Source organism: Syzygium oleosum, unplaced genomic scaffold (assembly GCF_021117445.2).
Source record: "Syzygium oleosum isolate NSW1041296 unplaced genomic scaffold, Sole_v2.1 Sole_v2.12, whole genome shotgun sequence".
Taxonomy (NCBI): Eukaryota; Viridiplantae; Streptophyta; class Magnoliopsida; order Myrtales; family Myrtaceae; genus Syzygium; species Syzygium oleosum.
In genome coordinates this window covers 10,969,266-11,113,444 of record NW_026607496.1, presented here as the reverse complement: position 1 = coordinate 11,113,444, position 144,179 = coordinate 10,969,266, and the positions used below count along the sequence as shown (strand labels likewise).

The window sequence follows — 144,179 nt, the reverse complement described above, 5'->3', positions numbered from 1 at the left end:
CATCAGCAGAACTTGAAAAAGGCTTCAAACAATAAATACCTAAGGCTCCTCGCCCGAAGATTTGATGATTTGCCTAGTGACTCATTGCCAGCAGGAATTGAAAAAGGCTTCAAACAATAAGTACCTGGGGCTCCTCGCCCGAGGATTTGATGATCTACCTGGTGACTCCTCGCCAGCAGGACTTCGTATGGTTTTTAATTGACTAAAAGCTATTGAAAAGTGGTTTTAAGTTTACCACCAAGTGTTTGAAAACTTGATTTTAAGTTGACCAAAAACTATTTGAAATGTGGTTTTAAGTTTACCACAAACTACTTGGAAATTTGGTTTTAAGTTGACCAAAAACTATTGTCGACACCTATTTTTTAGCTCATTTTTTCATATTTTCAAAAATCTCTAAATTAGGACTAGGAATCTTGGCCAAGCCTAGAAACCTATTTCTAAACCAAAAAATAATTTTTTAGCATTTTTCTACATTTTTCCTTAATTTCTTTTAGTCAAAATAAGTTAGAAAATCAAGAAAAATAGCAAATGGAATCAGAAAATTCCATAAAAATAGTCATTAGTCTTATTTTAAATCCAATTTCATGAATACATCATCAATTTTGAAAAATCTCAATCGGGTATATGTTTTTCTCAAAATTGGGCAAAATTAAACCCGAATTGAACAAAAAATGCAATTAAATTTTTTCTAGTCATTTTCAAGTCATAGTGTCTTCACAACAAATGATTCTGGGACCTTGAATTACATAATGGTCCGTCCAATTGCACAATTTGACATAAAAATAAAAAAAAATCCCCAAAATTCAATAGAAAATTAAGAATTTTGAACCCAAATTGGGAATCGTGCCCAATATGAAATTGTCGAAATATGAGACCATCATTTCTAGGGTTAATTAGATGTGGGTAATTCAATTTTGGCATCAATTTTGCCTAATTAGGTCATTAGGACATCAAATTGAACAAAACCCTATTAACCCGAATACAAAAATGTGAAAATCTTGGACACAATTATAACAAAAATTGGGGAAAATCACATATTTGAGTTCGGAATATGATGGGGAATTCAATTTTGGGATTTAATTTGAAAAAATCGATCCAAATTGAGCTCAATTTGAGTTTTTAATTAAAATCGGGCCTGCTGGGTCGACCGGGTCAACCCGACCCGACCCGTCTTCTTCACCCGACTTGCCCAGAATGTTGTTGACACATGATTTTTAGCTCATTTTTTTTCATATTTTCAAAAATTTCAAAATTAGGACTAGGAATCTTCGCCAAGCCTAGAAACCTATTTCTAAACAAAAAAATATTTTTTTTAGCATTTTTCTTTAATTTCTTTTAGTCAAAATCGGTGAGAAAATCAAGAAAAATAGTAAATGGAATCAGAAAATTCCATAAAAATATTCATCAGTCTTATTTTAAATCCAATTTCATGAATACATTGTCAATTTTGAAAAATCTCAATCGGGTATATATTTTTCCCAAAATTAGGCAAAATAAAACCCAAATTGAACAAAAAATGCAATTAAATCTTTTTTAGTCATTTTTAAGTCATAGTGTCTTCATAAAAAATGATTCTGGGACCTTGAATTGCATAATGGCTAGTCCAATTGCACAATTTGACATAAAAATAAAAAAATTCCCAAAATTCGATTGAAAATTAAGAATTTTGAACCCAAATTGGGAATCGTGCCCAATATGAAATTGTCGAACCATGAGGTTATCATTTCTAAGGTTAAACGGGTGTGGGTAATTCAATTTTGGCATCAATTTCACCTAATCAGGTCATTAGGACATCAAATTGAACGAAACCCTATTAACCCAGATACAAAAATGTGAAAATCTCGAACACAATTATAACAAAAATTGGGGAAAATCATATATTTGGTTCGGAATATGATGGGAAATTCAATTTTGGGGTTTAATTTGACAAAATCGGTTGAAATTGAGTCCAATTTGAGTTTTTAATCAAAACCGGGCCTGTCGGGTTGACCGGGTCAACCCGACCCGACCCGACCCAGTGACCTGTCTTCTTCACCCGGATCACCTCAGAACGTTCAAACCCAGAAAATAACTCCCGTGCCCAGAACTTTACCGACTTCCCCTGATTAAATTAGCACGTTTTAATTGATTTGGCCAGCTGGAAAATATCCGGCTGACACCAAGGAATCAATCTAACCAATTATAAGTCGGTTCTAACCGAATTTGGGTGGGATTTTTGATGAATGAAAAACGGAAAAACTAGAACATTGCAGGGGGAACCTGCTCGACGAAATGCCAGAGTGAGAGAAGAGAGAGAAACAGAGGAAACCAACGAAAAGGATCTAGAGAGAGGGTCGAGAGTCCCCTCACGAGTGTTTGGTGCCGCCGTGGACGGCGGAGAACCGGTGAATCGTGATTTGGCCGTGACTCTTCCCTAGTGGTTCCAGTGGACTCGGCTGGTCCCGAAGGCTTGAAACTGAGCCTTTTCTGGCCAATCCAGAGCTCTTCCGGCGAGACCAAGACCACCAGGTGGAAGTACAAGTATCACGGAGCAACCCTATAGGCGCGGATCAATTCGACAATTTCTTTTGATAATCGAACGAAGCAGGTAAATATCGTTCATAGTCACAGTTTCCCAGAAATTCCAACGGACTCAAAATGACATTTGCATTACTTTTGAGGTATGCAAGTGTCTTTAACCTCCGTCTTACCTTAAAAGGACATATAAGGGAAATTGAGGCATTAAAATCAATTGGTAATCCATGGTGAATAATAATCACTTTCTTTTACATGCTTTAGATCGAAATGGGGAAACTAGACATACAAGTCATTCCTATTCCAAGGAAGGAGCTTTTGGCATGGTGGGTAAACATGACAAAGGACAACAAAGCATATGTAAGGGAAAGGCTCGGGTATTTGTTTAAGCTCATCAACCTGGAGTACCAAGTGAGTCTAATCCAAGCATTATCCCATTTCTGGGAAGTTACCACTGCCACATTTCAATTGGGCGAGCACGAGATGGTACGTACACTAGAAGAATATAAGGCAACTGTTAGGATTGATTTCGAGTCAAGAACCGTTGAGCCCCCAGTTGGATTGAAACCCACAAGTGTTATAACTGAATTTTTAAACTTGAAGACCCCTCAAGTGGAAAAGTTGATCAAATCAAACACCGGGAGATTTCCTCTATCTTACTTGGTGGACAATTACTCCAAATTGCCGAAAGAAACGGGAAATATTTCCGCGAGGGTTTTTATCCCGGCCTTCTTTGGATTCGTTTTATTCCCCACATCAAGGACGGGATTAAATCCTCTCGTTGCGGTAATTGCTAGGCAAGCTTGCCTAAAATGGGACTTCTCCAATATGCTCTTGGCAGAAACCGTCATTTCATTGAACAAATACCAAAATCGGCAAAAGGGTGTACTGCAAGCTTCGGCTGGGTTACTTTCTGTATGGTTTATCTCCCATATTCGGCCTTGGGAACATTATATGCACATTCGAGATATCGACTCATCTACCAACCCTATTGAGAAGTATTTGAAACTCCAAGACAAAATGCCAAAGTACTCTTTTCATGAATGGGCAAACTTCATTAGAGCATTAACTCCTGATCAGCTTCATTGGAGAATTCAATGGCCGAAGATAACCGAAGCTCAAATTACTACCCAAGACGGTAATTTTGTGCCTTTACTAGGATTGAGTGGCGGAACTGTTTATTGCCCACTAAGAGTCATGCGACAATTCTGAATGGTTCAACAAATTCCACCTATTTGACATCCTGAGGAGTTCACATTTGAAATACCGTAAGGACCTATACCGGAAAAGAAAAGTAAAGAGCTGCGAACAAGGGTCGATAGGATTGTGAATTCTTTGAAGAGATCAACCAAGCAAATAATACAATGGCCGAAAGATTTAGGCTGCGCATGGCAACCATTCTGTGCCTAGAATCAAATTTTGGTCAGAAATGATTCTTTTTTATTCTGTGCCCGGGAACTGATTCTGAGCATTTAAAGGCGTTTGGTAACGGCCCAAAATTTCTATTCCTGAAATAGTAAAAGAACAGAAATGTGTTTGGTAACGGCATAAAGTTTCTTTTTATTAATAATATTTTAATAATATATTTAAATATTTAAATATTTCTTTCTTTTCTTTTTTTCTTCTCCTCCTTCTTGGCCATGGCCGGTAAAATATATTTTAATTAATAATAATTTTATTAAAAATAATTTTATTATTTTTTTTTGCCATGGCCGGTAAAAAATTTCTTTATTAATAATACTTTTATTAAAAAATAATTTTTTAATTATTTTTGGCCACGGCCGGTAATTTTTTTTTATTAATAATATGTTTTCCTTTTTTTTGGCCATGGCCGGTAAAATGTTTTTTTTATAAATATTTTTTTATTAAAATATTTTAATAAAAAATATTTTTATTGAATATATTTTTTTTATTTTTTTTGCCATGGCCTGGTCGCCGGCCATAGCCGGTAAAATATTTTTTTTATTAACATTTTTTTATTAATAATTTTTTTATTAAAATATTTTTTGCTTTTTTTTTGCCATGGCCGATAAAATCTTTTTTATTAATAATATATATTTTTTTCATGGCCTAGTCGCTGGCCATGGCTGGTAAAATAATTTTTTTTTGTTCATGGTCGGTAAAAAATATTTTTTATTAATAATATTTTTTATTAATAACATTTTTTTATTAAAATATTTTAATCTCGCCAGATACGGCGACGGTGGCCCTCACGCCGGACATTAGAAGCTACATTAAAAATTAAGAAAAAGAAGAAAAAAAAATTGATTCTCATTTTTGTTCCCATAATCAAGAAGCTACTTTTTTTTTATTGTTGATTCTGTTCCAAAACTGATTCTGGGATTAATTTTTGGCAAAATTGTGCCCGAGCGCAAAAAATTTTAACAAACGGATTTCTGTTCCCAAACTGATTCTGGGAACAAAAGAATAGAATCAAACACTATTTGGCAAGTTGCCAAACAGACCCTTAGAAGGAGAAATGAAACTCTTTTTGGCATCTAATGAGTATATAAGGTGGTTGAAGGCTAAGCAACCAATTGACGTCGAACCTTATGTACCTTTGAGTGTTACAACTTATTCTGATGAGCCGTATATCCCAGAGTACATTGTGCCAAACACGCCAAGTGTAGAGCCGTATGTTCCTGGGGAGGTGGTAATCGATGTTGAAGAATGGGAGACACGAGTCAAGGAGTATGAAGAAGCTGAAGCTACCTTAGCTAGCAAGAAGCCTAGACTTGTTTAAGCTAGTGTTTCCCTATTTTGATGAATAACATTGTAATAAAAATTTTCCAAATTGAAACAATTGCTTAATGAACAATTGCTTAATGAAGTTTCAAAATATTTTTGTGAAGAATCACCATGGATTACAATTCTTTGAATTGTATGATTCCTTGAGAAAGACATTGATGACGAATTTTATACAAAGCTAAGGCTTGTATGCAATTTCTTATCCTTGACAATCTCATGAAACCATACAATTAAAAGAATGTAGGGTTTCATGATCATTTTACTATGCTGATATCGGGTTTTTTTTACGAACCAGGTTATTTAGCAACGGAAGGTAAAAGATCTCGGACTCGCCTACAAGTTAGAATGGCGGAAGAAGAAACTCATGCTCGACTAGTTGATGTCGAGAATCAAATGACCCAAATGGTTGCAATGATGGCGGAAATGAAGGCTTTTATTCTCGCATCTCGAGGATCTTATCCTACTACTCCAAATGTGGGAGCTTCAAATGCAACCGAAACACCGATTGAAGACCCAGTCAGAAATAAAGAACCGGTTCAAGAGAATCCTCCGAAGACTACGCCTGAGGTGGTAAATTTGGAAGAGGATGATCAAATCAAGAAGACGTCCAAAACAAAAGATGAAGAAGAGGCCAAGAGATTGGCCAAAATTGAAGAATGCTTAGCAAGTCAAGGATATGAGCTTCAAAGGTTTGACAAGTTCTCACCGTATGCAAAGGTGGTTGTTCCAGAAAACTATAAGGAGCCAGAGTTCGTGAGCAAGTATGATTGCACTGGTTGTCCCAAAAGCCATTTGAAATATTATCTTCGTAAGATGGCAAGATATTCAGATAACACGCCACTTCTTATCAGCACATTTCAAGATATTTTGAGAGGGGCGGCCCTTGCATGGTATACAGCCCTCGATATAGAAGACTTCACTGAATGGGATCATTTAGCGGGAGAATTTCTTCGCCAGTACAAGTTTAATGTTGAAGTACTCCCAACTAAAGAGGATCTCGTCAGAACCGAGAAACGAAAGAATGAAGGGTTCAGAGCCTATGCTCAGAAATGGAAAGCCGTTACTTTACAAATAAAGCCCGCCATAAGTGAAGATGAGCTCATTGAGCTCTTTCTAAAGTCATTGCCAATTGAGTATTATGACAAACTTCATGTATCAGGCTGTCAGACATTCACTATGTTGGTAAAGGTGGGGGAGAGAATTGAATGGGGTTTGAAAGAAAGGAAGGCTCAAGAAACAGCTGCACGAAGGCCTTACCCCGGGAAAAAAGACAAAGAACCCATCCGAAAAGTGGCTATGGTGTTAAGCCTAAGTACTCATCAAGCATCATTTCCGAAACAATCAAATGTCGCTTGGAAAAATTCAAGGCAATTCGAGCCATATAAAAGGCCCGTGAGGCAATATACACCGTTGCCTCGACCCCTGTGAAAGCTATTATCAATGCTTTTGGAAAGGTATTTGGTGGCCAAGGAAGTACCGAGAGACAATCTTGCGAGATTTTCTTGGTACGATGAGTCAAAGACTTGCGCCTATCATCACATGGGAGAAAGGGGACATGATGTAGATAATTGTCTCACTCTAAAGTACAAGGTTCAACAGCTCATTGACAAGAAGATATTGAATTTCCAAGAGCCCGAGCTAAATGTACATCAGAATCCTCTTCCTGAGCGCAATACAGTAAACATGATCAAGGAAGAAGAAATAGTGATCGAGTCTGACGATGAAGATGAATATGAAGTCAAGATTAAAGCTTCTCGATTAGGAGATGCCCGCTTTCGTCAAGAAGCACTCCTAAAAGGTGAGATTGTAGACAACTAGGGAGAAGACTCCGGAAAATATAACTTTCAAGTGAAATATACCCCACCGCCATGGGCATTTAAAAATGAAGTAATTGTGCCTGATGGCTGGGGTGGTATGGACGATGAAACCAGTCCTGAGGAGAAAGCTCTACCTAAGAAAGAAATGCTTCAAGATGAAACAGATCAGGATGAAAAGGAGAAAGAAAAAGTCCGTTAGGGTGAAAGGTGTTTCACCTAGAAATCGGTCAGGGAAGGCAAAACTGTAGACCTACTCGGTCAAGACAGCGGTAAATACAATTACCGTGTCAAATATACACCGCCACCATGGGCGTTCAAAAATGAAGACATTGTACCGGACGGATGGGGTGGCATGGATGAGGTCCCGATCAGTCAATTAAATCTCGAGGAGAATGAAGATCGAGAAGAGAAAAAGAAGAAAAAGACTCGCCGAGGTGATAGGCGATTTGTTCGAAAAGCACGAAGACAAGGTGAGGTTGTTGATTTTGTGGGTCAAGATAGTGGCTGGTATAATTACAGTGTCAAATATACACCTCCTTCATGGGCATTCAAGAACGAGACAATTACACCTGATGGTTGGGGTAGAATGGATGCTGACGAAGCCAATAGAAGCATGGTATCCATGATTACACCATTTCTAATCAAGCTTGACGAGGTAGATAAATATAAGGAGGAGGAAGGTCCCATCACACCAATCACTATTCAACTTCCCATTGATCAGCTAAGGATCGAAGAAGAAGAAACGCAGCCTGTGATCATCACTCTCCCTCCAAAAGAAAAGTTTGACACTAAGTGTGTACCTTGGGATTACTCTTCCAAGGAAGTCGATGCCATAACTCGGTCGGGAAGATGCAATGTCCCAAAGGAAAGTGAACACGAAAAGAAAGGAGTAACCGAAGAAGATGTTAAACAGGTACTCTCAGTCATGAAGACGAGTGAATTTGAGGTAATTGAACAGCTAAGAAAAATGCCGGCACAGATTTCTCTGTTGGATCTCTTCAAGACTTCAGAAAGCCATAAAATGTTACTTATGAAACTTCTCAATGAGGTTCACGTCCCAGAGACAATTAATGAAGTACAATTGGAAGACTTTGTTGGCACTATTCTTTTAAAGGATCAAATTGCCTTCTCCAATGAAGATTTCCCAATTGACGGGCGTTCCCATAATAAGGCTCTGTATATTGCCGTTAGATGCCGGGGCAAGGAAGTGTCACGGGTGCTGATCGATAATGGTTCCACACTTAATTTGTGTCCACTAAGCACAATGCATAGCTTGGGGATTAGTAAAGAGCTCATCAAACCTTTAAAGGTAACAATGCGCTCGTTTGATGGAATGAAGAAAGATGTTATTGGCGATATCGAGCTCGAGGTGAACATAGGTCCTGTGCCTTTCCTGATTGATTTCCAAGTAGTGGATATTCCGAGAGCTTTCAACTTGTTATTCGGAAGACCTTTGTCGCGACCTAAAATTTCTCTCAGGCTAATGGATTATTAAGACTAAGCCTAACTCGGGCCCTCCCAAGCCCTACCAATTCGCAACTTAGGGTTTAAGTTTTTAACATACAAAAGTTTTCATACTTGGAGTCGCCACTAATCTATTTATGGTAGGTCGATTAGAAACCTAAATAAAACATAGGGAGATATGTTTTATTCCTACGAACCAGAGATTCTAAGCTCGGGGACTTGGTTACGCTAGATCTAGTCTAACGCCCTTTCGGTACCTTTTCTTTTCAAAAAATGTTTTGGCAGACAGTTTGGATTCATTTTAACTCAGTCACTAGCATGTGAGGTGATCATGCGGGTGCGCAAACCACCAAAGTAACACCCAAGAAAGCAGTAAATAAATAGCAGGATAACATACCTTAAAGCCACGCAAGCATCTGCATTGTTAGTAAAAAATCACACAGACAATCCTAATATGATTTCTAATTAACAAAGCAAGGCACTCAAGATGTTGATTAGGGTTTGCGCTTTATTAAAATGCAAACTAACCTATATGCAATGACGTGCAAAAATGACATGCGATTAATGCAACCTAGCATGCAAACTATATGTCATGCGACGACGTGACCTAATTCTAATGACGGACAAATAATTTATTTTTTGGTATTTTTTCAATGAAATTCGGAATAAAAAAATGCCTAAATTAACATGCAACCTATTCTAAAAAAAATAATAATTTAATCTATCCTAAAGTGTCTTCTTTTGGTATTAAAATTCGAAATTAAAAATTACTCAAATTAAGAATGCAATCTATCCTATTCTATCCTAAAGCAACTCATTCTTTTTGGGATTTTTTTTTTGAGAAAAACAAGATCAATTCAAATCAAACAAAGATAGAAATCGAATCAACACGACACCATCTCGCACAAGAAATATTACCGATATCCGTTTAAATTTAGAAACAATAGATTGACGAATCGTATGCCGGGCATGAGGATCGGATTGACCAATTTTTCACACAAACGCGAATAATATCTCGGGCGGGAGATCGGATTGACGATTTTTCGTGCGATCGCGAGTCATATTTCGGGCATGAAATCGGACTGTCAATCATATGCACTTTGTGAAATTAGGAAATAATTCCTAATTTAAAGTTTACTCAGGGGACGTAATGGATACGGTGATATCATTCAAAGATTGCAACGTTTCAAATAAGGAAACAATATACTCGAAAGTCAAATTATATGAGCTTTTTACCTAATTCGAATATTTGCTTTCCAAGTTTGAACGTCTCGGGATCGGCGGACGGTGGCTCACGGTGTGACTCGGAATTTGGTTCGCTGACTTTACTGGTCAACAAAGCAAGAAGGTGGTGGAACGTGGATAACCTGCAAAAAATAATATTCTTATATGGCTCTTATATTCCCCTCCCTCTCTTCGTATCTTGCATGGGCTAGTTGCTGGACGACACACCAAAGGAACTTCAAGGCCTCCAATTGTCGCTGACGAACTTCACTGGTGCTCTGGAGACCAGACTTCAAGACTCGCGGCACAGAATTTGTTTGAGTTGAGGCGGCAAGGTTTGGTGCTTCGTCAATGCGGCTGAATGGCGTCAAGATTTTTGGCCACGAACTCGTCAGGAAGCAGCAGAGTTGATGAAGGTCGCGGAAGTGTTGGTCAGCAGAACAGCGGAGGCGGCGACTACACGAGCGGGAATAGCGGTAGTGACCAGCACGTCGTCGTCGGTCGGGGTAGCAGGCACCAGTGCAGGGGTAGTAACAACAGCAACCGACGTTGGAGAAGAGCGGCAGTGGGGTGGCAGCGTCGCGGAACAGCAGCAGTAGCGGTCCGCAATGACTCACGACCACAGGTATGGCTGTGAGCGGTTGGTGAAACGTCGGGCAGCAGCAACGAGCGGCCTTCGAGCTTCACGGGGCAGCAGCGGCAGCTTGGCGATCAATGGGTTTCTGCGCTCAGCGTTCTTGAGCGATGAGCGGGCTCGGGTGGCGATGCAGTGGCGCCGGTTAGTGCGGCAAGGAGTGGCACGACCGACCTTCTCTCACTCTCACTCACGTGTATCACTCGCATCTTTCTGAAGATTATTCTGAGAATTCTCGAGCTCTCCTCCTATTCTTGCCCGTAGGAGGTCCTTTTTATAGGTGAGAGGGCCTAGGGTTTTCAGAGAAAGAGAACCTCTTGGGATATTTGAGATATATTATGCTTTGGCTTCTTCCCCGTATTTTCTTTTTCTGATCCTAGCATACACTGTACTTGCCTTCTTTGAGACTAGAGAATATAGCCAAATATATATTCTTCCCTGCACGTGATCAAATTTCTTTCTGTCCGCACTACCGAAAGACGTGAAGGCCTCCATGATACTGTCCAATATATGCCCCCATGCTGACCAAATTCCCTATGCTTCTTTCCCTCTTTTGTTATTTTCTTTATATTGTTTCCCCTTTGCACGAAGGAAACCAAATCTACTGATCCTCCTCCCTCTTCCTTGCAAATCCATGTGCCCTCATTGAAGATATATTAAGATCAAGTATATATCACCACGTGCAACCTTGTCCCTTACCGAATATTTCCACCCCATCCTGTCCAAATTCCAGCTTTGTCCACTTTTTTACGTGAATATTGTTATCTTGCGCCCAAAGATTTTCATGATATTTTCTCAATATTTCCTAATCCACTGTGCCATACGCGCAACGCACATGTCAATCTTGACCACTTGAGGGCATAACGAGTTGGGCCAAATCTTTAATTCACACGGGCTTGATCCAATTAATTCCATTGGGTTCAGAACCTCTGTACTTGAGTCCATTAACTCCAGTTCAATTAAATTTTGTTAAGCCCATCCGCCACCAGTCCGATGCAAATGCAACTACTTAATAAATGTTCTTCAAACAAAATGCTATGTAATTTAACTTTAATATTTTTGTTAGGGACTAAAATTTAATCCCTAATTTTCTATGCAACTAATCACTAAATGGTTAGTCAAAATTTAAGTGTCAACAGCTGCCCCTCTTTAAATGTGAGCTCGAAGAGGTTGCATTCAAAGACTAGATGATACCTAAATTTTGTCTATGCAAATGCAATGAATGTTATTTTTTGTGGGAGTATGAGTCCCATTTTGAAATGCAGTATATCATGATGCGTGTTAACATGAATAAAACATACCTGAAGTTACTTACCTGACAAGAGTGGTAGCGTAATTTGAGGCATGACTCTGATCCTATAGGTTGTTTGGCAAATGTTTGGGCTCAGTCCCAAAAGTATTGCCTGATGAACGCTAATGGACTTCGGTGACCTGTAATTCAATTAGGACACACAAAGGGTAGTTCGAATTACCTGGATATCGTCTGGGGTAATCGAAGATGGTGATCAATAGACACCTGGATATTGTCTGAGGTGTCTAGAGATCAAAGAATGGAAGACTACTTCGAATATCTGGATATCGTCTGAGATACTCGAAACGGACCTTCTGCTGAATGCCTGGATATCGTCAGAGGCATCCAGTGATAACCTAGCAAAATGGAATTTATCCCACCTTTTGTCGAAATACCCGGATATCATCAGAGGTACTCGAGAAAATTATTCATTAGGAACCTGTATATCATCAGAGGTGCCTAATGCGGGGCTTTCTCCAATTTGCTAGAAAGGGGGCTTAACAAGGTGCCTAGTTATCATCTGAGGTACCTGAAAAGCGATTCAACAAATTGGAATACATTCCTACTTTTAACGAAATACCTGGATATCGTCGAGAGGTAATCGGAAAAAGTCAAGCGCTAAACACCTGGATATCGTCCGAGGTGTTCAAGAAGGAACTTACCAAATTGTTTGAAAGGTGTGCCTCACGAAATATCTAGTTATCATCTGAGATATTTAAAAGGACTTGATCGATAAATACCTGGATATCGTCAAAGGTATTTAACGATTTGGCGAACAGAGGGGCTAGCCCGAATGCTCGAAGATTCCTTGACAAAGTACCTGGATATCATCAGAGGTACCTGAAAAGGCTTGATCAATAGATGCTTGGATATTGTCAGAGGCATCTAGAGATCGCAACAAAATGATCAAATATGGGGCCTGACGATTGCTCGAACAGGTTAGGGATACCTCGATAGTCACAGGCATCCAAGGTATAGAGATATACTTACCTGGTGATATCTCTAACTCTTGAGGGCGTGTCTCCTGCTAGACACGGTTTTAGGCGACATGTAACATGTATTCATGGGCAATCAAGAACACATATACTCATGCACTATGAATTCAACTGGTTCTCATGCATGACGATTTTGTCAAATCAGCATTACAAAATTTCACTGGGGAGAATCATGACAAGACAATTCGGATTCACAAGTGGATGTCTTGAAAATGTCAAATGAGGGACCTCCAGTCTGAAAAGGCTTTCACTTGCTCTTATTGAAAAAGGCTGATTTATGATAATTGCTCCATCTCACCATCATCATGTCAACAAGGGTCCGAGTATTCTCGCAAGAGGTACGACCTTACCAATCCGAGAGGTCTTTGTTAGGACCGTAACGTGGGCTTGGTCAATGGCTTAGCAAAAGGGGACTCTTCGAGTCGAGGCTATTGAAAGAAAATATTATGCACAACTGTCTCCGGGTTTACAAGTCAAGAACCCTGCAAAATGAGATAGAACTAGTCTTGCTCGCACTTCTTCGAGCTAAGCTTATAATCATTTGAAACCCTACGTGAGTTCAAGTGCCATAATCCGAAGAGACTTTGCAAGGGACGTAACATAGTCTAGGCCCATGGGTTGAGAAATGAATAGATCATTAGGCTCAAAATGTGTATAATTGGGGTGAATAAGTTGGTGATCATCTTGGCATTGTCACCGGTCTTCTTGTTCATTCTTGGGAGTTGTCTTTTCAGCGAATGCTTCATTGGGCTTGAATTCACCACTTCTTTAAATTTGCAGGACTATGACTATCCCACTGGGGATGATTTTGATACACTTATCTTTCATCTTTGGGCATTGGCCTTGCTTTTACCAGGCACACTGCTCTTTCTTGCCTACTGAACTCTTTTTTTGTTTTTACTTGACATACGCTGTTTACAATGCATATGTTGGCCAACTATACTCTGACTGAATGATTCAACATTAGACTTCCAGTTCTCAACACCATCCATTATGTCTGGATGGATGTTATGCCAGTATGGATTTACTTCCGGTAATGGTCTTGGATCAAAGTCTCAAGGAATCAAAGAACCTATCACTCCTCTCGCTACAAGAATGAAGCACGGAGTAGGTTATATTCCAGATAATTCTAATAATCACCATGGAGGCCAAGGCCAAAGTCGAAAGAATCATGGAGGTAGAGGCCGAGGTGATCACCTCATTAATCCATCCATATGGAAGGGCAAAGCTAAAGAGCTTCCTTATCATCAGATCCACATCAAGGAAACCTTTCCTGGACCTTCCAAGTTACTTCAAGAAGAAGACTTACATGCAGAAGAAGAATCTGTTCTGCCAAGTTTATTCGAAAAGAATACCATCAACGTTATCATAACTGAGGTGGAAGTTACCTACGCACTGGAGTAGGAAGATTCTCTTGAATTTTTGCTACTAGCTTTTTCCATTGCATTTTATTAATTGCAATTTCAAGTTTCCTGTGATTTCATTTGCAATTTCAGTTCAGTTACAATTTACATTCCTTTTGATGTAGATGTAATCGCGTTTTTCAATTCAATAAAACTAATCAAATGTTTTGTTAAGGACATGTAGAAACAAAATCAAACCTATGATGAATATTATCCTCACTCACGAGAATTGAGGCTTTGGGTTTCTATATTGCTCCTCGTTGCGAAAATGATTTTAAGAGCAAGGAAGTCTGATGATATGAGGACTAGCTCTGTCTTTATGTTCTTTCAAAACAAATTTCAAAATGAATTTTCGAAAGGTTTTCATATGATCATGTACGTTATTTACTTCGTACGCAATTACTAATCATGTTTGTTACATGTCAGGCATGAGTATTCGCATATCCATAATAGGTTCATATGTGACCCAAATCTTTCCGAGGAGATCACTTGCGATATTGAAGTGGATAATGAAGATAAGGAATGGATCAGAAGAGAATGGATCCATCATGAAGAATCAAAGCCACTCACGTTAGAGAGAACGATCACTATTAATCTGGATGATAAAGAGAATCCCAAAGAAGTTAAAATTGGAGAAAGTCTTCCCTCAGCAGAGGCAGAAAGGATCATAGATTTGCTCAAGGAATATCAAGATATATTTGCATGATCTTATGCTGACATGTCAGGCCTCGATCCGAGCATAGTCGAGCATACTTTGCCAATTGATCCAAGTATTCCACCAAAGAAGCAAAAACTGAGGCGAACAAAGCCGAAACTGGCGAAGAAAATAGAAGAAGAAGTGATGAAATCACTCAAAGTCGGTTTCATTGAAGTAGTACCATATCCAGAATGGGTTGCCAACATAGTACCCGTAATGAAGAAAGATGGTCGAGTATGGGTGTGCGTTGATTATCGCGATCTAAATAAAACAAGCCCTAAGGATGATTTCTCGCTTCCACATATTGATGTATTAGTAGATAGCACTGCCGGGTTCGAAACATTTTCATTTATGGATGGTTTCTCAGGATATAATCAAATCCTCATGAAGGAAGAGGATAAGGCGAAGACATCCTTCATAACACCATGGGGCACATTGTGTTATAAGGTGATGCCTTTCGGTTTGAAAAATGCTGGTGCCACGTATCAAAGGGCAATGGTAACTTTGTTCCACGACATGATGCATAAAGAAATCGAGGTATATGTGGATGACATGATTGCAAAATCCAAACAAGGAGAAGATCATGTTGAGGTGCTTCGCAAATTGTTCGAAAGACTTAGAAAGTACAAGTTGCGATTGAACCCCAACAAGTGTGTATTTGGGGCAAAATCTGGCAAACTGCTAGGATTTGTAGTCAGTAATAGGGGCATCGAAATAGATCCTTCCAAGATCAAGGCAATATACAACTTAAAGACTCCTTCTACGGGAAAAGAAATGAGAAGCCTATTGGGGTGATTAAACTACATTGCCTGTTTCATATATCAGCTTTCTGAGACTGTTAAACCATTCTTTAAACTGTTGAAGAAAAATGCCAAAATAAAGTGGGATGCGGAGTGTCAACAAGCCTTTGATAGGATCAAAGAATATCTAGTATGCCCACCAGCGTTAGTACCACCAATCCCTGGAATTCCATTGATCTTATATTTGACGATTCATTATGAGTCGTTAGGAGCGATGCTTGTACAAAGAAGACCAAATGATGGTAAAGAACAAGCCATTTATTACTTGAGCAAGAAGTTCACAACATCAGAAATGAGCTACCCAGCAGTCGAGAAGACATGCGTTGCATTGATCTGGGTATTACACAGATTAAGACAGTACACCCTTTATCACCAAATTTTCCTAGTGACCGAGAATGATCCGATCAAGTACCTTCTTGAGAAATCCTCATTGGTCGGGAAATTGGCAAAGTGACAAGTTTTGTTATTAGAATTTGATATCAGAAGTTCATCCCAAAAGTCAGTTAAAGGACGAGCGATAACAGACATGTTGGCAGAAAATTCGCAGAATATTGCCAGTCCTTAAGAACAACATGATGATCATATATTGACACTAGTCGACGATAAATGGACCATGTATTTTGATGGTGCAACCAACTTATCTGGATCAGGAACTGGGGCAGTACTGATCTCCCCATAAGGCCAACACTATCCGGTATCTGCGAAATTGGTATTTCCATGCACCAATAACGTCGCTGAATATGAAGCATGCATTCTCTGTTTACAATTAGCCCTTTCAATGAAGGTAAAAAGTTGCAAGTATATGGAGATTCTATGCTCATCATATTGCAAACAACTGTGAATGGCAAACTCGAGATGCCAAGCTAATTCCTTATCACAGATATTTAGAAGAGACGATAGAAAGTTTCGAAGAAATAACATTCGATTATCTCCCAAGAACTCAAAACCATTTTGCAGATGCTCTAGCAACTTTGTCATCCTTACTGCAAGCTGAAGATGGTATGGATATAAAACCATTGATAATCAATATTCTTGAACAACTAGCTCATTGCATGATGGTTCAGGCAGAATTTGACAACGAACCATGGTATCATGACATCAAAAAATATATTCAATTGGGAGAATTTCCTGAAAAAAGTCAACCAGGTGACAGGAAGTTTATAAGGAAGATAGCCAACAAATTCTTCCTCAGTGGTCAAATCCTCTACAAGAAATCATTTGATTCAACCCTACTAAGATGTGTGGATGCTACAGAAGCTGAACAGATCATGAAAGAAATTCATGAGGGTGAATGTGGACCGCACATGAATGGACATCTTCTAGCCTGAAAGATTATGAGATTGGGATACTATTGGATGACAATAGAAATAGATTGCATCCAACACATGAGATGTTGCCATCAATGTCAAGTTTATGGAGACAAAATCAATGCACCGTCAAATGAGCTACATCAAATGTCCGAGCCATGGCCATTTTCAATGTGGGGCATTGATATGATTGGTCCAATCAACCCCAAGGCCTCAAATGGGCACCGGTTTATCCTGGTTGCTATTGACTATTTCACGAAATAGATTGAAGCAAACTCCTACACAAATGTTACTGCCAAGAATGTTGCAAGATTCATCAGGCGGGACATCATTGCTAGGTATGGAGTTCCAGAAGCAATAATTATGGATAGCTCAAATCTAAACAACAGAACTGTAGATGATTTACTTGAGCACTTCCATGTCCGACATCTGAACTCATCTCCATATCGTCCACAAATGAATGGAGCAGTTGAAGCAGCAAATAAAAATATCAAGAAGATACTGGCCAAGACAGCTGAAAATTATCGTGATTGGCATGAAAGGTTACCGTATGCTCTGATGGCATACCGAACTTCAATTCGAACATCAACTGGAGCAACCCCATTTTCCTTGGTTTAAGGAATGGAAGCAGTGCTACCTGTTGAAGTAGAAATTCCTTCATTAAGGATATTATCCCAATTGAAGCTTTCAGAAGCTGAGTAGATTCAACAAAGATATGAACAACTCAACATGATCGATGAAAAGAGATTAAGAGCTATATGCCATGGGCAGGCTTATCAGAGAAGAGTGGCTAAATCCTTTAATCGAAAAGTGAAACCGAGGAATTTCAAAACAAAGGATTTAGTAGTGAAGAAAGTCATCTTCAACAATTCAGATCCTCGTGGTAAATTCACTCCGAATTATGAGGATCCATATATTGTCAAGAAGGTTCTTCCTGCAGGAGCATTGATTCTTGTAGATATGGCAGGAACAGAATTGACCTATCATGTAAATGCCGATGTTGTCAAGATTTTCTACCCATGAAATGAAGACGAACATTCAAGAAAAGATTCGGGTCGCTTTAGAACATGTGCATATTATGCATATCATGCATACCATGCATTTCATGAACATGTTTATTTGTTTTGCAGAAGAAAGCAAAAAGAATTCGAACTAGATGATGATTTCGAAATTCCCAATGGAGTTATCAAATAATAGAGGGAAGTATTATTTCCAATTCAACTTTCCATTGATATTCCCTAATGTACTTTTCTTTTCATCATCCCTAGGGAAACAAAGAAAAGGAAGCAACAAAAGAAGAATTCACAGTGGAACCAAAGAAAAAACATGCAAACAAGAGGGATCTTGGTAAATTGATCAGACAGGTATCCCTAAATCGTAAGGGCATGTGCTAAAGAGGTTGCCTTTCTAAGAGAAAAATTAAACTTTTTCTTCCCCAAGCGGAATGACACTAAGGCTAAGCAAAAACAAAGCAGATTGTTTTGAAAAGGAAAATACATCAGAAATGTTTCAATCAAAAATTTTGAAACACGCTTTCTTTGAAAATGCACTAAGCATCAAAATTCCCTATAAGAGATAATTTGACAAAAGGCTTTGAAAAATTTCAAAGAGAAAGTTTGGATCAAATCCAATGGAAAGACCTTCAAATGATGAAAGGTAAGCCATATCCAAACACGTCCCTTATGCACTCAAAGTCAAAATAGAGAAGTGAGTGAGAAAAACTCATCCGAAGGAAATAGGGGATGTTCGCGATGATTACATGAATTGAAATGATGAAAGGCGATCATTTCACTATCCCAAACACATACATATCCCTTGCAAACCAAATTTGGGCCAAAATAGTAAAGAAGTTTTCCCAAAACAACCCTGTTAAGAACCACCCTACATTGGGGCAAATTAGCAAGTTTGTGATTGATAGCTGTGGAGAATAGGATCAAGAAAGATTTTATTGCATGCTTTTGCATCGATCTTTCTGTGATAACTTCATATGAAGTCATATGGAAGCTCAAGACATCCCAAAAGGAAGAAGAGCGCTTCATTCCTTATACCCAAACACATTACCTTTGGCAAAGCCCACTTGAGCCTGAATATTCATTTCAAAACCCTAAATTGGTGATCATCTCTTCACACTGGAGCATGAGCATATGATCTACTTTAATAGATAAGAAACAAAAAGGCAGAACACAGAATCCTTAGAATTCAAAAAGGTCAAAGGCGAAAGAGTCTGGGGAATGAAAAAGCAGTGTGCCTGGTAAAAGTAAGGCCAAATGCCCAAAGGAAAATGAGAAAGAAAAAAGAGTTCAAAAGAAAGCTCAAAATGACAAAAAAGGTCATGACAAAGCAAAGTCAAGATCATGAGAGATCATAGATCACAACAAGTGAGAATGAACAAAAGAAAAGGGATTGTGATGAATGTTTAGGGGATTCTGATGTTCATAAAAAAAAAAAAAGATCCCTAGTAGACAACAGAAAAAGGGTGGTGATGCCAAGAAGATTATCAATTCCATGAAAACCCTGAATTCAAACAAATAAGCCTTTTGAGCCTACCCAATACCAACAATATAACCTCTCCCCAAAGACTCTTAAGATTGGGATGTTAAGAGAAGAAACATGACTTTATAACATGAAGCCATCACTCAAAGAAGTGTACGCAATAATATCTTGTCTTGTCCTCGAGGTTCTTAACTTGTAGACCCGAAGCCAGATATGATGAAATCCTTTTCTTGGCCTCAGATTGCCTATCCTTGAATAGCCATTGACCAAGCCAACATTACAGTCCTCCGAAAGACCTTATCGGATCAATTGGATTGTATACATTGCGAACATCTCCGAACACCTAAGGATTGGTTAAAAGAGAAAAATTGAGGGATATTAGACAAGTCTCCTTTCAATCAAATGAAGAAAAGACCAAATTCATAGATTGAAACAAATCCTTTCAAATGAAGGTTTTCCAAACGATCATTTCAAGCATTTCTTGAAAGATTGCAAGCATTTTGTTCAAATAATTCCTTGAAAAGGAAATTTGATTGTCTGAAATGCGTTAATGCAAAGAATGCATGTTTCAAAACCAGGTTTCAAAAGTTTTTGGTCAACTTAAAACCAAATTTTCAAACAGTTTGTGGTAAACTAAGAAAAAACCACGTTTCAAACAGTTTTGATTAATTTCAAAACTACTTTTCAAAATAGTTTTTGGTCAACTAAAAACCATGCAAAGGTTAGTGAAACCTCAAAAAATCACGTAACTCATGGTCAAGGCATTCATTATTGGAAGTCTTCCCAAAGTCCTACAGGCGAGGAGCCCCTAGGCAAATTTGAAGTCCTACAGGCGAGGAGCCCCTAGGCAATTTCCAAAATCCTACTGGTGAGGAACCACTTGGCAAGTCTCCAAAATTCGAAGTCCTACAGGCGAGGAGCCCCTAGGCAATTTCCAAAATCCTACTGGTGAGGAACCACTTGGCAAGTCTCCAAAATTCGAAGTCCTACAGGCGAGGAGCCCCTAGGCAATTTCCAAAATTCTACTGGTGAGGAACCACTTGGCAAGTCTCCAAAATTCAAAGTCCTACAGGCGAGGAGCCCCTAGGCAAATTTGAAGTCCTACAAGCGAAGAGCCCCTAGGCAAATTCAAGTCCTACTGGTGAGGAACCACTAGGCAAATCCAAAGTCCTACAGGCGAGGAGCCCCTAGGCAATTTCCAAAATCCTACGGGTGAGGAACCACTTGGCAAGTCTCCAAAATCCTCAGGCGAAGAGCCTCAGGCGTTCATGGTTCGTGAGTTCGTCCTTAAACCACGAAATCAGAATAACCATCATAATCATCACCACCATCAATTCATGCCCTTGGATAAGCAACAAAGAAACTCTCACAAACAGGTAAGTTTTTCTCCCTCAATCATTAAGAATCTTTTGAATTATGCTCTGAAAAGATAACCTTTGGATTAGATCACGAATTTCAAAAGCAAGATCCCTAATCAATTGTTGTGAAATGTCAATCTTATCTTGTTCAGTGAGTCAACTAAAAATTCAAGTGTCACCTTGTCTTTGAGATCAACCTCTAACGAGCTCAATCTCAAAGAGGGGCAGCTGTTGATACCTGATTTTTAGCTCATTTTTTTCATATTTTAAAAAATTTCAAAATTAGGACTAGGAATCTTGGCCAAGCCTAGAAACCTATTTCTAAACAAAAAAATATTTTTTTAACATTTTTCTGCATTTTCCCTTAATTTCTTTTAGTCAAAATAGGTGAGAAAATCAAGAAAAATAGCAAATGGAATCAGAAAATTCCATAAAAATAGTCATTAGTCTTATTTTAAATCCAATTTCATGAATAAATTGTCAATTTTGAAAAATCTCAATCGGGTATATATTTTTTTTTCCAAAATTGGGCAAAATTAAACCCAAATTGAACAAAAAATGCAATTAAATCTCTTTTAGTCATTTTTAAGTCATAGTGTCTTCACAAAAATTGATTCTGAGACCTTGAATTGCATAATGGTCAATCCAATTGCACAATTTGACATAAAAATAAAAAATCCCCAAAATTCGATTGAAAATTAAGAATTTTGAACCCAAATTGGGAATCGTGCCCAATATGAAATTGTCGAACCATGAGGTTATCATTTCTAAGGTTAATCGGGTGTGGGTAATTCAATTTTGGCATCAATTTCACCTAATCAGGTCATTAGGACATCAAATTGAATGAAACCCTATTAACCTAGATACAAAAATGTGAAAATCTCGGACACAATTATAACAAAAATTGGGAAAAATCATATATTTGGGTTCGGAATATGATGGGGAATTCAATTTTGGGGTTTAATTTGAAAAAATCGGTTGAAATTGAGTCCAATTTGAGTTTTTAATCAAAACCGGGCCTGCCGGGTTGACCGGGTCAACTCGACCCGACCCAGTGACCCGTCTTCTTCACCCGGATCACCTCAGAATGTTCAAAACCCATAAAATAACTCCCGTGCCCAGAACTTTACCGACTTCCCCCGATCAAATTAGCACGTTTTAATCGATTTGGCCAGCTGAAAAATATCCAGCTGGCACTAGAGAATCAATCTAACCGATTATAATTCGGTTCTAACCGAATTTGGGCGGGATTTTTGATGAATGAAAAACGGAAAAACTTGAACATTGCAAGGGGAACCTGCTCGACCAAATGCCAGAGTGAGAGAAGAGAGAGAAACAGAGGAAACCAACGAAAAGGATCTAGAGAGAGAGGGTCGAGAGTTCCCTCACAAGTGTTCGGTGCCGCCGTGGACGGCGGAGCACCGGCGAATCATGATTTGGCCGTGACTCTCCCCTAGTGGTTCTAGTCGACTCGGCTAGTCCCGAAGGCCCGAAACCGAGCCTTTTCCAGCCAATCCAGAGCTCTTCCGGTGAGACCAAGACTACCGGGTGGAAGTACAAGTATTAGCGAGCAACCCTATAGGCGCAGATCAATTCGATAATTTCTTTTGATCATCGAACGAAGCAGGTAAATATCGTTCATAGTCACGATTTCCCAGATATTCCAGAATTCGGTTTCAACTTCGATATGCATGTTTGTGTGATTTCGTCGATAAATCTTGGCATTTTGATGTTCAGTACCAGTTTCTAATCATTTTTGGTGTTGTTTGATTGCATTTTGGGCATTAAAAATGCATAAACCGAGTCGGTCACCCCCATGAACCATCTCGCCGGAGCTCGAACATCACCGCCGGAGCTCGAACATCACCACCGGAGCCTCGCCGTGGCCATAGGCCTATCAAGTCAGTCTGTTCTTACCTTGTTTGATGTTCTGGAAGTCATTTTGATCGATGTAGACGGCTAGGGCGAATAAAATAAGGACTTGAAGCTTCTGGTAATGTTAGGGTAGGATAATAGTAAATTGACATTTTCTAACCGATTTTTCGCCGGCCGACGGTAGTCCGACGGCGAATTGGCAAGTTGAATATGATAATAGATGATATAGCCTTAATGTAGAACCCAAAATCATGGCCGGAATCACACCGGAAGGTCGACAGATCCCAATCCAAAGACACGGCCTCGAAAACATTGAACTGGAAATTGTGCATACCAAGTGTTTGTGAAAATGCCCCAATGAAAAAATCCCTAAACGGCGCCGTTTTTGGGCGTTATGCTCACCGGGGAAAGCAACCAGCGCCGGCGCCGGCGAAGCCCGGTTCGATCAGGTCGAACCGGGTGGAACCAGGCCGGTCCTGTTCGTCTCTAGGCGAGAAAACAATAAAACATAAATAAATAAATAAAATCTAAAAATTTCAAAAAAAATATAATAAAAAATATAGAAAACAAAATAAATAAAAAATTTCACAGAAAAAATCAAATAAAAAAAACATCAGAAAAATATAAAAATTTGGAAAAAACAAAAAATTCACAAAAAATTAGAAAATTCATAAAAATTCAAAAAAATTTAGAAAATTCATAAAAATTCCAAAATTCTTAGAAAATTCATAAAAATTCAGAAAATTCAGAAAATACAAATAAAAAATTTGAAAAATTTTAAAAATAAAAATTTGAAAAATTGGAAAATTCATAAAAATTTTCAGAAAATCAAAAAAATCAATCAATTCTTAGTCAATAAAATTTTTGAAAAAAAAAATTCAAAAATTTTGAAAATTCACAGAATGGTCCAAAAACATCATGGCCAACCATAAAAAGTGAGATTTGAATTTTCGGAAGTGCCTAAGTGGCATTTTTAGAAAATCCCAAATTCAGGGGTTATAACCCCTAAAAAACCGTAAAACCCTAAAAAATGTGAATTATGAAATGAATAAGCTTCTAGAGCTTCATTAGGGTTTGGGTATTTTGATTGATTTTCATTTTTAGAGACCATTTAGGATTGATTGATCTGATTAACTTCGATTGTACATTTAATACTTGTTTGGTTCTTTCTGCGATTAGAATGGATAGAATTAGTGAGTAAGTCTCGGAAATTCGCATGACACGTTAGACATCGTATCGTTCTTAGGTACCGAAAGGACGTTAAGGTTCTCAATTTCGGGATTAATAACGTAACCAAGTCCTCGTACTCAGAATCTCTGGTTCGTAGAATCGTGGTATTTCTCTCGTACCTCGATTAGATTTCTAGTCTACCTACCAATAATGACTAGTGTCGACTCCAAAATCACAAACCTAGTCTGAATAGGAAATTACCTTCTACTGTCACGTGAGGTATGGTCTAGGAGAGACCCTTACACAGAAATACCTCCTTAGCGCGTAAATCCGGAAAGCCCAAAAAAAAAAAAAAAGCACGGCGTGACAAACGTGCCAAACCCAAAAAATTCTAACTCAAACCCGCAACTTCGTGAATCTTCTCCAGTTAATCTAGCACGTGTAAATTGATTTGGCCAGCTGGAGAACCTCCAGCTGGCACCAGAGAATCAATCATAACCGATTCTAAGTCGGTTCTAACTAAATTTGGGGGGGAAATGGATCAACAAAAACAAAGAAAAAATTGAACATTGAAGGGGAAGTGTTCGGTGAAATGCCAGAGAGAGAGAGGAGAGAGAAAGGAGCGAAATCAAAGAGAAGGATCTAGAGAGAGAGGGTCGAGAGTGCCCTTACGAGTGTCCGGCGCCGTCGTGGACGGCGGAGCACCAGCAAATCATGGATTGGCCGTGATTCTCCCCTGGTTGTTTCAGTCCGACAAACTGATCGCGAAACCCTGAAAACGAGCTCCGTCCGGCGCGCCAAGACCTACTCCGGCGAATCATAGGCTACTAGGGTGAAGTTCAAGTGTCAAGGGACAACTATAGAGGTGCAGATCAGTTCGGAAATCCCTCTTAATCATCGAACGAAGAAGGTAAAGTCGGTTCATAGTCATTTGTTTTCAAAATTTTCCAGAATTTGGTTTTAATCCCAATATGAATGTTTGTGTGATTTCATCAATGAATCTCGGTATTTTGATATTCATAACTAGTTTCGAACCATTTTTGGTGTTGTTTGATTGCATTTCGGGCATTAAAAATGCATAAACCGAGTCGGTCACCCTATGAACCCTCCCGCCGGAGCTCAGGTGACGTCGCCGGAGCATCATCATGGCCACAGGCCTATCAAGTCAGTCTGTTCTTACCTTGTTTGATGCCTTATTAGTGATTAGAATCGAGTTAGACGGCTAAGGCGTGCAATATTGTGATTTGAAGGTTAGGTTAGTTTAGCACAGTTGCGAATTAGGTTTTTTTTACCGGTTTTTCGCCGGCTGGCAAACTTCCGCCGGTGTTCTGAGTAGGCTAGATTCAAAGTAAAACATGTGAACATCATAATGGTGCAATCGGAAGGGCGAGATAGTCGTCGTAAGGTCGCCGGATTCCGATCCAAAGTCACGGCCTTGATAACGTTCGAGTCAAAATTGTGCACACCAAGTGTTTGATCAAATGCCACAATGAAAAAGGGGTTAAACGGCGCCGTTTTTGGGCTTTGGGTTTGCCGGAGAAGGTGACCGGTGCCGGTGACGCCCGGATCGGCCAAGCCAAACCGGGTTGAACCGGGCTGGTCCGGTTCATTTTCTAGGCGGGAAATTTTAAAAAATTAAAAAAAATAAGATCAGAAAAAAATCTAAAAATTTTGGAAATTCGAAAAATTCCAGAAAAAATAGGAAATTCACAGAAAAAATAAAAAAATTAGAAAATTCATAAAAATTCTAAAATTTTTATAAAATTAAAAAAAAATCATAAAAAATTAGAAATTTTTAGAAAAAAATTAAAAAATTCAGAAAATTTAGAAAACCCATAGAAATTCAGAAAATTCAGAAAATACAAACAAAAAAATATGAAAAATTGGAAAATTCATAAAAATTTTCAGAAAATCATAAAAAATAATTCTCGGTTAATAAAATTTTCGAAAAAAAAATAAAAAATTTCAAAAATTTCAAAAATTCACAGAATAGTCCAAAAACACCATGGCCAACCATAAAAAGTGAGATTTGAATTTTTGGAAGTGTTCAAGTGGCATTTTTAGAAAATTCCAAATTCAGGGGTTATAACCCCTAAAAAACCCTAAAACCCTAAAAAATGTAAATCATGAAATGAATAAGCTTCTAGAGCTTCATTAGGGTTTGGATGTTTTGATTGATTTTCATTTTTAGGGACCATTTAGGATTGATTGATCTAATTGAGATTGATTGTACATTTAATACTTGTTTGGTTTTTCCTGCGATTAGAATGGATAGAATTAGTGGGTAAGCCTCGAAAATTCGCATGACACGTTAGACATCGTATCGTTCTTTGGTACCGAAAGGACATTAGGGATCTCAATAATGACTAGTGGCGACTCCAAAATCACAAACCTAGACTAAATAAGAAATCACCTTCCACTGTCACGTGAGGTATGGTCTGGGAGAGACCCTTACGCAGAAATACCTCTTTAGCGCGCAAATCCCGAAAGTCCCAAAAAAAAAAGAAGCGCGGCGCAACAGGCTTGGCGACTCCACTGGGGAGTTACCTTTTCTAAGTGGACTTAGGCCTAGATAGAACGATATACTTGTGTTTTGTGCTTGCAAGGATCCCAGGTACGTCCCGCTAATGATAGTGTTAAATGGTTTTGCAAGCGGGTGATATAAGGGGTGTAGTCTTTGCTAACCCTTGTTTTGCAGGATGGTGTTGGGATTGAATGTGTTTTGAATGAATTTTAGAAGTGCTGTTTGGTCATTAATTGCTATGCATGTCTTTAAATTGCTTTAGCACTACACCATTAGCACACACCACCCGTGGCCCAACCTCGGCTACATTTAGGATTACCGTTAGGAGGTATGTGTTTAGGCGAAACTATGGGCCGATTGCTCCTGGGATCGTTTAAATACAATATCGATCACCGAGGTGGAATAATATTTCATAACTTTAGGCCGATTGCCTATTGGAATGGAATCCCTTGTCCATTAAGGTGATGACCTTGAGCCTTTAGCATATCCTACCCTTTTAGGCGTCAAAACTTCACTGGTTGCATTCGCTTGTCTTTGTGGTTGGTATACCTAAAACCAAACAAAATATCATGGTAAGCAAGTATCGTTCCATTCCATTCTTTTATAATTATGCATGTTAGTTGGCACATTCTTAAAAAATGCCTAAATGACATTCAATGCTTGGTCTAAATGCCCTTTCATTTTAGAATGCATGATTAGGGCATCATACTCCATTTGACCATTCTTTCATTTTTAGATGAAATGTATAGGTCCATGGCGGATTTTTCATGTAATTCAAATGCTTATTCGTTCACTTCAATGTATTCGAAGTTGTAAAACATAGTTTAGGACTTTATGGTCTAAATGGAGTATGACAGAATGGGCATTTACATCACACATTGAATTTGTTCATGATCTCAACTATATGCTCTTTTAAGGTTCAAACAGACTCAAAATGACATTTGCATTACTTTTGAGGTATGCAAGTGTATTTAACCTCCGTCCTACCTTAAAAGGACATATAAGTGAAATGGGGGCATTAAAATCAATTGGTAATCCATGGTGAATAATAATCACTTTCTTTTACATGCTTTAGATCGAAATGGGGAAACTAGACATACAAGTCATTCCTATTCCAAAGAAGGAGCTTCTGGCATGGTGGGTAAACATGACAAAGGACGACAAAGGACAACAAAGCATACGTAAGGGAAAGGCTCGGATATTTGTTCAAGCTCATCAACCTGGAGTACCAAGTGAGTCTAATACAAGCATTATCCCATTTTTAGGAAGTTACCACTGCCACATTTCAATTGGGCGAGCACGAGATGGTACCTATACTAGAAGAATATAAGGCAACCATTGGGATTGATTTCGAGTCAAGAACCGTCGAACCCCCAGTTGGATTGAAACCCATAAGTGTTATAGCCGAGTTTTTAAACTTGAAGACCCCTCAAGTGGAAAAGTTGATCAAATCAAATACCGAGAGATTTCCTCTATCTTACTTGGTGGACAATTATTCCAAATTGCCGAAAGAAACAGGAAACTCTTCCGTGAGGGTTTTTATTCTGGCCTTCTTCGGATTCATTTTATTTCCCACATCAAGGACGGGATTAAATCCTCTCGTTGCGGTAATTGCTAGGCAAGCTTGCCTAAAATGGGACTTCTCCAATATGCTCTTGGCGGAGACCATCATTTCATTAAATAAATACCAAAATAAGCAAAAAGGTGTACTGCAAGCTTCAGTTGGGTTACTTTCTGTGTGGTTTATTTCCCATACTCGACCTTGGGAACGTCATATCCGCATTCGAGAGATCGACTCATCTATCAACCCTATCGAGAAATATTTGAAACTCCAAGACAAAATGCCAAAGTACTCTTTTCATGAGTGGGCAAACTTCATTAGAGCATTAACTCCCGACCAGCTTTAATGGAGGATTCAATGGCCGAAGATAACAAAAACTCAAATTACTACCCAAGACTGTAATTTTGTGCCTTTGCTTGGATTGAGCGGCGAAACTGCTTATTGCCCACTAAGAGTCATACGACAATTCAGAATGCTTCAACAAATTCCACCTATTTGGCATCCTAAGGAGTTCACATTTGAGATACCGCAAAGACCTCTACCGGAAAAGAAAAATAAAGAGCTGCGAACAAGGGTCGATGGGTTCGTGAATTTCTTGAAGAGATCAACCAAGCAAATAGTACAATGGCCTGAAGATTTGGAAGGAGAAATGAAGCTCTTTTTGGCATTCAATGAGTATATAAAGTGGTTGAAGGTTAAGCGACCAATTGATGTCGAACCCTATGTACCTTTGAGTGTTACTACTCATTCTGATGAGCCGTACATCCTAAAGTACATTGTGTCAAGCACGCCAGGTGTAGAGCCGTATGTTCCCGAGGAGGTTCTAATCGATGTGAAAGAATGGGAGACACGAGTCAAGGAGTATGAAGAAGCTGAAGCTACCTTAGCTAGCAAGAAGTCTATACTTGTTTAAGCTAATGTTACCCTATTTTGATGAATAGCATTGTAATAAAAATTTTCCAAATTGAAACAATTGCTTAATGAAGTTTCAAAATATTTTTGTGAAGAATCACTATGGATTACAATTCTTTGAATTGTATGATTCTTCGAGAAAGACATTGATGAAGAATTTTATACAAAACTAAGGCTTGTATGAAATTTCTTATCCTTGATAATCTCATGAAACCATACAATTAAAAGAATGTAGGGTTTCATGATCATTTTACTATGCTGATATCGGATCCTTTTTGACAAAGCAAGTTGTTTAGCAACGGAAGGTAAAAGACCTCGAACTCGCCTACAAGTTAGAATGGCGGAAGAAGAAACCTGTGCTCGACTAGTTGAAATCGAGAATCAAATGACCCAAATGGTTGCAATGATGGCGGAAATGAAGGCTTTTATTCTCGCATCTCGAGGATCTTATCCTATTACTCCAAATGTGGGAACTTCAAACGCTACCGAAACATCGATTGAAGACTCAGTCAGAAACAAAGAACCGGTTCAAGAAAATCCTCCAAAGACTACACTTGAGGCGGTAAATTTAGAAAAGGATGATCAAATCAAGAAGATGTCCAAAACAAAGGATGAAGAAGAGGCCAAGAGATTGGCCAAAATTGAAGAATGCTTAGCAATTCAAGGCTATGAACTTCAAAGGTTCGACAAGTTCTCGCCATATGCAAAGGCGGTTGTTCCATAAAACTATAAGGAGCCAGAGTTCATGAGCAAGTATGATGGCACTGGTTGTCCCAAAAGCCATTTGAAGTATTATCTCCGCAAGATAGCAAGATATTCAGACAACACGCCACTTCTTATTAGCACATTTCAAGATAGTTTGAGAGAGGCGGCCCTTGCATGGTACACAGCCCTCGACATAGAAGACTTCACTGAATGGGATCATTTGGCGGGAGAATGTCTTCGCCAGTACAAGTTTAATGTTGAAGTACTCCCAACTAGAGAGGATCTCGTCAGAACTGAGAAACGGAAGAATAAAGGGTTCAGAGCTTATGCTCAGAGATGGAAAGCTGTTGCTTCACAAGTAAAGCCCGCCATAAGTGAAGACGAGCTCATTGAGCTCTTTCTAAAATCATTGCAAACTGAGTATTATGACAAGCTTCATGTATCAGGCTGTCAAACATTCACCATGTTGGTTAAAGTAGGTGAGAGAATTGAATAGGGGTTGAAAGAGAAGAAGGCTCAAGAAACAGCAGCACGAAAGCCTTACCCCGGAAAAAAAGACAAAGAACTCATCCGAGAAGTAGCTATGGTGTCAAGCCTAAGTACTCATCAAGCATCATTTCCAAATCAATCAAATGTCGCTTGGAAAAACCCAAGGCAATTCGAGCCAAATAAAAGGCCCGTGAGGCAATATACACCGTTGCCCCGACCCTTGTCAAAGCTATTACCAATGCTTCTAGAAAGGCATTTGGTGGCCAAGAAAGTACCGAGAGACAACCCTGCGTGATTTTCTTGGTACGATGAGTCAAAAACTTGCACCTATCACATGGGAGAAAGGGGACATCATGTAGATAATTGTCCTACTCTAAAGTACAAGGTTCAACAGCTCATTGACAAGAAGATATTGAACTTCCAAAAGCCCGAGCCAAATGTACATCAGAATCTTCTCCCTAAGCACAATACAGTAAACATGATCAAGGATGAAGAAACAGTGATCGAGTCTGACGATGAAGATGAATACGAAGTCAAGATTAAAGTTTCTCGATTAGGGGATGCTCGCTTTCGTCAAGAACCACTCCTAAAAGGCGAGATTGTAGACAACTTGGGAGAAGATTCCAGAAAATATAACTTCTAAGTGAAATATACCCCACCGCCATGGGCATTCAAAGATGAAGTAATTGTGCCTGATGGCTGGAGTGGTATGGACGATGAAACCAGTCCTGAGGAGAAAGCTCTACCTAAGAAAGAAATGCTTCAAGATGAAATAGATCAGAATGAAAAGGAGAAAGAAAAAGTCCGTCAGGGTGAAAGGCGTTTTACCCAGAAGTCATCCGTTGAAGGCAAAACTGTAGACTTACTTGGTCAAAACAGCGGTAAATATAATTACCGTGTCAAATATACACCACCACCATGGGCGTTCAAAAATGAAGACATTGTACCGGACGGATGGAGTGGCATGGACGAGGTCCCGATCAGCCATTTAAATCTCGAGGAGAATGAAGATCAGGAAGAGAAAAAGAAGAAAAAGATTCGCCGAGGTGATAGGCGATTTGTTCGAAAAGCACGAAGACAAGGTGAAGTTGTCGATTTTCTGGGTCAAGATAGTGGCCGGTATAATTACCGTGTCAAATATACACTTCCTTCATGGGCATTCAAGAACAAAACAATCACACATGATGGCTGGGTGAAATGGATGCTGACGAAGCCAATAGAAGCATGGTATCCATGATTACACCATTTCTAATCAAGCTTGATGAAGTAGATAAATATAAGGAGGAGGAAGGCCCTGTCAAACCAATCACTATCCAACTTCCCATTGATCAGTTAAGGATCGAAGAAGAAGAAACACAGCCTGTGATTATCACTCTCCCTCCAAGAGAAAAGTTTGACACTAAGTGTGTACCTTGGGATTATTCTCCCAAAGAAGTCGATACCATAACCCGATCAGGGAGATGCAATGTCCAGAAGGAAAGTGAGCACGAAAAGAAAGGAGTAACCGAACAAGATGTTAAACAGTTGCTCTCGGTCATGAAGACGAGCGAATTTGAGGTAATTCAACAGCTAAGAAAGATGCCGGCACATATTTCTCTTTTGGATCTCTTCAAGACTTCAGAAAGCCACAAAATGGTACTTATGAAGCTTCTCAATAAAGTGTACGTCCCGGAGACAATTAATGAAATACAATTGGAAGACTTTGTTGGTACTATTCTTCTGAAAGACCAAATTGCCTTCTCCGATGAAGATTTCCCAATTGACGGGCGTTCCCATAATAAAGCCCTGCATATTGCCGTCAAATGCCGAGGCAAGGAGGTGTCACGGGTGCTGATCGATAATGGTTCCGCACTTAATTTGTGTCCACTAAGCACATTGCATTGCTTGGGAATTAACAAAGAGCTCATCAAATCTTTTAAGGTAACTGTGCGCTCGTTTGATCGAATGAAGAAGGACGTTATTGGCGATATCGAGCTCGAGGTAAACATAGGTCCTGTGCCTTTTCTAATTGACTTCCAAGTAGTAGATATTCCAAGGACTTTCAATTTACTACTCGGAAGGCCTTGGATTCATATGGCTGGCGCCATTCCTTCAAGTTTTCATCAGAAGGTCAGGTTTGTCATTAATGGTAAGATGATCACCGTACACGGGGAGACGGATTTCGCCACCTTCAAAGAGAGTGTAATGCTGTATGTTGAGCCTGAAGTAAAAGAAGAACTAAGTTATCATTCCTTCGAAATGATCTCAATGGTGCAAATTCCTACAGGTTGCATCATAAAATCCCCGGAGTTCTCAACACTATCCATTATGTCTGGAAGGGTGTTATGCCAGTATGGATTTACTCCCAGTTGTCACGCCGCGCTTTTTTTTTTTTTGGGTTTTCGGGATCTGCGCGCTAAGGAGGTATTTCCGTGTAAAGGTCTGTCCTAGACCATACCTCACGTGACAGCGGAAGATGATTTCTTATTTAGTCTAGGTTTGTGATTTTGGAGCGCCACTAGTCATTATTGGTAGGTAGACTAGAAACCTAATCGAGGTACGGGAGAAATACCACGATTCTACGAACCAGAGATTCTGAGTACGGGGACTTGATTACGTTATTGATCTCAAATCGAGATCCCTAACGCCCTTTCGGTACCTAAGAACGATACGGTGTCTAACGTGTCATGCAAATTTCCGAGGCTTACCCACTAATTCTATCCATTCTAATCGCAGAAAGAACCAAACAAGCATTAAATGCACGATCGAAGTCAATCAGATCAATCAATCCTAAATAGTCTCTAAAAAATGAAAATCAATCAAAACATTCAAACCCTAATGAAGCTCTAGAAGCTTATTCATTTCATGATTTACATTTTTTAGGGTTTTAGGGTTTTTTAGGGATTAAAACCCCAGAATTTAGGATTTTCCAAAAATGCTGCTTGGGTACTTCCAAAAATTTAAATTTCACTTTTTATGGTTGGCCACGATGTTTTTGGACCATTCTATGAATTTTTAAATTTTTTATTTTTTTTATTTTTTGATTTTTTTTTCGGAAATTTTATTAACCGAGAATTAATTTTTCATGATTTTCTGAAAATATTTATGAATTTTCCAATTTTTCAATTTTTTATTGATTTTCTAATTTTTTCATATTTCTTATTTGTAATTTTCTGAATTTTCTGAATTTTATGAATTTTATGAATTTTTATGAATTTTCTGAAAAATTTTGAGTTTTTATGAATTTTCTAATTTTTTTTTGTGAATTTTCTGTTTTTCTGAATTTTTTTTTTCGATTTTCCAAAATTTTTTATATTTTTCTGCTTTTTGATTTTTTTTTATTTAATTTTTTCTGAATTTTTATGAGTTTTTTTTATAGATTTTTTAGTATTTTTAATTTTTTATAATTTTTTTTAAATGAACCGGACCGGCCCGGTTAAACCCGGTTCGGCCTGACCGAACCGGGCTTCGTCGGTGCCGATCGCCGATCACTTCCTTAGGTGAGCCCAACGCCGAAACGGCGCCGTTTTGGGTGTTTTTCATTGAGGCATTTTCACAAACACCTGATGGGTATGGCTCGGTGTTAAACGTTCTCGAGACCGCCGGTTTGTGATCGTCTCCGGCGACCTTCCGGTGAATATTTTGCCATTCCGATTGCACCATTGTTATGTCTATGTATTCTATTCTCAATCTAGCCTACTCGGAACACCAGCGGACGTTCGCCGGCCGGCGAAATTGAAGTCCGAAAAAACCCAATCCATTTCTAACTAAATTTTGCATTTTCAGAACTTAAACTATCACCATGCTCGCCCTAGCCATCTAACTCGATTTCAATCTAGTACAAAAACATCAAACAAGGTCAAGAAAGCTGACTTGAGTAGCTTAATGCCACGGGGAGTGCTCCGGTCAAGTTTCCCGAGCTCCAGCGAAGGTTTTTAATGGCGGATTGACAAGGTTTTGTTGGTTTACCACCGCAAAATGCAATCAAACAATAGAAAACATGATTAGAAACTAGTTCTGAACATCAAAATACTGAGATTCATCGAAGAAATCACACAAACATTCATATTGGGATTAAAACCAAATTCTGGAAAATTTTCAAAAAAATGACTATGAGCCGACTTTACCTTCTTCGTTCGATGATTAAGAGAGATTTCCGAACTGATCCGAGCCTCTGTAGTTGTTCCTTGACACTTGAACTTCACCCTAGTAGCTTCTGATTCGCCGGAGTAGGTCTCGGTGCGCCAGACGGAGCTCGTTTTCAGGCCTTTAGGATCAGCCAAGTCGATTGGAACAACTAGGGAAGAGTCACGGCCAATCCACGATTCGTCAGTGCTCTGCCGTCCACGGCGGCACCGAACACTCGTGAGGGGACTCTTGACCCTCTCTCTCTAGATCTTTCTCGTTGATTTCACCTCTTTCTCTCTCCTTTCCCTCTCTGGCCTTTCCTCGAGCATCTCCTCTGCAATGTTTAGTTTTTTTTTCCTTTTTGTTCATCAAAAATTCCCGCCCAAAGTTTGTTGGAACCGACCTTGAATCGGTTAGGGCGATTCTCTGGTGCCAGCTAGATATTTTCCAGCTGGCCAAATCGATTTGCATGTGTTAAATTAGCCGAAAATGATCGGTGAAGTCACGGGTTTGAATTAGAATTTTCTAGGTTTGGTGTGTTCTGGGGCGAATCGGGTAGGGAAGATGAACAACCCGGGTTGGGTCGGGTTGACCCGATCGACTCGGCAGACCCGGGTTGATCTAAATTCGCAAATTAAACTCAATTTTGACCCAATTTTCAAAATTAAACCCCGAAATTGAATTCCCCATCATATTCCGAACCCAAATATGTGATTTTCCTCAATTTTTGTTATAATTGTGTTCAAGATTTTCACATTTTTGTATTCGGGTTAATAGGATTTTATTCAATTTGATGTCCTAATGACCTGATTAGGCAAAATTGATGCCAAAATTGAATTACCCACATCTGATTAACCCTAGAAATGATGGTCTCATATTTCGACAATTTCATATTGGGCACGAATCCCAATTTGGGTTCAAAATTCTTAATTTTCAATTGAATTGTGGGGATTTTTTATTTTTATGTCAAATTGTGCAATTGGACCAACCATTATGTAATTCGAGATCTCATAATCATTTGTTGTGAAGACACTATGACTTAAAAATGACTAGAAAAAAATTAATTGCATTTTTGGTTCAATTCGGGTTTAATTTTGCCCAATTTTGGGAAAAACATATACCCGATTGAAATTTTTCAAAATTGGTGATGTGTTCATGAAATTAGATTTAAAATAAGACTGATGACTATTTTTATGGAATTTTCTGATTCCATTTGTTATTTTTCTTGATTTTCTTACTTATTTTGACTAAAAGAAATTAAGGAAAAATGTAGAAAAATGCTAAAAAAATATTTTTTGGTTTAGAAATAGGTTTCTAGGCTTGGACAAGATTCCTAGTCCTAATTTTGAGATTTTTGAAAATATGAAAAAAATGAGCTAAAAATTAGGTGTCAACAGCTGCCCCTCTTTGGGATTGAGCTCGTTAGAGATTGATCTCAAAGACAACGTGACACCTGAATTTTTAGTCGACTCATTGAACAAGATAAGATGGAAATTTCACAATAACTGATTAGGGATCTTGCTTTTGAAATTCGTGATCTAATCCAAAGGTTCTCTTTTCAGAACATATTTTGAAAGGTTCTTAATGATTAAGGGAGAGAGACTTACCTGTTTGTGAGCGTCTCTTTATTGCTTATCCAAAGGCATGAATTGATGGTGGTGATGATTATAATGGTTATTCAGATTTCGTGGTTTAAGGACGAATCCACGAACCATGAACGCTTGAGGCTTCTCGCCTGAGGATTTGGAGACTTGCCAAGTGGTTCCTCACCCGTAGGATTTTGGAAATTGCCTAGGGGCTCCTCTCCTGTAGGATTTTGGATTTGTCTAGGGGCTCCTTGCCTGTAGGACTTTGGATTTGCTTAGTAGTTCCTCACCAGTAGGACTTTGAATTTGCCTAGTGGTTTCTCACCATTAGGACTTTGGATTTGCCTAGGGGCTCCTCGCCTGTAGGACTTTGAATTTGCCTAGGGGCTCTTCGCCTATAGGACTTGAATTTGCCTAGGGGCTCCTCGCCTGTAGGACTTTGAATTTGCCTAGTGGTTCCTCACCAGTAGGACTTTGAATTTACCTAGGGGCTTCTCGCCTATAGGACTTTGAATTTGCCTAGGGGCTCCTCGCCTATAGGACTTTAAATTTGCCTAGGGGCTCCTCGCCTGTATGACTTTGAATTTGCCTAGGGGCTCATCTCCTGTAGGACTTTGAATTTGTCTAGTGGTTCCTCGCCAGTAGGACTTTGAATTTGCCTAGGGGCTCCTCGCCTGTAGGACTTTGAATTTGCCTAGGGGCTCCTCGCCTATAGGACTTTCGGAAAACTTCAAACAATGAATGCCTTGACCGTGAGTTATGTGATTTTGAGGTTTCACTAACCTTTGTATGGTTTTTAGTTGACCAAAAACTATTTTGAAAAACTGTTTGAAGCGTGGTTTTTTTCTTAGCTTACCACAAACTGTTTAAAAACCTGGTTTTAAGTTGGCCAAAAACTTGTGAAACCTGGCTTGGAAACATGCATTCTTTGCATTTCAGATAATCAAATTTCCTTTTCAATGAATTATTTGAACAAAATGCTTGCAATCTTTCAAGAAATGCTTGAAATGATCATTTAGAAGACCTTCATTAGAAAGGATTTATTTCAATCTATGAACTTGGTCTTTTCTTCATCTAATTGAAAGGGGAACTTGTCTGATATCCCTCAATTTTATCTCTCTTAACCAATCCTTAGGTATTTGGAGATGTTCGCAATATATACAATCCAATTGATCTGATAAGGTCTTTCGGAGGACTGTAATATTGGCTTGGTCAATGGCTATTCAAAGGATAGGCATTTTGAGGCTAAGAAAAAGGATTTCATCATATCTGACTTCGGGTCTACAAGTTAAGAACCTCAAGGATAAGACAAGAAATTATTGCATGCACTTCCTTGAGCGATGACTTCTTGTCATAAAGTCATGTTTCTACTCTCAACATACCAATCTGAAGAGTCTTTGGGGAGAAGTTGTATTGTTGGTATTGGGTAGGCTCAAAAGGCTCATTTGTTTGAATTCGGGGTTTTTATGAAATTGATGATCCTCCTGGCATCACCACTTTTTTTGTCTACTAGGGATCTTTCTTTTATGAACATCAGAGTCCCCTAAACATTCATCACAATCTCTTTTCTTTTACTCATTCTCACTTGTTGTGATCTATGATCTCTCATGGTCTTGACTTTGCTTTGTCATGACTTTTTTATTTTGAGCTTTCTTTTGAACTCTTTTTTTTCTTTCTCATTTTCCTTTGGGCATTTGACCTTACTTTTACCAGGCACACTGCTTTTTCATGCCCCAAACTCTTTCGCCTTTGACCTTTTTGAATTCTAAGGACTCTGTGTTCTACTCTTTTGTTTCTTATCTATTAAAGTGGATCATATGCTCATGCTCCAGTGTGAAGAGATGATCACCAATTTGGGGTTCTAAAATGAATATTCAGGCTCAATTGGGCTTTGTCAAAGGTAGTGTGTTTGGGTATAAAAAATGAAGTGCTCTTCTTCCTCTTGGGATGTCTTGAGTTTCCATATGACTTCATATGAAGTTATCACAGAAAAATTGATGCAAGAGTATGTAATAAAATCTTTCTTGATCCTATTCTCTATAACTGTCAATCCACAAACCTCCTGATTTGCCCCAATGTGGGGTGGTTCTTAACAGGGTTGTTTTGGGAAAACGTTTCTACTATTTTGGCCTATATTTGGTTTGCAAGAGATAAGCATGTGTTTGGGATAGTGAAATGACTGCCTTTCATCATTTCAATCCATGTAATCATTGCGAACATCACCTATTTCCTTCGGATGAGTTTTTCTTACTCACTTCTCTATTTTGACTTTGAGTGTATAGGGGACGTGTTTGGATATGGCTTACCTTTAATCATTTGAAGGTCTTTCCATTTGATTTGATCCAAACTCTCTTTGAAATTTTTCAAAGTCTTTTGTCAAATTATCCCTTTTATGGAATTTTGATGCTTAGTGCATTTTCAAAGAAAGCGTGTTTCAAAACATTTCTGAGGTATTTTCGTTTTCAAAACAATCTGTTTTGTTTTGTTCAGTCTTAGTGTCATTCTGCTTGGAGAAAAAGAAGTTCGTGTTTTTTCTTAAGAATGAAATTTCTTTAACACATGTTCTTACGATTTAGGGATACCTGTCTGATCAACTTACCAAGATCCCTCTTGTTTGCATGTTTTTTCTTTAGTTCCACTGGGGATTCTTCTTTTGTTACTTCCTTTTCTTTGTTTCCCTGAGGATGATAAGAAGGAAAGCACATTAGAGGATATCAATGGAAAATATAATTGGAAGTGATACTTCCCTCTATTATTTGATAACTCCATTGGGGATTCTGAAATCACCAACTGGTTCGGATTCTTTTTGTTTTCTTCTGCAAAACAGATAAACATGTTCATGAAATGCATGGTATGTATGATATGCATGATATGCACATGTTCTAAAGTGACCCAAATCTTTTCTTGAATGTTCGTCTTCATTTTATGGGTAGAAAATCTTGATAGCATCTGCATTTACAGGATAGGCTAGTTCTGTTCCTGCCATATCTACAAGAATCAATGCTCCTTCAGGAAGAACCTTCTTGACAATGTATGGACCTTCATAATTCGGAGTGAATTTGCCACGAGGATCTAAATTGTTGAAGATGACTTTCTTCACTACTAAATCCTCTGTTTTGAAATTCCTCGGTTTCACTTTTCGATTAAAGGATTTAGCTACTCTTCTCTGATAAGCTTGCCCATGGCATATAGCTCTTAATCTCTTTTCATCAATCATGTTGAGTTATTCATATCTTTGTTGGATCCATTCAGCTTCCGAAAGCTTCAACTGGGATAGTATCCTTAATGAAGGAATTTCTACTTCAACAGGTAGCACTGCTTCCATTCCGTAAACCAGTTAAAATGGGGTTACTCCAGTTGATGTTCGAATTGAAGTTCAGAGCATACGGCAACCTTTCATGCCAATCACAATAATTTTCGGCTGTCTTGGCCAGTATCTTCTTGATATTCTTATTTGCTGCTTCAATTGCTCCATTCATTTGTGGACGATATAGAGATGAGTTCAGATGTCGGACATGAAAGTGTTCAAGTAAATCACCTACAATCTTGTTGTTTAGATTTGAGCCATTATCCGTAATTATTGCTTCTGGAACTCCATAACTAGTAATAATGTCCCGCCTGATGAATCTTGCAACATTCTTGGCAGTAACATTTGTGTAGGAGTTTGCTTCAATCCATTTAGTGAAATAGTCAATAGCGACCAGGATAAACCGGTGCCCATTTGAAGCCTTGGGGTTGATTGGACCAATCATATCAATGCCCCACATTGAAAATGGCCATGGCTCAGACATTTGATGTAGCTCATTTGGCGGTGCATTGATTCTGTCTCCATAAACCTGACATTGATGGCAACATCTCACGTGTTGGATGCAATTTGATTCCATTGTCATCCAATAGTATCCCGACCTCATAATTTTTCGGGCTAGAAGATGTCCATTCATGTGTGGTCTACATTCACCTTCATGAATTTCTTTCATGATTTGTTCAGCTTCTATAGCATCCACACATCTTAACAAGGTTGAATCAAATGATTTCTTGTAGAGAGTTTGACCACTGAGGAAGAATTTGTTGGCTACCTTCGTTATAAATTTCCTGTCACCTGATTGACTTTCTTCAGGAAATTCTCCTGATTGAAGATATCTTTTGATGTCATGATACCATGGTTCGTTGTCGAACTCTGCTTGGACCATCATGCAATGAATTGTTCAAGAATATTGATTCTCAATGGTTTTATATCCATACCATCTTCAGCTTGTAGTAAGGATGACAATGTTGCCAGAGCATGTGCAAAATGATTCTGAGTTCTTAGGAGATAATCGAATGTTACTTCTTCGAAACTTTCTATCATCTCTTCTAAGTATCTGAGATAAGGAATTAGCTTGGCATCTCGAGTTTGCCATTCGCCAGTTGCTTGCAATATGATGAGCATAGAATCTCCAAATGCATGCTTCATATTCAGCAACGTTATTGGTGCATGAAAATACCAATTTCGCAGATACCAGATAGTGTTGGCCTTCTGGGGAGATCAGTACTGCCCTAGTTCCTGATCCAGATAAGTTGGTTGCACCATCAAAATACATGGTCTATTTATCGTCGACCAGTGTCAATATATGATCATCAAGTTGTTCTTCAGGGCTGGCAATATTCTGCGAATTTTCTGCCAACATGTCTGCTATTGCTCGTCCTTTAACTGACTTTTGGGATGAACTTCTGATGTCGAATTCTGATAACAAAACTTGCCACTTTGCTAATTTCCCGACCAAGGAGGATTTCTCAAGAATGTACTTGATCGGATCATTCTCGGTTACTAGCAAAATTTGATGATGGAGGGTGTACTGTCTTAATCTGTGTAATACCCAAATCAATGCAACGCATGTCTTCTCGACTGCTGGGTAGTTCATTTATGATGTTGTAAACTTCTTGCTCAAGTAATAAATGGCTTGTTCTTTACCATCATTTGGTCTTCTTTGTACAAGCACCACTCCTAACGACTCATAGTGAATCGTAAATATAAGATCAGCGGAACTCCTGAGATTGGTGGTACCAGCACTGGTGGGCACACCAAATATTCTTTGATCTTGTCAAAGGCTTGTTGACATTCCGCATCCTACTTTACTTTGGCATTTTTCTTCAACAGTTTGAAGAATGGTTTAGCAGTCTCAGAAAGCTGATAGATGAAACGGGCAATGTAGTTTAATCGCCCCAACAATCTTCTCACTTCTTTTACCATAGAAGGAGTCTTTAAGTCATATATTGCCTTCATCTTGGAAGGATCTATTTCGGTTCCTCTGTTACTGCCCACAAATCCTAGCAGTTTGCCAGATTTTGCCTCAAATACACACTTGTTGGGGTTCAATCACAACTCGTACTTTCTAAGTCTTTTGAACAATTTGCGAAGCACCTCAACATGATCTTCTCTTTGTTTGGATTTTGCAATCATGTCATCCGCATATACCTCGATTTCTTTGTGCATCATGTCGTGGAACAAAGTTACCATTGCCCTTTGATATGTGGCACCAGCATTTTTCAAACCGAAAGGCATCACCTTATAACAAAATGTGCCCCATGGTGTTATGAAGGACATTTTCGCCTTATCCTCTTTCTTCATGAGGATTTGATTATATCCTGAGAAACCATCCATGAATGAAAATGTTTCGAACCCAGCAGTGCTATCCACTAATACATCAATATGTGGAAGCGAGAAATCATCCATAGGGCTTGCTTTATTTAGGTCGCGATAATCAACGCACACCCGTACTTGACCATCTTTCTTCATTGCAGGTACTATGTTGGCAACCCATTCTGGATATGGTACTACTTCGATGAAACCGACTTTGAGCAATTTCATCACTTCTTCTTCTATTTTCTTTGCTAATTCCGACTTTGTTCACCTCAGTTTTTGCTTTTTTGGTGGGATACTTGAATCAATTGGCAAAGCATGTTCAACTATGCTCGGATCGAGGCCTGGCATGTCAGCATAAGACCATGTGAATATATCTTGATATTCCTTGAGCAAATCTATGATCCTTTCTGCCTCTGCTGAGGGAAGACTTTCTCTAATCTTAACTTCTTTGGGATTCTCTTTATCGCCCAGATTAATAGTGATCGTTTTCTTTAACGTGAGTGGCTTTGATTCTTCATGACGGATCCATTCTCTTCTGATTCATTCCTCATCTTCATTATCCACTTCAATATCGCAAGTGATCTCCTCGGAAAGATTTGGGTCACATATGAACCTATTATGGATATGTGAATGCTCATGCCTGACATGTAACAAACATGATTAGTAATTTCATACAAAGTAAGTAACGCATGTGACCTTATGAAAACCCTTTTGGAAATTCATTTTGAAATTTATTTTGAAAGAACATAAAGACAGAGCTAGTCCTCATATCATCAGACTTCCTTGCTCTTAAAATCATTTTCGCAACGAGGAGCAATATAGAAACCTAAAGCCTCAAGCCTCACGAATGAGGATAATGTTCATCATAGGTTTGGTTTCGTTTCTATATGTCCTTAACAAAACATTTGATCACTTTTATTAAATTGAAAAATGCGATTACATCTACATCAAAAGGAACATAAATTGCAACTGTACTGAAATTGCAAATGAAATCACAAGAAATTTGAAATGGCAATCAACAAAATGCAATGAAGAAACTAGTAACAAAGGTTCAATAGAATCTTCCTATTCCAGTGCGTAGGTATTTTCTGCCTCAGTTATGATAACGTTGATGGTATTCTCCTTGAATAAACTTAGCAGAACAGATTCTTTCTCTGCATGTAAGTCCTCTTCTTGAAGTAGCTTGGAAGGTCCAGGAAAAGTTTCTTTGATGTGGATCTGATGATAGGGAAACTTTTTAGCCTTGCCCTTCCATATGGATGGATTAATGAGGCGATCACCTCGTCCTCTACAGCCTCCGTGATTCTTTCGACCTTGGCCTTGGCCTCCATGGTGATTATTAGAATTATCTGGAATATAACCTACTCCATGCTTCATTCTTGTAGCGAGAGGAGTGATAGATTTGTTGATTCCTTGGGATTTCGATCCAAGACCATTACCGGGAGTAAATCCATACTGGCATAACCTCCTTCCAGACATAATGGATGATGTTAAGAACTCCGAGGATTTTATGATGCAACCGGCAGGAATTTGCACCATTGAGATCATTTCGAAGGAACGATAACTTGGTTCTTCTTTCACTTCGAGCTCAACATACGGTATTGCACTCTCTTTGTAAGTGGCAAAATCCGTCTTTCCATGTACGGTGATCATCTTACCATTAACGACAAAACCTTCTGATGAAGACTTGAAGGAATAACGCCAGCTATATGAATCCAAGGTCTTCCGAGTTACAAGTTGAAAGTCCTCGGGATATCCACTACTTGGAAGTCAATCAAGAAAGGTACAGGGCCTATGTTTACCTCGAGCTCGATATCGCCAATAACATCCTTCTTCATTCCATTAAATGAGCGTATAGTTACCTTAGAAGGTTTGATGAACTCTTTGCTAATCCCCAAGCGATGCAGTGTGCTTAGTGGACACAAATTAAGTGCGGAACCATTATCGATCAGCACCCGTGACACCTCCTTGCCTCGACATTTGACAGCAATATACAGGGCTTTATTATGGGAACGCCCGTCAATTGGGAAATCTTCATCGGAGAAGGCAATTTGATCCTTCAGAAGAATAGTGCCAACAAAGTCTTCCAATTGTACTTCATTAATCGTCTCCGGGACGTGTACCTCATTGAGAAGCTTCATAAGCACCATTTTGTGGCTTTCTGAAGTCTTGAAGAGATCCAACAGAGAAATCTGTGCCGGCATCTTTCTTAGTTGTTCAATTACCTCAAATTCACTCGTCTTCATGACCGAAAGCAACTATTTAACATCTTCTTCGGTTACTCCTTTCTTTTCGTGTTCACTGTCCTTCGGGGCATTGCATCTCCCCGATCGGGTTATGGCATCGACTTCTTTGGGAGAGTAATCCCAATGTACACACTTAGTGTCAAACTTTTCTTTTGGAGGGAGAGTGATGATCACAGGCTGTGTTTCTTCTTCTTCTATCCTTAGCTGATCAATGGAAAGTTGGATAGTGATTGGTATGACGGGACCTTCCTCCTGATCTGTTTCATCTTGGAGCATTTCTTTCTTAGGTAGAGCTTTCTCCTCAGGACTGGTTTCATCATCCATACCACCCCAGCCATCAGGCATGATTACTTCATTTTTGAATGCCCATGGCGGTGGGGTATATTTCATTGGAAGTTATATTTTCCGGAGTCTTCTCCCAAGTTGTCTACAATCTCGCCTTTTAGGAGTGCTTCTTGACGAAAGCGGGCATATCCTAATTGAGAAGCTTTAATCTTGACTTCATATTTATCTTCATCGTCAGACTCAATCACTGTTTCTTCATCCTTGATCATGTTTACTGTATTGTGCTCAGGGAGAGGATTCTGATGTACATTTGGCTCGGGCTCTTGGAAGTTCAATATCTTCTTGTCAATGAGCTATTGAACCTTGTACTTTAGAGTGGGACAATTATCTACATCATGTCCCATTTCTCCCATGTGATAGGTACAGGTTTTTGATTCATCGTACCAAGAAAATCTCGCAGGATTGTCTCTCGGTACTTCCTTGGCCACCAAATGCCTTTCCAGAAGCATTGGTAATAGCTTTGACAGGGGTCGAGGCAACGGTGTATATTGCCTCACGGGCCTTTTATTTGGCTAGAATTGCCTTGGATTTTTCCAAGCAACATTTGATTGCTTCGGAAATGATGCTTGATGAGTACTTGGGCTTGACACCATAGCCACTTTTCGGATGGGTTTTGTCTTTTTTCCCGGGGTAAGGCCTTCGTGCTGCTGTTTCTTGAGCCTTCTTTTCTTTTAAACCCCATTCAATTCTCTCACCCACCTTTACCAACATGGTGAATGTTTGACAGCCTGATACATGAAGTTTGTCATAATACTCAATTGGCAATGACTTTAGAAAGAGCTCAATGAGCTCGTCTTCACTTATGGCGGGCTTTACTTGTGAGGCAACAGCTTTTCATCTCTAAGCATAGGCTTTGAACCCTTCATTCTTCCGTTTCTCGATTCTGACGAGATCCTCTCTAGTTGGAAGTACTTCAACATTAAATTTGTACTGGCGAAGAAATTCTCCCGTCAAATGATCCCATTCAGTGAAGTCTTCTATGTCGAGGGCTGTATACCATGTAAGGGCCGCCCCTCTCAAACTATCTTGAAATGCACTGATAAGAAGTGGCGTGTTATCTAAATATCTTGCCATCTTACGGAGATAATACTTCAAATGGCTTTTGGGACAATCAGTGCCATCATACTTGCTCACGAACTCTGGCTCCTTATAGTTTTCTGGGACAACCACCTTTGCGTACGGTGAGAACTTGTCGAGCCTTTGAAGCTCATAACCTTGACTTGCTAAGCATTCTTCAATTTTGGCTAATCTCTTGGCCTCTTCTTCATCTTTTGTTTTGGACGTCTTCTTGATTTGATCATCCTCTTCCAAATTTACCACCTCAGGCGTAGTCTTTGGAGGATTTTCTTGAACTGGTTCTTTGTTTCTGATTGGATCTTCAATCGGTGTTTCAGTTGCATTTGAAGCTCCCACATTTGGAGTAGTAGGATAAGATCCTCGAGATGCGAGAATAAAAGCCTTCATTTCCGCCATCATTGTAACCATTTGGGTCATTTGATTCTCGACTTCAGCTAGTCGAGCACGGGTTTCTTCTTCTGCCATTTTAACTTGTAGGCGAGTCCGAGGTCTTTTACCTTCCGTTGCTAAATAACCTGTTTTGCCAAAAAAGACCTGATATCAGCATAGTAAAATGATCATGAAACCCTACATTCTTTTAATTATATGGTCTCATGAGATTGTCAATGATAAGAAATTTCATACAAGCCTTAGCTTTGTATAAAATTCTTCATCAATGTCTTTCTCAAGGAATCATACAATTCAAAGAATTGTAATCATGGTGATTCTACAAAAATATTTTGAAACTTCATTAAGAAATTGTTCATTAAGCAAATGTTTCAATTTGGAAAATTTTTATTACAATGCTATTCATCAAAATAGGGAAACACTAGCTTAAACAAGTCTAGGCTTCTTGCTAGCTAAGGTAGCTTCAGCTTCTTCATACTCCTTGACTCGTGTCTCCCATTCTTCAACATCGATCACCACCTCCTCGGGAACATACGGCTTTACACCTGGCGTGTTTGGCACAATGTATTCCAGGATATACGGCTCATCAGAATGAGTTGTAAAACTCAAAGGTACATAAGGTTCGACGTCAATTGGTCGCTTAGCCTTCAATCACCTTATATACTCATTAGATGCCAAAAAGAGTTTCATTTCTCCTTCTAAATCTTCCGGCCATTGTACTATTTGCTTGGTTGATCTCTTCAAAGAATTCATGATCCCATCGACCCTTGTTCGCAGCTCTTTACTTTTCTTTTCTGGTATAGGTCCTTGCGGTATTTCAAATGTGAACTCCTCAGGATGCCAAATAGGTGGAATTTGTTGAACCATTCCGAATTATCGCATGACTCTTAGTGGGCAACAAGCAGTTCCGCCACTCAATCCTAGTAAAGGCACAAAATTACCGTCTTGGGTAGTAATTTGAGCTTCGGTTATCTTCGGCCATTGAATTCTCCATTGAAGCTGATCAGGAGTTAATGCTCTAATGAAGTTTGCGCACTCATGAAAAGAGTACTTTGGCATTTTGTCTTGGAGTTTCAAATACTTCTCAATAGGGTTGGTAGATGAGTTAATCTCTCGAATGCTCATATAATGTTCCCAAGGTCGAATATGGGAGATAAACCATATAGAAAGTAATCCAGCTAAAGCTTGCAGTACACCCTTTTGTTGATTTTGGTATTTGTTTAATGAAATAACGGTCTCTGTCAAGAGCATATTAGAAAAGTCCCATTTTAGGCAAGCTTGCCTAGCAATTACCGCAACGAGAGGATTTAATCCCGTCCTTGATACGGGAAATAAAACGAATCTGAAGAAGGCCAGAATAAAAACCCTCGCAGAAGTGTTTCCCGTTTATTTCGGCAATTTGGAGTAATTATCCACCAAGTAAGATAAAGGAAATCTTCCGGTGTTTGATTTGATCAACTTTTCCACTTGAGGGGTCTTCAAGTTTAAAAATTCAGCTATAACACTTGTGGGTTTCAATCCAACTGGGGGCTCAACGGTTCTTGACCCGAAATCAATTCCAATGGTTGCCTTATATTCTTCTAGTGTAGGTACCATCTTGTGCTCGTCCAATTGAAATGTGGCAGTGGTAACTTTCCAGAAATGGGATAATGCTTGGATTAGACTCACTTGGTACTCCAGGTTGATGAGCTTGAACAAACACCCGAGCCTTTCCCTTACGTATGCTTTATTGTCCTTTGTCATGTTTACCCGCCATGCCAAAAGCTCATTCCTTGGAATAGGAATGACTTGTATGTCTAGTTTCCCATTTAGATCTAAAGCATGTAAAAGAAAGTGATTATTATTCACCATGGATTACCAATTGATTTTAAAGCACCCATTTCACTTATATGTCCTTTTAAGGTAAGACGAAGGTTAAAGACACTTGCATACCTCAAAAGTAATGCAATTGTCATTTTGAATCCGTTTAAACCTTAAAAGAGCATATAGTTGAGATCATGGAAAAATTCAATGTGTGATGTAAATGCCCATTTTGTCATACTCCATTTGGACCATAAAGTCCTAAACTATGGTTTACAACTTCGAATACATTGAAGTGAACGAACAAGCATTTGAATTACATGAGAAATCCGCCATGGACCTATACATTTCATCTAAAAATGAAAGAATGGTCAAATGAAGTATGACGCCCTAATCATGCATTCTAAAATGAGAGGGTATTTAGACCAAGCATTGAATGTCATTTAGGCATTTTTTTTAGAATGTGCCAATTAACATGCATAATTGTAAAAGAATGGAATGGAACGATACTTGCTTACCATGATATTTTTGTTTGGTTTAGGTATACCAACCACAAAGATAAGCGAATGCAACCAGTGAAGTTTTGACGCCTAAAAGGGTAGGATATGCTAAAGGCTCAAAGTCATCACCTTCATAGACAAGGGATTCCATTCCAATAGGCAATCGGCCTAAAGTAATGGAATATTATTCCACCTTGGTGATCGGTATTGTATTTAAACGATCCCATGAGCAATCGATCCATAGTTCCGCCTAAACACATACCTCCTAAAGGTAATCCTAAATATAGCTGGGGTTGGGCCACGGGTGGTGTGTGCTAATGGTGTAGTGCTAAAGCAATTTAAAGACATGCATAGCAATTAATGACCAAACAACACTTCTAAAATTCATTCAAACCACATTCAATCCCAACACCATCCTGCAAAATAAGGGTTAGTAAAGACAACACGCCTTATACCACCTGCCTGCAAAACCATTTAACACTATCGTTAGCGGGACGTACCTGGGATCCTTGCAAGCACAAAACACAAGCATATCGTTCTATCTAAGCCTAAGTCCACTTAGAAAAGGTTCATTTTCCCTAGCGGAGTCGCCAAGCCTGTCGCGCCGCACTTTTTTTTTTGGGTTTTTGGGATTTCCGCTCTAAGGAGGTATTTCCGTGTAAAGGTCTCTCCCAGACCATACCTCACGTGAGAGCGGAAGGTGATTTCTTATTTAGTCTAGGTTTGTATTTTTGGAGTCACCGCTAGTCATTATTGGTAGGTAGACTAGAAACCTAATCGAGGTACGGGAGAAATACCACGATTCTACGAACCAGAGATTCTGAGTACGGGGACTTGATTACGTTATTGATCTCGAATCGAGATCCCTAATGCCCTTTCGGTACTTAAGAACGATACGGTGTCTAACGTGTCATGCAAATTTCCGAGGCTTACCCACTAATTCTATCCATTCTAATCGCAGAAAGAACCAAACAAGCATTAAATGCACAATCGAAGTCAATCAGATCAATCAATCCTAAATGGTCTCTAAAAAATGAAAATCAATCAAAACATCCAAACCCTAATGAAGCTCTAGAAGCTTATTCATTTCATGATTTACATTTTTTAGGGTTTTAGGTTTTTTTAGGGATTATAACCCCTGAATTTAGGATTTTCCAAAAATGCTGCCTGGGCACTTCCAAAAATTCAAAGTTCACTTTTTATGGTTGGCCACGATGTTTTTGGACCATTCTATGAATTTTTAAATTTTTTGAATTTTTTGATTTTTTGATTTTTTTTTTTGGAAATTTTATTAACCGAGAATTAATTTTTCATGATTTTCTGAAAATATTTATGAATTTTCCAATTTTTCAATTTTTTATTGATTTTCTAATTTTTTCACAGTTCTTATTTGTAATTTTCTGAATTTTCTGAATTTTTATGAATTTTCTGAAAATTTTTTAGTTTTTACGAATTTTCTAATTTTTTTTTGTGAATTTTCTGTTTTTCTGAATTTTTTTTTTCGATTTTCCAAATTTTTTTATATTTTTCTGATTTTTGATTTTTCTGATTTTTATTTAATTTTTTCTGAATTTTTATGAGTTTTTTTATAGATTTTTTAGTATTTTTTAATATTTTTTAAAATTTCCCGCCGGGAAAGTGAACTGGACCGGCCCGGTTCGGCCTGACCGAACCGGGCTTCGCCGGCGCCAGTAGCCGATCACTTCCTCCGGCGAGCCCAACACGAAAACGGCGCCGTTTTGGGTGTTTTTCATTGAGGCATTTTCACAAACACCTGATGGGCATGGTTCGGTGTTAAACGTTCTCGAGATCGCCGGTTTGTGATAGCCTTCGACGACCTTCCGGTGAATATTTTACCATTCCGATTGCACCATTGTTATGTCTATGTATTCTATTCTCAATCTAGCCTACTCGGAACACCAGCCGGCGAAATTTAAGTCCGAAAAAACCTAATCCATTTCTAATTAAACTTTGCATTTTCAGAACTTAAACTATCACCATGCTCGCCCTAGCCGTCTAACTCGATTTCAATCTAGTACAAAAACATCAAACAAGGTCAAGAAAGCTGACTTGAGTAGCTTAATGCCACAGGGAGTGCTCCGGTCAAGTTTCCCGAGCTCCAGCGAAGGTTTTTAATGGCGGATTGACACGGTTTTGTTGGTTTACCAGCGCAAAATGCAATCAAACAATAGAAAACATGATTAGAAACTAGTTCTGAACATCAAAATACTGAGATTCATCGACGAAATCACACAAACATTCATATTGGGATTAAAACCAAATTCTGGAAAATTTTGAAAAAAATGACTATGAGCCAACTTTCCCTTCTTCGTTCGATGATTAAGAGAGATTTCTGAACTGATCCGAGCCTATGTAGTTGTTCCTTAACACTTGAACTTCACCCTAGTAGCTTCTGATTCGCTAGAGTAGGTCTCTGTGCGCCGGACGGAGCTCGTTTTCAGGCGTTCAGGATCAGCCGAGTCAACTGGAACAACCAGGGGAGAGTCACGGCCAATCCACGATTTGCTAGTGCTCCGCCGTCCATGGCGGCACCGAACACTCGTGAGGGGACTCTCGACCCTCTCTCTCTAGATCCTTCTCATTGATTTCACCTCTTTCTCTCTCCTTTCCCTCTCTGGCCTTTCGTCGAGCATCTCCTTTGCAATGTTTAGTTTTTTTTTTCCTTTTTGTTCATAAAAAATTCCTGCCCAAAGTTTGTTGGAACCGACCTTGAATCAGTTATGGTGATTCCCTGGTGCCAGCTGGATATTTTCCAACCGGCCAAATCGATTTGCACGTGTTAAATTAGCCGGAAATGATCGGTGAATTCGCGGGATTGAATTAGAATTTTTTGGGTTTGGTGTGTTCTGGGGCGAACCGGGTAGGGAAGATGAACAACCCGGGTCAGGTCGGGTTGACTCGATCGACCCGGCAGACCCGAGTTGATCTAAATTCGCAAATTAAACTCAATTTTGACCCAATTTTCAAAATTAAACCCCGAAATTGAATTCCTCATCATATTCCGAACCCAAATATGTGATTTTCCTCAATTTTTGTTTAATTGTGTCCAAGATTTTCACATTTTTGTATTTGGGTTAATAGGATTTTATTCAATTTGATGTCCTAATGACATGATTAGGCAAAATTGATGCAAAATTGAATAACCCACATCTGATTAACCCTAGAAATGATGGCCTCATATTTCGACAATTTCATATTGGGCACGATTCTCAATTTGGATTCAAAATTCTTAATTTTCAATTGAATTTTGTGGATTTTTTATTTTTATGTCAAATTGTGCAATTGGACTGACCATTATGTAATTCAAGGTCCCAGAATCATTTGTTATGAAGACACTATGACTTAAAAATGACTAGAAAAAAATTAATTGCATTTTTGGTTCAATTCGGGTTTAATTTTGCCCAATTTTGGGAAAACAATATACCCGATTGAAATTTTTCAAAATTGATGATGTATTCATGAAATTAGATTTAAAGTAAGATTGATGACTATTTTTATGGAATTTTCTGATTCCATTTGCTATTTTTCTTGATTTTCTTACTTATTTTGACTAAAAGGAATTAAGGAAAAAATGTATAAAAATGCTAAAAAATTATTTTTTGATTTAGAAATAGGTTTCTAGGCCTGGCCAAGATTCCTAGTCCTAATTTTGAGATTTTTGAAAATATGAAAAAAATGAGCTAAAAATTAGGTGTCAACACCCGTAATGGTCTTGGATCGAAATCCCAAGGAATCAAGGAACCTATTACTCCTCTCGCTACAAGAATGAAGCACGGGGTAGGTTATATTCCAGATAATTCTAAGGATCACCATGGAGGCCAAGGTCGAGGTCGAAAGAACCATGGAGGCTGTAAAGGCCGAGGTGATCGCCTCATTAATCCATCCATATGGAAGGGCAAAGCTAAAGAGCTTCCCTATCATCAGATTCACATCAAGGAAAATTTTTCTGGACCTTCCAAGCTACTTCAAGAAGAAGACCCACATGCAGAGGGAAAATATGTTTTGCCAAGTTTATTCGAGGAAAATACCATCAACGTTATCGTAACTGAGGCAGAAAATACCTACGCACTTGAGTAGGAAGATTCTCTTGAACCCTTATTACTAGTTTCTTCATTGTATTTTGTTGATTGCCATTTCAAATTTCTTGTGATTTCATTCGCAATTTCATTTCAGTTGCAATTTACATTCCTTTTAATATAGATGTAACTGCATTTTTCAATTCAATAAAAATGATCAAATGTTTTGTTAAGGACATGTAGAAACAAAACCAAACCTATGATGAACATTATCCTCATTCATGAGGCTTGAGGCTTTGGGTTAGTCATGGCCACGGTTCGGAACAGACCGGTTCCGGTTCGAAACCGGTGGTTCCAGTTAGTGGCCAAGTATGGACTGGCCGGTTCCGGGCCGGTTCTGGTTCCGGTTCAGGTTCGGAACCGGTTTTGGGCCGGTTCATAATTTTTCTTTTCTGTTTTTTTTATTTTTCTTTTCCTTTTCTTTTTTTTTTCTTTTCTTCCTCCGTCGGCCATAGCCGGGGCCGGCGGAGGTCACCGACCTCGGGCGAGGCCGTCCCGGCGTCGTGCGAGGGCCGCCTCGCTGGGCTAGGCGAGGCCGGCCTCGCCGGATCGGGCGAGGCTCGACCTCGCCGGCGTTGGGCGAGGCCGACCTCGCCTACAAGCGGGCGAGCCGGCCTCGCCCGCCGCCGGCGAGGTCGAGACCCTCGCCCGGATACGGCGAGGCTCGACCTCGCCGGCAAGCTGGTGAGGCCGACCTCGCCTACAGGCCGGCGAGGCCGGCCTCGCCCGCCGGCGAGGTCGAACCCTCGCCCGGATCAGGCGAGGCCGGCCTCTGCGAGGCCGACGAGGTCGAACCCTCGCCGGATCCGGCGAGGCTCGACCTCGCCGGCGTCGCTTGCAGGCGAAGCCGGCCTCGCCCGACGCCGGCGAGGTCGAACCCGTGCCAGATCTGGCGAGGCTCGACCTCGCCGGCGTCGGGCGAGGTCGGCCTCGCCAGTTGCCGGCGAGGTCGAGCCCTCGCTCGATCTGGCGAGGCCGGCCTCGCCCAGCCTAGGCGAGGGCGGCCTCGCCTGAGGCCGGCGGAGGAAGAAAAGAAAAAAAAAAGAAAAGGAAAATGAAAAGAAAAAAAACAGAAAAGGAAAAACAGAAAAGAAAATAATAAAAAAATTAAAAAATTACTGTTCCGGTGACGGAACATTATTCAATATAAATTGTAATTAAAATGTAAATTGTAATCAAATTTGGGGACAAAAAGACAAGAGAGAAAGAGAGAGTTTGAACTTAATAAATTATCATTAAGCACATTACAATTCGTTACAACGATCTATAAAAAAAAGGAGCACAATATATATGCCCTAAAATGATCCCAAAACCTAAGCATTCCGTGCGCAAGGGACCAGAGGTCACATGTCGTCGGATTATACTTCGGTTTCCCTAAGCTCACGTGGGCATACCCGGTATGAGAAACAAGAGTTCCCGAAATATTTGCCAACTCCAATAGATCTTTTACCCTCAATCGTCACTACCCGTTCCAGTACCGGTACCGGTACCGGTACCGGTAGTATCTCCGTCGTTAAAGAATTCGGATTCATTATTCCGATCTATCTCTTGTTGCCGGTATTGAGCCTTCGTCCAATCAGCAACACAAGCTTGAATCTCCACTGATTCTGGAGCTAATCTTGAACGATGTTCGTCCAAAATATTACCTCCGGCACTGAATGCTTGTTAGACCGCAACTGTGGAACAAGGGGTTGAAAAAATCTGTTTTGCAATCAGAGAAAGGATTGGGTATTGGCTTGCGTGCCTCTTCCACCAATCCAAAATTAAAAAATCTGTACCACCTTCGGATTCAGTAAACTCAAATGAAACGGTTAGATAAATCTCTAATTCAGAAATATTTCCTATTACTCTCTTTTGTTTTTTTTTGTCTATGTAATAAAAGTTGGTACCTTCTACTAATTTTACCTGTACTGTCATTTTATATCTCCGTAGATTGAGAAGATCCAATATCACCTAAATTATATTTAGTATAAAATTCATTATATATTTCTATTACTACGTTTTTAACCTCATGTACTATGGTTGTAACATTTATCGCATCATAATGTAAACATTGATAATATGTACGCAAAAAATCATTTAAGCCATCCAATTTGCAACGCGGATCAAAAACACAAGCAACTAAATAAATAATGGGAATTTCGCTATAATAATGTAGCCACTTCATTTTCATTGCAACTATAGTATGTTGTAATTCAACATCATTTTCATATTCATCAAAAATTTCGACAATATTAGTACACTCTACTAAAAATAAATGTGTAGTAGGATAATAAACACCGGACAAAGTATAAGTTGCATCATTAAAAACCTTTAAAACATCTAAAATTTTTTGTCAAATATCCCACTCTTCTGGGTATAAATTAATCTGAGGTATATTATTAGAAATGAATGCACATAATAAATCTTTATATGCTAAAGATTCACTAAGCAAGTGGAAAGTAGAATTCCAACGAGTTGGAACATCTCTTGGAAATCTTTTTGGCTTTTTGCCATTTTCTCTACAAAATCTACCCCATTCTTTCATTTTTTTGGGGATGTTTTCATAAAAATTGAATCGCCGTTTTTATTGGTTGAAGAAAAATATCAAGAGTTTTCAAACCATCTTGTACACATAAATTTAAAACATGACAAGCACATCTAACGTGAAAAATTTTCCGCCAAAAGCGGGTTTACAAATATTTTCTAAATCGGCAATTGAAGCGGTATTTGCTGCGGCATTATCAAAACCAATTGAAAAAATTTTGTTAAGCAAATAATATTCTTCTAAAACTTGCCTAATTATTTTATAAATATTATTTGCCGTATGCTTATCATCGAAAACTCTAAATGCAATAACTCTTTTTTGAATACTCCACTCGTCATCTATCCAATGACATGTTATGCCCATGTAAGAATGATTTTGCCAATGATCACTCCAAATATCACTACCTATATGCACGCATCCATTAAATTGCATAAAAAAGTTTTGTAAACCTTTTTTTCCATTTTTGTAAAGATCTTTAATTACTCGTTTAGTTGAATTTCTAGGAACACGTTTTGCTTGTGGAGCACATGCTTTTTGTACAAATTCATTAAAACCAAATCTTTCTCCAAAATTAAATGCTAAATGCTCAACGGAAATAAATTTGCCTAATTCTTCCTTATAAGTTTTTTCATTAAAACGAAATAAAGGGGAAGTGTTGGGATTGACGTACCTGGAAATTTGTTGTTGCCCGATATCGATTCCCGTTTCGATTGGATGTTTGCTCCTAAGATGTCATTTAAATGTTCCATATCCTTGTCCACCTGTATATTTATATATTTTCCCACAATATTTACAAATTATATCATACCTTTTTCGACCAATATCAAACCTTTCCATTTTCGTGAAGTGATTCCAAATGTCAGATGTAAATTCCCGTTCCGCTTTCTTTGTTGTAGATATTTCGGCAAGAGGATGAAAACTTTCTTGCGTCGGGACGCGCTCCACATCGGGAAAAATGTTGATTTCATCCTCTTGAAAATCTGCATATTCACAAGGATCAAAAGAATGATGGGATTCCGTCGCGATATTCTTACCTTTGCCAGTTGGCACTCGACTTACACTTACCATTTTTTGAGTGGATTGAGAGAATTGAGCGGATTAATTGGGAGAATTAAGAAAGAATTGCGTGGATTGAGAAAATTGAGAGAATTTAAGAGAATTTGAGAGAATTTCGAGTATTGAGAAAATTTGAGACTTGAGAGAAGAGAATTTGAGAGAATTGTGAGTATTGAGAGAATTTATAAGAAAATTTATAAGAAGAAAATTTAGGATTAAAAAAAAAAAAAAGATAACCGTTGCAATTTTGCAACGGTTATCTTTTCTTTTTTTTTATAAATTTTTGCCCGTTTGGGTGTTGGCCTTGGCCGTTGCCAGGGCAGCCTAAAGGCTGCCCTGGCAACGGCCGCATGGCGCAAGCCCGCTGCCGCAGCAGGGCTGCGAGACGTGCGAGCCCCGCGTAGGGTTTTTTTTTTTTTTTTTAAAATGTGCCCGCACAGGGCCTACGGACGTGCGAGCCTGCTGCGGGGGTTTTTGTTTTTTTTTTTTAAATTTGTGCAGGCCCTGCTGTGGGGGGGTTTTTTTTTTAAAAAAAAATTTTCCCGTTGCCAGGGGCTGCCTTGGTAACGGGCCGCAGCGGCAGCAGTATGGCTGCACTGCGGTGTCTCGATTTTTTTTTTTTTGAACCGGGCCGGGCCGGCGGTTCCGGTCCGGTTCCGGTTCCAAACCGCGGGCCCGGTCAACGGGCCGGGCCCGATCAACGAGCCGGGCCCGGGTTTGACCGGGCTAGTTCCGGTTCCGGTTCCGGGTCGAAACCGGCCCGTGGCCATGACTACTTTGGGTTTCTATATTGCTCCTCATTGCGAAAATGATTTTAAGAGCAAGGAAGTATGATGATATGAGGACTAGCTCTGTCTTTATGTTCTTTCCGAGGAGATCACTTGCGATATTAAAGTGGATAATGAAGATGAGGAATGGATCAGAAGGGAATGGATCCATCATGAAGAATCAAAGCCACTCACGTTAGAGAAAACGATCACTATTAATCTGGGCGATAAAGAGAATCCCAAAGAGGTTAAGATTGGAGAAAGTCTTCCCTCAGCAGAGGCAGAAAGGATCATAGATTTGCTCAAAGAATAACAAGATATATTCGCATGTTCTTATGCTGACATGCCAAGCCTTGATCCAAGCATAGTTGAGCATGCTTTGCCAATTGATCCAAGTATTCCACCAAAGAAGCAAAAACTGAGGCGAATAAAGCCGGAATTGGTGAAGAAAATAGAAGAAGAAGTGATGAAATTGCTCAAAGTCGGTTTCATCGAAGTAGTACCATATCCAGAATGGGTTGCCAACATAGTACCTGTAATGAAGAAAGATGGTCGAGTACGGGTGTGCGTTGATTATCGCGACCTAAATAAAGCAAGCTCTAAGGATGATTTCCCGCTTCCACATATCGATGTATTAGTGGATAGCACTGCTGGGTTCGAAACATTTTCATTCATGGATGGTTTCTCAGGATATAATCAAATCCTCATGAAGAAAGAGGATAAGGCGAAGACGTCTTTCATAACATCGTGGGGCACATTTTGTTACAAGGTGATGCCTTTCGATTTGAAAAATGCTGGTGCCACATATCAAAGGGCGATGGTAACTTTGTTTTCATGACATGATGCACAAAGAAATCGAGGTATATGTGGATGACATGATCGCAAAATCCAAACAGGGAGAAGATCATGTTGAGGTGCTTCGCAAATTGTTCGAAAGATTTAGAAAGTACAAGTTGCGATTAAACCCCAACAAGTGTGTATTTGGGGCAAAATCTGGCAAACTGCTAGGATTTGTAGTCAGTAACAGGGGCATCGAAATAGATCCTTCCAAGATTAAGGCAATATACGACTTAAAGACTCCTTCTACGGTAAAAGAAGTGAGAAGCCTGTTGGGGCGATTAAATTACATTGCTCAGCTTTCTGAGACTGCTAAACCATTCTTCAAACTGTTGAAGAAAAATGCCAAAGTAAAGTGGGATGCGGAATGTCAACAAGCCTTTGACAAGATTAAAGAATATCTTGTATGCCCACCAGTGTTGGTACCACCAATTCCTTGAGCTCCGCTGATCTTATATTAGACGATTCACTATGAGTCGTTAGGAGCGGTGCTTGTACAAAGAAGACCAAATGATGGTAAAGAACAAGCCATTTATTACTTGAGCAAGAAGTTCACAACATCAGAGGTGAATTACCCGGCAATCGAGAAGACATGCATAGCATTGATTTGGGTATTACACAGACTAAGACAATACACCCTTCATCACCAAATTTTGCTAGTGACTGAGAATGATCCGATCAAGTATCTTCTCGAGAAATCATCCTTGCTCGGGAAATTAGCAAAGTGGCAAGTATTGTTATCAGAATTCAATATCATAAGTTCATCCCAAAAGTCAGTCAAAGGACGAGCAATAGCAGACATGTTGGCAGAAAATTCGCAGAATATTGTCAGTTCTGAAGAACAATTTGATGATCATATATTGACACTGGTCGACGATAAATGGACAATGTATTTTGATGGTGTAACTAACTTATCTGGATCAGGAACTGGGGCAGTATTAATCTCCCCAGAATGCCAACACTATCTGATAGCTGTGAAATTGGTATTTCTATGCACCAATAACGTTGCTGAATACGAAGCATGCATTCTCGGCTTACAATTAGCCCTTTCAATGAAGGTAAAAAGGTTGTAAGTATATGGAGATTCTATGCTCATCATATTGCAAACAACCGGTGAATGGTAAACTCGAGATGCTAAGCTAATTCCTTATCACAGATACTTAGAAGAGATGATAGAAAGTTTCGAAGAAGTAACATTCGATTATCTCCCAAGAAATCAGAATCATTTTGCAGATGCTCTGGCAACTTTGTCATCCTTACTAAAAGCTGAAGATGGTATGGATATAAAACCATTGAGAATCAATATTCTTGAACAACCAGCTCATTGCATGATGATCCAAGCAGAGTTCGACAATGAACCATGGTGTCATGACATCAAAAGATATCTTCAATCAGGATAATTTTCTAAAGAAAGCCAACCAGGTGACAGGAAATTTATAAAGAAGATAGCCAACAAATTCTTCCTCAGTGGTCAAACCCTCTACAAGAAATCATTTGATTCAACCCTGTTAAGATGTGTGGATGCTACAGAAGCTGAACAGATCATGAAAGAAATTCATGAAGGTGAATGTGGACCGCACATGAATGGACATCTTCTAGCCCGAAAAATTATGAGGTTGGGATACTATTGGATGATAATGGAATCAGATTTCATCCAACACGTGAGATGTTGCCGTCAATGTCAAGTTTATGGAGACAAAATCAATGCACCGCCAAATGAGCAACATTAAATGTCTGAGCCATGGCCATTTTCAATGTGGGGCATTGATATGATTGGTTTGATCAACCTCAAGGCCTCAAATGGGCACCGGTTTATCCTGGTCGCTATTGATTATTTCACTAAATGGATTGAAGCAAACTCTTACACGAATGTTACTGCCAAGAATGTTGCAAGATTCATTAGGCGGGACATCATTGCTAGGTATGGAGTTCCAGAAGCAATAATTACGGACAATGGCTCAAATCTAAACAACAAGATCGTGAATGATTTACTCGAATACTTCCACATTTGACATCTGAACTCATCTCCATATCGCCCACAAATGAATGGAGCAGTTGAAGCAGCAAATAAGAATATCAAGAAGATACTGGCCAAGACAGCCGAAAATTATCGTGATTGGCATGAGAGGTTGCCGTATGCTCTGATGGCATACCGAACTTCAATTCGAACATCAACTGGAGCAACCCCATTTTCCTTGGTTTCTGGAATGGAAGCAGTGCTACCTGTTGAAGAAGAAATTCCTTCATCAAGGATACTATCCCAGTTGAAGCTTTCAGAAGCTGAGTGAATTCAACAAAGATATGAACAACTCAACATGATCGATGAAAAGAGACTAAGAGCTATATGCCATTGGCAAGCTTATTAGAGAAGAGTGGCTAAATCCTTTAATCGAAAAGTGAAACCGAGGAATTTCAAAACAGAGGATTTAGTAGTGAAGAGAGTCATCTTCAACAATTCAGATCCTCGTGGCAAATTCACTCCGAATTATGAAGGTCCATACATTGTCAAGAAAGTTCTTCTTGGAGGAGCATTGATTCTTATAGATATGGCAGGAACAGAATTGGCCCATCCTGTAAATGCCAATGCTGTCAAGATTTTCTACCCATGAAATGAAGACGAACATTCAAGAAAAGATTCGGGTCACTTTAAAAACATGTGCATATCATGCATACCATGCATTTCATGAACATGTTTATCTGTTTTGCAGAAGAAAACAAAAAGAATTCGAACCAGTTGATGATTTCAGAATCCCCAATGGAGTTATCAAATAGTAGAAGGAAGTATCACTTCCAATTCTATTTTCCATTGATATCCTCTAATGTGCTTTCCTTTTTATCATCTCCAGGAATACAAAGAAAAGGGAGCAACAAAAGAAGAATCCCCAGTAGAACCAAAGCAAAAACATGCAAATAAGAGGGATCTTGGTAAGTTGATCAGACAGGTATCCTCAAATCATGAGGGCATATATTAAAGAAGTTGCATGTTTAAGAGAAAAATCAAACTTTTCCTTCCCCAAGCGGAACGACACTAAATTGAACAAAACAAAACAGATTGTTTTGAAAAGAAAATATTTCAGAAACGTTTCAAATCAAAAGTTTTGAAATACGCTTTCTTTGAAAATGCACTAAGCATCAAAATTCCCTAAAAGGGATAATTTGACAAAAGGCTATGAAAAATTTCATAGAAAAAGTTTGGATCAAATCAAATGGAAAGACCTTCAAATGATGAAAGATAAGCCATATCCACACACGTCCCTTATACACTCAAAGTTAAAATGGGGAAGTGAGTGAGAAAATCTCATCCGAAGGAAATAGGGGATATTCGCAATGATTACATGGATTGAAATGATGAAAGGCAATCATTTCACTATCCCAAACATATGCTTATCTCTTGCAAACCAAATTTGAGCCAAAACAGTAGAGAAGTTTTTCCAAAACAACCATGTTAAGAACTACCCCACATTGGGGCAAATCAGGAGGTTTGTGGATTGACAGCTATGGAGAATAGGATCAACAAAGATTTTATTGTATACTCTTGCATCAATCTTTCTGTGATAACTTTATATGAAGTCATATGAAAGCTCAAGACATCCCAAGAGGAAGAAGTGCGCTTCATTTCTTATACCCAAACACATTACCTTTGGCAATGCCCAATTGAGCCTGAATATTCATTTTAGAACCCCAAATTGGTGATCATCTCTTCACACTGAAGCATAAGCATATGATCTATTTTAATAGATAAGAAACAAAAGGGCAGAACACAGAGTCCTTAGAATTCAAAAAGATCAAAGGCAAAAGAGTCTAGGGCATGAAAAAGCAATATGCCTGGTAAAAGCAAGGCCAAATGCCCGAGAAAAAAGAGAAAAAAGGAGAGTTCAAAAGAAAGCTCAAAATGACAAAAAAGTCATCACAGAGCAAAGTCAAGATCATGAGAGATCATAGATCACAACAAGTGAGAATGAGCAAAAGAAAAGAGATTGTGATGATTATTTAGAGGACTCTGATGTTCATAAAAGATCTCTAGTGAAAAAGAAGAAGAAAAGAAAAAGTGGTGATGCCAAGAAGATCATCAATTTCATAAAAACCCTGAATTCAAACAAATGAGCCTTTTTGAGCCTACCCAATACCAACAATACAACCTCTCCCCAAAGACTCTTCATATTGGGATGTTGAAAGTAGAAACATAATTTTATGACAAGAAGTCATCACTCAAAGAAGTGTATGCAATAATATCTTGTCTTATCCTCGAGGTTCTTAACTTGTAAACCCGAAGTCAGTTGTGACGAAATCCTTTTTCTTGGCCTCAGAATGCCTATCCTTTGAATAGCCATTGACTAAGCCAACATTACAGTCCTCCGAAAGACCTTATCGGATCAATTGGATTGTATACATTGCGAACATCTTCGAACACCTAAGGATTGGCTAAGAGAGACAAAATTGAGGGATATCAGATAAGTTCCAACAAGTTCCCCTTTCAATCAGATGAAGAAAAGACCAAGTTCATAGATGGAAACAAATCATTTCTAATGAAGGTCTTCCAAACGATCATTTCAAGCATTTCTTGAAAGATTGCAAGCATTTTGTTCAAATAATTCCTCGAAAAGGAAATTTGATTGTCTGAAATGCATTAATGCAAAGAATGCATGTTTCCAAACCAGGTTTCAAAAGTTTTTGGCCAACTTAAAACCAGGTTTTCAAACAGTTTGTGGTAAGCTAAGAAAAAACCACGCTTCAAACAGTTTTGATTAATTTTAAAACTATTTTTCAAAATAGTTTTCGGTCAACTAAAAAACCATACAAAGGTTAGTGAAACCTCAAAATCACATAACTCACGGTCAAGGCATTCATTGTTTGAAGTCTTCCCAAAGTCCTACAAGCGAGGAGCCCCTAGGCAAATTTAAAGTCCTACAGGCCAGGAGCCCCTAGGCAAATTCAAAGTCCTACTGGCGAGGAGCCCCTAGGCAAAGTCAAGTCTTACAGGCGAGGAGCCCCTAGGCAAATTCAAAGTCCTACAAGCGAGGAGCCCCTAGGCAAATTCAAGTCCTACAAGCGAGAAGCCCTAGGTAAATTCAAAATCCTATAGGCGATGAGCCCTTACGCAAATTCAAAGCCTACTGGTGAGCAACCACTAGGCAAATTAAAGTCCTATAGGCGAGGAGCCCCTAGGCAAATTCAAAGTCCTACTGGTGAGGAACCACTAGGCAAATTCAAAGTCCTACTAGTGAGGAACCACTAGGCAAATTCAAGTCCTACAGGCGAGGAGCCCCTAGGAAAATTCAAAGTCCTACTAGTAAGGAACCACTAGGCAAATTCAAGTCCTACAGGCGAGGAGTCCCCAGACAAATTCAAAGTCCTACAGACGAGGAGCCCCTAGGCAAAATTCAAGTCCTACAGGCGAGGAGCCCCTAGGCAAATTCAAGTTCTACAGGCGAGGAGCCCCTAGGCAATTTCCAAAATCCTATGGGTGAGGAACCACTTGGCAAGTCTCCAAATCCTCAGGCGAAGAGCCTCAGGCGTTCATGGTTCGTGAGTTCATCCTTAAACCACGAAATCTGAATAATCATCATAAGCATCACCACCATCAATTCATGCCCTTGGATAAGTAACATAGAGGTGCTCACAAATAGGTAAGTTTCTCTCCATCAATCATTAAGAACCTTTCAAAATATGTTCTAAAAAGAGAACCTTTGGATTAGATCACGAATTTCAAAAGCAAGATCCCTAATCAGTTGTTGTAAAATTTCCATCTTATCATGTTCAATGAGTCAACTAAAAATTTAAGTGTCACCATGTCTTTGAGATCAACCTCTAACGAGCTCAATCCCAAAGAAGGGCAGCTATTGACACCTAATTTTTAGCTCATTTTTTTCATATTTTCAAAAATCTCAAAATTAGGACTATGAATCTTGGCCAAGCCTAGAAACATATTTCTAAACCAAAAATAATTTTTTAGAATTTTTCTACATTTTTCTTTAATTTCTTTTAGTCAAAATAAGTGAGAAAATCAAGAAAAATAGCAAATGGAATCAGAAAATTCCTTAAAAATAGTCATTAGTCTTATTTTAAATCCAATTTCATGAATACATCATCAATTTTGAAAAATCTCAATCGGGTATGTGTTTTTTCCAAAATTGGGCAAAATTAAACCCGAATTGAACAAAAAATGCAATTAAATTTTTCTAGTCATTTTCAAGTCATAGTGTCTTCACAACAAATGATTTTGGGACCTTGAATTACATAATGGTCAGTCCAATTGTACAATTTGACATAAAAATAAAAAATCCCAAAATTCAATTGAAAATCAAGAATTTTGAACCCAAATTGGGAATCGTGCCCAATATGAAATTGTCGAAATATGAGACCATCATTTCTAGGGTTAATCAAATGTGGGTAATTCAATTTTGGCATCAATTTTTCCTAATCAGGTCATTAGGACATCAAACTGGACAAAACCCTATTAACCCGAATACAAAAATGTGAAAATCTTGGACACAATTATAACAAAAATTGGGGAAAATCACATATTTGAGTTCGGAATATGATGGGGAATTCAATTTTGAGATTTAATTTGAAAAAATCGATCGAAATTGAGCTCAATTTGAGTTTTTAATCAAAACCGGGCCTGCCGGGTCGACCGGGTCAACCCAACCCGACCCGACGACCCGTCTTCTTCACCCGACCTGCCCAGAACGTGCCAAACCCAGAAAATTCTAACTCAAACCCGCAACTTCGTGAATCTTCTCCGGTTAATCTAGCACGTGTAAATTGATTTGGCCAGCTGGAGAACCTCCAGTTGGCACTAGAGAATCAGTCATAACCGATTCTAAGTCGGTTCTAACTAAATTTGGGCGGGAAATGGATCAACAAAAACAAAGAAAAAACTGAACATTGAAGGGGAAGTGTTCGGTGAAATGCCAGAGAGAGAGAGCAGAGAGAAAGGAGCGAAATCAAAGAGAAGGATCTAGAGAGAGATGGTCGAGAGTCCCCTCACGAGTGTCCGGCGCCGCCGTGGATGGCGGAGCACCGGCGAATCGTGGATTGGCCGTGATTCTCCCCTGGTTGTTTCAGTCCGACAAACTGATCGCAAAGCCCTGAAAACGAGCTCCGTCCGGCACGCCGAGACCTACTCCGGCGAATCAAAGGCTACTAGGGTGAAGTTTAAGTGTCAAGGGACAACTATAGAGGTGCAGATCAGTTCGGAAATCCCTCTTAATCATCGAACGAAGAAGGTAAAGTCGGTTCATAGTCATTTCTTTTCAAAATTTTCCAGAATTTGGTTTTAATCCCAATATGAATGTTTGTGTGATTTCGTCAATGAATCTCGATATTTTGATGTTCAGAACTAGTTTCTAACCATGTTTGGTGTTGTTTGATTGCATTTCGGGCATTAAAAATGCATAAACTGAGTCGACCACCCCATGAACCCTCCCGCCGGAGCTCTGGTGACGTCGCCGGAGCATCACCATGGCCACAGGCCTGTCAAGTCAGTCTGTTCTTACCTTGTTTGATGCCTTATTAGTGATTAGAATCGAGTTAGACGGCTAAGGCGTGCAATATTGTGATTTGAAGGTTAGGTTAGGTAGTTTAGCACAGTTGCAAATTAGGTTTTTTTTACCGGTTTTTCGCCGGCCGGCGGACTTCCGCCGGTGTTCTGAGTAGGCTAGATTCAAAGTAAAACATGTTAACATCATAATGGTGCAATCGCAAGGGCGAGATAGTCGCCGGAAGGTTGCCGGATTCCGATCCAAAGTCACGGCCTTGATAACGTTCGAGTCAAAATTGTGCACACTAAGTGTTCGACCAAATGCCACAATAAAAAAGGGGTTAAACGGCGCCGTTTTTGGGCTTTGAGTTCGCCGGAGAAGGTGACCGGCGACCGGCGCCAGCGACGCCGAGTTCGGCCAAGCCCAACCGGGTTGAACCGGGCCGGTCCGGTTCATTTTCCCAACAAGAAATTTTAAAAAATTAAATAAAAATCAGATCAGAAAAAAAATCTAAAAATTTTGGAAATTCGAAAAATTCTAGAAAAAATAGGAAATTCACAGAAAAAATAAAAAAAATAGAAAATTCATAAAAATTAAAAAAAAAATCATAAAAAATTAGAAATTTTTAGAAAAAAATTAAAAAATTCAGAAAATTTCGAAAACCCATAAAAATTCAGAAAATTCAGAAAATACAAACAAAAAAATATGAAAAATTTAGAAAATCAATAAAAAATTGAAAAATTGGAAAATTCATAAAAATTTTCAGAAAATCATAAAAAATCAATTCTCGGTTAATAAAATTTCCGAAAAAAAAAATCAAAAATAAAAATTTCAAAATTCACAGAATAGTCCAAAAACACCGTGGCCAATCATAAAAAGTGAGATTTGAATTTTTGGAAGTGTTCAAGTGGCATTTTTAGAAAATTCCAAATTTAGGTGTTATAACCCCTAAAAAACCCTAAAACCCTAAAAAATGTAAATCATGAAATGAATAAGCTTCTAGAGCTTCATTAGGGTTTGGATGTTTTGATTGATTTTCATTTTTAGAGACCATTTAGGATTGATTGATCTGATTGAGATTGATTGTACATTTAATACTTGTTTGGTTTTTCCCGCGATTAGAATGGATAGAATTAGTTGGTAAGCCTCGGAAATTCGCATGACACGTTAGACATCGTATCGTTCTTAGGTATCGAAAGGGCGTTAGGGATCTCAATTCGAGATCAATAACGTAATCAAGTCCCCGTGCTCAAAATCTCTGGTTCGTAGAATCGTGGTATTTCTCCCGTACCTTGATTAGGTTTCTAGTCTACCTACCAATAATGACTAGTGGCGACTCCAAAATCACAAACCTAGACTAAATAAGAAACCACCTTCCACTGTCACGTGAGGTATGGTCTGGGAGAGACCCTTACACGGAAATACCTCCTTATTGCGCAAATCCCGAAAGTCCCAAAAAAAAAGAAGCGCGGCGCGACAACTATTTGAAACGTTGATTTGGGAAAATGCATTCTTTGTGCCAATGCAGTCAAACGATCAAATTTCCTTTCTAAGGAAGTATTTGAACAAATTGTTTGCAATCTTTCAAGAGATACTTGAAACAATCATTTGGAAAACCTTCATTAGAAAGAATTTGTCTCAATCTATGAACCTGGTCTTTTCTTCATTAACTGAAATGGGAATCATCTTGAAACCCTCAATTCATCTCTCTTAACTGATTCTCAGATACTCAGAGATGTTCGCAATGTATACAATCCGATTGATTTGATAAGGTCTTTTAAATGATTGTAATGTAGGCCTGGTCAATGGCTATTCAAAGGATAGGCATTTTGAGGCCAAGAAAAGAATTTTCTCATTTTTTTTTCGACTTACTTCGGGTCTACAAGCTAAGAACTTTGAGGACAAGATAAGACATTATTGCACACACTCCTTTGAGCGATGACTTCTTGTCATAAAGTCATGTTTTCACTCTCAACATCCCAATCTGAAGAGTCTTTGGGGAGAGGTTGTAATGTTGGTATTAGGTAGGCTCAAAAGGCTAATTTGTTTTTAAATTCAGGGGTTTTGTGAAATTGGTGATCTTCTTTGGCATCATCACCCCCTTTCCTTTTGTCCGCTAGGGATCTTTTCTCTTTCACGACCACAGGAGTCCTCTAAATACTCATCATGATCTTTTTTCTTTTTTTATTGTACTTGCTTGTTGTGATCTTTTGTCACTCTAAGCTTTCCTTCCGAACTCTCCTTTTCTTTTCTTCATTTTCTTGGGCATTTAGCCTTGCTTTCACTAGGCAAACTCTTTTTCATGTCCCTGATTCTTTCGCATTTTCTAAATCTTTTGGCTCATGAGCTTTTTGAGTTCTAAGGACTCTGTGTCATGCCTTTTGTTTCTTATTAACCCAAAGTGGATCATATGCTCATGCTCTAATGTGAAGAGATGATCACTAATTTAGGGTTCTGAAATAAATATTCAGGCTTAATTGGGCTTTGCAAAAGATAATGTGTTTAGGGATAAGAAATGAAATACTCTTCTTCTTCTTGGGATGTTGCGAGCTTCCATACGACTTTATCTGAAGTTCTCACATAAATATTGATGGAAGTGTATGAAATAAAATCTTTCTTGGTCATTTTCTCTATAAACCAAAAAATCTTTCTTCATCACATAAATAGTGATGAAGTTTGTGGATGACGTTTTTTTTAACCAAAAAAAAAAACGTCATCCACAAACCTCTTAGTTTGCCCCAAATGTGTAATAGGGTTATTTTGAAAAACTTCTCCACTGTTTAGGCTCAAATTTGGTTTGCAAGGGATAATCATGTGTTTAGGATAGTGAAACGATTGCCTTTCATCATTTCAATCTATGTAATCATTGCGAACATCCCCTATCTCCTTAGGATGAGGTTTTTTCTTCACTTTTAACACTCACTCTTTCATTGCACTCGAGTGTATAGGGACGACCTTTCGTCATTTGAAGGTCTTTCCATTTGATTTCATCCAAACGCTTTCTTTGAAATCTTCCAAGGCTTTTTGTCAAATTATTCTTTTCAAGGAATTCTGATACACAATGCATGCTCAAAGAATGCATGTTTCAAAACTTTTTCTGTTGAAACTCTTTGAGATAATCTTTGAAACAGTCTGTTTTGTCTTGTTTAGCTTTCACGTAAACCCGCTTGAGGAAAAAGAAGTTCAATCTTTCTAGAAAAGTAAACTCTTTAAAATCCAAACTATTTTGTTTTTTGTTCAAATACACGATCGTTTTGATGAAATTCCTTTTCGACTTAATGAAGGTCTTGCAAAATTAGGAATCAAGTGTCAAACTTTATTTGAGCAATTTTTAACAACAATTAGAGCGATTACCGCCAATTCTCTTGTATATTTCCACTTTGATTCCACTGGGGATTTTCTTTTCGTTGCTTCCTATCTTTGAGCTCCCTGGGGATGACAAAAAGGAAGAACATATTAAAAGATGATTTTTTAGGAAAGTAAATTGGGAACGGTACTTTCCTTTATCTTTTATCAACTCCGTTGGGGTTTTGGAGATCTTTGATCATCTTAAACTCCTTTTGCTTTATTCTGCAAAAAATAACAAACTTGTTTATGAAATGCATGATATGCATGATATGCACATGTTCTAGAGTGACCCAAATCATTTCATTTCATGGGAAGAATATCTTGACATCATCTGTATTTACAGGATAGGCCAATTCTGTTCCAACCATATCTACAAGAATCAATGCTCCTCCAGGTAGAACTTTCTTGACAACATATGGACCTTCATAATTTGGAGTGAATTTTCCTTGGGGATCTGAATTATTGAGAATGACTTTCTTCACTACCAAATCTTCTACCTTAAAATGCCTTGGTTTCACTTTTCGATTAAAAGATTTAGCGACTCTCTTCTAATAGGCTTGTCCATAACATATAGCCTTTAACCTCTTTTCATCAATCATGTTGAACTATTCACATCTCTGCCGAATCCATTTAGCCTCTGAAAGCTTCAATTGAGATAATATCCTTAATGAAAGATTTTTCACTTTAATGGGTAATACCATTTCCATCCCATAAATCAGGGAAAATGGAGTTGCCCCTGTTGATGTTCGAATTGAAGTTCGATATTCCATTAGAGCATATGGCAACCTTTCATGCCAGTCATGATAATTCTCGGCTGTCTTGGATAATATCTTCTTAATGTTCTTGTTTGCTGCTTCCATTGCTCCATTCATTTGTGGACGATATGGGGACGAGTTCAAATGTCTAATGCGAAAATGTTCAAGCAAATCATTCACAATCTTGTTATTTAGATTTGAGCCGTTGTCAATAATGATTGCTTCTGGAACTTTATATTTGGCAATGATGTCTCGCCTAATGAATCTTACAACATTCTTGGCGGTGACATTTGTATAAGAATTTGCTTCAATCCACTTGGTGAACAAATCAATTGCCATTAAGATGAAGCGATGCCCATTTGAAGCCTTGGGGTTGATTGGGCCAATCATATCGATGCCCCACATCGAGAATGGCCATGGCTCTTACATTTGGTGTAGCTCATTCGACGGTGCATTGATTTTGTCTTCATAAACTTGACATTGATGACAACATCTCACATGTTAGATGTAATATGTTTCTATTGGCATCCAATAGTATCCCAATCTCATGATCTTTCGGGCTAGAAGATGACCATTCATGTGTGGCCCGTATTCACCTTCATGGATTTCTTTCATGATATGCTCAGCTTCTTTAGCATCGACACATCTTAGTAGGACTGAATCAAATGATTTCTTGTAAAGAGTTTGATCGTTGAGAAAGAATTTGGTGGCTATCTTCATTATAAACTTTTTGTCGCCTAATTGGCTTCCTTCAGGAAATTCTCCAGTTTGAAGATACTTCTTGATGTCGTGAAACAACGGTTCGTTATCAAATTCAGCTTGAATCACCATGCAATATGCTGGTTGTTCAAGAATGTTGATTCTCAATGGCTTTACATCCACACCATCTTCAGCTTGTAGTAGAGATGATAAAGTTGCAAGAGGATCTGCGAAATGATTATGAGCTCTTGGAAGATAATCAAATGTTATTTCTTCAAATTCCTCTACCATGCTTTCTAAGTATTTATGATAAGATATCAACTTGGTATCTCGAGTTTGCCACTCACCAGTTATTTGCAATAAGATGAACATAGAATCTCCATATACTTGCAATCTTTTTACCTTCATTGAGAGAGCCAATTGTAAGCCAAGAATACACGCTTCATACTCAGCAATGTTATTAGTGCATGGAAATGTCAATTTTGCAGATACTGGATAATGTTGGCCTTTTGGGGAAATCAGCACTGTCCCAGTTCCTGATCCAGACAAATTGGTTGCACCGTCAAAATACATGGTCCATTTATCGTCAACCAATGCTAATATACGATCGTTGAATCGTTCATCTTCAGGATTAGTAGTATTCTGGGAATTCTCTGTTAGCATGTCCGCTATTGCTCATCCCTTGACTGATTTTTGTGGTGAACTTCTGATATCAAATTCTGATAACAAGACTTGCCACTTTGCTAACTTTCCAACCAAAGGGGATTTCTCAAGTAAATACTTGATTGGGTCGTTTTCGGTTACCAGCAAGATTTGATGATGAAAAGGTGTATTGCCTTAGTCTGTGCAACACCCATATCAATGTAACATATGTCTTTTCAACTGTTGGGTAATTTATCTATGATATTGTAAACTTCTTACTTAGATAATAAATGGCTTGCTCCTTACCATTGTCCAGTTTTCTTTGGACAAGTACTGCTCCTAACGACCCGTGATGAATTGTCAGGTATAAGATCAATGGAATCCTAGGGATTGGTAGTACTAGGACTGGCGGACATACTAGATATTCTTTAATCCTGCCAAAGGCCTGCTGACATTCTTCGTCCCATTTCACTTTAGCATTTTTCTTCAGCAATTTGAAGAATGGCTTTGCAGTTTCAGAAAGCTGATAGATAAATCGAGCAATGTAATTTAATTGCTCCAATAAACTTCTCACCTCTTTTACTGTGGAAGAAATCCCGAGATCATATATTGCCTTAATTTTTTATGGATCTATTTCGATGCCTCTATTGCTGACCACAAATCCTAGCAACTTACTAGATTTTGCCCCAAATACACATTTATTAGGGTTTAACCTCAACTTGTATTTTCTGAGTCTTTCGAACAATTTTCGAAGCACTTCAACATGATCTTCTCCTTGTCTGGATTTTACAATTATGTCATCCACATATACTTCAATTTCTTTATGCACCATATCATGGAACAAAGTTACCATTGCCCTCTGATACGTAACTCCAGCATTTTTCAAACCGAAAGGCATCACTTTATAACAGAATGTGCCCCATGGCGTAATGAAGGATGTTTTCGCCTTGTCCTCTTTCTTCATGAAGATTTGATTATATCCAGAAAAGCTATCCATGATTGAAAATTTTTCAAATCCTACAGTACTGTCCACTAGTACATCGATGTGTGGAAGCGAAAAATCATCCTTAGGGCTTGCTTTATTCAGGTCATGATAATCGACGCAAACCCGTACCCGCCCATCTTTCTTTAATACGAAAACTATGTTAGCAACCCATTTTGGATATAGTACTACTTCGATGAATCCAACCTTAAGCAATTTTATCACTTCCTCTTCTATTTTCTTTGTCATTTCCAGCTTGGTTCGCCGAAGTTTCTGTTTCTTCGGAGGGATACTTAGATTGATTGGTAAAGCATGTTTAACTATGTTCAGATCAAGGCCTGGCATGTCGGCGTAGGACCATGCAAATATATCTTGATATTCTCGAAGTAAATCAATAATTCTCTTTACTTCTACAGAAGAAAGATTTTCTCCAATCTTAACTTCTTTGGTATTCTCTTTATCACCTAGATTGACGGTAACTGTTTTCTCTAATGTAGGTGGCTTGGATTCTTCATGACAAATCCATTCCTTCTTGACCCATTCTTCATCCTCGTTACCTTCTTCGATATCGCAAGTGATTTCTTCTGAATGATTTGGGTCACATAAGAACCTATTATGAATATGCGAAAGCTCATGCCTGACACACAACAAACATGGTTAGTAATCGCATATGAGGTATAACAATGCATGAGTTTTCATGAAAAGCCTTTTTGAAAATTCATTTTGAAATCCATTTAAAAAGAATGGAATGAAAGAGCTAGTCCTCATATCCTTGGACTCCTTTGCTCTTAAAACCATTTTCGCAACCAGGAGCAATATAGAAATCCAAACCCTGAAGCCTCATGAGTGAGGACAATTTTCATCATAGGTTTGGTTTTGTTTCTATATATCCTTAACAAAACATTGAACACTTTTATTGAATTATAAAAGTGTGATCACAGCTACATCATCAGGAATGGAAATTGCAACTAAATTTGAAATTACAAACAGAACTATTATGTAATAGAAAAAACAACAAACAAGTAAAAGCTTGAGAGAATCTTCCTACTCCAGTGCGTATGTATTTTCTGCTTCAATTATGATGACGTTGATAACATTCTCCTCAAATAAGTCAAGTTAGACAAATTCTTCTTCTGTGCATAAATCCTCCTCTTGAAGTAGCTTGGAGGATCCAAAAAAAGTTTCCTTGATATGGATATGGTAATAAGGAAGCTCCTTAGCTTTACCTTTCCATATTGATAGATTAATAATGCGATCACCCCGGTTTCCATAACCTCTATGGTTCTTTTTACCTCGGTTTTGAACTCCCTGGTGATTATTAGAGCTCTCTGTGATATAACCTATTCTATGTCTCCTCTTTATGGCAAGTGGGATAATAGGTTTCTTAATCCCTTGAGCTTTTGACCCAAGTCCGTCAGAGGAGTGAAGCCATATTGGCATATCACCTTACCCGACATAATAGATGATGTTGAGAGTTCTAGGGACTTTATGATACTTCGGGCAGGGATTTGCACCATCGAAATCATTTCAAAGGAATGATAGCTCGGTTCCCTTTTCACCTAAGGTTCAATATATGGTATCACACTTTCCTTGTAAGTGGTGAAATCTATTTCTCCATGTACAGTGATCATTTTGCCGTTAATAAAGAATCTAACCTTCTGATGAAGACTTGAAGGGATAGCACCGGCAATATGAATCCAAGGTCTTCCCCGCAGCAGGTTGAAAGTTCTCGGTATATCTACCACTTGAAAATCAATTAAGAAGGGTACAAGGCCTATATTTATCTCAAGCTCGATATCGCCAATGACATCTTTCTTCAATCCATCAAATGAACGCACAGTTACCTTAGAAGGTTTAATGAACTCTTCACTGATCCCCAAGTGATGCAGTATGCTTAGAGGACACAAATTAAGTACAAAGCCATTATCAATCAACACAGGTGACACCTCTTTGCCCCAGCATCTGATGGCAATGTATAGGGCCTTGTTGTGTGAACATTCGTCCATCGAGAAATCCTCATCAGAGAAAGTGATCTGATCTTTCAAAAGAATAGTGCCAACAAAATCCTCCAACTGCACTTCGTTGATTGTTTCCGGGACATGTACTTCATTAAGAAGTTTTATAAGTACCATTTTATGACTTTCTAAGGTTTTAAGGAGATCCAGTAAGGAAATCTGTGCTAGCATCTTCCTTAGCTACTCAATTACTTCATACTCGCTTGTTTTCATAACTGATAGCAATTGCTTCACATCTTCCTCGGTTGTACCCTTTTTCTCATGTTCACCCTCCTTTGGGATGTAGCACCTTCCTGATCGAGTTATGGCATCAACTTCTTTATGTGCGTAATCTCAAGGCACGCACTTAGTGTCAAATTTTTCTTTTGGAGGTAAAGTAATGATCACAGGCTACGTCTCCTTTTCCTCGATCATTAGTTGATCAATCGGAAGTTGAATAGTAATTGGTTCAACATGACCTTTTTCTTCCTCATACTTATCCACCTCATCAAGTTTAATTAGAAATGGTGTGATCATGGACACTATGCTTCCGTCGGCTTCATCTGTGACATTCTGAAATTCGACCCACTTGGGATTTATGAAATGAATGGTTTATGGACGTGCTTGTAGTTAGATCTCGCCCGGAATTGATCACTCCGGGAGTGCTAACCGTTAGGGAAAGGCTAATTAGGGATTTAAATTCGCGCGACCAAAGAACTTGATCGTGAACCGACTTTCGACCATGAAATTTGTCGAGGTGACATTTTGAGCCACTGTAGGCCGATCCAAGGATAGTTAGGGATCAGTTCACCATTGTCATACAAGTGAATCGCGGGTGACTCCGCTTGACCACGAAATGAATTGACGAATGACCCCAAACCTATACCAAACGATCGTGCCTGTCGGAACTAGCGATCGATCCTCGCGATTAAGTGATAACCGAAGTCGTCACGACCTGAGTGAACTTGAACGTGGCTTGATTCAGTTTCGGCCACAGGTCAAATGTGCGAATTTACCAAAAAGCCACCTGTTAGTTTGAGATATGCTCAAGTCACGTTAATTAAATTTGGTCATTAATTAACGACCAAGATTGGGCCTCGAAAATTATGAAGGTCATGACAGGATAATTGGACGATGTTGTCATTAGCTCGGTTAGCCTCAGATTTGTCCGGATTCTTCAGAAAAATCGAATTTCGGCAAGAAATGGAAAATGACCGTTTTACCCCTGGAAGTTTGTTAAGGCCAAGTGTAAATGGGGAAGGGCATTTTGGTCATTTCACCCTCACTTTAGAAATAGAAATTTTTGGACAATTTTGCCCTTGGGAATTTTGTGAAATTCCAACTTTGCCCCTTGATATTTTTGGTAAGGATTAATCTTGGCCGTCGATCTTAGGATAAGATCAAATCGTGATCATTGATTTGGAAAGTAGAGAGGAGGGTAGGATGGTCATTTGGCAAGGGGGTTAGACACAAATTATTGGATGTTAGTATTTATTCTCTCTCTCTCTCTCTCTCTCCCCCTCACTCTCTCGTTTTCTCTCTCTCTCCCCTCTCTCTCGGCCAAGCTCTCTCTCCCTCACGTGAAGTGGCCAGCCGGCCACGCCTTTGGCCGCCGCCCCGCGTCCGTCCACCGTCGTTCTGTCAAGCCGCCGTTCGCCCCTCCGTCTTGCCACACCACCGCCACCACCGTCCCTCTCTCTCTCCTATTTTTCCCATCACCGAAACACCATCACCAGCCTTCATTTTTGTTCAGTCCAGCCGAGGAAGACCAGCAGCTCGTCGTCGTTCGCCGTCGTTCGCCCGTGGCCGCTGTGAGCCGCCGGTGGTCCTCGCCGCTTGACGCCGTTGCTGCTGCTATTTCCCCACTGTTCAGCTGTCTTTAGGTGCTTGAACTCACGTAGGACCTCGAGCAAGTGATACCCTAACCCTCGCCTAGGATAACGGGTATTTTCGGGTTAGTTCGGGGTCGTTTTAGCGAGTTTTAGGGGTTAATTGTGGGACAATGGTTGAACTGATTTGGCTGAGTGTTTTGGGTGAAATTGTGATGATTTTTGAGGTGGAATTGAGGTTAGAATTGATTGGTTAGGTAATCGGAATGATTCCGAGTGATTATTGTGGCTTATGGCGCGAAAAACGGGCCTAAATGTGCCGTTATGGTGATTTTATGTGGTGGCCGAATTACTGTTCATGCTGTGGCCGAATTAGTGCATATTGGTGATCAAAATATAGCGCGTATTGGTTCGGGGGTTGTCGGTAGGAGTACGACACCCGTGAATGGCAAAATTTAGCCTAAAATGCAGAAATTGGGGTTAATTGTGCACGTGCGAATTTAATTGGGTTGGCTGATTTGTGGGTGAAATGGTGATGATTTGGGATTGAATTGAGGTTGAATTGGGTGCTGGAAATTGTGGCTCGCATTGACGAGCGTATGGCTTGATTTAGGGACAAATTGTGCCGGTATGGTGTGCCGTGTGGTGGCTGAATTGTGGGGTTTGTTAGGGCTGGAAATAGACTCGAAAATGCTCAATTTATTCTATGATTGTGGCTGTGATTGTGGGCCCGATAGTGGCATTGTATGTTCGTTGAATTGTGAATTGTTGATTGAAATGTGGATCGTTATGTGCACGCATGGGCTGAATTGATTTGATTGGTAATTGGCTACAATTGAGAGTTGATTGAGCATGTGAAATGCGCGTGGTTTGGTGCGTGCACAGGCCGAACTTGAACGGCTAGTATATTAGCATGTTAGCGTGTAAATCGAGCGAGTGATCGAGTGGGAATTGTGGGTGATGCTATATGTGTGGCTATGAAAATCCCTGAGGCGGTACCATTACGCGGGGAATTGATCCGTCCTGAGGCGGTACTACTATGCGGGACGATGCCCGGTATTACCGGAGGACGGCCAACCTAAGGCGGTACCACTACGCGGGCCAAGAAGTGTTGTGAATATGAGTTGGTCGCAGTGAACCTGAGGCGGTACTATTACGCGGGTCACTGGCGAGTTGAGTGGAAAACATGAGATGGTCGCAGTGAACCTGAAGCGGTACTATTACGCGGGTCACTGGTGAGTTGAGTGGAAAACATGAGATGGTCACAGTGAACCTGAGGTGGTACCATTACGCGGGTCACTGGTGAGTTGAGTGAAAAGAGTGTGATGAGTCAAGAACGAGTGCGTGAAATGTGTTTGGAATGTGCTTGTGGTTGGAAATTGTATTATTGTGGCTAACGTGCAGGTTGCATGCGTGAAAAGCCCAGGTAAGTGCAATTGTGTGCATGATGTGTTTATTGAGTGATGTCATGTTTGGTTTTGTCTGGAGATACGTGTTAGCCTAGGTGGGGTTTAGGGTGTTACTTGCTGAGAAGTGTTGTTGTTTCAACCAAACAATTTCAGAACCCCGGCCTAAACAATGAACCTTCCACCATCGCCACCGCAGCGTTTTGGGATTTCGATGCACACCGACCATAACGTGGTAGAGTACCCGACGGACGAGCAGGAGGCTCAGAGGGATTCAGACTCAAGTTCTGAGGAGTCGGTCTCGGAGTGGACGCCATCTAGAGGGCGTAGGGGCTAGTTTAGGGGTTGAGCGAAGGCCTTTTGAAGTGTCCCATTTTTTACAGTTATGGTACCCAGGCTACTGATCTTTTGATATCGGTGGTGCATAGTTTAGCAGTTCGGTGTGCATGTATATTATGTGGATTGTATATGATGAATATTGTATAAGTTTGAATCAGTAATGGATGTTTATTCTCCCGTGTACCCCTGGTCAATTATTGTTTGGGTGTTTGTGGCTTTCGCTGGTGCTTTAAATCTCTGATGAGTTGATTTGGGTCGGCGATATCCTGGGACGTCGCGACATTCGACCAAAGAGGAGTATCGCGTGCTCGATAGGGTTCGGGGCGTGACATCATCGGTATCCATTCCACCCCAACTATCTGGTGTGATTATTTCATTCTTAAAAGCCCGGGAAAGAGGTGTGTATTTGACACGGTAATTGTACCAGCCACTATCTTGACCCAAGAAGTCCACAACTTCACCTTGTTTCTGTGTCTTGCGAACGAATCGCCCATCGCCTCGGCGAGTCTTTTTCTTCTTTTTCTCTTCTCAATCTTCTTTTTCCTCGAGACTTAATTTGTTAATTGAAATCTTGTCTATGCCGCTCCATCCGTTAGGCACGATTACCTCATTTTTAAATGCCTATGGAGGTGGGGTGTTTTTGATGCGATAGTTATATTTGCCACTCTTCTGACCAAGTAGGTCCATAGTTTCACCTTGCTTGAGTGATTCTTGGGTAAAATGTTTTTCACCCTGACGGATCCTTTCTTTCTCTTTTTCATATTGATCCGTTTCGTCTTCGAACGGAATTTCATTTCAGGATTCAGCTCGTCATCCATACCACCCCAACCATCGGGCACAATTACTTCATTCTTGAATGCCCATGGTAGTGGTGTATATTTCACTTGAAAGTTATACTTACCAGAGTTTTCTCCTAAGTTGTCTACAACTTCACCTTTTAGAAGTGCTTCATGACGAAAACCGGCATCCCCTAATCAAGAAGCTTTCAGCTTGGCTTCATATTCATCTTCATCATCAGACCTAATTATTTCTTCTTCATCCCGAATCATGTTTACCACATTATGGTCAGGAAGACGATTCTGATGTACGTTTGGTTCGGGCTCTTGGAAGTTAAGTAACTTCTTGTCAATGAGCTGCTGAACCTTGTATTTTAGAGTGGAACAACTATCTATATCATGTCCCCTTTCTCCCATGTGGTACACACAGGTTTTTGATTCATCATACCAAGGAAACATTGCAGGATTATCTCTTGGCACCTCTTTTGCCACCAAATGCCTTTCTAGAAGCATTGGCAATAGCTTTGACAGGGGACGCGACAAAGTTGTGAATTGCCTTACAGGCCTTTTCTTTGGCTCAAACTGCCTTGGGTTCTTTCGGATGATGTTGGATTGCTTTGGAAATGGCGTCTAATGAATGTTCAGGCTAGACACCATAGCTACCTCACAAACGGGCTCTTTGTCTTTCCTCCCAGGATAAGGCCTCCGTGTTGTCGTTTCTTGGGCTTTCTTCTCTTTCAATCCCCGCTCAATCCTTTCATCCACCTTTACTAGCATGGTGAATGTTTAACAGCCTGAGACATGTAGCTTGTCATAATATTCAATTGGCAACGATTTCACGAAGAGCTCAATAAGCTCATCTTCGCTTATGGTAGGTTTTACTTGCAAAGTGACAGCTTTCCATCTCTGGGCATAAGCTCGAAACCCTTCATTCTTTCTTTTCTCCGTTCTAATGAGATCCTCCCTAGTTTGGAGTACTTTAACATTGAATTTGTATTGGCGGAGGAATTCTCCTGCCAAATGATCCCATTTTGTGATATCTTCTATGTCAAGTGCAGTGTACCATGCCAGGGCCACTCCTCTCAAGCTGTCTTGAAACGTGTTAATAAGAAGTGGCGTGTTGTCTGGATACCTTGCCATCTTGTAGAGATAATACTTCAAATGGCTTTTGGGACAACCGGTTCCATCATACTTACTCACGAATTTTGGTTTCTTGTAATTTTCCGAAACAACTACTTTTGGATATGGTGAGAATTTGTCAAACCTTTGCAGTTCATATCCCTGACTTGCCAAACATTCTTCAATTTTGGCCAATCTTTTGGACTCTTCCTCATCCTTTACTTTGGCTGTCTTCTTAGCATGATCCTCTTCTTCTAAATCTACTACTTCAGGGGTAGCTTTTGGAGAATTCTCTTGGACTGGTTCTTTACTTCTAATTGGTTCTTCAATAGGAGTTTCCGTAGCCTTTGAAGTTCCAACATTAGGAATGGTAGGATAAGATCCTCTAGAAGCAATGATGAAAGCTTTCATTTCCGCCATCATGGCGGCCATTTGGGTCATTTGGTTCTCGACTTCAGCCAGTCGAGTACGAGTTTCTTCTTCCGCCATTTTAGTTTATGAACGAGTTCGGATTTGGGTTCTTCTTTCTTCCGTTGCTATGTTACCTGTTCTATAGAAAGACAAGGTGTTAGCATGATGAAACAAACATGAATTCCTATATTCTATCAATTGTATTGTTTTTCTTGTGATTAACAAGGATAAGAACTTTCATACAAGTCTTAGCCTTGTATAAAATTTTTATCAATGTCTTTCTCAAGTAATCATACAATTCAAAGAATTATAATCCATGGTGATTTTTTGCGTTTTGAAATCATGTTTTGAACTTAATCATACACATTTAGAAAGTGATCAATTCATCATTGCATATAAAACTTGAAATTGTTTAACATCATGATCTTAAACTCAAATGGGAATCTAAATCATCCAATTCTAGGCTTCTTGCTAGCTAAGGTAGCTTTCGCCTTTTGGTATTCCTCCCATTCCTTGATGTGAGATTCCTATTCATCAACATCGATCACGACCTCTTTGGGGACATAGGGCTCCACTCCAGGCGTGTTTGGAACAATATATTCTGGAACATACTCTTCCTCAAGATCTGATACAATACTCAACGGGACATACGGTTCTACATCAATTGGATGTTTGCTTTCTATCCATTTGATGTATTCCTTGGATGCCATGTAAATCTTCATATCACCTTCCAAGCTTTTAGGCCACTCAATCACTTGTTTTGGCGAGTTATCCAAAGATAGGATGATCTTGTGAATCCTGATTTGAAGGTTATTCTTCTCCTTTTTGGGTATAATTCCACTTGGGACGTCGAAGGCAAACTCTTCGGGATTCCATGTCGGTGGAACTTGCTAAAGTATCCCAAATTATCTGACAACCATTAGGGGGCAATATACAATTCCTCCATTCAAACCAAGTAGTGGTACCATATTTCCGTCTTGGCTTGTAATCCTCGCCTTGTTAATCTTTGGCCAATTAATCCGCCATTGGATTTGATCGAGAGTTAGGGCACAAATGAAATTGGCCCAATCTAAGAAAGATTGCTTGGGTAATTTGTTTTGAAGACAAATGTATCGCTCTTTTGGATTTGTGACTGAATAAATTTCACGAATGCTCATGAAACAACATCATGGTCGAATGTGTGAGATAAACCATAGTGAAAGAAGACCAGTAGAAGCTTGAAAGACACCCTTCCCACGATTTTGGTACGTGTTTAGGGAAATAATAATTTGGACAAGAAGCATGTTTGAAAAGTCCCATTTGAGACATGCTTGTCTTGCAATCACGGCAACTAAAGAATTTAATCCCGTTCTAGACACGGGGCACAAAATGAAGCGAAAAAAAGGCTAGAATGAATATCCGAGATAAAGTGTTTCCCATTTCCCTAGGAAGTTTTGAAAAGTTGGCTATTAGGAAAGATAGTGGAAATCTATATGTGTTTGATTTGATTAGCTTTTCGATTTTGGAAGTTTTGAGGTTTAGGAATTCAGCTAGAATGCTTATAGGACTAAGTCCAACGGGTGACTCTACAATCCTAGGCTTAGAATTGATTCCAATGGCAGCTTGATATTTCTCTAATGTTGGTACCAATTCATGTTCTCCAAATTGGAAGGTGACGGTAGAAAATTCCAAAAATGAGCCAAGGCTTGGACTAAGCTAACTTGGTGTTTTACATGCATTAGCTCGAGAAGATATCCAAGTCTTTCTTGGATATAGACTTGGTTGTCCTTAGACATGTCCTTCCACCAAGTAATGAGCTCCTTCCGAGGAATGGGAATTACTTGGATGTCTAGCTTTCCCATTTGAGTCTAATCATGCAAAGAAAAAATTTATCATTATTCACCATGGATTACGAATCAATTTTAATGCCTCCATTTCAATTATATGTCCCTTTTAAGGTAAAATGGAGGTAAAGTACATTTGCATATTTTAAAAATAGTACAAATGTCAAATTAAGTCCATTCATGCCTTAAAAGAGCATATAAGTGAGAATGGGGGATGAAACCAGTGTTTGATATAAATGCCCTTTTGTCATGCTCCATTTGGACCATAAAAGCCTAGCCTATGATTTACAACTTCAAATACATCAAAATGTACACTTGATTCATTGAATTGTACATGTTACATTTTGAGCACATCGTCACTTGAATTACATTGGAAATTCGCCATGGACCTATACATTTCATCTAAAAATGGTCAAATGGAACATGTCTCCCTAATCATTCATTCTAGTATAAAAATGGCATCTAAATCAACCATTGGTTGTCATTTAGACATTTTTAAAATTGTGCCAACTAACTTGCATATTTGAAAGTGAAAGTAACGGAACGATACTTACTTACCGGAACATTTTTGTTTGCTTTTTGGTATATCAATCACAAAGACAAACAGATGCAACAAGTGAAGTTTTGACGCCGAAAAGGGTAGGATATACTAAAGGCTCGAGGTCACCACCTTAATGGACAAGAGATTCCATTCCAATAGGCAATCAACCTAAAGTAACATAATATTATTTCATTACGGTGAGCATTTAGACGATCCCATGAGCAATCGGCTCATAGTTCTGCCTAAACACATACCTCCTAAGGGTAATCCTAAATGTAACCGGGGTTGGGCCACGGGTGGTGTGTGCGAATGGTGTAGTGCTAAAACAATTTAAAGGCATGCATAGTAATTGAATAACCAAACAGCACTTCAAAAATTCAACTAAATCACATTCAATCCTAACACCATCCTACAAAATAAGGGTTAGCAAGGACAACACCCCTTATACCTCCAACCTACAAAACCATTTAACACGATCATTAGTGGGAAGTACTTGTGATCCTTACGAGAGCACAAAACACATGCATATCGTTCTATCTAGGCCTAAGTCCACTTAGAAATAATTTGATTTCCCTAGCGGAGTCGCCAAACCTGTCGCGCCGCACCTTTTGGGGGCACGCTAAGGAGGTACTTCCATTTGTCACGAATGGGGAAACTATCTCCGAACGGGCTACTAAGGTCCGATACAGATATTTCGCCCAGACGTCCCACAAACATCTCATCACCAGACAAATAGAGGCCTCTCCCAGACTATACCTCACGTGATAGCAGGTTGTGGTTGTTATCTTTCTATCGAATCTATATTTTTTATTCGAAGTCACCATTAGTCATTATTGGTAGGTTGACTAGAAACCTAATCGGGGTAAGGGAGAAATACCACGATTATGAGAATCAGAGATACTGAATACAGGGACTTGGTTACGCTAATGATCCCGAATCGAGATCCCTAACGCTCTTTCGATACCTAAAATGATATGATGTGTCTAATGTGCCACACGAGTTTCCGAGATCTATCCACTAATACTATCCATTCTAATCATGGAAAATCAATCAATCAATTAATGTCAATCAAATAAGGCAATCCTAATTTGTCTCTAACGAAAGCCAATTCAAAACACCTAAACCCTAATAAAGCTCTAAAGGCTTGTTTTTTTCATGATTTATGTCATTTTAGGGTTTTAGGTTTTTTAGGTAAAAAACCCCCAAACTGAGGATTTTCTAAAAATGTTACTTGGGCACTTTCAAAAATTCTAATTTCACTTGCAAAGGTTGGCCACAATGTTTTTAAGTCATTATGTGAATTTTTGAAATTTTTTATTTTTTTTCGGAAAATAATTTTCTGTGAATTGTCCTTTCCAAGAGTTGATTTTTATGTTTATGACAATTTTTTTAAAAAAATTTTAAATTTTTTGAATTTCCAAATTTTTTTTGTATTTTTCTGGATTTTTCACATTTTTTATTTGTTTTTCTAGATTTTCTGAATTTTTATAGAATTTTTTCTAATTTTTCTAATTTTTTGAATTTATGAAAATTTTTGAATTTTCTGAAACTTTTATTAAATTTTCGAATTTTTTATGAATTTCTAGAATTTTTTTATATTTTATATTTGATTTTTTCTTTTTTCTAATTTTTTTAGATCTTCCTTATTTTCTATTTTTTTATTATTTTTTAAAATTTTCCCATCGAGGGTTGAACCAGACTGGACCGGTACAGGCAGTTTCCCCTGTTTTTCTCTTCGGCATTTTGCGAAGTAACTGGCGAGCATGATCTGGGTTTGATCATTATCGAGACCGCCGGTTTGAGCTCACCGTCTGTGAGCCTCCAACAACCTTTTTACTATTTCAATTAGTTCTATGTATAGTTCATGCCACCTCCCATCAGCCTCAACTTATTGATTCACCGCCGTACCATCACCGGCCGGCGAAAAACCGATCAAAACACCCTAAACCATTACTGACTTAATCAACCCAATCTCTTACACAGATCAAACTACATAATGCCCTACCTGTCTAAATCGATCCAAAACAATATTCAAAACATCAAACAAAGGTTGGGAATCACTGACGTGGATAGATCCACGAAACCCTTGTGATTTAAGGATAGACCCACGAAACCCTGTGGTTTAATGATACACCCACGAACCCTTGTGGGTGTATCCTTAAACCACAGGGTTAGTGGATCCTTAAAACCACATGGTTAGTGGGTCTATCCTTAAACCACACTTTCAAATAGGTATTCCAAAGCAAATTGCAAGTTCGTAGCTATTGTGATCGCGGCTTGTAGCTTTGAATATGGTGATTTTAATAGTCTTTTCAAGTGAACGCAGGTTAGCAGCCTCGGAGCTATCACCCTCCGCAAGTGATCAAAGCCTGTAGCCTTGAATGACTTTTTCAAGTTGGCCCATCAAGTGTAGTGGCCTCTTCATAGTCCTTCTGCAATTGTACGCGGATTAGCAGCCCCGGGATCCCCGCAAGTGATCGTAGTCCGTAGCCTCAGAAGACTATTCCATAGGGTTCGTGGGTATATCCTTAAACCACAGGGTTAGTGGATCTATAAAATCATATGGTTCGTTGGTGTATCCTAAAACCACAAGATCAAAATTTAATTCATCACAATCATCACCATCATCAATCTACACTTTGAGATAATCAGCGAAGAGGCTCTCACAAACAAGTAAGTTTCTCTCTCTCCCTTGTTGCGCCGCGCTTTTTTTTTTTGGGGTTTTCGGGATTTGCGCGCTAAGGAGATATTTCCGTGTAAGGGTCTCTCCCAGACCATACCACACGTGACAGTGGAAGGTAATTTCCTATTTAGTCTAGGTTTGTGATTTTGGAGTCGCCACTAGTCATTATTGGTAGGTAAACTAGAAACCTAATCGAGGTACGGGAGAAATACCACGATTCTACGAACCAGAGATTCTGAGTACGGGGACTTAGTTACGTTATTGATCTCAAAATTGAGATCCCTAACGCCCTTTCAGTACCTAAGAACGATACGATGTCTAACGTGTCATGCGAATTTCTGAGGCTTACCCACTAATTCTATCCATTCTAATCATAGAAAGAACCAAACAAGTATTAAATGCACAATCGAAGTCAATCAGATCAATCAATCCTAAATGGTCTCTAAAAATGAAAATCAATCAAGATACCCAAGCCCTAATGAAGCTCTAGAAGCTTATTCATTTCATGATTCACATTTTTTAGGGTTTTAGGGTTTTTTAGGGGTTATAACCCCTGAATTTGGAATTTTCTAAAAATGCCACTTGGGTACTTCCGAAAATTCAAATCTCACTTTTTATGGTTGGCCATGGTGTTTTTGGACCATTCTGTGAATTGATTTTTATGATTTTCTGAAAATTTTTATGAATTTTCCAATTTTTCAAATTTTTATTTATTTTCCAAATTTTTTACATTTTTTATTTGTATTTTCTGAATTTTCTGAGAATTTTGGAATTTTTATGAATTTTCTAAATTTTTTTTTGAATTTTTATGAATTTTCTAATTTTTTTTATGAATTTTCTGTTTTTCTGAATTTTTTTCAATTTTTTTCAATTTTTTATATTTTTTCTAATTTTTCGATTTTTTTTTATTTAATTTTTTTTTTGAATTTTTTAGATTTTTTTTAGTATTTTTTTATTTTTTAAAATTTTCCCGCCGAGGTGGTGAACCGGACCGGCCCGGTTCGGCCTGACCGAACCGGGCTTCGCTGGCGCCGGTCGCCGATCACCTCCTTCGGCGAGCCCAATGCCGAAACGGTGCCGTTTTGAGTGATTTTCATTGAGGCATTTCCACAAACACCTAATGGGCATGGTTCGGTGTTAAACGTTCTCGAGGCCGCCGGTTTGTGATCGTCTCCGGCGACCTTCCGGTGAATATTTTGCCATTCCGATTGCACCATTGTGATGTCTATGTGTTCTATTTTTTATCTAGACTAATTGGAACACCGGCGGACGTTCGTCAGCCAGCGAAATTTAAGTCCAAAAAAGCCTAATCCATTTCTAACTAAACTTTGCATTTTCAGAACTTAAACTATCACCATACTCGCCCTAGCCGTCTAACTCGATTTCAATCTAGTACAAAAACATCAAACAAGGTCAAGGAAGCTGACTTGAGTAGCTTAATGCCACGGGGAGTGCTCCGGCGAAGTTTCTCGAGCTCCGGCGAAGGTTTTTTAATGGCGGATTGACACGGTTTTGATGGTTTACCAGTACAAAATGCAATCAAACAATAGAAAACATGATTAGAAACTAGTTCTGAACATCAAAATAACGAGATTCATCGACGAGATCACACAAACATTCATATTGGGATTAAAACCAAATTTTGGAAAATTTTGAAAAAAAATTATTATGAACCGATTTTACCTTCTTCGTTTGATGATTAAAAGAAATTGTCGAAGTGATCCGTAAATATAGTGTTGTTCCTTGACACTTGTACTTCCACCTGATGGTTTTGGCTTTGCCGGAAAAGGTCTGGATTGGCCGGAAAAAGCTCGGTTTCAGGCCTTCAGGACCAGCCGAGTCGACTGGAACAACTAGGGGAGAGTCACGGCCAAATCACGATTCGCCGGTGCTTCGCCGTCCACGGCGGCACTGAACACTCGTGAAGGGACTCTCGACCCTCTCTCTCTAGATCCTTTTCGTTGGTTTCCTCTGTTTCTCTCTCTTCTCTTACTCTGGCATTTCGTCGAGCAGGTTCCCTTCTACAATGTTCCAGTTTTTTCTGTTTTTCATTCATAAAAAATCTCGCCCAAATTCGGTTAGAATCGACTTATAATCGGTTAGATTGATTCCCTGGTGCCAGCTGGATATTTTCCAGCTGGCCAAATCGATTAAAACGTGCTAATTTGATAGGGGGAAGTCGGTAAAGTTCTAGGCACGGGAGTTATTTTCTGGGTTTGAACGTTCTGAGGTGATCCGGGTGAAGAAGACGGGTCACTGGGTCGGGTCGGGTCGGGTTGACCCGGCATGCCTGGTTTTGATTAAAAACTCAAATTGGACTCAATTTCAACCGATTTTTTCAAATTAAACCCCAAAATTGAATTCCCTATCATATTCCGAGCCCAAATCTTTTATTTTCCCCAATTTTTGTTATAATTGTGTCCGAGATTTTCACATTTTTGTATCCGGGTTAATAGGGTTTCGTTCAATTTGATGTCCTAATAACCTGATTAGGTGAAATTAATGCCAAAATTGAATTACCCACACCTGATTAACATTAGAAATGATAAGCTCATGGTTCGACAATTTGATATTGGGCACGATTCCCAATTTGGGTTCAAAATTCTTAATTTTCAATCGAATTTTGGGGATTTTTTATTTTTATGTCAAATTATGCAATTGGACTGACCATTATGCAATTCAAGGTCCCAGAATAATTTGTTGTGAAGGCACTATGACTTAAAAATGACTAGAAAAAATTTAATTGCATTTTTTGTTCAATTCGGGTTTAATTTTGCCCAATTTTGGGAAAAACATATACCCGATTGAGATTTTTCAAAATTGATGATGTATTCATGAAATTGGATTTAAAATAAGACTAATGACTATTTTTATGGAATTTTCTGATTCCATTTACTATTTTTCTTGATTTTCTCACTTATTTTGATTAAAAGAAATTAAGGAAAAATGCAGAAAAATGCTAAAAAAATATTTTTTGGTTGAAAAATAGGTTTCTAGGCTTGGCCAAGATTCCTAGTCCTAATTTTGAGATTTTTGAAAATATGAAAAAAATGAGCTAAAAATCAGGTTTCTAGGACCTTCATAATTTTCTACGCTCAAGTTACGTTATTTAAATTGGATCATTGATTAGAAATCAAGTTTGGGCATCGAAAATTATGAAGGTCATGACAAGATAATTGGACGATGTTGTTATTAGCTCGATTAGCCACAGATTTGTCCGGATTCTTCATAAAATTCGAATTTCGACAAGAAATGGAAAATGACCGTTTTACCCTTGGGACTTTGTTAAGGCCAAGTATAATGTGAGAGGGGCATTTTGGTCATTTCACATCCATATTAGAGATAAAAATTTTGGATAATTTTGCCCTTGGAAATTTTGTGAAATTCCAATTTTGCCCCTGGATATTTTTGGTAAGGATTAATCTTGGCCGTCGATCTTAGGATAAGACTGAATCGTGGCCGTTGATTTGGAAATAGAGAGGAGGGTAGGATGGTCATTTCCTAGGGGTATTAGACACCAATTATTGGCCTAATTAGACTATTTTTTCCCATTTTCTCTCTCTCCCTCTCATTTCCTCTCTCTCGGCCATCTCTCTCCCTTACTCTCCCTCTCGGCCGAGCCTCCTCCTCCCCACCGTGACCGTGGCCAGCCAGCTCAGCCAGCCGTCGCTGCCGCTTCCCCGCCGAGCCGGATCACCGCCGTCCGCCTGTGAAGCCGTAACTCGCCACCACCGCCGCCTCACCGTCCCTCTCTCCCCTATTTTCCCTGCACCGAAACCACCACCACCATCATCATTCGGTTCTGTCCAGCCGCGAAAAGCTAGCAGACCGTCCAGCCACCGCCGTCCGCCGTACATCCGTCGCCATCACCGTCCGCCGCCATGAGACCGCCGGATCGCCGCTTCCCCCTTCAGCCGAGCTAGCTTAGGTTTCCAAGTAAGTGGCGTCCTAAACCCTATTTAGGATATCGGGTACCGATGGACATAATTAGGGGCTGAATCGGGTTAATTAGGGACTGATTTGGGTGATTTAGCGGCTGTTTAGGGGTTAAATTGGTAAACTGATTTGGGGCTGATCGTGGCTAGTTTATGAATGAAATTTGTGATGGTTTCGGGGTGGATTGGTTGCTAAATTGAGTGCTGGAATTGTGGCTCGCAATGACGAGCATATGGTCCGACTTAGGGGACTAAATGTGTCGGTTTGATGTGTGGTGTCGTGGCTGGTTTGTTGTGATTATTATGACTGGAAATAGATATGGAAATGTTGAATTTATACTCGCACTAGTGGCTGTGATTGTGGGTCCAATGGCGACCTTGCGTGCTCATTGAATTGTGGAGTAATTGATTGAAATGTGGCCCCGTTATATGCGTGTATGGGCTGAATTGAATTGGCTGGAAATTGGCCATGTTTGTGTGTTAATTGAGCATGTGAAATGCGTGGGATTCGATGCGAGCATGGGCTGAATTGGATCGGCTGGTAATTTGGCCTGTTGGTGTGTCAATCGAGCATGTTCGTATGAGATTCGAGCGTGTGGATGGGTGAGAAAATTATGTGATGTGTCGTGCGTGTGGTCACGAGAATCCCTGAGGCGTGTACTATAACGCGGGGAATTGTGCTGTCCTGAGGCATGTACTTTAACGCGGGACGATGCCCGGTATTACCGGAAGACTACCAACCTGAGGCGTGTACTTCAACGTGGGTTGTGCCGTAGGTGGAGGATGTTGAGCCTGAGGCGTGTACTGTAACGCGGGCAAGAGACATAGCCTGAGGCGTGTACTGTAACGCGGGCTAAGAAGTGTTGTGAAAATGAGATGGTCGCGTGTGGACCGTGAATTGAAAGTTGACCTGAGGCGTGTACTGTAACGCAGGTCGCTGGTAAGTCAAATGATAATGATGTGATGGTGCATGAACGAGTGTGTGCGAAATGCCGATCTTGGAAATGGCATATATTCAACTTTGTCTATGGGCATGGAAATTAATTGGGAATGTGCATGTGGTTGGAAATTGTGTAATTGAGACTAACCTGCAGGTTGCGCGTATCAAAAGACTAGGTAAGTGTAATTGTTTGCATAATGTGTGTTTATTGGGTGATACTATGTTTGGTCTTGTCTGGAGGTACGTGTTGGCTTAGGTGGGGTTTAGGGTGTTTACTTGCTGAGACATGTCTCATGGTTGTTTAACCAAACAATTTCAGAACCCCTGCCTAGACCATGAATCTTCCACCGCCACCGCCCCAGCGTTTTGGTATACCGATGCACACCGACCATGCAGTTGTAGAGTATCTGATAGATGATAATATGGCCTGGATTAAGCATACCACCGTAGTCTGGGTAGATATAGGGCAACCCCTTTGGCAGGCCCACACCTATACAGCCTGGTGTTTTCGGGATGGACTGGACGAATTCGGTCCTGTTCGAGGCTTTGATGTCCCGTTTGACGGAGTGGGGGATTGGGATCCGTCAGCTATACCCCCTCCTGATGGTGAGATGACTAGTCTGGATACTAGCCTTGCACAGTTAGGACATCAGCCTGTACCTGTAGCAACCAAACCTTCAGTGGCTGAGCCTGATTCGGAGCCGAAAGAATCACAGGCAGGGTATGATCCGATGGATATGGATCTAGGTGCAGTGCTAGAGGAGGAACCCGAAGAAGAACCTGAGGAGGACCCAGAGGACGAACCTGAGGAGGCATCAGAGGAAGAACCAGAAGAAGCTTCAGAGGTAGAACCAGAGGATGAGCTAGAGGAAGAGCCAGAAGAGGAGTCTGAAGAGGAGGAGCGGATTGAGGTTCCGTTAGAGTCGAGTGATGAGGACAACCCGAATGAGATCGAGGCGGATTCTGAGTCCTCAGAGGAGCAGGTGGCTCAGGGAGATTCAGACTCGGGTTCTGGGGTGTCTGACTTGGAGTGGACGCCATCTAGAGGGCATATGGGCTAGTTTAGGGGTAAGGTGAACCTTTTGAAGTGTCCCATTTTTGGAGCTAGAGTATTCCCAGACTACTGACCTTTTTTTTTATATCAGTGGTGTAAACCTTAGAAGCTCGGTGTGCTTGTATATTATGTGGAATGTAAATGGTGGGTATTGTATAAGTTTGACTTAGTAATGAATTTATGTATATTCTCCCTTTTACCCCTAGTTAAATATTGTCCGGGTGTTTGTGGCTTTCGCTAATGCTTTATCTCTGATATATTGGTTTGGGTCGGCAGCGTTTCCTGGGACGTCGCATTATTTCGACCAAAGAGGGATGCCACGAACTCGATGGGGTTCTGGGCATGACATCCGAGTTGATTTGGTATCAGAGTAAGGACAGCTCGATCTAAATTGGTCGAAACCTGGAGTGAGAAGGAGCGAAGACACTGGGGTAGTCATCTAGGGAGACCTTAGCGAGTCATAGGGTGCAATGAGCTACGCGTGCCTCCAAACTGTTTGTTGTGATTGCTGAGTGAATTGAGTGTTATAACGATTAGAGTGCAGGTGCATCTGGACCTGAGGTAAGTGCACAAACCTTATTGATTGTGGCCTGGTGCTATTGTGATTGATTATCTGCTGAGTGAATTATTGTGTTAATTCGCTGCCTAAGACTAGACTGGTATAGTTGGCCTAGGTCTCTAATTCCTGAGTGGAATTATAGCAGGTAGGTGAACGACAGAAAATCGTGAGGATGAGTTCGAGAGGTAGAGGAATAAGAGGCCAAACAAGTTCACAAGCCCAACCAGCGGGGGATCCGAGAATGGATGCGATCATGAGGACCCTAGAGGAGATTGGTAATCTGATAGGACGGCAGACTCAGGAACGAGCTGCCACTATTGCCTAAGCTGCTGAGGCCGCTTTGGCCACCGCCGCCAATAATAACAATGGGAATCAAGGGCAGGGGCAAGTGAATGTGAATAGGCAGATGCATTAGCTGGTTGAGCAGTTTTTGAAATTAAAGCCTCCTAAGTTTGATGGCAAGGGCGACCTTGAGGTTGCATCGCTTTGGGTAGAGGAGTTAGAAAAGGCCTTTGATGTACTAGGGTGCACCGAGGAAGAGAAAGTGACCTTGGCGGTGTACCAACTCCAAGGAAGTGCAAGTGATTGGTGGAAAGCCACCAAAGGAAGGGTGTTCCCTGCTGGTGCCGCCCAGACTTGGGCGATATTTGTGGAAGTTTTCAATGGTAAATATTTTTCTAAGAGTGCCCGGGAACAGAAGTTAGCCGAGTTTATGAGGCTTCGTCAGGGGCAGAGGACAGTAGATCAGTATGAGGCTGAATTCGCTCGATTATCTAAGTTTGCCCCAAGGATGGTGGAGGACCCGTTGGATAGGGCTCGGAGGTTCCGAGATGGTTTGAAGCCGGACCTTCGAAGCCAAATGATTTCATTGAATTTAAGGGATTATAACGAGATCTATGATCGGGCCCAGGCGATCGAACGTGACTTAGCGGATAAGGCTGCTGCTTCTGGGTCAAAATTTGCCCCGGGTAGGGACAACTGCCACCTCGGGAAGAGGCCGATGGTGAGTAATCGACGTTTTGTCCCTCCTGCTAGAAGGAATATCGGGAAATCGAACCGTTTTCAGAATGGTCCATGTCGGATATGTGGAGAAAGACATGGAAGTGGATCTTGTCCGAATAGGGGTGGAGCCTGTTTTGGATGTGGCGGGTTTGGTCATCAGATAAGGACTTGCCCTAACATCAGGTAGAATAGATCGCCTGCGTTGCCGCCACCCCGGAGTGGGAACCAAATTAGAGCTGCCCTGTCGGCTAATCAGAATAGGCCACCGGCCCAAGGACGGGTGTATGCCATGGCCAGGAGAGAGATTGAGAACGCGCTAGGGGTAGTCACAGGTACGGTTTCTCTATGCGATCATGCTGCGTATGCTCTGTTTGACCCTAGGGCGTCACATTCATTTATATCAGAACAGTTTGTTAAATTGACTGGTATAGAGCCGCAATTGTTTGATGTTGTGTTATATGTTACCATCCCATTGAATGATAAGGTGCTAGTCTCGTTAGGATGCCCGGATTGTAAGATTGTGATTGGTGATAGGGAGGAAATGATAGATCTAGCGGTTTTAGCCATGTATGACTTCGATGTGATAGTGGGTATGGATTGGTTAGTTAAGCAGAGGGCCGTTATGGATTGTAATAGTAGGGTGATCCAATTTAATCCGGTTGGACATCCGAAATTCGAATTTGTGGGAAATCGAGGAGGAACCTCGATCTCCTGGATTTCGTCGCTAGAAATGACTAAGTTGTTGAACGAAGGGTGTCAAAGATTTCTAGCGGCTGTGATTGATTCGACGGCTGAGGAGCCGAGACTAGAGGACATAGTTGTGGTGTGCGATTTTCCCGATGTCTTTCCTCAGGAATTGCCGGGATTGCCACCAGAAAGGGAAGTAGAGTTTGTAATCGAGTTGACCCCTGGGACTGAGCCAATCTCAAAGGCACCTTATAGAATGTCGTTGTCAGAGTTAAAAGTGCTAAAGGTGCAAATGCAAGAGTTATTGGACAAAGGATTTATTCGGCCAAGTGCGTCTCCATGGGGAGCGCCAGTTTTATTTGTGAGGAAGAAGGATGTGTCATTAAGGTTATGTATTGATTACCGGTAGTTAAATCAAGTGACGATTAAGAATAAATATCCCCTGCCAAGGATAGATGATTTGTTTGATCAGTTACAAGGGGCTTCGGTATTTTCTAAGATTGATTTGAGGACGGGATATCATCAGTTGAGGATTAGGAAAGAGGACATACCGAAAACGGCATTCAGGATGAGATATGGACACTATGAATTTACGGTAATGCCGTTTAGATTGACAAACGCCCCTGCTGCCTTTATAGACTTAATGAATCGGGTGTTTAAAGAGTTTTTAGATCAATTTGTTATAGTCTTTATAGACGATATATTAGTGTACTCGAAGAGCTCGGAAGAGCACGAGTTCCATTTGAGTAAAGTTTTACAAACTTTAAGGGAACACGCACTGTATGCCAAGTTTAGTAAGTGCGAGTTCTGGCTCAGTTGAGTAGCATTTCTTGGGCATGTGATCTCGGGGGATGGAATTTCAGTAGATCCGGCAAAGATTGAAGCCGTGATAAAGTGGCCGAGACCGATGACGGTAATCGAGGTTCGAAGCTTCTTGGGTTTGGCAAGATACTATAGACGTTTTGTGGAAGGATTTTCGGCTATAGCAATGCTGTTGACACGTCTGTTAAAGAAAGAAACGAAGTTTGAGTGGACTGACAAGTGTGAAAGGAGTTTTAAGGAATGAAAGCATAGATTGATGACGGCACCGGTATTGACTATTCCGTCAGGATCTGGAAGTTTCGAAATCTATAGTGATGCGTCGTTGAAAGGATTAGGATGTGTGCTGATGCAACATGGGTGAGTAGTAGCCTATGCATCAAGGCAGTTGAGGCCGCATGAACTGAATTATCCAACGCATGATTTGGAATTAGCCGCGATCATTTTCGCCCTTAAGATTTGGCGACATTATTTGTGCAGAGAGAAATTCCAGATATATACTGACCATTAGAGTTTGAAATATTTGTTTTCTCAAAAAGAGTTAAATATGAGATAGCGTCGCTGGATGGAATTACTTAAGGATTACGATTGTGATATTTTATATCACCCCGGAAAGGCCAACCGGGTAGCCGATGCATTGAGTCGGAAGTCAAGCATCGCACACTTGATGGTCAAGGAATGGACTTTGTTGGAAGGAGTGTGAGACTCGGAGTTTAAATTCGAAGTAAGTCAAGTCTCGAGCTTGTTTGCCACTTTAAGAATCGAACCGGAAATCCAGACTAAGATTAAGGCCTTATAGTCTGTAGATCAAGAAATTCAAAGAATTCTGGAAATGGATGCTATCAAGAGGAAACCGGACTTTCAAGTATCCGAAGACGGGATATTAAAGTTCCGTGGACAGTTGTACGTGCCTGACGATGCGGAACTTAAGGAAGAAATCTTGTCGGAAGCGCATCGTAGTAATTATAGTATCCATTCGGGGAGTACAAAAATGTATCAGAATTTGAGACAGTATTATTGGTGGAATGGCATGAAGGTGGACATAGCTAAGCATGTAGCTAAGTGTCTGACATGCCAGCAAGTGAAAGCGCAACATTGTAAGCCCGGAGGATTGTTGCGACCTTTAGAAATCCCAGAATGGAAATGGAAACATATTACTATGGATTTTGTAATGGGATTACCAAGGAGCCAAAGAGGCCATGATTCCATTTGGGTGATTGTCGATAGATTGACAAAGTCAGCGCACTTCTTGGCCGTGCGAAAGGACTTCGCATTGGATCGATATGCTGAGTTATACGTTCAACAGATAATTTGTTTGCATGGGGTACCAGTGACGATTACTTCGGATCGTGATCCTAGGTTTACCGCCAACTTTTGGAAAAGTCTGCAGATGGCATTAGGATCAAAGCTGCAGTTTAGTACAGCTTACTATCCACAAACAGATGGCCAGTCTGATAGGACGATTCAAACTTTAGAGGATATGCTTCGGGCACGTGTATTGGATTTTCAGGGCAAGTGGGAAGAGCAATTGCCCATAGCAGAATTCGCGTATAATAATAGTTTCCAGCAGAGTATCGAGATGGCGCCATTTGAAGCGCTATATGGCAGAGCATGTAGAACGCCCGTATGTTGGGACGAAGTTGGAGAAAGGAGTATAACCGGGCCAGAATTAACTCAACAGTCAGTTGAGGCGGTTAAGATAATTCGTGAAAGGCTAAAAACAGCTCAAAGCAGTCAAAAGAGTTATGCAGATAGAAGGCGAAGACCTTTGGAATTTCAAGTAGGGGATCACGTATTCCTTAAGGTATCGCCCATGAAAGGATTATCCCGATTTAGCAAGAAAGGGAAGTTGAGTCCGAGGTACGTGGGACCCTTTGAAATTTTGGAAAGGATTGGAGACTTAGCTTATCGCCTTGCATTACCGCCAAATTTGTCGCAAGTGCATAATGTATTCCACGTGTCGATGCTGAAAAAGTATGAACCGGACCCAACTCATGTGTTGAATTATGAAGAGATAAAAGTTGACGACAGGGTGTCGTATGTCGAAAGGCCAATAAGGATCGAAGATCGGAAGGAACGAGTTCTAAGGAACAAGACTATCCCGATGGTCAAAGTTGTTTGGGAACATCACGGGACAGAAGGCGCTACTTGGGAAAGTGAAGAGCTAATGCAACGTCAATACCCCCACTTGTTTGAGTAGTAGGTTGAATTGTAAATTTCGAGGACGAAATTTTTAAAAAGGGGGAAGAGTTGTGACATTCTAAAATCTGACCCACTTTGGATTTATGAAATGGATGATTTTATGAACGTGCTTGTAGTTAGATCTTGCCCAGAACTGATCACTCCTGGGATACTAACCAATAGGGAATGGCTAATTAGGGATTTAAATTCGCGCGACCAAAGAAACTCGATCGTGAACCGACTTTCGACCGTAAAAATTGTCGAGGTGACATTTTGAGCTAATGTAGGCCGATCCAAGGATAGTTAGGGATCAATTCGTCGCTGTCATACGAGTGGATCGCGGGTGATTCCGCCTGACCACGAGATGAGTTGACGAATAACCCTAAACCTATACCAAATGATCGCGCCCATCGAAACTAGCGATGGATCCACGCGATTACGTGACAGCAGAGGTCTTCACAACCCGAGTGAACTTAAACGTGGCTTGATTCAGTATCGGCCACGGGTCGAATGTGTGAATTTTCCCAAAAGCCACCCGTTAGTTTGAGATATGCTCAAGTTACGTTATTTAAATTGGATCATTGATTAGAAATCAAGTTTGGGCATCGAAAATTATGAAGGTCATGACAAGATAATTGGACGATGTTATTAGCTCGATTAGCCACAGATTTGTCCGGATTCTTCAGAAAATTCGAATTTCGACAAGAAATGGAAAATGACCGTTTTACCCTTGGGACTTTGTTAAGGCCAAGTATAATGTGAGAGGGGCATTTTGGTCATTTCACACCTATATTAGAGATAAAAAAATTTGAACAATTTTGCCCTTGGAAATTTTGTGAAATTCTAATTTTGCCCCTGGATATTTTTTGTAAGGATTAATCTTGGCCGTCGATCTTAGGATAAGACTAAATCGTGGCTGTTGATTTGGAAATAGAGAGGAGAGTAGGATGGTCATTTCCTAGGGGTATTAGACACCAATTATTGGCCTAATTAGACTATTTTTTCCCATTTTCTCTCTCTCCCTCTCATTTCCTCTCTATCGGCCATCTCTCTCCCTCACTCTACCTCTCGGCCGAGCCTCCTCCTCCCCACCGTGACCGTGGCCAGCTGGCCCAACCAGCCGTCTCCGCCGCTTCCCCGCCGAGCCAGATCACCACCGTCCGCCCGTGAAGCCGCAACTCGCCGCCACCACCGCCTCACCGTCCCTCTCTCCCTTATTTTCCCTGCACCGAAACCACCACCACCATCCTCATTCGGTTCTGTCTAGCCGCGGAAAGCCAGAAGACTGTCCAGCCACCGCCGTCCGCCGCCATGAGACCGCCGGATCGCCGCTTCCCCCTTCAGCTGAGCTAACTTAGGTTTCCAAGTAAGTGGCGTCCTAAACCCTATTTAGGATATCGGGTACCGACGGACGTAATTAGGGGCTGAATCGGGTTAATTAGGGACTAATTTAGGTGATTTAGCGGCTATTTGGGGATTAAATTGGTCAACTAATTTGGGGCTGATCGTGGCTGGTTTATGAATGAAATTTGTGATGGTTTCGGGGTGGATTGGTTGCTGAATTGAGTGCTGGAATTGTGGCTCGCAATGACGAGCATATGGTCCGACTTAGAGGACTCAATGTGTCGGTTTGATGTGTGGTGTCGTGGCTGGTTTGTGGTGATTATTATGACTGGAAATAGATATGGAAATGTTGAATTTATACTCGTACTAGTGGCTGTGATTGTGGGTCCAATGGCGACCTTGCGTGCTCATTGAATTGTGGAGTAATTGATTAAAATGTGGCCCCGTTTATATGCGTGTATGGGATGAATTGAATTGGCTGAAAATTGGCCATGTTTGTGTGTTAATTGAGCATGTGAAATGCGTGGGATTCGATGCGAGCATGGGCTGAATTGGATCGGCTGGTAATTTGGCCTGTTGGTGTGTCAATCGAGCATGTTCGTATGAGATTCAAGCGCGTGGATGGGTGAGAAAATTATGTGATGTGTCGTGCGTGTGGTCACGAGAATCCCTGAGGCGTGTACTGTAACGCGGGGAATTGTGCCGTCCTGAGGCGTGTACTTTAACGTGGGACAATGTCTGGTATTACCGGAAGACTGCCAACCTGAGGCATGTACTTCAACGCGGGTTGTGCCGTAGGTAGAGGATGTTGAGCCTGAGGCGTGTACAGTAACGCGGGCTAAGAAGTGTTGTGAAAATGAGATGGTCGCATGTGGACCGTGAATTGAAAGTGGACTTGAGGTGTGTACTATAACGCAGGTCGCTAGCAAGTCGAATGATAATGATGTGATGGTGCATGAACGAGTGTGTACGAAATGCCGACCTTGGAAATGGCATATATTCGACTTTTTCCGTGGGCATGGAAATTAATTGGGAATACGCATGTGGTTGGAAATTGTGTAATTGAGACTAACCTGCAGGTTGCGCGTATCAAAAGCCCAGGTAAGTGTAATTGTGTGCATAATGTGTGTTTATTGGGTGATACTATGTTTGGTCTTGTCTGGAGGTACGTGTTAGCCTAGGTGGGGTTTAGGGTGTTTACTTGCTGAGACGTGTCTCATGGTTGTTTAACCAAGCAATTTCAGAACCCCGGCCTGGACCATGAGTCTTCCACCGCCACCGCCCCAGCGTTTTGGTATACCGATGCACACCGACCATGCAGTTGTAGAGTATCCGATAGATGATAATATGGCCTGGATTAAGCATACCACCGTAGTCTGGGTAGATATAGGGCAACCCCTTTGGCAGGCCCACACCTATACAGCCTGGTGTTTTCGGGATGGACTGGACGAGTTCGGTCATGTTCGAGGCTTTGATGTCCCGTTTGACGGAGTGGGGGATTAGGATCCGTCAGCTATACCCCCTCCTGATGGTGAGATGACTAGTCTGGATACTAGCCTTGCACAGTCAGGACATCAGCCTGTACCTGTAGCACCCAAACCTTTAGTGGCTGAGCCTGATCCGGAGCCGGAAGAATCACAGGCAGGGTATGATCCGATGGATGTGGATCTAGGTGCAGTGCCAAAGGAGGAACCCGAAGAAGAAGAGCCCGAAGAAGAGCCTGAGGAGGAACCAGAGGACGAACCTGAGGAGGCACCAGAGGAAGAACCAGAAGAAGCTCTAGAGGTAGAACCAGAGGATGAGCCAGAGGAAGAGCCAGAAGAGGAGGAGCGGATTGAGGTTCCGTTAGAGTCGGGTGATGAGGACAATCCAATTGAGATCGAGGTGGATTCTGAGTCCTCAGAGGAGTAGGTGACTCAGGGAGATTCAGACTCGGGTTCTGGGGAGTCTGACTCGGAGTGGACGCCATCTAGAGAGCGTAGGGGCTAGTTTAGGGATAGGGTGAACCTTTTGAAGTGTCCCATTTTTGGAGCTAGAGTATTCCCAGACTAGTGACATTTTTTTGATATCGGTGGTGTAAACCTTAGAAGCTCGGTGTGCTTGTATATTATGTGGATTGTAAATGGTGGGTATTGTATAAGTTTGACTTGGTAATGAATATATGTATATTCTCCCTTTTACCCTTAGTTAAATATTGTCCGGGTGTTTGTGGCTTTCGCTAGTGCTTTATCTATGATGTATTGGTTTGGGTGGACGGCATTTCCTAGGACGTCGCATTATTTCGACCAAAAAGGGATGCCACGAGCTCGATAGGGTTCGGGGCATGATAAGTAGGACTTAAATTTTGGAGACTGACCAAGTGGTTCCTCACTAGTAGGATTTTGGAAATTACCTAGAGGCTCCTTACCAATAGGACTTTGAATTTGCCTAGGGGCTCCTCGCCTGTAGGACTTTGAATTTGCCTATGAGCTCCTCGCCTGTGGGACTTTAATTTGCCTAGGGGCTCCTCACCTGTAGGACTTTGGGAAGACTTCCAATAATGAATGCCTCGATCATGAGTTACGTGATTTTTTGAGGTTTCACTAACCTTTGCATGGTTTTTAGTTGACCAAAAACTATTTTGAAAAGTAGTTTTGAAATTAATCAAAACTGTTTGAAACGTGATTTTTTCTTAGTTTACCACAAACTGTTTGAAAATTTGGTTTTAAGTTGACCAAAAACTTTTGAAACTTGGTTTTGAAACATGCATTCTTTGCATTAACGCATTTCAGACAATCAAATTTCCTTTTCAAGGAATTATTTGAACAAAATGCTTGCAATCTTTCAAGAAATGCTTGAAATGATCGTTTGGAAGACCTTCATTAGAAATAATTTATTTCAATCTATGAACTTGGTTTTTTCTTCCTCTGATTGAAAGGGGACTTGTCTGATATCCCTCAAATTTTTCTCTCTTAACTAATCCTTAGGTGTTCGGAGATGTTCGCAATGTATACAATCCAATTGATCCGATAAGGTCTTTCAAAAGGTTGTAATATTGGCTTGGTCAATGGCTATTCAAAGGATAGGCATTCTGAGGCCAAGAAAAAGGATTTTATCATATCTGACTTCGAGTCTACAAGTTAAGAACCTCAAGGATAAGACAAGATAGTATTGCATACACTTCTTTGAGTGATGACTTCTTGTCATAAAGTCATGTTTCTACTCTCAACATCCCAATCTGAAGAGTCTTTGGGGAGAGATTGTATTGTTGGTATTAGGTAAGCTCAAAAGGCTCATTTGTTTGAATTCAGGGTTTTTATGAAATTGATGATCTTCTTGACATCACCACTTTTCTTTTCTTCTTTTTTCATTAGAGATCTTTTTCTCTATGAACATCAGAGCCCTCTAAACATTCATCACAATCCCTTTTCTTTTGTTCATTCTCACTTGTTGTGATTTATGATCTCTCATGATTTTGACTTTGCTCTATCATGACTTTTTTTTGTCATTTTGAGCTTTCTTTTGAACTCTCTTTTCTTCATTTTTCTTGGGCATTTGGCCTTACTTTTACCAAGAACACTGCTTTTTCATGCCCCAGACTCTTTTGCCTTTGATCTTTTTGAATTCTAAGGACTCTGTGTTTTGCCCTTTTGTTTCCTATCTATTAAAGTGGATCATATGCTCATGCTCCAGTGTGAAAAGATGATCACCAATTTGGGGTTTTGAAATGAATATTCAGGCTCAATTGGGCTTTGCCAAAGGTAATGTGTTTGGGTATAAGAAATGAAGCGCTCTTCTTCCTCTTGGGATGTCTTGAGCTTCCATATGACTTCATATGAAGTTATCACAGAAAAATCGAAACAAGAGTATGCAATAAAATCTTTCTTGATCCTATTCTCCATGGCTATCAATCACAAGCTTCTTGATTTGCCCCAATGTGGGGTGGTTCTTAACAGGGTTGTTTTGGAAAAACTTCTCCATTATTTTGGCTCAAATTTGGTTTGCAAGGGATAAGTATGTGTTTAGGATAGTGAAATGATTGCTTTTCATCATTTCAATTCATGTAATCATCGCGAACATCCTCTATTTCCTTCAGATGAGTTTTTCTCACTCACTTCTCTATTTTGACTTTGAGTGTATAAGGGACGTGTTTGGATATGGCTTACCTTTCATCATTTGAAAGTCTTTTCATTGGATTTGATCCAAACTTTCTCTTTGAAATTTTTCAAAGCCTTTTGTCAAATTATCCCTTTTTTGGGAATTTTGATACTTAGTGCATTTTTCAAAGAAAGCGTGTTTCAAAATTTTTTATTGAAACGTTTCTGAGGTATTTTCCTTTTCAAAACAATCTGTTTTGTTTTTGCTCAGCCTTAGTGTCATTCCGCTTGGGGAAAAAGAAGTTCGTGTTTGTTTTTTTTATTAAGAATGCAACTTCTTTAACACATGCTCCTACAATTTATGGATACTTGTCTGATCAACTTACCAAGATCCTTCTTGTTTGCATGTTTTTGCTTTGGTTCCACTAGGGATTCTTCTTTTGTTGCTTCCTTTTCTTTGTCTCCCTGGAGATGATGAAAAGAAAAGCATATTAGGGAACATCAATGGAAGTTAAATTGGAAATAATACTTCCCTCTATTATTTGATAACTCCATTGGGAATTCCGAAATCATCATCTGGTTCGAATTCTTTTTGCTTTCTTCTATAAAACAAATAAACATGTTTATGAAATGCATGATATGCATGATATCCACATGTTTTAAAGTGACCCGAATCTTTTCTTGAATGTTCGTCTTCATTTCATGGGTAGAAAATCTTGACAGCATCGGCATTTACAGGATAGACCAATTCTGTTCCTGCCATATCTACAAGAATCAATGCTCCTCCAGGAAGAACCTTCTTGACAATATATGGACCCTCATAATTCGGAGTGAATTTACCACGAGGATCTGAATTGTTGAAGATGACTTTCTTCACTACTAAATCTTTTGTTTTGAAATTCCTTGGTTTCACTTTTCGATTAAAAGATTTAGCCACTCTTATCTGATAAGCCTGCCCATGGCATATAGCTCTTAATCTCTTTTCATCGATCATGTTGAGTTGTTCATATCTTCGTTGAATCCACTTAGCTTTTGAAAGCTTCAATTGGGATAATATCCTTAATGAAGGAATTTCTACTTCAACAGGTAGCACTGCTTCCATTTCGTAAACCAAGGAAAATGGGGTTGCTCCAGTTGATGTTCGAATTGAAGTTCGGTATGCCATCAGAGCATACGGTAACCTTTCATGCCAATTACGATAATTTTCGGTAAAAAAACACTACAAGTGCCATAACTTGTGTACGGCGCTCACTTTGGTGCCATAAGTTTTTTTTGGATCACTTTAGTGCTAAAAATTTTGAAAAACGATCACTTAAGTGCTAAAATTTTTGAAAAACGATCACTTAAGTGCCAACTCCGGTGCCGTACACAATTTTTCGCCGGAAATCAGACATGGCATTTTTTTTATTAATTTCTGAAGCTGACGTGGCTCGCCGGAGATTGGCACTTAAGTGATCGTTTTTCAAAAATTTTAGCACTTAAATGATCGTTTTTAAAAAATTTTAGCATTTAAGTGATCGTTTTTTAAAAAATTTAGCACTGAAGTGATCCAAAAAAAACTTATGACACTGAAGTGATCGTTTTTCCTCCGACTTGGCACCAAAGTGATCCGAAAAAAAGTTATGGCACCAAAGTGATCTTCGTACACAAGTTATGGCACTTATAGTGTCCTTTTGCCGATAATTTTCGGCTGTCTTGGCCAGTATCTTTTTGATATTTTTATTTGCTACTTCAACTACTCCATTCATTTGTGGACGATATGGAGATGAGTTCAGATGTTGGACATGGAAATGCTCAAGTAAATCATCTACAATTCTGTTGTTTAGATTTGAGCCATTGTCCGTAATTATTGCTTCTGGAACTCCATACTTAGCAATAATGTCCCGCCTGATGAATCTTGCAACATTCTTGGCAGTAACATTCGTGTAGGAGTTTGCTTCAATCCATTTAGTGAAATAGTCAATAGCAACCAGGACAAACCGGTGCCCATTTGAGGCCTTGGGGTTGATTGGACCAATCATATCAATGCCCCACATTGAAAATGGCCATGACTCGGTCATTTGATGTAGCTTATTTGGCGGTGCATTGATTTTATCTCCATAAACTTGACATTGATGGCAACATCTCACGTGTTGGATGCAATTTGATTCTATTGTCATCCAATAATATCCCAATCTCATAATCTTTCGGGCTAGAAGATGTCCATTCATGTGCGGTCCACATTCACCCTCATGAATTTCTTTCATGATCTGTTCAGCTTCTGTAGCATCCACACATCTTAGTAGGGTTGAATCAAATGATTTCTTGTAGAGGATTTGACCACTGAGGAAGAATTTGTTGGCTATCTTCCTTATAAACTTCCTGTCACCTGGTTGGCTTTCTTCAGGAAATTCTCCCAATTGAAGATATTTTTTGATGACATGATACCATGGTTCGTTGTCAAATTCTGCCTGAACCATCATGCAATGAGCTGGTTATTCAAGAATATTGATTCTCAATGGTTTTATATACATACCATCTTCAGCTTGCAGTAAGGATGACAAAGTTGCTAGAACATCTGCAAAATGGTTTTGAGTTCTTGGGAGATAATCGAATGTTATTTCTTCGAAACTTTCTATCATCTCTTCTAAATATCTGTGATAAGGAATTAGCTTGGCATCTCGAGTTTGCCATTCACCCGTTATTTGCAATATATTGCAACCTTTTTACCTTCATTGAAAGGGCTAATTGTAAGCCGAGAATGCATGCTTCGTATTCAGCAACGTTATTGGTGCATGGAAATACCAATTTGGCAAATACCGGATAGTGTTGGCCTTCTGGGGAGATCAGTACTGCCCCAGTTCCTGATCCAGATAAGTTGGTTGCACCACCAAAATACATGGTCCATTTATCGTCGACCAGTGTCAATATATGATCATCAAGTTGTTCTTCAGGACTGGCAATATTCTGCGAATTTTCTGCCAACATGTCTGCTATTGCTCGTCCTTTAACTGACTTTTGGGATGAACTTCTGATGTCGAATTCTGATAACAAAACTTGCCACTTTACCAATTTCCCGACCAATGAGGATTTCTCAAGAAGGTACTTGATCAGATCATTCTCAATTACTAGCAAAATTTGGTGATGAAGGGTGTATTGTCTTAGTCTGTATAATACCCAAATTAATGCAACACATGTCTTCTCAACTGCTGGGTAATTCACTTCTGATGTTGTGAACTTCTTGCTCAAGTAATAAATGGCTTGTTCCTTACCATCATTTGGTCTTCTTTGTACAAGCACCGCTCCTAACGACTCACGGTGAATCGTCAAATATAAGATCATCGGAACTCCAGGAATTGGTGGTACCAACACTGGTGGGTGTACCATATATTCTTTGATCTTGTCAAAGGCTTGTTGACATTCCGCATCCCACTTCACTTTGGCATTTTTCTTCAATAGTTTGAAGAATGGTTTAGCAGTCTCAGAAAGCTGATAGATGAAACGGGCAATGTAGTTTAATCGCCCCAACAAGCTTCTCACTTCTTTTACTGTAGAAGGAGTCTTTAAGTCGTATATTGCCTTGATCTTGGAAGGATCTATTTCGATTCCTCTGTTACTGACCACAAATCCTAGCAGTTTGCTAGATTTTGCCCCAAATACATACTTGTTGGGGTTCAATCGCAACTTGTACTTTCTAAGTCTTTCGAATAATTTGCGAAGCACCTCAACATGATCTTCTCCTTGTTTGGATTTTGCAATTATGTCATCCACATATACCTCGATTTCTTTATGCATCATGTCGTGGAACAAAGTTACCATTGCCCTTTGATATGTGGCACCAGTATTTTTCAAACCGAAAGGCATCACCTTATAACAAAATGTGCCCCATGGTGTTATGAAGGATGTTTTCGCCTTATCCTCTTTCTTCATGAGGATTTGATTATATCCTGAGAAACCATCCATGAATGAAAATGTTTCGAACCGAACAGTGCTATCCACTAGTACATTAATATGTGGAAGCGGAAAATCATTCTTACGGCTTGCTTTATTTAGGTCGCGATAATCAACTCACACCCGTACTCGACCATCTTTCTTCATTACGGGCACTATGTTGGCAACCCATTCTGGATATGGTACTACTTCGATGAAACCGACTTTGAGTAATTTCATCACTTCTTCTTCTATTTTCTTTACCAATTCCGGTTTTGTTCGCCTCAGTTTTTGCTTCTTTGGTGGAATACTTGGATCAATTGGCAAAACATGCTCAACTATGCTTGGATCAAGGCTTGGCATGTCCGCATAGGACCATGCAAATATATCTTGATATTCCTTGAGCAAATCTGTGATCCTTTTTGCCTCTGCTGAGGGAAGACTTTCTCCAATTTTAACTTCTTTGGGATTCTCTTTATCGCCCAGATTAACAGTGATCGTTTTCTCTAACGTGAGTGGCTTTGATTCTTCATGACGGATCCATTCTCTTCTGATCCATTCCTCATCTTCATTATCTACTTCAATATCGCATGTGATCTCCTCGAAAAGATTTGGGTCACATATGAACCTATTATGGATATGCGAATGCTCATGCCTGACATGTAACAAACATGATTAGTAATTGCGTACGAAGTAAATAACGTACATGGTCTTATGAAAACCCTTTGGAAATTCATTTTGAAGTTTGTTTTGAAAGAACATAAAGACAGAGCTAGTCCTCATATCATCAGACTTCCTTGCTCTTAAAATCATTTTCGCAATGAGGAGCAATATAGAAACCCAAAGCCTCAAGCCACATGAGTGAGGATAATGTTCATCATAGGTTTGTTTTTGTTTCTACATGTCCTTAACAAAACATTTGATCAGTTTTATTGAATTGAAAAACGCGACTACATCTACATCAAAAGGAATGTAAATTGTAACTGAACTGAAATTGCAAATGAAATCACAGGAAACTTGAAATTGTAATCAATAAAATGCAATGGAAAAAGCTAGTAGCAAAAGTTCAAGAGAATCTTCCTACTCCAGTGCGTAGGTAACTTCCGCCTCAGTTATGATAACATTGATGGCATTCTCTTCGAATAAACTTAGCAGAACAGATTCTTTCTCTACATGTAAGTCTTCTTCTTGAAGTAACTTGGAAGGTCCAGGAAAAGTTTCCTTGATGTGGATATGATGATAGGGAAGCTCTTTAGCTTTGCCCTTCCATATGGATGGATTAATGAGGCGATCACCTCAGCCTCTACAGCCTCCATGGTTCTTTCAACTTCAGCCTTGACCTCCATGGTGATCTTTAGAGCTATCTGGAATATAACCTACTTTGTGCTTCATTCTTGTAGCGAGAGGAATGATAGGTTCTTTGATTCCTTGAGACTTTGATCCAAGACTATTACCGGGAGTAAATCATACTGGCATAACATTTTTCCAGACATAATGGATGATGATGAGAACTCCGGGGATTTTATGATGCAACCGGCAGGAATTTGCACCATTGAGATCATTTCGAAAGAATGATAACTTGGTTCTTCTTTCACTTCGGGTTCGACATACGGTATTGCACTCTTTTTGTAAGTGATGAAATCTGTCTCCCCGTGTACGGTGATCATCTTGCCATTAATGACAAACCTGACCTTCTAATGGAGACTTGAAGGAATGGCGACAGCCATATGAATCCAAGGTCTTCCGAGTAACAAGTTGAAAGTCCTTGGAATATCCACTACTTGGAAGTCAATCAGGAAAGGCACAGGGCCTATGTTTACCTCGAGTTCGATATCGCCAATAACGTCTTTCTTCATTCCATCAAACGAGCGCACTGTTACCTTAGACGGTTTGATGAGCTCTTCGCTTATCTCCAAGTGATGCAATGTGTTTAGTGGACACAAATTAAGTGCGAAACCATTATCGATCAGCACCCGTGACACCTCCTTGCCCCGGCATCTGACAGCAATATACAAAGCCTTATTATGGGAACGCCCGTCAATTGGGAAATCTTCATCGAAGAAGGCAATTTGATCTTTTAAAAGAATAATGCCAACAAAGTCTTCCAATTGTACTTCATTAATTGTCTCCGGGACGTGCACTTCATTGAGAAGCTTCATAAGCACCATTTTGTGGCTTTCTGAAGTCTTGAAGAGATCCAACAGAGAAATCTGTGCCGACATCTTTCTTAGCTGTTCAATTACCTCAAATTCACTTGTTTTCATGACCGAAAGCAACTGTTTAACATCTTCTTCGGTTACTCCTTTCTTTTCGTGTTCACTGTCCTTCAGGGCATTGCATCTTCCCGATCGGGTTATAGCATCGACTTCTTTGGAAGAGTAATCCCAAGGTACACACTTAGTGTCAAACTTTTCTTTTGGAGGGAGAGTGATGATCACAGGCTGTGTTTCTTCTTCTTCGATCCTTAGTCGATCAATGGGAAGTTGGATAGTGGTTGGTATGACGGGACCTTCCTCCTCCTTATATTTATCTACCTCATCAAGCTTGATTAAAAATGGTGTAATCATGGATACCATACTTCTATTGGCTTCGTCAGCATCCATTCCACCCCAATCATTAGGTGTGATTGTTTTGTTCTTGAATGTCCATGGAGGAGGTGTATATTTGACACGGTAATTATACCGGCCACTATCTTGACCCAGAAAATCAACAACCTCACCTTGTCTTCGTGCTTTTCGAACAAATTGCCTATCACCTCGGCGAGTCTTTTTCTACTTTTTCTCTTCCTGATCTTCATTCTTCTTGAGATTCAATTGGCTAATCGGGACCTCATCCATGCCACCCCATCCGTCCGGTACAATGTCTTCGTTTTTGAACGCCCATGGTGGTGGTGTATATTTGACACGGTAATTGTATTTACCGCTGTCTTGACCGAGTAGGTCTACAGTTTCGCCTTCCCTGGCCGATTTCTGGGTGAAACGCCTTTCACCCTGACGAACTTTTTCTTTCTCCTTTTCATCCTAATCTGTTTCATCTTGAAGCATTTCTTTCTTGGGTAGAGCTTTCTCCTCAGGACTGGTTTCATCGTCCATACCACCCCAGCCATCAGGCACAATTACTTCATTTTTAAATGCCCATGGCAGTGGGGTATATTTCACTCGGAAGTTATATTTTCCAAAGTCTTCTCCCAAGTTGTCTACAATCTCGCCTTTTAAGAGTGCTTCTTGACGAAAGCGGGCATCTTCTAATCGAGAAGCTTTAATCTTGACTTCATATTCATCTTCATCGTGAGACTCGATCACTGTTTCTTCTTCCTTGATCATGTTTACTGTATTGTGCTCAGGAAGAGGATTTTGATGTACATTTGGCTCGGGCTCTTGGAAATTCAATATCTTCTTGTCAATGAGCTGTTGAACCTTGTACTTTAGAGTGGGACAATTATCTACATCATGTCCCCTTTCTCCCATGTGATAGGCGCAAGTCTTTGACTCATCGTACCAAGAAAATCTCGCAGGATTGTCTCTCGGTACTTCCTTGGCCACCAAATGCCTTTCCAGAAGCATTGGTAATAGCTTTGACAGTGGTCGAGGCAACGGTGTATATTGCCTCACGGGCCTTTTATTTGGCTCGAATTGCCTTGGATTTTTCTAAGCGACATTTGATTGCTTCGGAAATGATGCTTGATGAGTACTTGGGTTTGACACTATAGCCACTTCTCGGATGGATTCCTTGTCTTTTTTCCCGGGGTAAGGCCTTCATGCTGCTGTTTCTTGAGCCTTCCTTTCTTTCAAACCCCATTCAATTCTCTCACCTACTTTGACCAACATAGTGAATGTCTGACAGCCTGATACATGAAGTTTGTCATAATACTCAATTGGCAATGACTTTAGAAAGAGCTCAATGAGCTCGTCTTCACTTATGGCGGGCTTTACTTGTGAAGCAACGGCTTTCCATCTCTGAGCATAGGCTCTGAACCCTTCATTCTTTCGTTTCTCGGTTCTGACGAGATCCTCTCTAGTTGGGAGTACTTCAACATTAAACTTATACTGGCGAAGAAATTCTCCCGCCAAATGATCCCATTCAGTGAAGTCTTCTATGTCGAGGGCTGTATACCATGCAAGGGCCGCCCCTCTCAAATTATCTTGAAATGTGCTGATAAGAAGTGACGTGTTATCTGAATATCTTGCTTTCTTACGGAGATAATATTTCAAATGGCTTTTGGGACAATCAGTGCCATCATACTTGCTCATGAACTCTGGCTCCTTATAGTTTTCTGGAACAATCACCTTTGCATACGGTGAGAACTTGTCGAACCTTTGAAGCTCATAACCTTGACTTGCTAAGCATTCTTCAATTTTGGCCAATCTCTTGGCCTCTTCTTCATCTTTTGTTTTGGACGTCTTCTTGATTTGATCATCCTCTTCCAAATTTACTACCTCAGGTGTAGTCTTTGGAAGATTCTCTTGAACCGGTTCTTTGTTTCTGACTGGGTTTTCAATCGGTGTTTCAATAGCGTTTGAAGCTCCCACATTTGGAGTAGTAGGATAAGATCCTCGAGATGCGAGAATAAAAGCCTTCATTTTCGCCATCATTGCAACCATTTGGGTCATTTGATTCTTGACTTCAACTAGTCGAGCACGGGTTTCTTCTTCCGCCATTCTAACCTGTAGGCGAGTCCAAGGTCTTTTTCTTTCCGTTGCTAAACAACCTATTTTGCCAAAAAAGACCTGATATCAGCATAGTAAAATGATCATGAAACCTTACATTCTTTTAATTGTATGGTCTCATGAGATTGTCAAGGATAAGAAATTTTATACAAGCCTTAGCTTTGTATAAAATTCTTCATCAATGTCTTTCTCATGGAATCATACAATTCAAAGAATTGTAATCCATGGTGATTCTACAAAAATATTTTGAAACTTCATTAAGTAATTGTTCATTAAGCAATTGTTTCAATTTGGAAAATTTTTATTACAATGCTACTCATCAAAATAGGGAAACATTAGCTTAAACAAGTCTAGGCTTCTTGCTAGCTAAGATAGCTTCAGCTTCTTCATACTCCTTGACTCGTGTCTCCCATTCTTCAACATCGATCACCACCTCCTCGGGAACATACGGCTCTACACCTGGCTTGTTTGGCACAATGTACTCCGGGATATACGGCTCATCAGAATAAGTTGTAACACTCAAAGATACATAAGGTTCGACGTCAATTGGTCGCTTAGCCTTCAACCACCTTATATACTCATTAGATGCCAAAAAGAGTTTCATTTCTCCTTCTAAATCTTCTGACCATTGTACTATTTGCTTGGTTGATCTCTTCAAAGAATTCACGATCCCATCGACCCTTGTTTTTTTTTTTTTTGATGACCGAGGATCCGCCCGTACGGCCCCACCGGCCGACAGCCGGACAGAACCAACAGCGACTATACCTCGGGGGGAGCTAGCCCAGGACCCCACCACCAGGGCCCCCCACTTAAGACGCTAGCGACCGGAGATTCGAACCCCTCCCCTCAGCGATGAGGAAGAGGAGCCAAACCAATGCAGCCACCCACCGGTGGGTTTCCATCGACCCTTGTTCGCAGCTCTTTACTTTTCTTTTCCGGTATAGGTCCTTGCGGTATCTCAAATGTGAACTCCTCAGGATGCCAAATAGGTGGAATTTGTTGAACCATTCCGAATTGTCGCATGACTCTTAGTGGGCAATAAATAATTCCACCACTCAATCCTAGTAAAGGCACAAAATTACCGTCTTGGGTAGTAATTTGAGCTTTGGTTATCTTCGGCCATTGAATTCTCCATTTAAGCTGATCAGGAGTTAATGCTCTAATAAAGTTTGCCCACTCATGAAAAGAGTACTTTGGCATTTTGTCTTGGAGTTTCAAATACTTCTCAATAGGGTTGGTAGATGAGTCGATCTCTCGAATGCGCATATAACGTTCCCAAGGCCGAATATAGGAGATAAACCATACAGAAAGTAACCCAGCTGAAGCTTGCAGTATACCCTTTTGTTAATTTTGGTATTTGTTTAATGAAATGACGGTTTTTGCCAAGAGCATATTGGAGAAGTCCCATTTTAGGCAAGCTTGCTTAGCAATTACCGCAACGAGAGGATTTAATCCCGTCCTTGATGTGGGGAATAAAACGAATCCAAAGAAGGCCATGATAAAAACCCTCGCGGAAATATTTCCCGTTTCTTTCGGCAATTTGGAGTAATTGTCCACCAAGCAAGATAGAGGAAATCTCCCGGTGTTTGATTTAATCAACTTTTCCACTTGAGGGGTCTTCAAGCTTAAAAATTCAGCTATAACACTTGTGGGTTTCAATCCAACTGGGGGCTCAACGGTTCTTAAGCCAAAATCAATTCCAATTGTTGCCTTATATTCTTCTAGTGTAGATACCATCTCGTGCTCGCCCAATTGAAATGTGGCATTGGTAACTTCCCAGAAATGGGATAATGTTTGGATTAGACTCACTTGATACTCCAGGTTGATGAGCTTGAACAAATACCCGAGCTTTTCCCTTACATATGCTTTGTTGTCCTTTGTCATGTTTACCCACCATGCCAAAAGCTCCTTCCTTGGAATATGAATGACTTGTATGTCTAGTTTCCCCATTTCGATCTAAAGCATGTAAAAGAAAGTGATTATTATTCACCATGAATTACCAATTGATTTTAATGCCTCAATTTCAATCTAGTACAAAAACATCAAATAAGGTCAAGGAAGCTGACTTGAGTAGCTTAATGCCACGGGAGTGCTCCGGTGAAGATTCCCGAGCTCCGGCAAAGGTTTTTTAATGGCAGATTGACATGGTTTTGATGGTTTACCAGCACAAAATGCAATCAAACAATAGAAAACATGATTAGAAACTAGTTCTGAACATCAAAATACCGAGATTCATCGACGAAATCACACAAACATTCATATTGGGATTAAACCAAATTCTGGAAAATTTTGAAAAAAATGATTATGACCCGACTTTACCTTCTTCGTTCGATGATTAAAAGAAATTGTCGAAGTGATCTGTGCCTATAGTGTTGTTCCTTGACACTTGTACTTCCACCTGATGGTTTTGGCTTCGCCGGAAAAGGTCTGGATTGGCCGGAAAAAGCTCGGTTTCAGGCCTTCAGGACCAGCCGAGTCGACTGGAACAACTAGGGGAGAGTCACGGCCAAATCACGATTCGCCGGTGCTCCGCCGTCCACGGCGGCACCGAACACTCGTGAAGAGACTCTCGACCCTCTCTCTCTAGATCCTTTTCGTTGGTTTCCTCTGTTTCTCTCTCTTCTCTCACTCTGGCATTTCGTCGAGCAGGTTCCCTTCTGCAATGTTCTAGTTTTTTCCATTTTTCATTCATCAAAAATCCCGCCCAAATTCGGTTAGAACTAACTTATAATCGGTTAGATTGATTCCCTAGTGCCAGCTAGATATTTTCCAGCTGGCCAAATCGATTAAAACGTACTAATTTGATCGGGGGAAGTCGGTAAAGTTCTGGGCACGAGAGTTATTTTCTGGGTTTGAACATTCTGAGGTGATCCGGGTGAAGAAGACGGGTCACTGGGTCGGGTCGGGTTGACCCGGTCAACCCGGCATGCCCGGTTTTGATTAAAAACTCAAATTGGACTCAATTTCAACCGATTGTTTCAAAATTAAACCCCAAAATTGAATTCCCCATCATATTCCGAACCCAAATATATGATTTTCCCCAATTTTTGTTATAATTGTGTCCAAGATTTTCACATTTTTGTATCCAGGTTAATAGGGTTTCCTTCAATTTGATGTCCTAATGACCTGATTAGGTGAAATTGATGCCAAAATTGAATTACCCACACCTGATTAACCTTAGAAATGATAACCTCATGGTTCGACAATTTCATATTGGGCACGATTCCCAATTTGGGTTCAAAATTCTTAATTTTCAATCGAATTTTGGGAATTTTTTATTTTTATGTCAAATTGCACAATTGGACAAACCATTATGCAATTCAAGGTCCCAGAATCATTTGTTGTGAAGGCACTATGACTTAAAAATGACTAGAAAAAATTTAATTGCATTTTTGGTTCAATTCGGGTTTAATTTTGCCCAATTTTGGGAAAAACATATACCCAATTGAGATTTTTCAAAATTGATGATGTATTCATGAAATTGGATTTAAAATAAGACTAATAACTATTTTTATGGAATTTTCTGATTCCATTTACTATTTTTCTTGATTAACTCACTTATTTTGATTAAAAGAAATTAAGGAAAAATGCAGAAAAATGCTAAAAAAATATTTTTTGGTTTAGAAATAGGTTTCTAGGCTTAACCAAGATTCCTTGTCCTAATTTTGAGATTTTTGAAAATATGAAAAAAAATGAGCTAAAAATCAGGTGTCAACATCCCTCAAATACTAAAAATTCATAAAATGCACCAAGGTGAAAAATCGGATTGGGTCAAGAATTATAAAGCAAGAACCTTGATCAGCTGTTGTGAAATTTTTAGTTGTCCTTTTAGTTGAGTCGGCTAGGATTCAGGTGTCATCTTGTCTTTAAGATCAACCTCTAACGAGCTTAATCTCAAAGAGAGGCAATTGTTGACACTTGATTTTTAGTCAAAATTTTCAATTTCAAATAAAATCACAAAATTGGGATTAGGAACCTTGGCCACGCTTAGGAACCTATTTCTAAACAAAAAATAAATTTTTTAGAATTTTCGTAAATTTTCCTTAATTTCTTTTGGCTAAAATGAGTGAAAAATCAAGAAAAATACCAAATGGAATTAAAAAAATTCCTTTAAAAATAGCCATTAGTCTTCTCTTAATTCCAATTTCATCACTGAAGTTTCAATTTTAGAAAGTTTCAGTTGGGGATATGTTTTTCCCAAAATTGGGTAATTTCATACCTTAATTGAGCCAAAAATCCAATTAAATCGTTTTTAGTCATTTTTAGGCTATAGTGTCTTCACAACAATTGATTTTGGGACCTTGAATTGCATATTGATCGGTCCAATTGCATAATTTGACAAAGAAATTGAAAATCCCCAAAAATTAATTGGAAATTAGGGGATTTTAAGACCCAAATTGGGGATTCCATTCAATTTGAAATTTTCAATCAAGACCCATACCTTCCCTAGGGTTAACAAGTCATAGGTAATTCAATTTTGGCCTCAATTTTGCCTAATTAGGTCATTTGGATACTGAATTGAATAAAAACTCTATTGATCCGAATTCAAATTTGAGAATTTTGGGGTCTAAGTGTAACCAAATTAGTACAAATCTCATAACTTGATGCAAAATGTGCTGAGGAATCCAATTTCGGGGTTAAATTTGAAAATTTGAGTCAAAATGGGGTTTAATTTGTGAATTTGGACTAACCCAGGTTGATCTTCCCCTTCGCCCGATCAGCTTGCCTGCGCGGGAAAGGAAGAAATAACCGGAGCCGCGTCTTCACCGACCTACTCTGACTAATCGAGCACGTGATAAACGGATCGGTCTCCAGCTATCCATCCTCATTTGTTATAGCCAACTCAAAGGTCGGTTAGAGCCAAGAACCGACTTCGGGAAGAGGGTTAAAAAACCAGAAAAAAGTTGTTATCACGAGGAGAAGGTGCTCGACGAAATCCTGAGAGAAAGAGAGAGAAAGTTAGAGAGAAAGAGAGAGAGAGAGAGAGAGACTAAGAGAGAAGGGAGTTGACGTCCCCTGATTGAGTGACCAGCGTCGATCGACTGAACGACGCTGACGAATCGATCGTTCAAGGAGGACATCCTCCCTAGGTGATCAGTGCAAAGCTAGTCACGAAGGCCTGAAACTAAGTTCTGGCCGACCAATGCAGGACCTTCCTAGTGAAGCGGAGCTCATAAGCTTCGAGAGCAGGTGTCAAGGAATCACCCTACGGTCACCATTTGGTTCGAAATTTCAGAATCAAGCTCCGGCGAAGAAGGTAAAGTTTGCTCATGATCATCGTTTGATAAAAATCCAGAATAGGTGCTTGAGTTTCATCACGCTTGATTATGCATGTTTCTTTGTGATTTTGAGATTGTTGAGGTTTAAAACATGTTTCTGATCATATGTTTCATTGTTTCTTGCATTTTGAATCGATGACATGGCATTCTCATTGAGTCGGACACCATGAAACCCACACCGGAGCTCCCAAACCTCGCCGGAATGCTTTCCAACGGCCAACGGCCAATGAAGTTAGTGTTTCTGATTCTCTTTGATTGTTTTGAGTGATGTGTGATCGTTAGAAATGGCTGGGACATCCTGCATACTGATCTGGATATTAGATAAGATGATTAGAATAGTTGCAGGTTAGCATTTTTTGGCTCGATTTTCATCGGCCGGCGATGGTCCGACGGCGAACCAATAGGGCTAGATGGTTAGAGGGAGTGTGATAGATGATCTGGGAAATGAGGAAGTGGCCTGAAACACACCGGAAGGTCGCTGGAGCTTGGTCCGAAGTGGCGGCCTTGATAATGCTAAAACTAGTTTCATGCCTAGAAGGTGTTCGATCAAATGTCCATAAGAAAAAAGTTAGAAACGGCGCCGTTTTGGCGCCGTGCTCGCCAGAGCGTCGGCCGATGCCGACTAGGTCGGTCCGACTTGGTCGGACCGGTCCGAACCGATTCGGTCCGATTCGTTTTTCCGATGGGAGAATAAAAAATTTCAGAAAATTCATAAAAATTCGAAAATTCATAAAAAAAAAATAGAAAATTCAGAAAAAAATCCTAAAAAATCAGAAAAAAATTCAGAAAATTATAAAAAAAATGAAAATTCAGAAAAATCCTAAAAAAAATCAGAAAATTCGAAAATTCATAAAAATTCTGAAAATTCTAGAAAACCCATAAAAAAATTTGCAAATTTCCAAAATCCACAAAAATTAAAAAAATAAAAAAATTTCAGAAAAGAAAAAATATTAGTTTTCGAGAAAGTAAAAATTCTCATAAAAACTTTTCCAAAAAAAAAATTTCAAAAATTCACAAAATGACTTAGAAACCTTATGGCCACCCACTTTGAGTGAAATTTAATTTTTTTTTGAGGTGCCCAAATGGTATTGTTGAAGATTCTTAGTTTAGGGATTAAAATGGGTTTTATCCCCTAAAAAACCCTAAAGGGGATTTAACCCTCGAAATGGGTCGTTACTCCTAAAAAACCCTAAAACCCTAAGACAACACAATCCATTGAATGAACAAGCCTTTAGGGCTTTACTAGGGTTTGGGTGTTTTGATTGATTTTTATTTTAGAGACAATTTTAGGAATGTTGTGTTTGATTGAAATTGATTGCGCATTTCTTTATTGATTGGTTGATTTCTCCCGATTAGAACGGTTAGAATTAGTAGATAGCCTTGCGAACTCGCGTAACACGTTTAGACATATCGGATCGTTTTAGGTACCGAAAGGGCGTTAAAGATCTCAATTTGGGATCATTAGCGTAACCAAGTTCCCTTACCCATATAATCTCTAGTTTGCAGAAATCGTGGTATTTATTCCATACCTTAATTAGGTTTCTAGTCGACCAATAAGGACTAGTGGTGACTCCAAATCAAAACTTAGGTTAAATAGAAAGATAAAAAAAAATAATACCCGTTATCACGTGAGGTATGGTATGGGAGAGGCCCTCGTTTGTCTAGTGATGGGATGTCTATGAGACGTTTAGGCGAAATATCCGTTTCGGACCTTAGTAGCTCATTCGGGGACAGTTTCCTCATTCGTGACAAATGAAAATACCTCCTTAGCATGTGAAAGCGTGGCACAACACACCGGCTATGATGAGCCAGAGGACGACGCTACATTGAATCAAAACCAGAGGAATGCCTTGGAGAAAGTTCGAGCAAAAGATCAATATGCCTTGTCAATCATCTATCAAGCTTTAGATGATTCAATGTTCGAGAAGGTGTTGAATGCTACTACTTCTATGAAAGCATGGGAGATTCTTCACAACATACACCAATCAGTGCAAAAAGTTCAGAAGATTCACCTTCAAACTTTGAGAGTTGAATTCGAGGCAATCCGTATGAGAGAATCTGAATCGATTACTGATTATTTCACAAGAGTGTTGGCAATTGTCAACTGAATGAAAAGATATTGAGAAGATGTCCCATATGTTCATGTTGTCAAGAAGATTCTTCGATCCTTAGACAAAAGGTACGACCATATTGGCGTTGCAATCAAAGAGTCCAAAGACCTTGATGCCATGACGATTGATGAGCTCATGGGTTCATTGCAAGCCCATGAAGAAAGATTCAAAAGAAACAGGAATGAGCCGGTGGAGGAAGTACTCCAAACTCAGTTGACCATCCGAGATGAGAAGGAGCAAAGTAGAATTCCCGTGCAAACTCGAGGGACTAATCAAGATCGTGATCGAGACCGAGGCCAATGTTGCTTTCAAGGAAGAGGTCATGGACGAAGCAGAGGAGATATTGCTTGAAATGATGGAAGATACCAAAATCAAAGAGGTGTTTATGGAAGAAGACAGAACTTGAGAGGGCAATGGTATGATAAATCTAAAATTTGATGTTATCATTGCAATAAATTTGGTCATTATGCTTCTGACTGTTGGAATAAAGAGAGTAGCGGAGTAGACGAAAAAGCAAACTTGGTGAATGATGCCGAGCAAGTTCTTTTATCGGCATTCAAAGAAGATGAAGGAAGACAAAATGATACGTGGTATTTGGATACCGGTGCAAGCAACCACATGTGCAGGCGAACTGAGATGTTTGCCGAGTTAGATGTGACAATAAAAGGAAAAGTCTCGTTCGGTGATAATTCTAAAATTCTCGTTGAAGGCAAAGGTACAATTCTTATTCGATTGAAGAATGGTGCACATCAGTTTATTACTAATTGTTGACACCTAAATTTTGGCTAATCATTTAGTAATTAATTGCATAGAAAAATTAGGGACTAAACTTTAGCCTCTAACAAAAATATTAAAATTGCATTGTATAGCGTATAGATATTAGGAGCGTTTGCATTTAGCTACATTCTAATCGGACCGGTGGCGGATGGACTTAAATGGATGGATATGAAATTAATGAAAATGGACTAAGCCCATACAAATCAAAAAAATATGGCCAAGTTCATAAATTATATAATATGGCCGACATATTGCATATGACATGCACGTGGGGTGCTAAGCTTGGAAAGTCTACATTATTTGATCAAATTTGGGAGGAGAATAAGAATATAATCCTTAAGATTTTAGTTGCATTAAAATAAGAGATAAGGATATATTCTTTTGGTTTTTAAATGGGAAAGGGATAAACTAATTGATACCTTGAAAAACCCTAATCCCTTATCTATAAAATGGCACGTTGCTTTCATAAAAGGGGGAGGTCACACATTGAATACACAGCCACCCAATTGACATACACGGCCAGAGGATAGAAACAGAGGAGAGTGGCTTTGTTTCGCTCGAACGTGCGACTGCGCCACCATCGTGCAAAAACTAGAAGACGAGGAATTCCAGATTGATCCTGTCACGTCTCATATCGAAGTTCCTCCCGCCGTTGACGCGCCGCCTTGCTCTGTCCAGTTTCGACGATGCCTCCTGATCTTGCTCTTGTTTCCCGGAGAACATCCAGCAAGTCGTCGGCCAACTCTCCAATCAACTCTGGTTTTTGATGACGTTGTTGTTCCCCGCTGTCACGTTCCGGTTGAGTCGTCACATGGAGACAACGCAGTCCACACAGCAGAGCGGTGGAGGGAAAGAGAAGCACGTGGAGCAATACATGGCCGAATATGAAATTCTCGGCTGAGGAGACTGTCGCGGCCTACCTCACGAGGGCCGAACTCGATAAGGTGGGTTTAGAGGTAAGTGTTCATGAAACGGTCCATACGGTACATCATAAAAGATGGTTCATCCGTACAGTCCATTATTCATGAACGTAAATCTTCCCTAATTCATACCTCGCGTGGCAGCGGATCAATTTTATCTTTTTTAGGAGTCGCCATTAGCTTAGGTCGGAGGTCGGCTAGAATACCTAACCAATACGTGGGATTTTCGTATTGGTTTCTACGAAAACCAGAGATCAAAGGTTCGGGGACTAGCTTACGTTAATATTTTTATTAACGTCCTTTCGGTACTGCTAAACTTAACATGGTTGTTATCTAAGTTGTCATGCATTTGTTCTTTACCATTTTCATGTCAAAGTTTTAGTCCACAATGTGATCATGCATCTTGTTTTTTGTGTTTTCATTTAAGATTCTAAACTAATCCTATCTTAGTCTAGAAAAGAAAGAAAGAAACGATTGTATTGAAAGGCATTACGTAAAGTAAACATTCAAAGTATTGAAAAGACGAGCTAATTCTAAGTGCGAGAAAGTAAAAAAATCGCAACTCGTCGGGTGTTTATTACAACACAAATTGAAAACCCGAGACATAATCGGGGATGAATGAATTGAATACGAATTGAAACCGGATCGGACATCGGTCTATCGCCATCATCAAATGAATACAAATTGAGACCGGATTGGACATCGGTCAATCGTCTTAGTCATTTACAACTGTGGATTATCCTCCCATGGACCGTCTCTCGGGTGTCGGCGTTTATATTCACAACAAACATTCATGACAAACAATGTCCAAAAGAATAACCAAAGAAAAACAATGGTGCAAACAATTCACTAATCAAGCACGGGCCTCGGGATCGGCCTTTGTTTTTCATGCATTTCAATTCACCACCCACCTAATCATCTAATATTATTTGATTAATGGTTAACGATAATGGGCTACCATTTGCATTCACAAAACGGCAACTCATATCAATTAACCCCTAAAGTCGGGTTCTAAATGACCATAATGGGCTACCCGCCGAACATGCACCGGGCCTAACATTCATCTAACAAACACATGCATAGCAATGAAATAAGCATGCATGCAGGCCCATGGGCCTTATTTCGAAGCCAATCAAGCAATGAGAAGTGGGCTTCATAAGGAGACCACTTATTCAGTTATTATCTAATTCGGATTGCTTCTGTTCAGATGTGATTAACTACATTAATGATGTCCAAATTAAGTGATTCAGGTGTCATTAGAAATTTTATGACATGAGGATCAAAATTTAAGAAGACCATTTTTTCTAAATCCTCACCGATTTTCACGAAGATGACAAATTCACCCTCGGTGACAGGCTGGACCTGGTTCTATTAAGGATTTCAAAATAATGGCGGGAAAAATAACAAAATTTATCAAAACCGTGTAAAAAATTTTATACAGTTAGGATTCTCCACGTGTGACAACTTTCATATTTTGAGTTTTTGCTAAAAAGTCCTCCAAATTTTTATAAAATTCGGTTTTCACAAAGGACTCAACTGCAAATCAAATTTTAACCCGAGAAGGTCTTTTATGTAATTTTAAGAAAATTGACCCTCTAAAAATTGCTATTAGGCCCTCAAAATTTTCAGTCAACATAATGAGACCCCAATGAACAACTTTGTAATTTTGAATTTTTGTAAAGGAGGACTCTAACTTTATCAAATTCGGAAAAACATTTTTTGGATTCCAAAGGAATGAAAATCAGATCTGAACACAGATACTGATTAGATCATAAAAATTCATTTTGAAAATCCAAATGAACTCTAATTTTGATGAAATTAGTATCAATGAAAAGATCTCGATCTCAGTGTGAACTTTTGTGAAGAAAACGTTTTCATATTTCGAACACATGAATTTATGAAAATCGAAGAACACACGAAGGTCAGTCAGAAACTAGTCTGTCACCAGATTTATGCATAGATGACGTTGCAGATCGTAAAATCCTAACATGCTTGGAGTTTTATGAAAATTTTATGATGAATAGATTAAGATGTTATTTACGACTTTCGTGAAGAAAGTTTTTTCAAAAAACGATCGTAGAAAATCAGAAAAATCATAGAAGAGCACAACGTCAATCAGGAATACATCAGAACAGACTTGAAAATCACATTCCAGATTCTGATCTAACTTTTGAAAGAGTTTTGACATAGCAAACTAAGTTCGATTGAGGCAGGTAATATATCAAATCGAAGCTTGAGACGTGTTTTACGATTCTCTAGTTCGTCACTTCGCAAGATTTCGACATTAACGAGCTGAAATCTGCATCTCAAACATGCAGGTTCCTCTGTATACGAATTTACAGAACCACATCCAAGTGTACTTACCTTGTTTAACGATGCTTCGACGCGCAATTGAGCGATCCGGTCTCCGTATTCAGATCAAAAACAGCACGGAGAAGTCTCGGAAAGCTCGACAAACAGTGACATGAAGACGCCAAGGAATGCTGCTGGAGGTTCAGGATCGCCGGAGGGAACGCCGATTGGCTGGTTCAACCGCTTGAACCGGCTGATTGAATTGCCGGCGACCAAGCTGTTGATGCTGCCGTGGAGGAAATCTCACCGGAATGAGGAGCTCCGACCACCAGCAAGCTTGGCTGATCTTGCGACTAACTTTGTCTCACCGTGGGGGACGACGGTGAGGCAATGGTTAGCCGGAAAATGGCCGGCGAAGAGGCGAGATGGCCGGCGGCCGAGAGAGAGAGAGAGAGAGAGAGAGAGAGAGAGAGAGAGAGAGAGAGAGGAGAGAGAATTCAGATCTGAAAATGAGAGTCCCCCCTAATTTTGGAGGGAAAAAAAACTATATACTCCCCTCAACTTTGAATCTTAGCTCTTAGATTGATCCAATGTCCTAAAATGCATCCTTACTGATTAAGAATATTCTTTAAGGGCTAAGGATTGGTGACATGGCATCATGGACGGACATGATCAATTCTAAATAAAATGGCCATGATTGATTTGCTTATCCCCTAATTAATTTGCTTAATCCTTAAAGAAGGGCATTTTAGTAATTTCACTTAGGGGCATTTTCGTAATTTTCAATCAAGGGCATTTTTGTCATTTTTGGGCTCAAAAGGATGTGGCCAGCCTTGGCTAGTCGGAATGGACCATCGATCGCTGGATTTTCGACCGGAAAATGGCTAGTCCGATCGAATCGGTTTAATTCGAATCAAACCGGGTTGAACCGATTGAACTGGTTCAATCCTTGGTTCCATTTGTTCTAATTTTGTACAATTTGATATCTATCATGATTAATTGATCCCATTAATATTGAATTCGATCAAATTGGATTGAATCGATTTGAAATTCATGCACAAATTGATCCAATTTAACTTGTTTAGCTCAATTATTCTTAAATTTGGGTAATTGCATGGCCAAGCTAGACTGACAAATTTAATTGAAGTCCAATTAGCCAAATTGAGTCTCAATTCATCAAATTGAATATTAGTCTAGAGTGGGTCAAGTTGAATTGCACTAATTGAACCAATTACTCTTAGACTTCTCAATCGTTGGATCACTAAATTGATCAAATTGACTCAAATTCATGTGAATCTTCCAAAATTGATTTTGAACTTGGATTTGATATAAGAAATTAGGCTCATTCGTGCCTCAATTGCGCAAATCATGAAGAATCGATCCAAATCACTGATTAGGGCCAAAATTGGGGGGTTTTTGTGTTTGGCTTGGAATTACAAAATTTGTTCCAAAATTTAATATAAGATGACCTCTAGATCAATTCTCGTGAAGAAAACTAACCTAAAAAATGACTAGAAATGAAGTAATTTCATTTTTGGCCGATTTGAACCAAATTCCGCAAATTGGGAAAAAGTTGATTCTAAATCGATTTTTGTAAAATTTCAAATGCCAAAGGCAAATTGAATGTAAAATAAGATGATTTTTGGACTTTTGTATTTTTCAATTTTTTTGGTCAAAGGTTTGACCAAAAGTCAAACCCTAGTTGACTTTTCACTAGGAGCTTGATTTTATGATCAAATCTTTGAATTTTCTGGAATTTCGACTTCTAAAGTGAAATTAAACTTGAAAGGAATCTTTATATGAGAAAAGCCCCAATTTGACTTGGGGTTGACTTTTGGTCAAAGGGTTGACCAAAAAGTCAACGCGAAAGTCAACCGTTTGACTTTTCGGGTTTTTACATGAAATGAGTAGAAAATTGTTTACAGAAGCTAGGCCAATAGACAGAATTAAAAAACGACACTTTTTGTTCAAGAAACGAGTTCCGTCGCGACCGGAAACCATAATCTCGAATTTTCTACTTTTAATGATGCGTCGGCTAAAAATTAGGTGTCAAAGAGACTCTCTTGGCTATTGACCACCGTTCGCAAGAGAAGGATAGTCAAATACAACTCCAGGAGGGACTCGTACTTCAACACACGTGTGCATTGGTTGCACTCCGTTTGATTGGCATCCTCATTGGCTGCCATAGGCATCCTCTAGCAAGTTCTACGCTAGCGTTCCTTCGAGATCGCTAGCCCCAGATACCCTTTGGCCGAACACACCACCGTGAGTTCCACACCATCAGTCCTCAACCAAGTCCACAGTGAGCATCGTCGTGCCTCACCACGAGTACTATCGTAAGTCATCCACCGGGAGCATCCCAAGCGGTGATTGAGAACCACCACGACTAGCTTTGTCGTCAATCACTGCTGCCGGTCACCATTGCGAGCCATTTGTGATTCGCAATCCCGATCCGCAGTCAAGCTCGAATTTGGAAGTTATCCGTAAATTAGGTAAGAAACTTCATCCGATATCGTTTCAATTATTTAACTTCCCAATTCGAGTGATTTTGTTATCTTTGGTTGATCAGTAATATATTTGAATGATGCATGGCATATCTGCAAGATTCCAAAAGATATCCTAAGTTAGGAAATTCCTAACTTAACAACGTGTCAAGATGACTATCCGATCTCAACCATGAGATAAAATACTCAGTGGCACGAAAAATCTTTGTCCTTGTCGCGCCGCGCTTTTTGGGCATGCTAGGGAGGTACTTCCATTTGTCACGAATGGGGAAACTGTCCTCGAATAAGCTACTAAGGTCCGATGCGGATATTTCGCTCAAACGTCCTACAGACATCCCATCACTAGACAAATGGGGGTATCTCCCAGACCATACCTCACGTGATAGCGGGTTGTGGTTTTCTTATCTTTCTATTCAATCTATGTTTTTGATTTGGAGTTGCCACTAGTCATTATTGGTAGGTTGACTAGAAACCTAATCGGGGTACGGGAGAAATACCACGATTCTGCGAAAGAGAGATTTTGAATACGGGGACTTGGTTACGCTAATGATCCGGAATGGAGACTCTTAATGCCCTTTCGGTACCTAAAACGATATGATGTGTCTAACGTACCACACGAGTTTTCAAGGTCTATCCACTAATACTAACCATCCTAATTGCGGGAACTCAATCAATCAAACACAATCAATTGCAATCAAACAAAACAATCCTAGTTTGGGTCTCTAAAATAAAAATCAATTCAAAACACCCAAACCATAGTAAAGCCCTAAAGGCTTATTCATTCAGTGATATGTGTTGTATTGGGGTTTAGGGTTTTTTAGGGGTAAAAACCCCTAAACTAAAGATTTTCTAAAAATGCCGTTTAGGCACCTCTAAAAATTCTAATTTCACTTGCAAATGTTGGCTACAATGTTTTTGGGTCATTCTGTGAATTTTTGAAATTTTTGATTTGATTTTTTTATGTCAGATTTTTTATTTTTTGCAAATTTTTATGTGATTTTGGGATTCTTTCAAATTTTCTAAAATTTTCATATTTTTGTAAATTTTTTGAATTTTTTATGATTTTCTAGAAATTTTCCAACTTTTATAAAATTTTCTGAATTTCTGAAAAAAAATTTGAATTTTTTGAGAAATTTTTATTGAATTTTCGAATTTTTTGATGAATTTTATGAATTTTCTATTTTTTACCATTTTTTAGGATTTTTATTTGATTTTCTAATTTCTAATTTCTTTATTTATTTATTTTTTTAAAAAATTTCCTACCGAGGGTTGAACCGGACCGGACCAGTTTAGGTCGGTTTGACCAGCGCCCCGACAAGCACAGCGCCAAAACGGCGCTGTTTAACCTATCTTCTCTTTGACATTTTGCCGAATACTTAGTGAGCATGATCTGGTTTTGATCATTATCGAGACCGCTGGTTTGAGCTCACCGTTGGTGAGCCTCCGACGACCCTTTACCATTTCAATTAGTTGTATATATAGTTCATGCCACCTCCTATCAACCTCACTGATTCGCCGCCGGACCATCGTCAGTCGGCGAAAAACCGATCAAATATCCTAAACTATTACAGATTCAATCAACCCCATCTCTTGCACAGATCAAGCTACAGATGCCCTAGCCGTCTAAATCGATCCAAAACATCATCAAAACATCAATCGAGGTGAGAGATTACTAACTTGAGCGGCCATTGGCTGCGGGAGGCACTCCAGCGATGCTCGGGGTTTCCGGCGAGGGTCATCAATGGTCGATCGACTCGGTTTATGTAGATTTAATCATTCAAATGTGATCAAATAATGAAAATGTGATCAGAACATGTTTTAAGCACCCATAGTGTCACGCCCCGAACCCCATCGAGCTCGCGACATCCCTCTTCGGTCGAATATCGCGACGTCCCAGGATGTTGCCGACCCCACACACACAGAGAGATAAAGCACTAGCGGAAGCAAACATACACCTAGACATTATTTAGAAAGGGGTAATAGGGAGAATACACATTCATTACCAAGTCAAACTTATAACATTACACACTATTTACAATAAACATATTATACACGCATACCGGGCTACTAAAGTTCACACCACCAACATCAAAAGGGACCAGTAGTCTGGGTATATACTAACTCCAAAAAGGGGCACTTCAAAAAAGGTTACCCTACCCCTAACTAACCCCTACGTTCTCTAGACGGTGTCCACTCAGAGTCGGTCTTCCCAGAACCTGAATCTAACTCCCCCTGATCCACCTGCTCCTCTGAAGACTCAGAATTCGCCTCAATCTCAATCGGCTCATCATCAGAATCGTCTGGAACATCAATCGGCTGCTCTTCCTCCGGTTCTTCCTCAAGTTCTTCCTCTGGCTCTTCTTCCGATTCCTCCTCGGGTTCTTCTTCAGGTTCTTCTTCGGGCTCCTCCTCAGGCTCTTCTCCTAAATCCACATCCATCGGATCAAACCCTGCTTGTGACTCTTCCGGCTCCGATTCAGGCTCAGCCACCGTGGGTTCGGGTTCTGCAGGTACAGGCTGAGGACCTGACTGTGCGAAGCTAGTGTCAAGGCTGGTCATCTCACCATCAGGAGGAGGTATAGCCGATGGATCCTAATCTCCCACTCCATCGAAAGGGACATCAAAACCACGAACCGGACCGAACTCGTCCGTACCCTCCCGGAAGCACCAGGCCGTATAACTATGGGCTTGCCAAAGGAGTTGTCCTATATCTACCCAGACTACTGTGGTGTGCTTAATCCAAGCCATATTGTCATCTATAGGGTATTCTACTACTGCATGATCGGTGTGCATAGGTATACCAAAACGTTAAGGCGGTGGCGGTGGAGGATTCATGGTCTAGGTCGGGGTTCTGAAAATGTTAATTTATACAACTATGAGACAAGTCTCAATAAGTCGGCAGCCTAAACCTCACTTAGGCTATCACGTACCTCCAGACAAGTCCAAACACAATGTCACTCAATAAACACATAACATGTACACAATTGCACTTACCTGGGCTCTTAGTACACACAATCTGCACGTTAGTCTCAATTTCACAAATTCCAACCACATGCACTTTCCAAACTAATCACATGCCCAAAAGCAAAAGTCGAACATATGGCATTTCCGAGCTCCGCATTTCACACTTGTTCATGCACCACTACACCATTTTCATTAAACTTACCAACGACCCGCATAAACACGCCTCAGGTCCGATCTCATTTTTACTTGCCACATCACACATCTCACTCTCAATCTCTTTCCACAGCCTGCGTAAACACGCCTCAGGCTTCACATTCCTATCACGACCCGCATAAACACGCCTCAGGCCGGTTCAATTCCCTGCGTAAACACGCCTCAGGGATTAAGTGATCACGCGAACATGCCAACACGCCATATTTTATCTGTACCCCGTGTAAACACGCCTCAGGGCTTTTTAGTGATCACGCGCACATCACACGCCTCAAATCTCACACGTTCACATACTTGAACATTAATTAAATGCACTCAAATGCACCCAACTCAATCGTCTGAATTCAGCCCATGTAATATACAAACAACCATCACATAACATTCCATTTTTCATCACAAAAATCATGGCGCAACAAGCACGGCACTACACCACGATTTCACACAATTAAGAGCCGAACCAAATTATACACCCTACGCACCAAACCGAATTTTGCAGCACTTGAATCAACCATACTTAGCCCTCATTGAGCTTTTAATTACTCACCAAATCACCATAATTTCGTCCATAATAACCCTCGTCCAAAACAGCCCATAAAACTACACTAAATCGTGCCTAAACGAGCCCGTCAATACCCGATATCCTAAATAGGGAATAGGGTGTCACTTACTTGGAAATTCCAAGCAAGAACAACCTAGCAAGACGGCGGCAAGGCGGCAAGGAAGCGGCGGCCACGGCGGTCCGGCGGTTGGACGCACGACGGACGGCGAGCGAGCGGCGATCTGACACGGCTCCGGCCAATCACATAGCCAAGGGGTAGAGAGAGAGGTGGTTCGGCCAAGGGGGAAAGGAAAATGACAGATGATGGTGTAGGCGTGAGAATGAGGAGAGAAAGTGAAGGAGAGAGAGAGAGAAAAAGAGAGAAAGGATTAAATAGGTGGTACCAATAATTGGTGCACCTAACCCCAAGCCAAAATTACCATCCTACCCTCATCTCAACTTTCTATCTGACGGCCACGATTCAATCTTATCTTAAAATCAACGGCCCAGATCGATCCCCACCAAAAATATCCAAGGGTAAAATAGGAATTGAACAAAAAGGATAGGGGCAAAATCGTCCAAAATTTTTCATTTCTAAAGTGGGGGTGAAATGTCCAAAATGCCCTTCTCATTTTATACTTGGCCTTCACAAAGTCCCAGGGGCAAAACGGTCATTTTCCACTTCCTGCCAAAATTTCAATTTTCTAACGAATCCGGACAAATCCGAGGCTAACCATGCTAATAACAACGTCGTTCAATTATTCTGTCGTGACTTTCGAGAAATTCGAAACCCCAAACTTGGATTCAATTTAGTGGTTAGATCGAACCAACGCGACTTGAGCGTATCTCTGACTAACGGGCGACTCTTCGGCAATACGCGAATTGACCCGTGGTCGACACTAAGTTGAGCCACGTTTAAGATCACTCGAATCATGGCGACTTCGGTTGTCATGTAATTGCGAGGAGTAATCACTAGTTCCGAGAGGTGTGATCGTTCGGAATAGGTTTAAGATTGTTCGCAATTCATCTCATGGTCGAGCGGAATCACCCGCGACCTATTCGTATGACATTGGCGAATCGATCCGTGAGCATCCTTGGATCAACCTATGTTGGCCCAAAATATCACCTCGCCAATCCTTGTGGTCGAAAGTCAGTCCATGATAGAATTTCTTTGGTCTCGCGAACTTAAATCCCTATTTAGCCTTACCCTAAAGGTTAGTATCCCAAGAGTGATCAGCTCTGGGCAAGGTACAACTACAAGTGCGTTAAAGATATCACTCACTTCATAAATTCCAAGTGGGTCGAAATTCGGGATGTCACAACTCTTCCCCCCTTACAAAAATTTCATCCTCGAAATTTGTAATCCAAACCCAACTATTCAAATAACTGGGGGTACTGACATCGCATCAACTCTTCGCTTTCCCAAGTAGCTCCTTTTGTCCCATGATGTTCCCATATCACCTTGACTAGCGGTATCGTCTTGTTTCTTAAAACTTGTTCCTTTCTGTCCTCAATTCGTACAGGTCTTTCCACGTACGACACCCTGTCGTCCACGTCTATTTCTTCATAGTTCAGCACGTGGGTCGGATTCGGTTCATACTTCCTTAGCATGGACACGTGGAAAACATTATGCACTTGTGATAAATTCAATGGCATAGCAAGTCGATAGGCTAAGTCTCCAATCTTTTCCAAGATCTCAAAGGGTCCCACATACCTTGGGCTTAACTTCCCTTTCTTGCCAAACCGGGACAACCCTTTCATCGGTGATACATTGAGGAACACATGATCTCCTATCTGAAATTCCAAAGGTCTCCGTTTCCGGTCGGCATAGCTCTTTTGACGACCTTGAGCGGTTTTCAACCTTTCTCGAATAGTCTTAACTGTTTCCACTGACTGTTGTACCAGTTCTGGGCCCGTTATACTTCTTTCCCCGACTTCATCCCAACACACTGGAGTTCTGCATGCTCTGCCATGCAATGCTTCAAATGGTGCCATACCGATGCCCTACTGATAACTATTGTTATAGGCAAACTCAACCAAATGTAATTGTTCTTCCCACTTGCCTTGAAAGTCCAACACACATGCCCACAGCATATCTTCCAAAGTCTGAATGGTCCTTTCAGACTGGCCATCCGTCTGCGGATAATAGGACGTACTAAACTGTAGTTTCGTCCCTATTGCTGTATGAAGACTTGTCCAAAAAGCGGCAGTGAATTGGGATCACGGTCTGAAGTGATCGTCACCGGCACTCCATGTAGACGAACTATTTGCCTTACATACAATTCGACATACCTTTCCAAGTCAAAATCCTTTCGCACCGCTAGAAAATGTGCTGACTTGATTAATTTGTCCACTATCACCCAAATGGAATCATAGCCCTTTTGGCTCCTTGGTAATCCCATTACAAAATCCATAGTAATGTGCTCCCACTTCCACTCAGGGATTTCTAACGGTCGCAACAATCCTCCGGGCTTACAATGTTGCGCTTTCACTTACTGGCATGTTAAACACTTAGCTACATGTTTAGCTACATCCACCTTCATGCCATTCCACCAATAGTGTTGTCTAAGGTTCTGATACATTTTCGTGCTACGAAGATGGATGCTACACTTGCTACGGTGTGCTTCCGATAAGATTTCCTCCTTAAGTTCTGCGTCATCGGGCAGACACAGCCTTCCTCGGAACTTCAAGATCCCGTCTTTGGATACTTGAAAGTCCACTTTCCTCTTAGTAACATCCATTTCCAGAATTTTCTGAATTTCTTGTTCCGTAGATTGTAAAGCCTTAATCTCAGTCTGGATTTATGGTTCGATCCTTAGTGTGGCTAGCAAACTCGAGACTTGACTTACTTCAAGTCTAAATTCCGAGTCTCGCACCTCTTCCAACAAGGTCCATTCCTTAACTAACAAGTATGCGATGCTCGACTTCAGACTTAACGCGTCAGCTACCCGGTTGGCCTTTCCGGGGTGATACAAAATATCACAATCGTAGTCCTTAAGTAACTCCATCCAACGCCGCTGTCTCATGTTAAGCTCCTCTTGAGAAAACAGATATTTCAAACTTTGATGGTCCGTATATATCTGAAACTTCTCTCCGCATAAGTAATGTCGCCAAATCTTAAGGGCGAATACTATTGCGGCTAATTCCAAATCATGCGTCGGGTAGTTCAACTCATGCGGTCTCAACTGTCTTGATGCGTAGGCCACTACTCGTCCATTTTACATGAGTACACACCCCAGTCCTTTTAACGACGCATCGCTATAAATTTCATATCCTCCTGGTCCTGATAGAATAGTTAATACCAGCGCCATTGTCAATCTATGCTTTAGTTCTTGAAAACTCCTTTCACATTTATCGGTCCATTCAAACCTTGTTTCCTTTTTCAAGAAATGTGTCAAAGGTGTTGCTATTGTCGAAAACCCTTCCATGAAACGTCGGTAATATCCTGCCAAACCCAATAAGCTTCGAACCTCTGTTACCGTCGTTAGTCTCGGCCACTTTATTGCAGCTTCAATCTTTGCTGGATCTACTGATATTCCTTCCCGAGAGATCACGTGTCCAAGAAATGCTACTCGATTGAGCCAGAACTCGCACTTACTAAACTTGGCGTACAATGCGTGTTCTCTTAAGGTCTGTAGAACTTTACTTAAATGTATCTCATGCTCTTCCGGGCTCTTCGAGTACACCAATATGTCGTCTATGAAAACTATCACAAATTGATCAAAGAATTCCTTAAACACTCGATTCATTAAATCCATAAAGGCAGCAGGGGCATTAGTCAACCCAAACGGCATTACTGTAAACTCATAATGCCCATATCTCGTCCTGAATGCCGTTTTCGGTATGTCCTCCTTCCTAATCCTCAACTGATGATATCCTGTCCTCAAATCAATCTTAGAAAATACCGAAGCCCCCTGTAACTGATCAAACAAATCATCTATCCTTGACAGGAGATATTTATTCTTGATCGTTACTTGATTTAACTGCCGGTAATCAATACATAACCTCAATGACCCATCCTTCTTCCTCACAAATAAGACTGGCGCTCCCCATGGAGATGCACTTGGACGAATGAAACCTTTGTCAAATAACTCTTGCACCTTTAACTCTTTTAACTCTGGCAACGACTTTCTATAAGGTGCCTTCGAGATTGGTTCAGTACCAGGGGCTAATTCAATTACAAATTCTACCTCCCTTTCTGGTGGCAATCCCGGCAATTCCTGAGAAAAGACATCGGGAAAGTTGCACACCACAGCTATGTCCTCTAACCTTGGTTCCTCAATTGTGGAATCAACCACTGTTCCTAAAAATCCTTGACACTCTTCGTCCAACAACTTAGTCACTTCCAGTGACGTAATCCAGAGGATCGAGGTTCCTCCTCGATTTCCCACAAATTCGTATCTAGGGTGTCCAACTGGATTAAATTGAATCACCCTGTTACTACAATCTATTACATCTTTTTGCTTAATCAACCAATCCATGCCAATAATCACATCAAAATCATACATGACTAAGACTGTCAGGTCTATCCTTTCTTCTCTATCACCAATCACTATCTTACAATTAAGGCATCCTAACGAAACTATCACTTCATCATTCAACGGAGTAGTAACACACAGCACAAACGAATGTAATGCCCCCGGATCAAACAAAGCATAAGCAGCATGATCACAGAGAGAAACCGTACCTGTGACCATACCTGGCACATTCTCATCTTCCCTTCTAGCCATCGCATACACTCGTCCTTGAGCCAGCGGTCTGTTCTGGTTCGTTGATAAGGGCGTTCCAACTTGATTTCCAACTCGGGGCGGTTGCGATAGCACAGGCGACCTAGCCTGTCTATTATTGGGACAGTTCCTCACTTGGTGGCCCACTCCACCACATCTAAAGCATATGACACTCCTACTCGGATAGGGTCCACTCCCATGTCTCCCTCCACATGACTGACACACAGCACCCTGATAACGGTTCGGCTTTTCGATATTCTTTTTGACAGCCGGAACGAAACTTCGACTTTCCGTCATCGGTTTCTTTCCAAACTGACGGTTGTCCCTAACTGGAGCATACCGTGACCCAAATGCGGCAGTTCTCTCCATGAAGTCACGCTCGATTGCCTGAGCCCTTTCATAAATCTCATTATAATCCCTCAAATTCAATGATATCATCTGGCTGCGGAGATCTGGCTTCAGCCCATCTCGGAATCTCCGGGCCTTGTCCAAAGGATCCTCTACCATCCTCGGGTCAAACTTAGACAATCGTGCAAACTCAGCTTCATACTGATCTACTGATATTTGTCCCTGACGCAATCTCATGAAATCAGCCAATTTTCGTTCCCGGGCACTCTCAGAAAAATACTTACCATTGAAGACTTCCACAAACATCGCCCAAGTCTGGGCGGTACCAGCAGGGAACACCCTTCCTCTGGTGGCTTTCCACCAATCACTTGCGTTTCCTTGGAACTGGTACACCGCCAGGGTTACCTTCTCTTCTTCGGTGCACCCTAGTACCTCAAAGGCCTTTTCTAATTCCTCTACCCAAAGCGATGCAGCATCAGGGTCACCTTTACCATCAAACTTAGGAGGCTTTAATTTTAAGAACCGTTCCACCAACTGATGCATCTGACAATTCGCATTCACATGCCCTTGCCCTTGATTCCCATTGTTACCATTAATGGCAACGGCTGCAGCGGCCTCAGCAACTTGGGCAATAGTGGCAGTTCGTTCCTGAGCCTGCCGTCCCATCAGATTTCCAATCTCTTCTAGGGTCCTCATGACCGCATCCATTCTCGAATCTCCCACAGGTTGGGCTTGCGAACTTAATTGGCCTCTTGACCCTTGACCTCTCGAGCTCATCCTCACGATTTTCTATCACTCACCTACCTGCTATAATTCCATTCAGGAATTAGAGACATAGATCTACTACACCAGTCTATAGTCCTAGGCAGTGAATTATCTCGATAATTCACTTAACAAGCAATCAACCAGCACAACACGAGATCACAATCAATAGAGTTCGTGTACTTACCTCAGGTCAAAACGCACCTGCAACTCAATTGTTAGGACATCCAATTCACCCAACGATCACAACAAACAATCTGGAGGCACGCGTAGCACGTTCACACCTATGACTCGCTAAGGTCTCCCTAGTCATCTACCCCAAACGTCATCGCTCCTTATCGCTCCAGACTTTGACCAACTTGGATCGAGCTAACCTTGCTCTGATACCAATTCAACGGGGATGTCACGCCCCAAACCCCATCGAGCTCGCGACATCCCTCTTCGGTCGAATATCGCGACGTCCCAGGATGTCGCCGACCCCACACACATAGAGATAAAGCATTAGCGGAAGCAAACATACACCCAGACAATATTTAGAAAGGGGTAATAGGGAGAATACACATTCATTACCAAGTCAAACTTATAACATTACATACTATTTACAATAAACATATTATACACGCATACCGGGCTACTAAAGTTCACACCACCAACATCAAAAGAGACCAGTAGTCTGAGTATATACTAACTTCAAAAAGGGGCACTTCAAAAAGGGTTACCCTATCCCTAACTAACCCCTACGTCCTCTAGACGGTATCCACTCAGAGTCGGTCTTCCCAGAACCTGAATCTGACTCCCCCTCATCCACCTGCTCCTCTGAAGACTCAGAATTCGCCTCAATCTCGATCGGCTAATCATCATAATCGTCTGGAACATCAATCGGCGGCTCTTCCTCCGGTTCTTCCTCGGGTTCTTCCTCTAGCTCTTCTTCCGGTTCCTCCTCGGGTTCTTCTTCAGGTTCTTCTTCGGGCTCCTCCTCAGGCTCTTCTCCTAAATCCACATCCATCGGATCAAACCCTGCTTGTGACTCTTCCGGCTCCGGTTCAGGCTCAGCCACCGTGGGTTCGGGTTCTGCAGGTACAGGCTGAGGACCTAACTGTGCGAAGCTAGTGTCGAGGCTGGTCATCTCACCATCAGGAGGAGGTATAGCCGATGGATCCTAATCTCCCACTCCATCGAAAAGGACATCAAAACCACGAACCGGACCGAACTCGTCCATACCCTCCCGAAAGCACCAGGCTGTATAACTATGGGCTTGCCAAAGGGGTTATCCTATATCTACCCAGACTACTGTGGTGTGCTTAATCCAAGCCATATTGTCATCTATAGGGTATTCTACTACTGCATGATCGGTGTGCATAGGTATGCCAAAACGCTGAGGCAGTGGTGGTGGAGGATTCATGGTCCAGGCCGGGGTTCTGAAAATATTAATTTATACAACTATGAGACAAGTCTCAATAAGTCGACAGCCTAAACCCCACTTAGGCTATCACGTACCTCCAGACAAGTCCAAACACAATGTCACTCAATATACACATAACATGTACACAATTGCACTTACCTGGGCTCTTAGTACACACAATCTGCACGTTAGTCTCAATTCCACAAATTCCAATCACATGTACTTTCCAAACTAATCACATGCCCAAAAGCAAAAGTCGAACATATGGCATTTCTGAACTCCGCATTTCACACTCGTTCATGCACCACTACACCATTTTCATTAAACTTGCCAACGACCCGCGTAAACACGCCTCAGGTTCGATCTCATTTTCACGTGCCACATTACACATCTCACTCTCAATCTCTTTCCACAGCCAGCGTAAACACGCCTTAGGCGCCACATTCCTATCATGACCCGCGTAAACACGCTTCAGGTCCGATCTCATTTTCACTTGCCACATCACACATCTCACTCTCAATCTCTTTCCACAGCCCGCGTAAACACGCCTCAGGCTCCACATTCCTATCACGACCCACGTAAACACACCTCAGGCCGGTTCAATTCCCCGCGTAAACACGCCTCATGGATTAAGTGATCACACGAACATGCCAACACACCATATTTTATCTGTACCCCCCCGTAAACACGCCTCATGACTTTTTAGTGATCACATGCACATCACACGCCTCAAATCTCACACGTTCACATACTCGAACATTAATTAAATGCACTCAAATGCACCCAATTCAACCATCTCAATTCAGTCCATGTAATATAAAAACAACCATCACATAACATTCCATTTTTCATCACAAAAACCATGGCACAACAAGCACGGCACTACACCACGATTTCACACAATTAAGAGCCGAACCAAATTATACACCCTACGCACCAAACCGAATTTTGCAGCACTTGAATCAACCATACTCAGCCCTCATTTAACTTCTAATTACTCACCAAATCACCATAATTTCGTCCATAGTAACCCTCGTCCAAAACAGCCTACAAAACTACACTAAATCGTGCCTAAACGAGCCCGTCAATACCCGATATCCTAAATTGGGAATAGGGTGTCACTTACTTGGAAATTCCAAGCAAAAACAACCTAGCAAGAGGGCGGCAAGGCGGCAAGGAAGTTGCAGCCACGGCGGTCCGGCGGTTGGACGCACGGCGGACGGCGAGCGAGCGGCGATCCGACACGGCTCCGGCCAATCACACGGCTAAGGGGGAGAGAGAGTGGTGGTTTGGCCAAGGGGGAAAGGAAAATGAAAGATGATGGTGTAGGCGTGAGAATGAGGAGAGAAAGTGAAGGAGAGAGAGAGAAGAAGAGAGAAAGGATTAAATAGGTGGCACCAATAATTGGTGCTCCTAACCCCAAGCCAAAATTACCATCCTACCCTCCTCTCAACTTTCCATCCGACGGCCACGATTCAATCTTATCTTAAAATCAACGGCCCAGATTGATCCCCACAAAAAATATCCAAGGGTAAAATAGGAAATGAGCAAAAAGGATAGGGGCAAAATCGTCCAAAATTTTTGATTTCTAAAGTGGGAGTGAAAGGTCCAAAATGCCCTTCTCATTTTATACTTGGCCTTCTCAAAGTCCCAAGGACAAAACGGTCGTTTTCCACTTCCTGCCAAAATTTCAATTTTCTGACGAATCCGGACAAATCCGAGGCTGACCATGCTAATAACAACGTCGTCCAATTATTCTGTCGTGACTTTCGAGAAATTCGGAACCCCAAACTTGGATTCAATTTAGTGGTTAGATCGAACCAACACAACTTGAGCGTATCTCTGACTAATGTGCGGCTCTTGGGCAATACGCGAATTGACCCATGGTCGACACTAAGTTGAGCCACGTTTAAGATCACTCGAATCATGGCGACTTCGGTTGTCATGTAATTGCGAGGATTAATCACTAGTTCCGAGAGGTGTGATCGTTCGGAATAGGTTTAAGATCGTTCGCAATTCATCTCATGGTCGAGCGGAATCACCCGCGACCTATTCGTATGACATTGGCGAATCGATCCGTGACCATCCTTGGATCAACCTACGTTGGCCCAAAATATCACCTCGACAATCCTTATGGTCGAAAGTCAGTCCATGATAGAATTTCTTTGGTCTCGCAAACTAAAATCCCTATTTAGCCTTACCCTAAAGGTTAGTATTCCAAGAGTGATCAGCTCTGGGCAAGGTACAACTACAAGTGCATTAAAGATATCACTCACTTCATAAATTCCAAGTGGGTCGAAATTCGGGATGTCACATATAGTTGAAAAATCATAAAGAAACATGCACGATTAAGCTCAAAACCTTTTCAGGAATTTTTGCTAAACCGTGAGCATGAACTGATTTTACCTTCTTCAAATGAGGTCAAATCGGAGTTTTCGAGCTAATCGGCGACTGTGGAACTCTTCCTCAACACTTAGACTCCAAGCTGGTGGTCTCGATTTCGTCGGAGCACTTCTAGATCAATCGGCTGAGCTCAAGTTTCAGGCCTTCACATACGACGAACTCAACTAAACCCAAGGAGGGAGGTCACGGTCGAGCTCTGATTTGCCGGCGCTCCGCCGTCTAGGGCGGCGCCGAACACTCAAAAAGGGACCTCTACCTTCTCCTCTTTCTCTATTTTCCCTCTGTTCTTGCTCTCGTTCTCTCTCTTTCTCTCTTTCTGGAATTCTCTCGATCAGTTATTGTGTGTTTGATAGTGTTTTTTCAGCTTTTTTAGCTAAATTTTCCAGCCCAAAGTTTGTTATTCACCGACCTCGAATAGGTTGGATCGAATCTTCGATGCCAACCGGAGATTCTCCAGCTGGAATTGGAGCTTATCACGTGTTAAATTGCTCGAATTAAGTCGGCAAAGTCCTGAGCCGGAGTAGATATTTTTCTAGCTTTATTGTGTCTTGGACGAGTCGGGTGAAGAATGAGACTGACCCAGGTCGGGTCGGGTCGACCCGGGTTGGTCTAAGTTCGCAAATTAAGCTCGATTTTGACCCAATTTTTCAGATTTAATCCCAAAATTGAATTCCTCATCACATTTCTCACCCAAATATGTGATTTGCCCTAATTTTTATCACAATTAAACCCAAAATTCTCAAATTGTAAATTTGGATCATTAGGGTTTTTGTTTAATTCAATATCTAGATGACCTAATTGAGTAAAATTGGTGCCAAAATTGGATTATCCATACCTAATTAACCCTAGAAATGATGGTCTCAGGGTTCGACGATTTCTAATTGGTTATGAACCCCAATTTGGGCTAAAAATCCCTAATTTTCAATTGAATTTTGGGGCTTTTTGATTTCTTTGATAAATTATGAAATTGGATGGACCATTATATAATTCAAGGTCCCAGAATCATTTGTTGTGAAGACACTACGACCAAAAAATGACTAGAAATGAATTAATTGAATTTTTTATTCAATTTGAACTTGTTTTTACCCAATTTTGGAAAAACATATCCCCAATTAAAATTTTCTAAAATTGGTGCTGTATTAATGAAATTGGATTTAAAAGAAGACTAATGACTATTTTTATGGAATTTTTGGATTCCATTTGCTATTTTTCTTGATTTTCACCCTTATTTTGACCAAAATAAATTAAGAAAAAATTCAGGAAAATTTTTAAAAATTATTTTTGGTTAGGAAACAGGTTCCTAAACTTGGCCAAGGTTCCTAATTCTAATTTTGTGATTTTTGAAAAAATTTAAAAATAAGTTAAAAATCAAGTGTGAACAGCTGCCCCTTTTTGAGATTGAGCTCGTTAGAGGTTGATCTCAAAGATAAGGTGACACCTGAGCTTTTAATAGACTCTACGAACAAAAAAAATGGAAATTTTACAACAACTGATTAGGAATCTTGCTTGAAATTCATGATCTAACCCAAATTTTCCTCCTTTGAATGTATCTAAGAGGTTCCTAATGATTGAGGAATAGAGAAACTTATTTGTTTGCAAGCAATTTCCTCGTTGATTATCTCCAAAGTGTAAATTGATGGTAGTGATGGTGATGATTATGATGAATTGATTTATGATCTCACGGTTTAAGGATATATCCAAGAACCATGAGCGCCTGAGGCTCCTCGCCTGAGGACTTGATGATTTGCCTAGTGGCTCCTCGCCAGTAGGGCTTAGGATTTACCTAGTAGCTTCTTGTCAGTAGGACTTGGATTTGCTTAGTGGCTCATCGCCAGTAGGACTTGGATTTGCCTAGTGACTTCTCGTCAGTAAGAACTTTCTTGATAGCATATGGACCCTCATAATTTAGGGTAAATTTCCCGCGGGGATCTGAATTATTGGAAATAACTTTCTTCATTACCAAATCTTCCACCTTAAAATGCCTTGGCTTCCTTTTTCGATTGAAGGATTTAGCAACTCTCTTCTGATAGGCTTGTCCATGACATATAGCCTTCAACCTTTTTTCATCGATCATGTTGAGTTATTCACATATCTGCTGAATCCATTCTACCTCTGAAAGCTTCAATTGAGATAAAATCCTTAATGAAGGAATTTCCACTTCAATGGGTAATATTGCTTCCATCCCATAAACCATGGACAATGGAGTTGCCCTAGTTGATGTTCGAATTGAAGTTCGGTATGCCATTAGAGCATATGGCAGCCTTTCATGCCAGTTACAATAATTCTAAGCTGTCTTAGATAATAACTTCTTAATGTTCTTGTTTGCTGCTTCCACTGCTTCGTTCATTTTTAGGCGATATGGGGATGAGTTCAAATGTCGAATGCGGAAATGTTTAAGCAAATCAGCCACAATCTTGTTATTTAGATTTGAGCCGTTGTTAGTAATGATTGCTTCTGGAATTCCATATCTGGCAATGATGTCTCGCCTAATGAACTTTGCGACATTCTTGGCAGTGACATTTATGTAAGAATTGGTTTCAATCCATTTGGTGAAATAATCAATTGCAACCAAAATGAAGCGATGCCCATTTGAGGCCTTGGGGTTGATTGGGCCAATCACATCGATGCCCCACATCGAAAATGGCCATGGCTCTGACATTTGGTGCAGTTCATTCGGCGGTGCATTGATTCTGTCTCCATATACTTGACATTGATGACAACATCTCACATGTTGAATGCAATCCGTTTCTATTGTCATCCAATAGTATCCTAACCTCATGATCTTTCAGGCTAGAAGATGGCCATTCATGTGTGGCCCACATTCGCCTTCATGAATTTCTTTCATGACCTGTTTAGCTTTTTCAGCATCAACACATCTTAATAGGACTAAATCAAATGATTTCTTGTAAAGAGTTTGATCGCTAGGGAAGAATTTAGAGGCTATCTTCTTTATAAACTTTCTGTCTCCTGGTTGGCTTTCTTCGGGAAATTCTCCAGTTTGGAGATAATTCTTGACATCGTGGAACCACGGTTCGTTATCAAATTCAACTTGAATCACCATGTAATGAGTTGGTTGTTCAAGGATGTTGATTTTCAAAGGCTTTACATTCACACCATCTTCTACTTGCAGTAGAGATGATAACGTTGCAAGAGCATCTGCGAAATGATTCTGAGCTCTTCGATGGTAATCGAATGTTATTTCTTCAAATTCTTCCACCATTCCTTCTAAGTATTTGTGATAATGTATCAACTTGGTATCTCGAGTTTGCCACTCACCAGTTGTTTGCAATATGATGAGCATAGAATCTCCATACACTTGCAATATCCTTACCTTCATTGAAAGGGCTAATTGTAAGCCAAGAATACATGTTTCATATTCAGCAATGTTATTAGTGCATGGAAATGTCAATTTTGCAGATACTGGATAATGTTGGCCCTCTGGGGAAATCAGCACTGCCCCAGTTCCTAATCTAGATAAATTGTTTGCACTGTCAAAATACATGGTCCATTTATCGTCAACCAATGCTAATATACGATCGTCGAATCGTTCATCCTCAGGATTAGTAGTATTCTGGGAATTTTCTACCAGCATGTCCGCTATTGCTCGTCCCTTGACTGATTTTTGTGGTGAGCTTCTAATATCAAATTCTGATAACAAGACTTGCCGCTTTGCTAACTTTCCAACCAAAGGGGATTTCTTAAGTAAATACTTGATTGGGTCGTTTTCGGTTACCAGCAAGATTTGGTGATGAAGAATGTATTGCATTAATCTGTGCAATACCCATATTAATGCAACATATGTCTTTTCAACTGCTGGGTAATTCATCATGAAAAATTTGAGATGACGGATAATGGTCTCATGAATTATTTTCTTTGCATCAAAGTGAAGCAAAGTGCAAGTGGGATATTTATTTCCCAAAAAGGATATGTACAAAATATCCTTGAAAAATTCAACATGAAAAATTGTACACCAGTCCATACACCGATGGAGTGCGGAACTAAGCTTTTGAAGTTTGATGAAGGTATCGATGTTGATCCAACGTATTATAGAAGCTTGATTGGAAGCTTGAGATATTTGACATGTATGAGATCGGATATCATGTACAGTGTTGGAATTGTGAGTCGAGACATGGAGAAACCGAAGACATCTCATCTTAAAGCGGCAAAGAGGATACTTCAGTACACCAAAGGTATTGTTACTCATGGCTTACACTACTATCAATCTACATCCTTTCAGCTTAGAGCTTATTTAGATAGTGATTATGGTGGAGATATCGATGATTGAAAAGGCACAACAGGTTTTATATTTTTCTTGCGTGACACTGCTTTCACGTGGTTATCAAAGAAGCAACCCAATATTACTCTTTCGATATGTGAAGCTAAAAATGTAGCTGCATCTTCATGTATTTGTCATGCAATATGGTTGAGAAAACTTCTCAAAGAAATTCATATAGAGTAGTTGAAATCGATAGAGATTTTTGCCGATAACGTTTATGCTATTGCTTTGGCGAAAAATCCAGCTTTTCATAAATGAAGCAAACATATCGATGTTCGATACCACTTTATTTGAGAACAAGTGAACAAGAAGGAAATTGAAGAGTGTCGCGCCGCGGTGCTGAGGAGGTACTTTCGTTCGTCACGAATGAAGAAACTGTTCCCGAACGGGCTATTAAGGTTCGAAACGAATATTTTGCCTAAACGTCTCACAGACATCCCATCACTAGACAAATGAGGATCTCTCCCAAACCATACCTCACGAGACAGTAGGTATTTATTTTTTAATCTTTTCTATTTAGCCTAAGTTTTAATTTGGAGGCGCCACTAGTCATTACTGGTAGGTTGACCAGAAACCTAATCAAGGTATGGGAGAAATACCACGATTCTGCAAATCAGAGATTACATGAGTAAGGGGACTTGGTTACGCTAATGATCCCGAATTGAGATCTCTAACGCTCTTTCGGTACCTAAAACAATACAAAATGTCTAACGTGTCACGCGAGTTCGCAAAGCCTATCCACTAATTCTGACCATTATAATCGGGAGAAACCAATCAATCAATGATTAAATGTACAATCAATTTCAATCAAACACAACAATTCTTAAAATGGGCCCTAAAATGAAAATCAATCAAAACACCCAAAATTCTAGTAAAGCCCTAAAGGCTTATTCATTCAATATTGAGGAATTCTCAAAAATGCTACTTGGGTACTTCAAAAAATTCAAATTTCACTCAAATTGGGTGGCCACAGGGTTTGTAAGCTATTCTGTGAACTTTTGAAATTTTTGATTTTTTTTAAACAAATTTTACTGATAATTTCCACTTCCCGAAAACTTTTTTTACATTTTTAAAATTTTCTATTTTTTTTAGGATTTTCTGATTTTTTTTTATGAATTTTTAGAATTTTTCTATTTTTTTATGATTTTCTAAAAAATTTTAATTTTTTAATTTATTTTTGAATTTTCTATTTTTTATGATTTTTTATTTTTGAATTTTTTATGATTTTATGATTTTTTTTATGTTTTGGGATTTTATAAATGTTTTGATTTTTTTTATTTTTGATTTATTTATTTTTTGAATTTTCCCGCTGAAGGATGAACTGGGTTGAATTTTCCCGCCGAATTTTCCGGCACTGGCGCCGACCAATTCTCCAGCGAGCACATCGCCAAAACGGCGCCGTTTCTAGCATTTTTCTCTTCGGTATTTTGCCGAACACCTGGCGAGCATGAACTTTTGTTTAGCATTTTCAAGGCCGCCGCTTCGAACTAAATTCCGACAACCTTTCGATTACTATCCGGCGACAACTTTGAGTTTCACACCAACTCCCCATCATCCTCTAACAACCTAGCCCCGTCGGATCGCTGCCAAAACACCTCTGATCGGCGAAAATCGAACCTAAAATCCTAATGTTGAAATTGTTCTAACACATGTTTCTAATATCCAGATCAACAAATCAAGGGTCCTAGCCGTTTCTATCGCTCAAAACAATCATCAAATCATCAAACAAGGTCAGAAACTACTAACTTGAGTGGCCATTGGCCACAAGAGACACTTTGGCGAGGTTAATGAGCTCCAACGAAGGTTTCTATGGACGGCCAACTCGATTTAATACAATTTCAATGATCCAAAATGCAAGAAACAAACAATTATATCATCAAAATTATGTTTAAAACATCAATAAACTCAAAACCACGAAGAAAATTGCATGATCAAACGTTATAAAGCTCAAACACATATTTTGGATATTTGTCAAACCGTGATCATTAGCCAACTTTACCTTATTCGTTGAGGCTTGATTCTGAAATTCTGAACCAAACAATGATTGTGGAGTGATTCTCTGGAACTTGTTCTTCAAGGTGAAAGTCGCCGTTTTGCCGGGAAAGTCCTGAATCATTCGGCCAAGACCGTTTTACAGGGCTTCGCGATCAGCTTTGCACCGATCGCTTAAGGCAGATGTCCTCCTTGAACGATCAATTCGCCAACGACGTTCGATTGATCAGTGTTGGACGCTCGATCAGGGGACTTCAACTCCCTTCTCTCTCTTTGATTTCTCTATCGTGTCGCTTGTACTCTCTCTCTCTCTCTCTCTCTCTCTCTCTCTCTCTCAATAATTTCGTCAAACGGGTTCTCCCCTCGGATAATGACTTTTTCCTCTCTTTGTAGCTTGATTTCCCGCCACTTTCTCACTCCAACTGACTTTCGAGTTTGTTACAATTGATAATCGATGATAGCTGAAAATGCTCCAGTTGTTAGATTTGTATTTTTCACGTGTTTATTGTGCGATCCAAATTGGTGAAGATGCGGCCCCGAGGAGATATTTTCTCCTTTCCCGCACGGGCAAGCTGGTCAGGTGGAGAAGATGACCAACCCGGGTCGGGTCGAGTCGATCCGACCGACTTGGCAAACCTGGGTTGGTATAAATTCGCAAATTAAGCCCGATTTTAACCTAATTTTGCAAATTTAACCCCAAAATTGGATTCCTCAGCACATTTCACATCCAAATATGATATTTGTATTAATTTTTGTCACAATTTGAGCAAAAATTCCCAAATTTGAATTCGGATCAATATAGTTTTTGTTCAATTCAGTATCCAAATGACCTAATTGAGCAAAATTGATGCCAAATTTGAATTACCCATGGCTTATTAACTCTAGGGAAGGTTTGGGTCTTGATGGAAAATTTCAAATTGAATGAAATTCCCAATTTGGTCTTAAAATCCCTAATTTTCAATTAATTTTTGGGGCTTTTCAATTCTTTTGTTAAATTGTGAAATTGGACTGACCAATATGCAATTCAAGGTCCTAGAATCAATTGTTGTGAAGACACTATGGCCTAAAAATGACTAAAAATGACTCAATTGAATTTTTGGCTCAATTAGGGTATGAAATTTCCCAATTTTGGGAAAAACATATCCTCAACTGAAATTTTCCAAAATTGAAGTTGCAGTGATGAAATTGGAATTAAAAGAAGGCCAATGGATATTTTTTTTTTTTGGATTTTTGAGTTCCATTTGGTATTTTTCTTGATTTTTCACTGATTTTGGCCCAAAGAAAATAAGGAAAAATTCAGGAAAATTCTAAAAAAAATTATTTTTGGTTTAGAAATAGGTTCCTAAGCATGGACAAGGTTCCTAATCATAATTTTGTGATTTTTAGGAAAATTTAAAAAATAGACCAAAAATCAGATCTCAACAGCTACCCCTCTTTAAGATTAAGCTCGTCAGAGGTTGATCTCAAATACAAGGTGATACCTGAGTTCTAATTGACTCAACTATAAGAACAAATGAAAATGTCACAACAACTGATCAGGGGTCTTGCTTTAGAATTCTTGACTTAATCTAATTTTTTACCTTGGTGCATTTGATGAATTTTAGTGATTGAGAGAGAGAGAGAGAGACTTACCTGTCTGTGAGAGCTTCTTTGCTGATTATTTCAAAATGTAAATTGGTGATGGTGATGATTGTGACTAATTAAATTTTGATCTTGTGGTTTAAGGATACACCT

General features: G+C 40.0%; 1 protein-coding gene across 1 annotated transcript; it reads left to right on the top strand.

The window, feature by feature from the left end:
- The first annotated feature begins 89,253 nt into the window (after positions 1–89,253).
- On the top strand, positions 89,254–116,327 carry LOC115674146 (uncharacterized). Its single transcript, XM_056316398.1, has 2 exons — positions 89,254–89,569; positions 115,990–116,327. The coding sequence occupies exons 1-2, from the start codon at positions 89,254–89,256 to the stop codon at positions 116,325–116,327; spliced, it is 654 nt and encodes a 217-aa protein (XP_056172373.1).
- Positions 116,328–144,179: the final 27,852 nt, after the last annotated feature.

Bases quoted from the DNA above. Each gene is read 5' to 3' on its own strand.
- LOC115674146 (XM_056316398.1), top strand. From the start codon at position 89,254: ATGACTAGTCTGGATACTAGCCTTGCACAGTTAGGACATCAGCCTGTA. The intron at 89,570-115,989 runs GTGATGAGGACA...ATACCTCCTTAG, and splicing joins TGAGGTTCCGTTAGAGTCGA to CATGTGAAAGCGTGGCACAA.